This window comes from Eublepharis macularius, chromosome 1 (assembly GCF_028583425.1).
Source record: "Eublepharis macularius isolate TG4126 chromosome 1, MPM_Emac_v1.0, whole genome shotgun sequence".
NCBI classification, from domain to species: Eukaryota; Metazoa; Chordata; class Lepidosauria; order Squamata; family Eublepharidae; genus Eublepharis; species Eublepharis macularius.
Window position 1 is genome coordinate 41,644,886 of NC_072790.1, and position 144,179 is coordinate 41,789,064.

A 144,179-nucleotide genomic window follows, 5' to 3' on the forward strand; every position below is an offset into this window, starting at 1 on the left:
ACAAATCCAGATACACAGCAATGAAATAGGAAGTTCTATTCAAAATGCTTACTAGGAAGTGGTACTGGTCAACTGAAGCTTCTCTCCACTTGAAGCCTGTAGGGCAAAATAGGCTCAGCCTCCAAATGGGAAAAAGAGGACATTTTCATTAATTAAAAAAGGAGCCTAGATATAAAAAAAGAGGACATCTGGTCACCCTAAAAGAGGTTCTGTTCTGCCAGAGGTCACAGATAGCCAAGGAAACTGTGCCCTGGACTGACAGATTCGTAATGCGTACTCATGACAATGTAGACAAGTAATTCTCACCGTGGTGACTGGCAGCAAGGTGAACTACGTAGAAGCAATTTTTTAAAAGGAGGGGAGGGGGCAAGGCTGTAAGCCGTTTTGGGTCTCTCACCGGGGAGAAAAGCAAGATATAAACATCTAAGTAGTCACATAAATATTGCACATTCGCTCCGATGCTGGGCTAGGGCTCAGCTTAACAGCTGTCTGTGGGTTCAAGGCAGCTTTCCTTCATTCTCTGGACTTGCTCTCCATATGCCTTTCCCCCTTTTCCTGAGAATGCGCTCGTAACAGCTGCAGAATTTCAACCAGAAGAGCTCTTCCAGGAATTCCGCTTCAGACAGAAACAAAAGTGCAAGGCATTCCCAATCCCCAGGGACGGGCGGGCGGTCTTGCCGCCGCCTCCTAAACGGGGCGGGCTCCGTCTCCCAAGGCAGAGGCTGGCCTTCTATCGGGCCGCCCAGCACGCGACGACTTCCCATCCTGGCGGAAGTACCGCTGGTTCAGCTTCCATCTTTCCTCTCTCGTCTCGCCGGCCGCTGCTTCCGCCCGACCTGGGAGAGCTGCCATGCCCGCCGTGCCGGCTTCAGACATGCTGGGCGGCGAGCGAGTGACTGGGGCAGGTACGTGCTAGGAAGGGGCCCTTCGGGGCTGGGTTGCAGCCGCCTCTGGTTCGCCTTTGGGGCTTTTTAAGACATTCCCGCTTCCTCAGCCGTTGCTCTTTTTCATGCCGCCGGGGAGGAAAAGAGCATCCTAACTAGGCTTGCTAGGAAGACTCGAAAGGGAAACTTCTGGACTGTGTCGCAACAGGGCGAAGAACAGTCAGTAATCTGAACTGGACGGGTAGCTCAGCTGGGCGCTCCCTCCCTCCTCCTCTCTCTATGCCTTTAACGGATGCATCTCAGCCAGGGAAGCTTTCCCGTCTTCTGAGGAGAAGGGCTGAGAGGCTGTTTGTGGAATAAAATGGGAGAGGCGTGTAGGAAAAAAGGTGCCAACCTTTGGGTTGCTATGGAGCATCCCTCCCAAGACAGTACCTTGTATAACTCTTCCGAGAGCTCACCATTACCCAGTATTATGTAAAGCGTTTGCCACTTTAGAGTGCTAGGACAAGCTCTGTGGCAGACAAATATTACTTATAGGTATGAAATTACTGTATTTTTGTGACCCAACCCTGAGCCATTTTCTAAAAAAAATAAGAAGAAATGCACACTCACCTTCCAGGGGGCAAAGCAACCTTTGTTTGGGGCTGGAACATGGGGCAGGGGGTGGCTTCTCTTAGGAATGCTTGTTTATTTAAAACATATGATGATTCCATCACCAACCTTTGGGGAAAACATGATCTTGCTCTATTGAAACAAAACCAGAAATGTAGGTGGTTCTAAGGGTATTTGGGGAGGAGGCTGGAAATCAGTGCACACCTCCCTGAGCGTAAAGAACATAATGTTAAAAAAATACAAAAATCTCAGTGTGTAAAAATTAAAGTTTGTACTCTCAAAGTGGGCCGAACTTTAACAGTGCCATCTTAAGAAGAATAGCATCCTTCTAAGTCCATTTTTCCTAATCTTAGAAGAGTGTAGCTCTGCTTTAAAAATTAAAAGACATAAATAGCAACAATATGATTAAAACCCAAATTCTTCAGCCAGCAAGGTGGCCCTCAGCTTCTACTCTTTCCACCAACTCCTCATAAGAGTGCCAAGTATAGAGGAAATTAGTTTTGAATGTCCTAAAGGGAGATTTCTCCTGTCAGCCATGTGTATGTATTTATATACACATATCTGTCTGTCTGTCTGTCTCTGTGTGTATATATATATAAATCCAGTCACAAAATGGCAGCATGACTAGAAGAGGCTCCTGTATGAAGGGTGCATGGGAAGGAATTCCTAATCTGTGGCACTGCCACAGAGAAGGCCTTCTCTGCTACCCACCCACGGTATTTCAGGCCACTGAAAAACGATCTTGATTCCTGGGCAGGTCTGCCTTTCCAGACCTGAATTTTCAACACACGTTCTCTTTCTCTTTTTAGTCACAAGCCCTTTTATATTTGTGGGAGATGCAGTGGGAGTACACAGGCAGTTTTCTCCTCAACTGCTCAGTAGAAAGTAAAGCTACTTCTACTTCCTAGAGTTCTGGCCAATGACTGCAAAGGTCCTGAGACAACTGACTGGCTTTGGTTTAATTTATACACACTGAGATTTTTGTATTAAATGTTTAACATCATGTTCCCTGTTTTTAGACTCTAGCTGTTGTGCACTGATTTCTCCCCTTCCCTACGCATATTCTTAGAACCTCTCCATTTCTGGTTTTGTTTCAATAAGATACGCTTATGTTTCCTCATTTCACAAGCTGCTGTAGTACCCCACACTACTTACATTCTTACAAAGCGTATAGACTCCATTCTCCTTTCTTTCCACCAACTCCTCATAAGAGTGCCAAGTATGGAGGAAATTAGTTTTGAATGTCCTAAAGGGAGATTTCTTCTGTCAGCCGTGTCCCATATGTAGGTAAATCCCACCTCCCTTTTAACTTCAGTCAAAGGCTGACTACTTAGGATGCTTATTTATGCCAAAGGGACAGAGAACTCTTTTCATCCTGGCACTTTCTGTTGCCAGCTCTCCTTGCTGTCACGTTTATTGTGGATTAAATCAGTTGCATGATAGGCAGAAAGGTATCAAATGATGTCTTTACCGGTGTAGAGGAGAACAGCAGAAAGACTGCTAAATTGCCATGTCACAAGGAGCCATGTCACCAAAAAAAAAAGTTGGCAGTCCTCTGATGTGGCTGATAACAGAGTAAACTCAGCACAGCTTCTATAAAGCATAGAAATCTCCCGGACGTACTATAAATATTGCCACTGACCCCTCAAACAACTGCTGTGCCAGAAAGCAGGAACTGAGTGTGGGAATGCTGGTGACTGCATCATTAAATACCAGGTATCTAATGTGACCTGGGTATTCCTTCTGTGTGTAGGATTAGAGGTTCAGATTTAGTCATTTATTTAAAATATTTAATACCCGTCATTTCTCCCGATCAAGGCATGTTCTTTCAAGGCATATTCTTCCACCATCGATTTTAGATTAATCTCCCTGATATCCACCTGCAACTGATTCGATGGTAGGAAAACTGAAAAACTTCACGTGGAAATTTTGGTGGGACAAGTTCAATGATGAAGAGCTGCCTCTCCAGGCACCATTACGGGTATTAGGATGTATCTGACCTGAGTCTGCGTTGCAGCTTGGTTTTTATGGGATTTTTTTGGGTCTAAATGTCTTTTCATCTTTTCTTGTGTATTTGTAGAACACACACATAAAAGATTGAATCCCATCAAAATGATCTGGGGGAGTGAGGGAGGGCAGTTTTCACTAATTTCCACCTCCCACACTGCTCCTGGGGGTTGGGACAGAGTGGAAAGTCATTCTTTCGTTCGTGGAATTCCGAGATGGGATCCAACCCAATGAGAAGATAGAGAAACAAACATGCCATTTGTAATAGCAAGCTGACGTTCCCCAGCAGGTGCAACAATGTATTTTGTTCCTTAAAAAAAAATGTCTCAGCATCAGGAGAAACACCATAGGGAACATTTAAAACAAAAGCAATGTGTTGCCTTTTATTAGGACCAACCAAAATAATACAAAGTGTGCAACCTTTTGAACTCTCTGTAACTCTTTATTGAGCTTGATGTTTTGCTTTTTTGAAAGGGGGATGGGGTGAGAAAAAAATGTTTGAGACATGGATCCTAAGGCCTCTCTCTTGCATCCTGTGTAGAACGTCAGACAGATTTGAAAAGATAAAATAATAATAATAACAGCATTCGATTTATATACCACCCTTCAGGACAACTTAACGCCACTCAAAGTGGTTTACAAAGTATGTCATTATTATCCCCACAACAACAAAACACCCTGTGAGGTGGGTGGGGCTGAGAGAGCTCCGAGAAGCTGTGACTGACCCAAGGTCACCCAGCTGGCTTCAAGTGGAGGAGTGGGGAATCAAACCCGGCTCTCCAGATTAGAGTCCCGTGCTCTTAACCACTACACCAAACTGGTGCTGGGTAAATTGGATATTGGGTTGGATCTTTGGCCTTCTGGGATGAAGAAGGGAGAATGGCAGCCTTTGAGTGACAAAACATTTTAAAAGCCTGATCATTAATCAGATGATCTGACACCAAACAGAATATTAAACAATACATGAGAGTGTCCCCATGCCAGGTCCTCTCATGCTATTTGTAGCTTTGTTTATGCTTTTGTTACAATGTCACGTTTGAGTTTTCCTTTCACTATCTACTAATGTGGGAACTTTGTCACTACCTACATGCTCAGTTGGTACAATATAGTGATTGTCCATTTAGGTCTATTCATTTTCTTATTCTGGCATTGAAAGGGTATGGATTATATTAGAAAGTCAGTTTTCCTGATAAGGAAATTGGTTTCGTCTGTCTGTCTAGCTACATACCTACCTGTGTATATATGTGTATCTGTTTATTGTGTGCATGTGTGTGTGTGTATATATATAAATATATATATATATGTATATATAAATATATATGCATATATATTTATTTATATACATATATGTATATAAATAATGTATATTTATATTATGTATAATAAATATATGTATATTTATTTATATACATACACACACACACACACACACACATATATTGCAGTTTAAAAGTTCGTAGTTCAACTATTACATCTGAATATACATTTTTTTCTCTTGACAAGTGTAAAATTAAAATCTGTGTCTTATGACTGCTCTTACTCTGATCAGTATGCTTGGGCAGCACATTCAACAAGGTGGCACGTTTTGTAATGTGGGAGTGAAAGGTTTACAGTGGTGCCAGTTAGTGTGCAGAGAAAATGTGCACTGATTTCTCCCTTGGCACTGTAGAATGGGCAGTATGTGAAGCTATAAGCTTAGCACATTTCATTACACCCAATTTGGCAGTGTCAGTTCTCTAGTTTTCTTAGTGAACTTGTTGGCAAGTGTTGTTCTTGCCAAGTTATAGTTTTTAGGTAATTATTGCAGTGTTTGATAACCCAAGTGGCTTTTTGTTAGTGCTATCAGTAAGAACGTGATGAAACTGATCCCGCTGCATGAACTGGGAATATAAAATGCCGTAACACTGAAACTAAGCAAGTGTGGACTGATCCGTGCCTGCATTAGGCTCCAGGCAAGCCAGTTGCTTTCCAATAAAGTGTGGGATATTCAAGCGAAATAATCCATTGATAATTAAATTGTCTTCCTTAGTCAAACAAGAGAGATTTCAATGGTTACACAGAAGCATGTGTTGTAGAGGTTAATTATACATACCTAATTAGTTATGTTTATAAACTTTCTCACTTTCTTTAGATGCAGGTAATAAGCCCATATTGGAAGAGCAGATCCCAGTACATGAAGATTTCACCAGCATTTGCGGAGCAGCTACTCAGGTCTTAAAATGTGGCCCCTGGAAAAATCTCTGGGAGAAGGATCATGTTCCAAAACTATTACTTTTGGTCATCCCAGGTGAGTCCACTCCCTTCCATTAAAGAGTTATTCTCTCCCTCGGGCATATTCTAAGAAAAAGGGAACTATTCCAAGAAATACGTAACTGAAGAGGACAGGACGATAGAAGATCTAGAAGAAGACAGAGATTTATTTCATGCATTGTCACCTTTCTCACTGAGACTCAAAGCAGATTATGCAATTAGGAACAATACTGTCAGGACAATATAATTTATACAACGCAATAAAATGATTGCATTGTAATTTGTACAATGCAATAAAATGAGATTACAAAATTAGAGAGTTGCGCAATGAAAGCAGTATGCTCTGTACAATAAAAGTGTGTAATAATACAGCCGACAGTAGAACAAAACTGGATCACAAAGTTAGAGAACAGTGCAACAGTGTCATATATACAACAAACGAGGATGAGGACAAATGTGGATCTAAAATGGTTTGTACAAGAAAAAGAATGGAATTATCTTTAAAAACTGTGTGCTGTTTTGTTTCATGTTTGTTTTGGCTCCTGCTGGGGTCTGCAGCAAGACAGAGGGAATCAATGAAAATCAGTCCCCCATGTCTACCAGGATTTGATCACACCCTGCATTCATGATCTTGTTCCATCATTGTGCTGCAAGGCTTATTATCCTATTGGTATATTGCAACACTTGTGGTTAGCAGTTATTTACAATACCCTGTTTGTTTTTTACAACTGCAGCTGGTAAGTTCAGTGGACTGCCTGTGGGCTGGGTGCATATAGCCACTTGCAAAAGTGTATAACTGATTTATCTCATTTATTATTCCACGCAAGGAGCTGTAATTAAGATATGATGGCATAGCACTGAGCCATCTGGTTGTATTTATGTTGATAGGTATGGCAAGATTTAATCGCTGCTGGTAGAAAGTGCTTTAAGTGCAAAGCCTCAGGTGCCATAACTTTTTGAATATTTTCATCCCAACCCTCTTTTTTCTAAAAGAGTCTCAGTGAAATAAAGTAAAAAGATCATGTCCTCAAAACCCCAATGTGGCCAGCCCTTGGCTGGCAACCCCCAGGAGCATTTGTGGGGGAGGGACAGAGACTGCTCAGATGTGACTTCCAGTTTCAGAACAGGAGGTGACCTCATAGCTCTCTCCACATTTCCTATTCTCTATGTTTTTTACCATAGAGATTTGAAAATTCTGAGAGTGTGGTGACATTACTTCCTGTCCAGAAGCGGTAAGTGAGGTCCCAGCATCAATTGATGCCATTCCCCATGTCTGCCCCACTGCTGTATTGAATGAGGACAGCGAGATGTGGAGCGTTGGCAGGAGGTTGCCTGCCAGAACTGGATAAATGGCAGCTCTGTGCTCTTGGCCATACCTAAATCAGAGCATGGGTTTTCTTCAAGAACAAATTCTCCAGTTAGATTTCCATATTTTGAGGTGAGGATTCATAATTACTGGCAACGTGCTTGTTTTCTCATTTTAGATTTAGCTTATGTCATATAAAGGAAGGACATCAATATACTTTCCTAACATAAAATGAAAAAACATTTTAAACACTTGTGGGAGATGGTTATATACATTAATATATACAATTATATACATTAATGCATACAATTATTCTCAATTATTACTGTAAAGATGCAAATAAAATAAATACTGGAAAGGGGCCATGTTGCTTATGATGGACCTCATTGGTTTTTTCTTGAAGCTTGGTGGCGGGGGAGGATCTTAATGTGCAGTTCCACTAAAAACTTAATGTGAAGCCGATAAACATGCCACATCAAAATTTATAAACTGTGAGACTTAAAAGTCTATTAATTCATAACATGATCTGTATCGTGCAGACTGTGTTTCATTGTTCTTCATTTTATTTTTTCTGTAAAATATCAATGGACGTATTGCCAGCTCAGCAACCTCCAAACCTGTACAAATGTTAGTTAGAAAGTTCCACGACTATAATACTATTCTCTTTATAATGAATTTTCTCAGGCATTGTAGCAAAGACCCTCTTCCCCACAGGACAAATCCCAAAAATTACATAAAATGTTGATTAGTCAGCTTGGATCCAAAGTAATGCAAGCAGAATGCTGCTTGTGAAACAGAATTTCTGCCCTCTCCTCACTCTTGCTGCAACACTTTGAAATAATGCTCCCAGGGGTATTGGGAAGAGCACTGGACACAATGCAGTCGTCTGTAACAGGAGGGCGGAATTGGTGAAAGTCACTTCTCCCCTTCACTTTTGGGAGTGCATATCTGCTGGGGGAAAACCTTTGAATGCAATCCATAACTGATCGTCACAATATTCCTTAATGGGAACCACAACTTGGTGCCAGAAATGTGCCACAATACAGGCATTAAGTGATGGAGAGAGCAATCGTAGGTAGTCTATGCAGAATCCTCCTTAGGTCTAGGGCTTTTTTTCAGCTGGAACACGGTGGAACGGAGTTCCGGAACCTCTTGAAAATGGTCACATGGCTGGTGGCCCCGCCCCCTGATCTCCAGACAGAGGGGAGTTTAGTAAACTTCCCTCTGTCTGGAGATCAGGGGGCGGGGCCACCAGCCATGTGACCATTTTCTCCAAGGGCAACCCACTGAGTTCTACCACCTCTTTTCCCAGAAAAAAAGCCCTGCTCAGATCTATTCAGTGGAATTTACCACAGGAAAAGTCTTTTCTAAACAATACAAGGATATTCAATGGCCCCTATGAATAACATTGTGCTGGTTTGTTCCATTGGTTCTTGAAGTAGTTTTGAGGATTATTGTCCTGGTGTGATATCTATGTCAGCTTCAACATTCCATTCAATTTTTTATGTAATTAAATTTTGGAGCTTGTTTTTTTTTATCATAGGCAAGGATTTCTTAATTTAGAAGTTTTTCAAGGGAGCAAACAATAGTTAATTAATTATACAAAGAAATTATATCTGTTCTCCAAAATTTCCCATACATGTCCCAGTGACAGAATCCTGTAATTAGTCTGTAGTTCTTTAATGGATATGGAGCAGTTGTTTTTCAAAGTGTGGATTCTGCACCTGGTTGACAAATACTTAGCTTTTCCATTAAGCCTTTACAGTTTATTATTATTTATTTATAACTTTATATATTCTTTCCAGTAGATGAATAGTTTCCAAGGCATCTTACAAAAATAAAAGAATTAGCAGTAATACAATTAAAAAAACCTTAGCTAATTCATGAAAACCGTATAGTTTAAAATAGCAGCAGTATTAAATGTCAAATAAAACAATGCATCATTCAGGCAATTGAATTTTGGCATCGAAAGAGATTTCACTTTAAAATAAAAACTTTTCCAAATGTCTTTTGAAATAGAAACATCTTGTCCTGCTTCTCAGGTTTCTTCTTTCTGTGAATTGACACCATTAACTTCTGCTGAAAAGGCTACTTAGAGAATCTTACTTACATGGTCCAAAAATGCAGAGTTGGGTGCTAATTGGTCTAAATAGGCTTATCCCTAGAGTGGATGTTTCATTCTTTGATTTACGCAGGTGGGTGGTATTGTTGGAGCCTATACATTTGACAGTTATTTGTAAAGCAAATCCAGCAAAAACAGGGAAAATAACGTTTAACGGGTAAAGTTAAATCTGGGCCTAATTCATATTGGAAGAGCATGCCCTCAGTAGTTGATGCAGGTGTAGCTGAGCTTTTTGGATTAAGTGCAAGAAAAAATGCAACGTGTATCTGTGAATGTGCTGGTATTGGGACCAGCATACCTTAAGAACTGCCTTTTCCAATATAAACCCATCCGTCTGCTCTGGTCATCATTGGAGGCCTTGTTTTGGTTGCCCCCAACATCTGAGGCAAGCTAGGTGGCAACCCAAGAAGGGCTCTTTGGAACTCCTTCCCCAGGGAAATTCACCGGTCTCCCTCTATCATTGTCTTCCTACCTGCAGGAGAAGACTTTTTTGGTTCATTTGGCATACCCCCAGTAGACATTTATTGGGCCCCCTCCCTGGTTGTGTTTGCATGTCTATGCTTTTATTTTACTGTTATATATTTATATATAATGCTAGGAAAAGTGGGAGGCAGTAGGAAAAGAGGAAAATCTAAAATGTGATGGTGTGACTCAAAACAGGAAGCCACATCCTCCAGTTTGCAATATCTGTTAATAATAGAATGTTTTGGAAGTCATTAATTCATAGGGTCTCCAAAGTCACAGGCTACTTGGAGGCACAGAAAACATAAATATATATTTTTATATATATTTGAAATACTGTTTTAATATCTGTTGTTTGCTGCCTTTGGGAACCTATTTGGGTGGAAAGGAGGCATATATTTTAAATAATAAAAGTAATATCCTACTACATAAAAGGCTAAGCGTATTCAAGACAACTCACTTCCTACCCTGATGCGCCTCCAGAGGGCACTGTTGTGGAGGAAAGCCCAGATGAAGCAGCTAGACCTCCAGAGAGCATGCCACGGCAGGAAGCCCAGGCCAGGGTAAGGCATAGAGCAGGTGTCAATGCCTGCCCCCCGCCTTCACCCAGCAGGAATCAGGAATGGAGCAGGTGGCAGTGCCCACCCCGCACCTTCGCCCAGCTGAGATCAGGAGCAGAGAGAGGGCAATGCCCGCCCCACCTTCACTCAGCTGGGATCAGGAGTGGAGCAGGTGGCAATGTCTACCCCCTGCCTTCACTCAGCTGGAATGAGAAGCAAAGCAAATGGTAATGCCAGCCTGCTGTCTTCACCCAGCTAAGATCAGGTGCAAAACAAGTGGCAATGCCCACCCACCCTTTACACAACTAGGATCAGGCATGGAGCAGGGGGCAATACCCGCCCTCCGCCTTCCCCCAGCTGGGATAAGGAGTGGAGTAGGTGGCAATGCCCGCTCCCCCACCATCACCCAGCTGGGATCAGGAGCGGAGCAGGTGGCAATGCCTATCCACTATTCACCCAGCTCAGATCAGAAGCAAAGCAGGTGGAGTTGCCTGCTCCCCCCTTAACCCAGCCGTGATCAGCAGCAGAGGAGGTGGCCATGCCTGCCCCACCACCTTCATCTGGCCAGTATCAGAGACAGAGAAGGAGGGAATGCCTGCTTGCCTGCCCTCCCCTTTCTAGAGCCCATTGTATTTTTTCCCATAATGGGCTTTGTTGCTAGTAAATAAATAAGATGTTGCTGTGCCAACAACAAAAAATGTGGGGTGGAGGAACAAGGTTTGTACTTGGAGATACACTTGGACCAAGGAAGTTCTAGAAACACAGCCAGCATTTCAGGGATAGATTCAACTGGTGTCTGTGCAAGTTTGGGAGGTGATGATGGACATAAGTCATCTCTGTGGCCTTCTCCCACACCACTAGCCTCAGCACTGCAGCCACTACCTTGGTTCCATGGGCAGAGATCTGGCTCTGAGTTCCAAGCAAAATGGTCTGGTGTGCCAGTGTTGGCACCCATGCTAGTGGTTGTCTACCCCTACCCTAGATAATGTTCCACATTCCCTAATCTCACAAAAAAGAAAATTTTAATGTTTCTCTTATCGTGTGTTGTCTACTACATTTTTCTGTAGTAGTTCATGAAAAATGTGGAGAAATAAGAAGCAGGTGGCTTCTTAGGAAGGCTAGTAAAACTATTATTCCTTCCCTTCTCTAGTAAAACTCTTATTCCTTCCCTTCTCTCCATCAGATCTATTTTATTGTTGCCCCACGTTTTCTGTTTCACTGCCACCACTATGGGTTTAAACTTCAGTGTTGGACCGTGGAGTTGCACGATTTGGGAGAAGGGGGCGCAAAAAGCCACAGTTTCCTTTTGCTGGAAAAATTGCCGCAGAAGCTGTCTTAATGTTGGAGTCGGAAGTGTTTATTGTTCACAGTCCTTCCCATATGTGCTTTGTAGGCAGCATTTATTGCAAATGAAACAGAATGTAACACTGAAAAACGAGACGATTGGGCTTTCTGACTTTGGCTTGCAAACAGATGTGCCAGAAGATGGTGCTGTTTTGAAAGATAAAGCTCAAATATATATATATATATATATATATATATATATATATATATATATATATATATATATATATATATATATATATATTCATATTGTTTTGATGAGCTGCTGGTTACAATATTGTTTTCATTAATCCCCCTCCTCCATGATAGAGGTAGGCAAGCAAGCCATTTGCATTTGCGTGGACAAAAACAACACAAGCAAAGGCTGTTGTTGCTCGCATTGTAGAGCCTTTCTTAAATGAGTGTGCACTACTAAGGGACTAGCCTGGGGCAGAAATATTGGGTTTCATTTACTCTGTGTAGATAGGTGACCATTTAGGGAGGGTGGCAGTTGCAGTCCATCCTCCCATGTTTATATCTTAGGAACTGTAACCCAAAGAACCATTACACTCGAGAGCACCACAACCCAAACGTTCAACAAAAGCTCTCGTCTCAACACAGTTCAACACTTTTTCAATAGTTTACTACAATATAAAGTGCTCAGTGCTAGAAGTGCATTCCATAATACAAGAATTGCAAAGATTAATACATCATAATACAGAATTAGATGTATTAGAGGCTTATGAATGGAGTGTGACCGGACTGAACCAGTATCTTTAACAATAAGAGACGTCTATACCTCCGATTATTGAACAAACAACAGAATAATATTTGGAAACCTGTATGGACTGCATAGTTGCATGTATGGACTGACTTTGGTTATGAATTGACTATAGTTCATTGATTACAAATTCTGTACTGTGATGTATTAATCTTTGTAATTTTTGTATTATGGAATGCACTTTTAGCACTGAGCACTTTATATTGTAGTAAACTATTGAAATAGTGTTGAACTGTGTTGAGATGAGAGCTTTTGTTGAACATTTATATCTTAGGAACACCTTTGTCTCAGGTTATCGCGGACATATGAAAGCAATTTAAAACTCCTGAAGATGAGAGGTTTTTCTGCAGCTTAGTCTTGACTGTTTCTAAAAGCAGGTCTGTTCTGAATCTTGGGCCCCACCCCAAAATATTGTCTGTTTCCCTTTCAGAAATCTGGAACGGCTCTCCTGTGTGTAAATTGTTACATGGTCTATAACCAGAGTGTTCGAAATAGCGAAAGGCAGGGATTGGCTTTAGAAAGGTTGGAGATGTATGCCAGAATCATTGGGTGTTTCCTCAAACAGAGTTACTTGTGCTCAGTGGCTCACTATGTGAAACAGGCAAAGAATGACACATCCAAAACCTGTCTAGATGCCAACTTGTTGAAGGATTGTATTGAGTGATAAGTAGCATTCATTGGCAGCAAAGAATGACAAATGTAACCCTCTGGTTTAATATAACAGATCTTTCTTTTGGCAGGGCTTTGGTAGTACTACATGCTGTTTGGTAGTACTACAGCCCCTAAACCGGGTATTTCAGTTTGTTCTTATCATAAGAACCCAGTCAATTTGACACAAAAAGGCAGCCTTTAGCATACTAAGTCTTGGTGTATCTGAACGTGTGTGCAGCATCTGGATACAGAAGATTTCCGTGGGGATGGAAAGTGCCACTGAGTTGCAGGTAGCTTATGGAGACCCTGTCAGGTTTTCAAGAGACTTCAGAGGTGATTTGCCATTACCTGCCTCTGTGTAATGAACCTGGACTTCCTTGGTGGTCTTCAACCCTGCTTAGCTTCCAAGATCTAATAAGATCAGGCTAGCCTGGTCAATCCAGGTCAAGGCAAGGGTTTCCATAGGGTTTGAAAAGTCACATCTCTCCCATCCCTCCTGTTTGTTTGAGCGCCATAAGGATGCCCACAAGTGCACAAGAAACCCTGCATGCCTCCTGTATCTCTGTCCAAGCTTCCCTTTCTGTATACCAAGCTAGTTGTTTGAGCTGAGACTGTATTGAAAAGAGAATACACACGTGTTATGTGGAATATAGATCTAATTCAGTAAAGAATGGTAGAAGAGAACTAATGTTATGTTTTTAAAGTGGTTTGAATATGAGGACCCTGGAATTCAGTGAAACATAGTGCATGCATTTGTATAGAACCAAGCATGCTTGTAGGCATTAGAGATGAGCACAAAACGGGAAAAAACCGAATTCCGAGTTTCGTGGTTCATTGCGTTCCATGAAACACAAACATTCACTAAATTGTCCCGTTTCGCAAAATGATTCATTAGGTTCATGATTTGTCAGATCCTGGGGCTCTACAATGGCCCCCTTTATACCCAGAGATGCCAAACTCACAGGGAGACTTCAGCAGGCTCTCCTCCAGCCACCCTCCAAGTAGCTCTCTTCAAGCTCTCTTTGCTGACTTTTCTCTCCTGTCCTCCTGCTTTCTGCCGCTGCTGGAAGAAAATTCAAGTGGAACGGATCTACTTGGGTTTTCGAAGGAAAAGCCGAACAGAGCGGATCTGCTTAGGATCCGTTCTGGGGAGTTTGGGGGCAGGAATAAGTGGGAAGGCATGTCAGAGCAGCAGGAGGACCGGAGGTAGAGAGTCAGGGAAGGGTTCCTGAAGCTGGCAAGCAGCAAGCAGTGGCAGAAGGAGCTGCTGAGCCTGCTGCTGCCGCTGCTACTCCACCATCCCTTTCTTAAAAACTGAGAAACAGAGAGGGAAAGGTGTCTCCAACTACAGTTCCCAGGTAAACTTGCACAGACCCGCATTGCTCAGCTTTCAGGTTGGCAGGTTGCCTGTCAAGGTTATGTGGGCTAAGATTGGGGTTTTCACAGCAACAAAAGGTTTGCAGATGTTCTGGGCCTATGTTGCCTAGGGAATTAATGGATCGGCGCCAGCCTGTCTGGCATCACAGAGCATTCACAAATCAAATGGATTGGCCAAAAAAGCCATGGATTTTGTGAAAAATGCGGCCCCACGAAACTTATTTTCGCGATACACGAATCAGCCCGATTTGTCACAAAATTTGATTTGTATTTTCATTTGTGCCCATGTCTAGCAGGCATTCCACAAAACCAGGAATAATTGATTCAGGTTTCCCAGGGTAATTCTCACTCATAAACATGCACCCACCGGGGGGGAGGGGAAGTTGCTCCCCCTCACTTCAGTATGCTCCAAATATTTACGGACCATACTGAAGCGAGTAAAATACCATAATTCCAAAGCGGCTTGCCACTTCGGAATTATGGTATTTCCAAATTTTTCCCCCACTTCAGGTAAACCCGAAGCGAGAAACCCAAATCTTTTCAGGATGCACACCCCTACACACTGTGCATAAAACAGGGTAATTTCAATTGTGGCTACATTTGCAATCTGCTTCAGTTTGGAATTAATTCAGTGCACCCCTTGTGCTTATTTCAAACAGAAGGTGTTCCTATTGTCCTACAAAGCCCCAAACTGTCTGGGACCAGGGAAATTTGAGGATTTTCTTCCGCATTAGGAACTTGATGAGCATTACATTAATCATTTCAGATTTCAGCTCTTATCATCAGAGGTGAGGAAGATGACTCTGAAGGGCCGTCTCTCTTCTACTATGGCCCCCTGGACTACCCTCCCTTTTACCTAGTGCCAATTTTGGCTTATTGAGGCAAGCTTTTAATTTAGGCTTTTTAAAAAGTGTTAATATCTATTCTCATGATACTGTTTTCATACTGGAATTGCAAATTACTGCTTTTATGCTGGATTGTGTTAAATGTGTTATTTTTAATTGGTATTTTAGCTGGAATTTATTTATGATATACTACTGCCGCTGTTTTATCTTTGAAACTTATATATGGTGACATTTTATTGGGTTAGATCCAGACTAAACTGGCGGTTCTCTTCCCACTGTATTACCCCCCCCCCCCGCCCCTTGCTACCCACCCTGTAGTTTCTTCAGGGTTTTCTGTCTCCCAGGATTGGCATTTTGTGGAGATCTGTGGATTGCAGTGAGAGCGGGGAAGCAGGAAAGTTATGTTAACTTTTTAGGTTTGTTCTGTGTTGAAAACTGCCTCCGGTAGTGTACAAGAATTTAATTGAAAAGCAATTAACAGCTCTTTTATGCACATGCTTTTCCTACTTGAAGGGGACTGTAATTGAGCTTTTTGTTGTTGTTGTTGTTGTTCTTTTTAACATAGAGTTATTTCAGAAATGTGAAGGACAAGGAAGAATTTTAATTATTTACTAAACTTCCCCAGAGCTGTATGAGATCGGTGTTCAGTCCATGAAATTTTTAGCCTTCTGTTTTAGAGGTAGGATGTGTTTTATTCAGCTCTGAGCATGTCAACCAGCCATTTGAACAGTCCATTTCTTCAGCATCATGTTTCCCCAATGCTATCAGACTAGTGTTAGTAGATTGGAGTGTTTCATAGGTACCTTCTCCTGTGATAGATCTCCCCACCTTATTGAGGTGATGGCAGCACCATAGTTGACCAGCTTCTTTATTTTAGCTTGTCTTCTATTGTTTACAATAATTTTGGTTCAGTTGAATGTAGTGGTAAAATGCAATGAGCTTATGTGTGTCCCTTCTCCCCTTCCACTCCAGTTTTCTTTAATTCCATTTCCATAGTTTTGATGTGGCATCCAAATTGGACAAGCTGTGATTGGCACTGAGCAGGATTGCCTGTAAAGCATGGTCTGCAGTTCTACTTCCAACCATGGGTGCAGTTCATGGTTGGAATATGAGCCATAACCATGATTGGATGTCATAGCAAAGTATGGTGGGATGCAATCATGAAAGAGAAGGATGCCCACACACTAGAAGGTGTGTGGGGAAGGGGGCGATGGGTAAGCTTGTGGCATCTTATCAGTCCTTGGATGATAGAATGGGACAGCACACATAAAGGCCTGTTAAAAAAGGTAAAGGTAGTCCCCTGTGTAAGCACTGAGTCATTACTGACTCATGGGGGGGGGTGTCACATCACGACGTTTTCTTGGCAGACTTTTTATGGGGTGGTTTGCCATTGCCTTCCCCAGTCATCTACACTTTACCCCCAGGAACCTGGGTACTCATTTTACCAACCTTGGAAGGAGGGAAGGCTGAGTCAACCTTGAGCCAGCTACCTGAATCCAGCTTCCGCCAGGATCGAATTCAGATCGTGAGCAGAGCTTGGGCTGCAGTACTGCCGCTTACCACTCTGTGCGTATCTATATACTTGTTCTGAGGAGCCAGGGCTAGGTCTGAGGGCATGATTATCTTGTCTCCTTCTATTCCACCTCCTGCCTCTAACAAATTTCTAGAAACTTTAACATTTACATATAATAGCAACTCTACCACTTTTAAAGTTTATAATAAGGTTTCTTTTGAGAAACCGTTTGGCCTGATCTTGTACAGTTGCGTGACAGTGAAATGAAAGCCAAGCATCTTGCATTTTTTTTAAAACTTGTAGTAAACAAGAGGGGATGCCTCATTTCGTTTGTATTGCTTGACTTTTTTGGTGGGGGTGTGTTGATTTGAAACAGGGAAACTTACCCCTCTTTAAAATAGTATAATATTTAATGCACAATGTTTTGATTCAGATGATAGATCCAATGCACGTTGTATATTTTTCATCTGGGCATGTGCCCCAATAGTTGACAGTTCGAGCGAGGCTGTAATTTCTTCAGTGTTAATGAAGGAACGTGATGCCGTTTTATGTAACGACTCTAAAGAAAGATAGCTCTCAGAATGAATCAAACTGTGTATGTGCGTATCTTTTATATTTCATAGTTAAGTATGCTGCTCTAGGTAGTTCAGAGTCATAGAACGTTAGGCTGTCCTGTTTTTTTGTTTGCAAGAAGTGAGGTAATTTAGGCTGAGAATCCATGTTTGGGGAAGCCAGTGCAACAAAACAGACATGCTGTCTTTGCTTATAATATTCAGGGTTTTTTTTTTTCCACGTGTAAGAAAAATATCATGTGCAAGTGGCCCTCAAATTCCTCAGCTAGGCTTGTCATGGAAGCCACATGTTTTACCTTTCGCAAACGTCTCCATGTGGGAGAATGTTGCTGTGTTCTGTACATGCACCGTTTAAATTCTTCTGACATCTGTGTGGGCTGGCTTCCACATACGAACGCAGGGGAGCTGGATGTTGCTTCTCCTCCGGTGGTTGATTTGTAGCCAAATGCAGATTCGTTTTCCTCAAGCAAGGAAACTTCAATTTTTATTCAAATTGAAATCTTTAGCATCTTGAGAGGAGAAGGTGGTTGAAATCTTTGCCACTAAAGCAATTATTACAGCGGTTTTCTGAATGGTCTGCAGCTTTCCCCAAGATTTTAAACATCACTATTTTGAAACTGTTCTGCATTTTGATTTTGCGATGCTGTTGTAATAGTACTCCAAAGTTAACTTAAAAAAAAAACCCTACAAGGATTTCCATATATACTTTGTGGCTTGTGGGCATGTTTGTTTCTCTTAAATTTGCTCAACCTCTTGTGCCTTTGCAACTCCTTCAGATTTTCAGAGACCATGTGAATCGTCCAACAGGATTTAGGTTTCACTTTTGAGTTGTAAATTGGCTCCTATAATAGTATCGCTCAGTGTACCACCTGTCTCAGTAGTTGCCCTGTTTCTCATATGCCCACTTTTTATCACCTACATTTTATAAAAGCTGTTTTTCATCTCTTTCTTCTCTAACAAGTAATCTTTGGGCTGCTGCTTTGCCCTGCCATGATAGTGTCAAACAAGAAGGTGCCTCTGTCTTGAGGCCATGGAATGGAAATTGGATATCAAATATTTATTTATTTTAGACTTTTATTCTGGCCTTCCTGTGAGCAGGCCCCGCGAGAGTAGCCTTTTCTTTGTGGTGGCTTCATTAACCCTGGGAAAGCTCAAAAGAAATTGCTATAGAGAATCTCAGTGCAGCTGTAGAACTTGGAAAACCATGAACACTTTTTGAAAGGAAGGGCTAGTGGCTAAACAATTGAGATGTAAACCTGCAATGCCTGGGTTCAGACATTGCCTCTGCAGAAGAATGACCTTAAATGATCTCCTCTTCTCTTGGTTTTATTCTATTTATCTCCTGAAACTGACAGAACTTTCTTTATAGGTCTATTGCAAAGATGACTGGGATTGTGTGTGTGTGATGTGTTCCGAACTCTGAAAAGCTCTATGTAAATGTCAAGTGCTGGGTTACACATGTTCATTTCAAAAATCCCCATTATTTTAAATAAATATATGATTTATTTATTATAGACAGTGGGCAGGAGTAGGATTTAGTGACGGCACTGTTATTTTAGATTTATGGGTTTTAACGTTTGCATTCTGTTGCATTATTGGTTTCTGTTTGTATTTCTATTTGAATATTGTATTACCGATTTTAATGTTTGTATTTATTTTAGTAGTGTTTTTATGTGGATGCTGTAAACTGCCTTGGGCACCAGATATGGTGGAGAGATGGTATGTAAGTCGAATTGGGCATGTGTGTATGTTTTAGTTCTGGTTTTTAATGTGTTTTATGATGTGTTTTTATACTACTCTGTTTTTAATTGTTAGCCACCTTGGTAGCCCTAATTAGTCTGAAAGGTAGGATATAATAAGTCCTCCAAATAAATATACATAAATAATGTAATGTTCTTCATACTAAGAAGGTAAATTGACAGTACTGCAAGGCTAAGAAAGATGGTGAACATTTATGAAAATGTGTAGTCATTTTAAAAGTTTATGGAATAGTGTATGCTAGTATAACAAATTGCCTAGAAATGATTAACTGTTACATCGGAGGAAAGACTATTTCCCACCTATGTCTAGCAAAAACTCCATGGGTGAGCCGGATTCTACATTGTGGCCTGTGATTCTAGTCCTCCAGAATCAGGCATTTGAGTAATATTGTGTTGCTCTGATCACTGTCCAAAATAAACATCCCTGAGCGGGGTTGTTTGGCCCCTTGTATCCGCCTGCCAAGGGACAAGGATATTTTTTCTATCACACAACTGTTCAGTGGTACAGTTAAAAACCTTTAGACTTCTCTCTTAACAGTCTTATGTTCCACCGTTCATCACTATATTTGACTAATCTGAGAGATGCTGATTAAAGTTCCTTTGGCTCAGAGTACGTAGTGGCCTTCCCATCTGCCAAATTTGTCTCTTGCTCAGATGGCAATTCCGGGCCTAAGAATTCCCACCTACCCTTCCCAAATGCGCCTCACCTTAATTTGTCATTCCTGTTGATGGTGGGGAGAGGAATGCGTTGACAGCTGAGGGGAAGGAGGGATGCAGTGTCATCCATCTTTATTCTCTATTTCTGCTCCCAGTACATTCTGCATACGGCCGTTCCCAGAGTGTCTGACATTGTTGCTGTGAGGTGTTATATGAACTACACCTCCAAAAAGGACTGAGGGAAAGGGAGTGAAGAATGAAAGCAAAAACGGATAAACTGTGGGATACTTGCCCACCTGTAACTTCAGTCTGCATTGGGAGGCCTCTGCAGAGCCAGGGTGGAGACCCAGTTTGGTGTAGTGGTTAAGAGCACAGGACTCTAATCTGGAGAACCGGGTTTGATTCCTCACTCCTCCACTTGAAGTCAGCTGTGTGACCTTGGGTAAGTCAGAGCTCTCTCAGCCCCACCCACCTCACAGGGTGATTGTTGTGGAGATAATGATAACATGCTTTGTAAACGGCTCTGAGTGGGTGTTAAGTCATCCTGAAGGGCGGTATATAAATCAGTTGTTGTTGTTGTTATTATTATTATTCCAGAAGTCTGATTCTAGTAGTGCCCACTGCGTTTACTTCTTGTACGTGAATTTTCTTGTACATGAACTGAAACTAGAAATGTAGCAGGGAATACACTGAGAGCTCTGCTAATTTTCTAACTATTTTTTGAGGTGATGAATTCTCTCTCTGCCATTATTATCTCCTTCACTCAAATGTTTATTCATGTCAGTGGCTCTTATTTCTATCCCTTTAAGGCATTTTTTGACATTAGAAGCAGTTACAACTGACCTAAATATAAGATCTGTTTCTTGAACAGATGCTTAAGAGAAAGATACTCTCTCTGGTCCCCTGGGTCTTTCCTAGATCTGTTTTTGATGATCCTATCTCTGTTTTCCTGACTAAAGTAAATCTCAGATAGTGACTCCACTTATCAGGGATAAAATCTCCTTTTGTCTCTGAAAAGCATTAGTCACAGGTGCAATAAGCTATATACAGCATTGAACACAAAGCTTGAGAAGGTTATATAAACACTTCTTACTTTCACTGTTGAACTGATGATTGAAGTAAGGCGATACTTCATATGCTTTCCAGTGGAATTAATGCGGAGGTGTGAAAATGTATGAAATCTTCGGAGGTGTTCTGTGGTGCTTTCAAAGGAATCAAGAATGTAAAAAAAAAGACAAGCACATCTTTAAAATAATGTAAAATATTATTAGGAGAAAAATACATTTGTTTGAACTAAACCCTGTCTCTTGCCAATGAAACACCTTGATGCATTATATTTCAAAAAACTAAAATGCAAGCACATCTGTCAGCGGACAAGCTGTGTTATATCTTTGAATTGCTGCTTTGATCTTCCATGTTGCTGAAAGATCTTCTTCATTATTACATCAATTCCAGAGCTTTTGTCAGATGTTGTACAAGCATTTGCAGTATCTCTTTTTCGGCCTCTAAATACATTTTGGTGCTAGAGTGGTCTCTGTAGCTGGTATTCTAGCAGCACTTTTTTTTTTTTGCCTGGGGAAGGGAACCAACCACTACATCAGTATCAAAGTTATAGGCCGGAAGCAAATATTAATGGTATGCAATGTTAATTCTTATTTTATAGTTTCTCAACTGCAATAGTGCTGTTGTCAGCATCCTTAATACATTCCTTTTCTTTTTCAGGCAATCCGGGATTTGCTGGTTATTACCGAACATTCATTCAAGCTTTGTACTGTGGCCTAAATCGGCAGTATCCAGTTTGGATTGTAAGTCATGCAGGGCACTGCCGAGTGCCTCATGACATGGAAATCGTTGAAGGTACTATGAATTAATTTGTCAGAATGCTTCCGTTTTATATTTGTGCTTTCTCCCGCATAAAACGGTTTGAACGAATAAGTGTTTAGCAAAACCCAGACAGTTACAGGATTTAGAGTTAGAGATTTTCTAATCCACAAGATCTTCATTCTTGGTTACAAAGGAGGAGGGAAGAAGGCTTGAGGCCAAGGATTTCAGATTTGTGTACACTGTAAACAAATTGGGGTCTGTATATGACATCTGAGTGCAGTTAAAAATGGAATTGGTCTATCCTAGGGACCCTCTGTCTTCTAAAGTTAAAGTTTACTATGAAAAAAGTAGCATGCACCATAAGTTGGTCATTACAGTTGCTCCTGGCTGTTTGGTAACAAGTATTTTGTTTGTTTGTTTTTCCCCTTTGTGTTTGCATCATTGAGTGTTACTCACTCCCACCATATTGACACCAATATACTTAGAAGTAGGCATGAACAGGGCAGGCCATTTGGGGGAAATGATTACTTGAGGATGTGCATCACCTTTTATGTCTTGGACAACATACAGTAATGTATAAAGCATGAGAAGACACAAGGACATACACTTTACATCCGTGTTTTCTTGGGCTGACAGATGGTATTTGAAGCTTGATTGACCGGAGTCCCCAAAGTGACTCACAATATTCATAAAATGCAATGTTTAAAAGCAACCATTTTAAAAAGCCAGCCGGTGTTAAAACATTAAAGTCTCCCAAAAAATTTTCGAGCATGAGCTTTCATGAATCAGAGCTCGCTTCATCATGTGAGAAAGGGGAGTTGGAAAAGCCCCACTACATGTGCAGAGTTTGGAATCTGATCCTTGTAAATGAAAGCACACGTGTGTGTGTGTGTGTGTGTGTGTGTGTGTGTGTGTGTGTATTTGCATTGTAGCTTTGGTGTCTTCTTGCTTGTTCCCTAGCCCTGTGTCTGTGTGTAATTTTTATGCTGTAGCAAACACGCTTTAGCTCCTTCCGTTCAAACAAAGGGGGCTGTATTGGAACAATGAATTCAGTAATTCATGATTGAATTCAGAACCTCCCCAAAGCTGGTGCAGCTATATTGAGGAACTACTGTGGAAGCTGTTGTGACGTCTGTTGTTTATCTGGCATTTCCAGAGAATTGGAGAAATTCTTCAAGGCCTCCAGTCTTGAGCTGTCTATTAAAATTGGATTTTTTAGAATCTGAGCCCAACTGTTTGCTCTTAACCTATTTTATCACCAACTTTTGCATTTAAAATGTTCAGCCTTTTAAGCACCACCACTCTGGTGCAATCCCTACGCTGTCTTCTGGGGTTTCAAGGCTGAAAATGGAACAGGAGGCCCCTTGGTATTTTAGTCAAATTGCTGCTAATCATTGTGGTCAAATGTCAGACTCTAAGGCAAACATTAACACTTTGGCACTGGGAAAATCCCATAGGCTTCAAACTACTAGTAGAACTTAAGAATTTGTAAGCTCATGACCCCAAAAAAGCAGGATATGCTGTTAGAAGCTTGGGGGGGGGGAATTAAGATGACTTCAGGTAAAGTTTTTATGTAGTTTCTGTCTCAAAGTTTGGTGAATTTCTATCCTTTTATATTAAGTCATCTCTTCAAAAATTGCTGTGGTGGGAATAATTCTTCAAAGAATGTTTTGAACTCATGTGGATAGGATTGACAAATGGGAATAAACCGACATATAAAACGTATCTTATTCTATTTTAGAATAGTTATATACTGCCTTTCAGTAAGACTTATGTCGAAGGTGACGTGCATCAACAAAGTAGTACATTATTATGAGAGCCAGTTTGGTGTAGTGGTTAAGAGCGTGGGACTCTAATCTGGAGAGCTGGGTTTGATTCCCAACTCCTCCACTTGAAGCCAGCTGGGTGACCTTGGGCGAGTCACAGTTCTCTGGAGATCTCTCAGCCCCACCCACCTCACAGGGTGATTGTTGTGGGGTAATAATAACATACTTTGTAAACTGCTCTGAGTGGGCATTAAGTTGTCCTGAAGGGTGGTATATAAATTGAATGTTATTATATAAATCAAACGTTATTATTAAATACTTAAAATAAGAGCAGAATCTAAAACCAGGGGTGCGATTCTAATTTAAAATGTGTTTCAGAATAATATTTATTTATAGTCCACCTTTCTTGCTGAGACTTAAGATGGACTTCAAAATATAAAAACAATGCAGTCAGACAGAATAAGACATCCAGTGAACATTGCAGTAGGACTAGGATTATCAAAGTAGAAGACAAGGAAGCAAAACCAAGATAGTGCATATCATAAATGGTGCAATAGACTGAATACAGTTTTGGATATCCAGAAATACCAATAAGATATTTTTCAGGTATATATTTGGACCAAATGTATCCAAGCTGACATCCACTAACCATTCCAGTCATTTACGCAGGGAATTATACTTAAAAGGTTTTGATGGGATTAATATCAGATATCTCTCTGCCTTAACTACTCCGCCTCTATAATTTTTCCTATAAGAATTCCCAAAATGACCGTCTCTTCACATATCCGAAGAAGTGAGCTTTTACTTATAGAATTTCATATTACAATAAGTGTTAGTCTTTAAGTTGCCACTGGGCTTTTATTTTTCTACAACGGACTTAACGTGGCTACCCCTCTACAATTAAATGTGTCCTGTTAGTCTTGAGAGCAATCAGTTTCAGTACGACAGATAGTAACATCTCATTCATTTATCATTCATAATTGTACAGATGAATCTGATGATACAGATGCCCCCTGTTGACCATATTAATACAAAAGGGATGGTTGGAATTTGGATGGTAACTGGTTGGAGAGTTGCGGGCAACATTCGACAGTCATTATTCTCAGTTTTGGTATCCTTAAAGCTGTCTAGCATGCATTCCTTGACTGCCTCTGCCTTTCTCTTGCTTAAGTGTAGCACACATATATGACTTGTTACCTAGCCTAAGTAAACTTTAAAAACAGTTCCCTTGCCAGTTATCCAAATGGGTCTGCTGATTTTCCATGCTGTGTGGAAGTTATAGCACTCACAATGCTAGTTACAGTGCTATAGATTAGATTACAGCTGTATTTTTCTATCTGTGTATGCAGCTCTGTGAGCATACTCACGTGCTCATATGAAAGTGTTTAAGATGGCAAGGAAGAAAGAGGCTTAGCACTCTGTCATCTTGCTTAAAAACCAACAATCTATACATGCTGAGTAAACATTAGCAGAATCTTTAGATGTTGCTTTAAATGTTGCTTTTTCCTTTGCAGTGCCCCAATATTGACACGTTGACTCATAAGTTTTTCCTAATGGTTAGTTTTCTTGACTCAGTTGTGCAGATGCTACCTATGAACAGCTTCTTTTATAGTATCATAAACACTGACTTATTTATATTCTGCAATATTGCCTATTACTGCAAAAGTATTATGATTTTTGGGTCACGCCATCGTAAGATTAAAGTATGTGGAGTGGACTGTTGGCAGGCTTTCATTTAAAGAAAAATGCCAGTTTAAGGAAAAATAAAGGGTGGGCAAGATCTAATCCATCCCAAGAAATTCTAATCAAGGCATAGCAATCTCTATCACTAATTTCAAATAAGCCATCAAAGCTTGCCCACACTTCATTTATTTTTGCAAACTTTAAAGATTTCTTTTTGTATGTCACTGTTTGAAGGAGCTTCTTATATTATTTTTCTTTGAGAACCCAAGTCACATTTTTTCTGCGGTGGTGGTGGAACGTGAAGTAATCTACTCTCTTTCTGTTAGGCTTTGAAAAGCATATTAAATTTAGAGGAAGTTTATGTAAATTACAGATTAATACTTCCTAATAGAATCTTTTAAAAATTCATTGTAGCACAGTGCTCTGGATATCAAAACGGAAGCTGCTAGTTAGGAATAAATGTCCGTAAATTAGTATGTTCCAAAATATTAAATTGATGGCCATTTATATTACATTGTAAATGGAGAGAGAATGAAGGTGTTGGTTTAAAAGAGACATACGTAGACCCAGTCTCTGGTGGTTGTGTATGGAGGGGTGTGCATAGGTTTCTTTTTGTTGGTCCAGTAAACCAGACTGTATCTTCCTTCCACTGTTTTTTCTTAATGAACGAATTATCGCTCAACGAATTCATCGTAATCATCTCAGTGTTGTCCTTTCATTCCAGTTTTTGGTACATCACAAGACTGAAACACACAAATATTTGAATGCAAACAATCTAACATGATTGCACTGAAATTTTGTATGTTTTAAGGGAATGTTTTCTATTGTATCCCCTCCTTTTAATCCCTACCTTATTGTACATTGTAAACGATGGACTTAACGTACACGCTCTTTAAAAACTGTACTGTGTACGTTCATCCGGACCTTTACCGCAGAGTAGCTGGTCATAGCAGTTGGCCACAGGAGCTCCATGCCTCACCAGCACAATTGAAAGACTGCATGGTTATTCTAACCACAAAGTCATTGATCCTCCCCGTGGAGAATTCACTCTAAAACATCTGTAGTGGTACAGAGTAGCAAAGACTGGATATCGAAATTTAATATTGAAACTTCAAACAAAGTACAAGTTCATTCTGGAATGAAGTATTCATTCTAAAATGATACTCTGCAGTAACTTTTGGAATATACGGCTTGGTTTCTTTAAATGCCTCTTATCTACATTTCTTTGTATGTACAATCACATGAATTAAGCCCTTTTCAGACAATCAGTCTGTGATGACTGAAGTTCTTGGTTGGCATCCAAGGTGTCCTTCTGCTCACAGAAGGCCTACATTATATATTGCACTGAAGCCTTACGTGCAAAAAGTGAAACTAAATCCAAAGATTTTGCTTGTTTTTGTGAATAATCTTTTATACAACAAAAATATGAGAAATGCTATAGATGCTATTCTTTTATAGCCCTGAGCTAACCCCTGGCACAGCTGGCCCTGCTCTCAACCTACATGTGAGCTACAAACTAATACAAGGCTTTCTTTGCCTCAGGAAGGGGAGGTGAAATTGACAGAGCCTTCAGGGAGGCAAAGATGAAATTAACAAATCCTCTGAGGAGAGATCTTCATAGGCTCTATCTTTTAAAACTACCCTTGTGTAGAGAGGTGAAATTGACAGAGCCTTTGGCTCTGTCTTTTAAAACGATGCTTCCCGGCTAACATCAAGTCTCCCTACACTTAAGCATCCTTGTGTAAGATTTCTCATGTAGAGAGACTCTAGGACTGTCCCATTTTAAGCCCCCACCCCTTTTATAGTACCCCAAAGGTTTTTGCAAACTACATATTCTTCTCTGGCACAAGTTTTGACACATTAATCAACACTGTATTCGGGTTATGAAATGTCTAGTTTTTAGATATTGTGCCCCATCCATATAAAAAAAATGTTTTCATTACAAAATACAGAGGGTGAGCTTCCTGTTTATAGCAGTGATTCACTTTAAGCATTTTGCAAGGTATTCTTTGTCAACAGTGAGGTATCCCACATCAATGGGTGTGAAGAGGAACTGGTTATTTTCTCAGTGTGTGGCAGGAACTGTATCAGCAGAGTATTACCCATCTTGATGCTTCAGCTTCTAGCTTACCAACAGTTTGTCCCTTCCAAGGGTTCTTAAAAGGACACTTCAAAGCATGAATACTCATCATGAATCATTAGTACCACAGTTAAATAATAATTTTGAATTTTGCCGTCTCCTGGAATCATATTTCACTTTCTTGTTGAGTTTCATTACTAGAAGATAGCCAAACATCTTGTCCTCATCTTGTTTAAAATAGAATGCATGAAAGCAAAGAACCCAAGAGATGTTGCAAACCTTCATTTGCACATTTTCCTCCTTTGGATAAACATTTATTTGTTTGATTTTTTTAATCCCAAGCAACTTTGTAAGATTATTTCAAAACCAAGCATTCAGTAGAATGGAAGTTCTGTTGAAGATAGCAACAGTGCAATCCTATGCAAAGCTATTACAGTCTAAACCCATTGATTTCAGTGGGCTTAGGTTGGAGTAACTCTTCTTAGGATTGCACTTAGTCACAAATGTATAGAAATGTAACATTTCCAGAAGGTTTTTGGAGGAATGAGGAGGCAAGAATGGAAACTTTAGGGAAATTTGAAATATATGTTATACCTTTTGTCTTATCAAACCAAAACTTATTTTCCTGGTTTAGCAGCATGAGATGCATGTGTAATAGTACTATTAGCTTGTGTAATAGTACTATTTGGTATATTTATTAAATTTAAAAGTATAGCAATGCAATCCTGGGCTCCATTCTTCCAGTCTAAATCCATTGAAATCAATGGGCTTAGACTAGAGCAATTGTTTTGGCTCGGGGGCCACTTTGTGGGAGCGGAGGTTAGCAGAGGGCCGCACCTTTTAAAATGATTGCATTCATTAGTTAACTTTGCATTTCAGAAAAGGTATAAATTGTATCATAAAAATCAATAAATATAAATTAAATAAAATAGTGGTAGTTTTATTCAATTTATTTATTGTGCTAATTTCATATCATCTATAGCTGCAAGCACGGGAAGGAAATCTCGGTTCAAGGCGGATTTTTCTGACTGTCTTGGTGGGCCACAAAAAACTCTGTAGCGGGCCACATGTGGCCTGCGGGCCGCAATTTGCCCACCCCTGGACTAGAGTAATTGCATAGGAGTATACCATAAATGCCTGTTTTCTTCCAGCAAATTGGAAATATGTTTTGTGTATGTGCATGCGCACATGCACATGTGCATGCACACAAACACAAACTTCTGATGAGCAAAGCCATGTCTTTCATTCCAGAAGAGAGAGTTGGGAGGGTTTTTTTCCAGAGTGCCCCCAAATTTCCATTTTTTCCAATGGAAAATCAGAATGCAGTTCCCTCCATTGGCATCTCATCAGTTACCAGGTTCAATTCACTATCACATTGAAAGTCCTTCATGGCTTTGGCATATCTGTACAATCATCTCTCCCCCTATGTTCTTCCACAGCAGCTTTACTTATCTGACCAGGGCCTTCTGCAAATACCACCCTGAAGTTGGGCAAAATCAACAGCAGTTCACACGTGTGCTTTCTCTGTGGTGGCCCCCACCTTATGGAGTGGCGTGCCTGAGGAGGTCAGGAGAGCTCCCATTTTCCTGGCTATAGCCCCTTCTGCACTGGGGACATAACTCCTTACTTTCCCTGAGGTCAAGCCAAAAAGCATGGAATTGTCTTGTATGTGGCCGTTCGCACCTTTCGTTGGAGCAGTGATGAATCACTGGCAAAACTCCATTCCTGCCTTTTTCTCTGTTGTCCCCAAGCATCTGTTTCTCCACCATGGGATAAAAAGAGAATCTAAAACTCAATTATTTCTGACACCCAGATATACAATATTCCCACCAGTGCAAAAGCAAAAAGAATAAAAAGGGAATTTGCCATGCCTGCTTTCAAACCAGTGATTCATCGATCCTGCGCTGACCTTTAAGGGGAGGTAGGAAGAATGGAAAGGAGAGGAGAGGAGTGGCTGGCTAGATGAGAGTAGCCAATCACAATGCAGTAGGCTGGCAGGGGACAGGAGGTGGGGAAAGGGTGGAACACCAAAAATGGAATAAAGATTATACACGGGAAACAGCTTACCACAAAGTTGATTTTTTTAAAAGTTATGGTATAAGCGCTCCCAGGAAAGCGAGGGAAAAGTCGCATAGTGGCCATATTCAATACTCATGGCGGCAAATCTGGTGCAGACAGCCACAACAAAAACGTTGCAGTATGGGAACTGATCCAGCGAAATAGACACGTGCAGACGGATCCTGTAAAACTGAATTATTTCGGAGGGCTTTCTACCCAGATTATAGGGCTGTGTCAATAAGAAATAGGTCAGAGAATTGCTTTGGAAGGGACAGGGACTATATGCTCTACTGTCTGCTGATGAAGATACATGTCACTGGGTGAGTCAGGCAAGTCACATGGTAGCTAATTGCTCAGTGGTTGCTGCTGGCCTGGCCCCAATGAGTTCTCTGTCAAAGGCCAAATTAGCCCTGGAAAGGGACCTACCATCTCCTTGCTATCTTTTAGTGACTGAAACCAAGGCTTGGAGACTGGCAATACTGTTGCCTAGCAACGTCCACTGAGCACATTCCTTTCTTGAACATACGGGCTCTTTTTCTTTAATTTTGGACAGTTTTCACACACACACACTAATTTTTTAAACAAGATTTCAGATTTTTCTGCAAATTTTTTTTGTCTTGTCTGTTGAAGAATCCAGTCTCCAGTTTTAAGCATCCACAGATTTAGTCATTTATTTATTTATTATTTTAGATTTTTATTCCGCCCTCCCCGTAAGCGGGCTCAGGGCACATTACATCATTTAAAAGCCACAATAAATACCACATTTCTGTAAAAAAAAAATTTAAAGCATTTAAATTCAGTCAGCATTACAGACAATTAAAATAGATGGCAATATTAACCAATGTGGAAACAGGATGATGGACAACCTAATTGGGAGGATTTAGATCATTCTCTTCCCTCCCTACCAGGCCAGCAGAGGCCTGGCCGAGCCTCAACCATATGCCATGTTGATAATTAGGTATATTGTGATGATGTGAGCCTAATGCAGTTTAGAAAAGGGTAGAATTCAGAAAGCCAGGCTAGTAGTGAAAGGATTAAGCACCCCTTCTTCTCCATTAAGAAGCTGGTGTGCAGCCTAGTAATTGAGATGATGAGCTATGAACCCAAGTCCCAGTTTAAATCTCAGCTGAACCAATATGCTGGATAACCTTAGGTAACCCACTATTTGGTAGCCATTTTATTTTAGCTCATAAGGGAGTAAACACCAGCCTATTTTATTGTATTGGCACATGGGTTATTGAGATAATATCTGTGAGCACTTAGGAAAAGTACTGTATGTAAATACGAAGTAGCAGTATTAATCTCCAAGCATCCTGTGCAAACTAGCTATTGGTGCGAGATAATAGGGTTATCGATATTAGAATACAGATAGATTGCCAATAAAAAAAGCTGATGGTCAAATGAGAACGGCAGGAGCTGCATTTGTAGGCAATTAAGTCCCATGAGCATTATTTCTGAATCCCGAGCAAATGTCAATTTATTTGTGGAGGATACTTTTACAAAAAGCAATTGCTCCAACAAACGTTAATGAATTGAATGTTTATATTGAAAGTAACAGGAACGTTTCCCAAAGGTTGGAGGGCCCTTCTAAAGTCCAGGGGTTAATTTAAAACACAATATTTTTAGACTTTGTTCCCCGGGTTCTGTAGGGGTGTGAAACGTTTATTGAACATTTGTTCATGGTTGTTCCTCCACATCCCTGCATCCCTTTATGGCATTCTACTATTTGCAGATAGAAATTAATTGAAGTTTAGTAATTAAATTTAAAGGTTGGATAAAAACCCTGCCAGCTTTTAACATTAAAACTATGCAAGGGTTTGCCTCTTCTTCCTCCAAGTGTACCTGCATGCCAATTCAAAGAACGAACTGGGAATTCAAGAACCACATGTGGTTTAACTAGCTAATTTTTATGGAGTGACTACTGCTTCGTGGCCTTACTATGCCATAAACGGTATTAGAGCCCTTCTGATTTTACTGTAAGTCTTACAATACTTGCAGACCCGAACATTAAGACTGTCAAAATGAAAGCATTAAAAAAGAAGTAATGGGGGGGGAGGGACTTCAACTTTTTGTGAAAATTAAAATAGGGAGCATTTGGTTTTTGAACACTTGGAATTGTAAAAAGCAGAAGAAAGAGTAAGGTGACTGGGAAAATAAGCTTATTGGAACACAGGAGATGTTGGGTTAGAACTGCTCAATTAGGCTTGGATGGACTTGTTTTTCTAACTTTATGGTTCTTAATAATAATTTATAGTCCCTTCTTTAGACTAGATCAATGATCTCCAGCGTGGCAGCTGTGATTGCCAGTATAGTTCCTGGTGCCCTTCTATCCCCATAGCAAAGAGCCTGTCTTGGCTTTCCTCCACCCCATTGGAGCAGGAAGTACTGTTGGTGACTGCTACTGGAAGTAAACAGCCAAGCCCCCATCATAAGCGGATGCTTGGCTTGGAACAGCATTCCATAATTGCCCCTCCCATGGCACCACACTTACTCAAAATTCCAAAAGTGTCCACAGGTTAGGGACCCCTGGACCAAATAATGCCTTGTTATTCTGAGGGAATGAGGATACTTTGCAAGAATTCCATTGTCTTGTTTTCTTGCTTCTTTCCCAAAAGCAGTTAGATATAGTTTCATTAACACAGTTACCCTCTACTGGATTCTCTCTCACCTAAGGAGTTCCCATAAAGAGTGTTTAATGAGTGGTGAGTGACTGATACTCACAAGGGGACTGTATCTTCAACCTTTTCAAGTAGTTAAAGGAGAACCTTTCCCCCCCTTTTACCAACAGAAAAAGCTGGTTGTCCCACTGTGGACAAGCCCATACATACATGTCTGTTGTTTGTTTATTGTAGCATCAAACTGTGATGAATGTGCCACATCTGGAATTTTCACATTGCCCAGTGCAGGTCTAGAACCAGACTTTTCAGCTGAGTTGCTACACACAGCAGACTACTGTTCAGTAATCCAATGTCAAGAATTCTTGAGGTGTATATATACGGCAGGGGGAAACACAGCTTATCAAATGGGAGTTAGCAGTATACTTTGTTTATTTGGGAAATTGTACATGCTGTCCCTATGTAAAAATGCCCTCCTGAATAATTCAGTCTTCCATAGTGTGCGAAATTCTAGCAGAGTTGGGAGCCTTTGTTATCTCATCAGGCAGGCTACTCCATAAAGTGGAGGTACAACAGGGAAAGCTCATATGTACAGGCAGTTATTGATCTTTTCCATTTGCAGGGTGCCACTTACAGAAGACCCTGCTTAGACTTGCAAAGCTGTTGTGGTGGAGCATGGAGGGAGAGGTGACCCTGCAGATATGAGAGTCTAAGGCTATGAAGGGCTTTCTGTGGGATGGCCAATAATTTGAATGAAACTCAGTAACGGTCGGGCAATCAATGGAGTGACTGCAGAATGGGGCTAATATGCATAGTCTGATAATAACTGAGTTGTGTGGCATTCTTTATCAACTCTGAGTTGACTTTGAGAGGAGACCTATGGAAAGTGCATTGCCGTAGTCTAGTCTTGATGTTGCCATAGCACGGATCTACGTAGGTAGCCAGATCGGTGAAGTCAAAGTACGGGGCCATTTTCCAAGCTAAACTATGTTAGTAGAAACTCTTTTTTGCAGTTGCACTAACTTGCTTCTCCAGCAGTAATGTTGTTTATATCCAATATAACCCCTACACTCTTGACAGAGTCAGTGAAGGTCAGCTGAAACCCGTTGGAAAGCATAATATCGTTCAAGATCACTGCCTTCCCAACTAGTCTTACCACTTGTATGGATTTAGTTTCACTTTGTTCACTCCTGGCTATTTCATTTCAGTGGATAGGCAGTGATTCAGAGCATCGACTGTATCACCAGACAATTTGGATAAGGAGATAGAGCGTTGGGTAATGTCAGCACATTGACTTCAGTCCCCTAACTATGGTTGAGTTGTCCTAAGGGCTTTACATAGAAGTTGAATAGGATGGGGAATAGGACTGTGCCCAGTGGAACCCTACAGTACAGGTCCCACGCTGAGGACAACTGGTCTCCTATGGCAACCCTTTTAGTCCTGTTCATTAGGAATTATTTGAACTAGTCCAGAGCAGATAGATCAAGGTGGGTAGCCCTATTAGTCTGTCTGTAGCAGTAGAAAAGAGCAAGAGTCCAGTAGTACCTATAAGACTAACAAAATTTGTGGTAGGGTATGAGCTTTCGTGAGCCACAGCTCACTTCAGAATCTAAGAAGTGAGCTGTGGCTCACAAAAGCTCATACCCTACCACATATTTTGTTAGTCTTATAGATGCTACTGGACTCTTGCTGTTTTCTACTAGTCCAGAGCACGTTACCTGATACCTTTTTCTGTCTCCAGAAGCCTCAGCGTGGCATGGTCTGCAGATAAGTCCAGTAGGAGCAACAAAGGAGCATGATCTTTGTCTGTGTTCAGACAGAGATCATCTACCAAAGCCAACAGGGCTATCTCTGCCCCATAGCCCAGCCTGAAGCTAAACTGAAAAGGGTCCAGAGCAGATGAATTCTAATGCAAGAAGTTCTGAAGTTGGTGAGCTACTGCTGTCTTGATCACTTTGCCAAGAAAGGGTAAATTAGAGACTGGGCAATAGGAGAAATTTATTGTGTAAAAGGGCTGTGTGCTTATACTTTCTGAAAGTCCAACGTTTTCTTCTGGAAACCAGTTCTACAGCTGTGCAGGAAAGTCTTGTTCATTTAAGTTAATGGGATCTTTATTAATTTATTCTTGTTTTATTAAACTCAGGGCAGTATACATACTGCCCAGTTCAGGCAAATGTAAGTGCCCCCCTTTTTGTCCCAATAACTATGTGAGATTAGTTTGAAATATTGTCGTTGGCCCAGGATCTCCTAGTGAGCTTCATGGCTGGTTGAACAGGGACATTTTAACCTGGTTTCAAATTTTTTAAATGTGTTTTCAGCACACTTGTATTCCTAGTACTTGGAACCCATGTGGAATGAAGCCCACTTAATAATTTGGTCTTAAATCCATGCTAGTGGAGGATGCCCAAGTAAAGAAGAAAACCTTCCCACACACCCCGGCTCCTACAAGCTGCTGGCTTATGTTTTGTACCTAGCTTAGGGGAATGTAGTCAGTCCTGGTAATGCCCAACCTAAGTGGTAATCAAGGGATCAGCTGAGAAAGTGGTACAGTGCCTCCGCAAGGAATACTGGGAATCTGGATGGAGTGAAATTCAAATACAAGGGTTGGATCCAGACTAAATTAGCAATTTCCTGTGATTTTTCTTTCCTGCTATAGACCATCCCCCATGCTGCTTCTCAGGGACCCCTATGGCTCTGGAGCGGCATTTCATGGAGATCAGTGAGCTGCAGCAGGAGGGAGGAAAGCAGGGACGTTATGTTCTGCTGATGGAAAATGTAGTCTGGAGCCAACCCTAAGTTTATTGAAGGGAATGATTTTCAAAACTCAGACAGTCATGATAATATCGAGCATAGCACAACGGTATAAATCAACACGGTCATTCCCATGTTGATACAAATGTTCCTGACAGCCACACATCTCTGTGCTATGTGCATTACTCAAGGAAGGGAAGTAGAGCAGAAGGGATGTAGGGTATGAAGATCCTACATAGTCCTGTTTCCTAGACAAGAGTCCAAATATCCAGGCAGCAAAATAATCTTAAAATAAATCAAAAAAGGAAGTGAGGGTGGAGCCTTAATGTGATTCCAAAGCAGGCAGAGACATATGATAGTGTGTCTAGAACCACAATGAGGTGATCTCAGCAGGAACACAGAAGGACTTTAATTTGGTGAAAGATTCTGTCCCTCTTTATAAGACTAAAGGCATGAGATTTTTTTAAAAGTTTCTTTATCTCCAAGAATGTTCTTATCTCTAAGCTTGGGGGCTAGGTCAACGGCCTTCTACTTGTCCAGAGGCAGGAAGAAGTTTTCAGGTCCTGTGAAAACTTCCAAATAAGGACAGCAAGAAAAGTCTCTGGGCAGGCAGGTGTGCTACACGCAGTCTCTGTTATCTTGTAGCGTGAAAGTTCTTTTTGGGGGGGGGAGTTCCAGCACTCCAATAAGGCCTGAGAACCAGTGTGGGAAATGCTAATGTGAGGTATTTATTTTCTGTATAGATTCTAGGATAATAGTATTTTTTTTTAATGGACGCCTTGATTAATTGTTCAGAGGTCCTGATTAATACTCTTCCCAATTCCAGGAAGCATTATTCAGTTCAGCATGGTTCTGCTCCAACGAGCCCTTGGTCCTTTAAGATGCTAATGGCCAGAAACTCTCTTTCTGAGAGTCTCTCTACAGGAGACCTCTTACATGAGGACGCTGAAGTGTAAGGAGATGCAATGTTAGCCAAGAAGCGTAGTTTAAAAAGAGCCAAAGACTCTGTCAATTTCCCCACTCTACAAGAACGTACTTTTAAAAAAACAGAGCCTGCAGAAATGGCTCTTCAGAGGGTTGTGTCAATTTCACCTCCTGTGTCAATTTTCACCTTTGTGAAGATGAAATTAACAAACCCTCTAAGGAGTTCTCTCTGCCACTCTATTTTAAAACTACCCTCCTGTAGAGAGGTGAAATTGACAGAGCCTTTGGCTGTTTTTTTAAACTATGCTTCCCAGCTAACATTGCATCCCCCTATACTTGCACATCCTCATATAAGAGGTCGTGTAGAGACTCTCTTAGTCTTATATGACTAACAGACAGAGAAGTTGGGTCCAGACAGCTTTTCCATTCAGCCTTGCCTAAGTTTCCTCCTTACTATGGTCCCCATTCCAAATTATTTTTGTACATGAAGGTCCCATGTTCCTCATCATAGTTTTTTGGGATGTTCATAGGTCATCCTTTCTCCCATTTTCACTAGCAAAATCGCTGACTGGATCCAACCCATAAGCTGGTCCTGTATCCTCAAGGTGGAAGGGGAAAGAGAGAAGCCAGCAAAAATGAAATCTTGATGGTAACACCTAATTCTCTGTTAAATACACCACTCTGTCTAAAGAAAGTCCTATAGGAAGATGAGACTTATACAGTGCAATCTTAAGAAGAGTTACCCCAGTCTAAGCTCATTGATTTCAATTTCAGTTGATTTCCATTTCAATTTCAAGTTTCCTAACAAGGCGAATGTGTGAATCAGAATGACTTTGTCTTTGTATTGAATGTAATTCTGTAGAGAAGAAAGCACAGCACAGATGTGGCATAATTCTTAAGTTATGTTGTACGAAGTCCTTTTCATTAATATCCCATCCCATTAGCAATCATTGGTAGAAGCGTATATATCATTAAAGTCAGTTCACAGTATCTTTTGAAAAGATATTTGAGTCCAGTGGCACGTTAGAGACCAACAAGATTTTTCAAATCTGCAGCTCGAAAAAGCTTATACCCTTGAAAAATTCTGTTACAGTGCAATCCTAAGCCCATTGATTTCTGTGGGCGTAGACTGGAGTAACTTTGTTTAGGATTGCACTGTTAGTTTCTAAGGTGCAATTGGACTCAAATCCCGCTGCTCTACTGCAGATTCACACGGCAGCCTACCTGAAACTAAGGTACTAGAGTGAATGAAATGAAACTTGTTCAACGCAAAGGACAATAAAATAAGTTTTGGGGTTATTTTAGAGACAGATATTAAAGAACTGGATGATGTCTTTGGACTTCGTGGGCAAATTGAACACAAACTCAACTTCCTCAGAAAGAACGTCCCCCAAGACATAAAGCTTGTGCTCATAGGCCATTCGATTGGTTGTTATATTGCCCTTGAAATGGTGAAGCAAGAACCCAAACTGGAGGTATGTAAGAGACTAAAAAACTTATTGAATAATTATTTTTGTTCCTATTTTGGTAACAGTGATTTTAGTACTTTAGTTTGTTGGAGATGTTCGACTAACAGTTTCGTGATGCTTTTAACTACTGTTTATTGTGAGCCAGCTGAAATTGGATGAGTATATGAAGTATAAATGTAAAAATAAATGTCAGGACGGAGTAGGGAAAGAGGATCCTATGCTGAGCTGTGAGGTTGATAAGCATCCTTCAAAAGCAACAGGAGTCTTGTGCAACCTTGCTGATTTTATTCCAGATTTTGTTTTAATTAATTAATTTATTTGACTTACAGTCCACTCTCCCCGTAATGAGGCTGTGATCCACTCTCTCAGAGTGGATCACAGCCTGATTAAAACACAATACAATATGCAATAAATAACATATAGCTAAAAGCAATTTAAAACAGGCAGCAAAATTTAAACCGATAGCGGATTTCACAGTCCTACACAGTCACTGGGTCTGCGGAGACTAGTATACATTCGTGCGTGCATTCATGGCCTCCCATCCGCTTACATGTGCATGCTGCAAAGCAATTGGTAGCTGGGAAAGTCTCTCTCTCTCTCTCTCTCTCTCTCTCTCTCTCTCTCTCTCTCTCTCTCTCTCTCTCTCTCTCTCTCTCTCTGTGGGGGTGGGTGGGTGGGTGTGTCCTTAGAAGCAACGTCTAGGGGAACATGTTTCTCACTTTCCTCTCTACCTTGCAGATCTTGCCTTATTTGTTTTTTCTGAAGATTAACTCTTTTGTAATGACTGAGGTTCCAAGTTAGGGAAGGTTATAACACACACATACCCCATGTCTGTGTATGTTTTATAGCCATCTCCCACTATGAATGTAAAGCTGCCCCCCAAAAGTTATTCTTCAGCTGTAAAATAAACAAACAGAATGTTCTATGGAACATGCATGTTTCTTCATTCGTCTTCTTTTATTCAAGTTGTATAACCCGGCTTCAGATACATTGAGACATTGTCTTCCACCTGTGGATGCCGCTGGTGGAATAAGACTTTGCCAAAACCTTTGGTATGTTTAGGACACTTTGAGAAAGCACTGTATGTTTTAAGTTAATGTATGACATGCTGCATTTAAGATATGTTTAACAATAGAAAATATTTGTGTAAGCCAGATTGTTGTGCAACTTCTGTTGCCCTGCCAGAAATAAGTTAACTGTTATGTTTTATGACATATGAAGTGTGATAATAAGAAACTTGTGTTTCCATCTCTTTTCTTATTTTTACTGGAATATTTTATTCCCAGTAGAGTTCAAGTCCATATGTGTAGTTTAGTAGCTGAATCATTTGTGTGTGTGTGTGTGTGTGTTTGTACTTTCACTATATTATTTTATTACAGGATTCCTTTTTTTCTTTTTTCCTTTTTTTTGCATTAGTCTTAAATTCACTGTTTTCTTAAGAGGCTTTCATTGCTATGTTCCCTTGTTCAGAACTAAAATTTAATGTGCTGTATTTATTATTTTAGTGGCTCTCTGGGTTTTAATGTTCACTGTGCACCTATTAAAAAAAGTTATTTGGGGGAATTTTAAAATGTTGAAATCCAGATTGACCATTGGGTGGACTTTTTATATATATACAATCTGTTGCAGATAAAAATAATACCTTCTACCTTCTACATACATGGTATTTATGACTATCCCTTTCACATACACTTCCTAGCTCATTGCAGATGGTTTGATGGGTGTGGGTTAGATAATGTAGTGTGGTATGTTCATGATTTTTAAAAAATTAAATATTTATTTAGATGTTTATATACGACTTGTCGCCACAGTGGAGTCTCAAAGTGATATACATCCTTCTCATCTTCATAACAACCTTGTGAGCTGGGTTAGGCTGAGAGGGGGTGACTGGCCCAAGATCACATAATGAATTTCCAGTGGCAGAGTGGGGATTTAAGCCTGGGTATCCCGGGTGCTAATCTAACCACTATGCCACTCTGCACTCATAATCCCAGAGCTAAGCTACAAGAGATGTATTATACAAGGAGGAGCACATAAAGGGAGTTGCAATGTTAGCTGAGAAGCTGAGTTTTAAAAGAGATCGGAAGGCTTTGTTAGATAAGCAGTGGGGTTAAACTTACTAGCACAAGCAGAGCAGTACTCACAGAAGTGAAGACTCCTGCCTCTTCCCTCATTCCACAACCTGTTTTCTCCTCCTGAATCTGAGCGCTGGTAGTTGGTACAGGTTTGCTTTTAGAACGATGAGGAATCTGCAATATTTCCCCCTTCTGCTGGTGGAAATATCTCCTACCAGCAGATATCACAGTTAATATCCACCTCGCTATCTCTCAGCATAATCTCTTTGTAGTTGCTGTTGTGTGCTCTAATGCTTGTCCCGTCTCCTTGGAAGAAGGGCAGGTATAAATTGTTGGGATTTTACAAGTGTCACTCTCTTCAGTCATGAAAGAGTTAAGCTGTTTGTGTTTAGTTAGAGACAGCTAGTTAGCATAAGGCCAGTTAGATGTCGAGTTGTTCTTCCCGCCAGGGTAAAGGGGAGTTGCATGCTTAATGAACAGATCTAGGATTGATTATTGGCTGACCAGGTTTATTGAGGGGCAATTAACTTTCTTTCCTTTACTCAGGACGCCATTGCTCTCCAGTGAGTTAGACCGTTATCTCCAGGATGTAAGGATGTAGGAACTGAGTTAGCTCTTCTTTATTTTATCTCCAATGTAATCTTTATTATTTTTCCCTTTATGTAGTAAACATTTATTTTAGAAGCTGAACCCACATGTGTCTGTGATTATCTGCTGTGCAAATTCTCTACTCTGCAACTTAAATTCACCCAACACAAATGTAATAGATTAGTTATTGGGATCAGGGGGCTTGGAGGACTTTCAGCTCCACCTCACCATCACTGTCTGTCTGACTCGGGGGCTTGTAGCAGACATGCTTTTAGCCCGCTCCACCACTCTCATGCTTTCAGCCCACCCCACTATCCACCACTGCTGCTGGACAGTTGATGGAGAATGGCTTGTAGCAGAAAACACAGGCTGAGCTTTCAGTTTCAAGCCTTCCCTGATCCACTGGACTGGTAAAGGGGAGTAGGGGGTGGGCTTAGAGACAAAAGCACTTCCTGCATCTTTTCAGCTCCAAGCCCCCTCCATCATCTGGTTGGTGATGTTATATCAGGTTGCCTAGCCATCCTCAACCAATATCTCGCAGTATAATGTTACAAGACCTGTATCAGCATTTCTTTTGCATGTGATCTGCGCAGACATTACTTCTGCAGTTTGGGAGGTTTCCTCTCTCCCCTCCGTTTTTATTCTTAAAGGTTTTAGCTTTTTTGGCAAAAAAAACACATCTGCCCAATCAAAAAATGGCTCCACTGTGGAATTTTTTTTATGACGTCATCTGTTTGCACAGCAGTAGGTCACGTGTTGTCTGAAAGAAGACACTAGGCTAGAGAACCAATGTTTGGAGGCGTCCCATTTTTAAAAAAATAAGTGGTGCTCATTCTCTGTGTTATGATCGTTAAATATCTTTCCTGATTATAGGAAAGTCTGCAAGTGGCAAAAGCCTTTTAACAGAACATTACTAATACATTTCAATACTCTTCCTCATGAGAATTCATTCTATAAATAAAAGCTGAAGTGTTGATGTTTATTTTACATTACATGTTTACATTATTTTACATACATAATTGCACCTCCTGTTTGGTAAGATATGTAGGAGCTGCATGCCTCCAGATAGAGGACCTTCTGTCTTTTCTTTATACATCTGCCACTGTCCAAACCATAGATTCCATTCTTTAAAAATACAGTCCCTTTAAAAATTTATACCTTGCACCTGTGCTGAAATAAAATTTCAAGTCTATAGCTGTTCCTGTAATACTCACATACTTTTTACAAGAGAAACTGGTAATATTTAAGTGTGAATTTCACCTATTTGTTTCAGCAAAGTGCGAACAGATACGTAGCAATGTTAATTAACACTATTAATTAATTTAGCTGCAGAGCAAAATGGATTAAAATGTATTAAGAAAGAGAGGTTGGTCACAAGAGACCTGAATCCTAATCTGCTTTTTATTTTTTCAGTCTGCTTCTTCCCCATTTTTAAAGAAATGGCTTGGTATTTTGGTTTTGCAAGCTGCTGCATTGGAAATGAAATTTAGAACCAGAGTAGATAGGGACTGTAGACTTACTTCTATGCAGGGGTCATTTCGTAGAAAAAGAGCTGGAGGAACTCATTAGCATAACTCATCAGCACAACTCAGCATATGCCACGCCTGGTGCCATCACTGGAAGTGTGTCATTAGTATAACTGATTTGCATATGCCACACCCCCTGACATCACCTATTCTGGCTGTTTTGGACTCAATCCTAGCCATTCAGGGCTGAAATTAGGCCCAAAATGGCAAAAAGGGCCTGAAAATAGCCGAAAAGGGGCCCAAAATGGTCAGGATCAGGCAGCTGATGAGCAGGAGAGTGATCCATCATCCATCAGAGGCCCAATCCAGGCTGTTTCGGCTCCAATCCAGGCCGAAACGGGCCCGAAATGGCCGAGAGTCAGGTGGGTGGGGCCACCTGACATGTGACCTCTTTGGGGAACTGCTGGAACTGCGTTCCTGTGTGTTCCCCCTCGAAATGAGCTCTGCTTCTATGTACCATCTGTTGCTGTAAGTATGATCCTACTGGGTAGTTTTAATATGTCAGGCTTAGAATTTTGTCACAGCAAAACAGGAGTTTGTGTGTGTGAGTCTGTGTGTGTAGGGGCAGACTTCAGATCCACACAACATCACAAAATCCCTCCAAATCAACCCAAAATCTGGGTAAACAACAAATACGTGAATCTGGGCCTAGACACCAAACAAGCAGCTGTGAGGAAGCTGCCCCATAATAGGCTCTTCTGCATTGCAGAAAAGACCTTCTTCATGATATCCACTCGTACCACCTACACACAGAGTAGGCAGGGCCTCTGCAGAAGAACTTAATGATTACTCCCATGAATTTTAGCAAAGTTATAAAAGTACCTGTGTTGTACTTTACCGAAAAGAAAGGTTTCCCACACTACTGCTCAAAACCCGAACAGCGAACATAGGATGACTATATTTTTGAGGAGAGACTAGGGCTCTGAGGTATAACGCCTCCTTTGCATGCTCCTTGGCACCTCCATTTATAGAATCTCAAATAGCAGGTGTTGGGAAAGACCATGGAGAGTTGCTGCCAGGCAAAACTAGGCTAGATGGACTAATGATCTGACTTGATAGAAGTCACATTCATAATTTCAAGCATTCATTTTGGAAGGCAACCTTGTGTACAGCATAAATTCTGCCCCTTCCTCTCTGTTGTACACTAAATCTGTTCTCAGTTTATTTGCCATTTGTTAAGATTTAATCTAGGGTAGGAGGGACAGACTTCCCCCTATTGCATTGTCCCCTCACAACTAATATTATCAAAAAGCAAGTCATTTACAAGGCAATCCTAAACGGTTATATGCTGCTAAATTCACTGAAGTTAATGGGCTAAAAAAAGGCATAAGTCTGTGTAGGACTGCGACATAAATGCTATACTGGCAAGACTTCAGTCTGCATAGGCAACTGAGTCGTTTGAAGGAGATTTATTTTCTGATATCACCTAGACGAGGTCTGTAGGCATTTGCTTTGCTCTTTTTCACAAGTGTTTTAAAAATACAGACAGAAAGAAATAACTCTGGACTTGGATCCCTTTGTTTTTGGAACAGTATTGCTGGTTTTGCAAGACCCTGGTTTTGTTGTATACTTTAAGTCCACTGTTTTGTAGACTTTCAATTCTTCATCCTCCATCTTGATCAATAGGGGTTCCATTTAAATGTTTAATAACAGCACTCTGCTATTGATCTTTCATGACTTCACTTGTCAACGATTTTCCTAAGTTAAGTTGATTTTGTCTCCAGCTCTGTTGGCAAGTGTTCTTTGTTACTAGTTCTTATCCAATGACCAATCTGGACATTACATTATTATTTGGCAAGGAACCCTTCCTCCATCTGCATAGTCACTAATAAAAGTAATATCTGAATTGCTGACACACAGATCTCACACACCCTCATGTCCATATGCTGCAAAATTCATTTCAGGGGACTGACAAGTCAGCCATCCAAAGGTGACATCAGTGAATTCTCAAAAGTTTGTTAAAACATAATGGATAAATCTGCCCTAAATTAATATGCTAGCCCAGAAGAAGGTGCAGTTCAGTATCATTAACAACTTAAAACACCAGTCTGCTCTAATATTTTGCAATACTGAGAAGTTAAATGTACTTGTAATAATATGCAATAAAAATCAGCTAGGGCGGGGGGAGATATATCTATTACAGTAGAGGCAGGCAGTGACAAACCACCTCTTTTCGACGCTTGCCTTGAAAACACTATAAGTCAACTGCGACTTGAAGGCACTTTTCACATACATTATTACAATATTGATCGAACGTACAAAAATGGAAATAATGGAAGATGGTAACCAGGGCTTTTTTTCTGGGAAAAGAGGTGGTGGAACTCAGTGGGGTTGCCCTCAGAGAAAATGGTCACATGGCTGGTGGCCCCACCCCCTGATCTCCAGACAGAGGGGAGTTTAGATTGCCCTCGGTCAATCTAAACTCCCCTCTGTCTGGAGATCAGGGGGCGGGGCCACCAGCCATGTGACCATTTTCAAGAGGTTCCGGAACTCCTTTCCCCTGCGTTCCCCCTGCAAAAAAACCCTGATGATAACTATTCTGATGTTCACAGTAGTAGAAGGGAGAGCTGAAGATTAATTTTTTTGACACTCGTGTCATTGGGGCCAAACACAAGCGGTTGTTAAAAAATATTTCTTGGTACATCTGATTTACTGCTTCTTCCTCTACCAATCCCTGGGTTTTAATTCTTCATTTCCTCTTCAGTGTAATGTTGAACTTGGACTACTGCAATGGAATAACAGACTTTTATGTTCTATTTTTGCATGTTTTGCTATTTTAATGCCATGTAACTTCCTAGAAAAATGTTTCAAGTGTAGGGTGTTTTTTTTTTAATTTCTCACTCTGAACACAGTTGAAAAGAAAATGTTGCATCATGGAGGAAGGACACTCAAGATTTTATTGAAAAGAACTCGAGCGCTCTTCCTCTTCAGTAATAGAGGGCTCCAATGTGTCTGTGATCTTTGTAACATCACGCACACACCCCTTATTTTTGTCATTAATCTTTACTTTACAAAACATATTTATAAAATGTAGATCCATCCAAAGGTCTCTTTTTTAAAAATTATGTGGCCTCCCCCCACTTTATAATTATTTTGCTTTGGTTCAATAAACGGTCAACCCCATTTTTCTTCCCTCTTTCCCAGATGGATACAAGACTCAGCTATGTTGCCGTACGATATAGCGGACTCCAGCAATCAGGCTCACTAACTAGTCTTCCGGGGTACTAATCCTGTTCATTTATCTCTATTGGAGATTATACTTGGAAACAGTTCTCGAAGCATCTGCACTATCCCAAATGTGAGGCTCAACAACTGGTTGCCAACTCCAAGAGGCTTTAAAAAATCGAGTCCTGCCCACCTGCGCTTATTTCCACGTATTCTAACAGCATTTGTAATGCCTGAAGAACTGACAAAGGGGATTAACTAGATCCCAACGGAATCGACGAGACCTGGGCTCTCTTTTAACTAATTTGCTGAGTCATGATCTAATTGTTCCTGATTTATATTCTGTTAAGCCCGTTAGGCCTTGATAAGAAGCCTATTTTAAGGGGAGTGCTTGTTCAACCAAAGCCTCCTCTCTCATGCCAGCTATTTTAATTAGGCCCTTTAGAATATCAGGCCCAAAGTTGGCACTCTTTAAAGAGAAGGGAATAGAAGATATTAATCTGGAGTATCTTGGAGATTAATATAGTGAACCACAGCTGACCCAGCCTGTAACATCTGCCCCAGTTTTCTGAAAGTCATCTTCAGTCACCTACAAATAAAATGCTAGTTCATCAGCAGTCTGCAGCACAGGTTCAAGCCATTACCTTTAAGGTCTGACAATGCAATCCTGAGAAGATTTACGCCAGTTTTAGCTCACTGATCTTCAATGGGCTTAGAAGGGTGTAACTAAAGTTGCCAACTACTAGGTAGGGCCTGGAGATCTCCTGGGGAAAAGGTCAGTGTTGGAGGGTGGACTCTATGGCATTATATTTCACTGAACTCCCTCCCCCCTTCAAACTCCACCCTCTACCCCCAAATCTTCAGGAATTTCCCAACCCAGAGTTGGCAACCCTAGGCGTAATACTGTTTAGGGTTGTGCCATATGTTGCTTTAATTGTCCAGTCTGTTTTCTTATTGTTGTTATAATGATGTTTAGGCCTATGTGACAATCTTGTGATTGCTTTTATAAAATTCCCTAGCAGCTGGAAAGGTAGTCAAGAAAATCTTTAAAATGATGCCTAGTAATTGAATACTAGCAGACAAAGAGTTAAGCTTCCTGCTCGGAACTTATTATTATAATGGTGACCTCACTGATGCTATGGGACTGCACATCATCAGAAAAATAAAAACTTCATGCCACTGAGACCCTCTTCCCCTTATTTTTCCATGCTACTGATAATGTTATCTTGGAATCTCAGGGGTAGGATGCTCACATAAAGATAATGCAAGAATTCTTTCATTGTCTGGTCTTCTGGACTTCCAGCAATTCTGCACTGAAGAATTTTGTTTTCTTTTCAAATACTTGTATTTAACATTTAGTGACTTTTCTTTCCTGTCATTATTCTGAAATAATTCTTAATGTCATAATCAGATTTCCAATCCAAGTCAGATGTCCGAAGCGGTCACAGCCCTGTGCAAATATACTTGGAAGGAAGTTCCACGGAACAAAGTGGGGTTTACACTTGAATAAGACAGCAGTAAAACTGAGCTGATTAAGATTCGTTTCCTTGGCCTGAACGCTGAGAGGATCATACCTTTGCTGAAATAAAGGCCTTGCGACCATATATTTGCATAGCCTTGAGTTTCTGCAAGAAAAACAAACTATACATAAAATAAATACTAATAAAATAAGTAAGGCTTAAAGTATTCAGTAAAACATAACGGGTTCAGTTCTACAAACCATGAATGTGACAGAGCTTGCCGATTTCCCAACGTATCCAAAAAGGTTCCAGGTACCTCAAAAAGCTCCTGCTGCAGGGCACGAAGGGGATATGGAGCCTCCCTGAAGTTCCACTGGCAGCGACCGAAACTCATCGCCATTCTTCAGGTAGTTTCAGAAAGGCTAAATCATCCTGTACCTTTCAATCTTGGCAGTCTTTTCTTCTCCAGTTTTGGAGTCTGCTTCACCCGGCCTGCTTTCCTTTGCCACTACAGTTTCTGTAGCCAAGACTGGCTATAATAATTGCCGCACCCACGTGTGTACTTATTTATTTATTTTATTTATTTACATTATTTATAGTCCGCCTTTCTCATTGAGACTGAAGGCAGATTACACATAATAAGGTATAGATGCAAATATACAAAGATTTAAAACCAGCAGAAATCTAATAAGAGTTGAAGAAACGCAGAAACAGAGATTAAACAATTCTAAGCCTGTTTTCACTGAGGTCCATTTTCTTGAAAGTATTATCCGGAGGGCATTGGCTTGAGAGGCAGGATATAATAAATGAAAGAGAAGCAAGAATGGGGCACATTTCTCTGACATTCTGTTCTTGTTGTCCCAACAGGTCACTCCTAATGCTCCTTTCCTTTTCTGTTGGCAACCCTTCACAAAAACTGGATTATGTTTCACAACACTCCTCCCCATTCTTGTCATAATTTAACGCAAGTTCATCTCACCCTCCGCTTCTGAGCATGCAGAGATTGCCTTTCCCTAGTGACCGAGTCCACAGTTCTTCTGCTCCATAAACAATCCACTTCCTACTTCGTCTCTCTCGCCCTCTATTCCAACAGCTCTGTTCATGAAATATACATCTCTTTTGTCATTAAACTGTAGTGTGGAACAAGGCATTTTTAAATGCTCATCTTGGACTGATACGCTTTATCAACAAATTAAAGAAATTCTAAATATTTGAACAAGGAATTCAGAGATTCTCAACCAAACACCTTTTGTCCTTCATTCCCCAACTTTGCAAAATTTCTGTAGCAGCTCCTGTTTGTTCAGTTTCAGAGGACCAGAAGTAGCAATAGGAAGAATCATCTAATTCGCTAGTACTCCTGTGATTCTAGCCTTTGGTTATTACTGGGCTGTTGTGGAATCCAACTATGGAGAAATGTCATCCATGTATGAGTTACACTCAAGAGCATATTGGATTATATTAGATTAACTCCGGTATTACGTTCTCCAGTGACATATGAACTAAAGACCTCCAGTGATAGAAATTCAGTCATGCAACCTGTTCTGTCACTCTACTGTTCTTTCAGTTAAGAAGTTTTTCTGGCATAAACAGCAATTCAAAATAATAAATTCTTGGCTTTTCAGTGTGAATAAGAACAACAACTGATTCTGACTCTCCTTTAAAAAAATGTACTGCAGTCTCCTCTCGTTCTTCTCTTCTTCAGGCTAAACAAACTCCTCTTGTTTCCCCCCATGTCACATTTTGTAAACCTCTAATGTGCTTGTTGCTCTTCTAGTTGGGTGAGTGTAAGAAGCTGATCCTCCCTAAGCTATGCCAAGCACTTGAAGACCTTCTAGATCTTTTAGGAATCTCTTGTCACTACCTGCCCCAATGTGGAAGTATTTACTTTGCTTTGATTCGCGGATTAGAGAGGGCCACTTGAAGTTGCTTGTTGTAATAGTAAGGCACTCTTTGCACATTCAAAAGCACATTCTTCTTTATTATAACTTCATATGACTCTTTGCTGAATTCAGGCTTGGCTACCATTATCCAAATGTGTACCACTTCACTAACTGTGGGTAGTTAAGAGATGTCAAACCAGAACCAAACCAGGGCTTGTTTTATTAAGTCTTAAATATGATTTCATGTGAAGAACGCAATAAAAAATTCTGGCTTTCCCCCCTTGCGCCACGCTCACTGCAGTGCAGGCTAGAATATAAACTGGGTCTCTGCAGGAAGACAGAGGAAAGAGTCAAGGTGATGAAACCAGCATTTGACAAGGCAAGCCAGGCTACAATAGTTACAATAAACCATGGTTTTGTGTTTTATTTCTGAACTGAGCCAAGGTGGAAGGCTTGATCCCTGCTTGAAAGGAAACCTCAAGGGCAGCTTCCTTAACCAGTGGCCTGTGTCCTCAAGCATCTACAGGAAGTTACATTATTAATATTCTGTGCCTTACGTACTTGCTTGTGTATGAATGCATACAAAAAGTGCTGTAAGAGAACCGACCCATAAACATTTCTTCTTGCAGAGCTATATTGTGCATCCTTTTCCTTGGAAGCACCGGTGAGCCTGTGGGTCCAACAGAAAGAGTGGCCTTGCCAGAACAGTGCATGTGCGTTGTGTGGATTGCCAGCACATCCACTTTCTGGGTATCTTTAAACATTTAAGACAATGATCCTGAGGGAGTGCTACACGGAGGGGGGAAATAAAATCCCACCATGTATTTTCGAAATGGAAATGGAAAGAATGTCTCCTGGAAAGTGGTAGTTGATTTTCTTTCTTTTTTGGACATTCATAATGGGAGCGACTGAAAGCTTTATGGTGTGTAACTGTGACACCACATTCCAACATAAGCTTCTCTCTGCCCATCTTCCAGCCAATAAACTACCATTCCTCCCCTTTTTCGCTCTGACTCCTTCTAATCCTTTATTGTTTATACTTTTTAATCATAATAGCAACAAATCCTTCCTAGTTGACATTATCATACCATGGCAAATTTTGGCCCTTTCCCTACATTCCACAGAATGATATTGCCCACTTTTAGGGGACATTTTCTTTTGAGTCAAAGAGTTCTTTTCCCAATAAATTATTTTTCAGTCCAGGTTGGGATTTTTGAGAATAGAATTTTTTAAAAAAAATTCTCTGCTCCAGAAAGAATTTTATATGGTTACCAAAATGTTTGTTGTGCGGGGAAGTTTTATCCAGCTGTGTGAGTTTGTAAACACAATGTCCATTCTGGCCAGGTTCCGGCAGCTCTGGCCACATTCGCAATTGGAGAATTTCCATGGTTGACTATAGAAAAGAAAAACACATCATGCTTTTGAGTAGATTTCTGTTTACACAACCGGTGATGGGGACTCCCTGTGCTCATAGTGTATGGTTCATTATTTCCTTTCCTGATATACCAATCTTATTTGCACCCAGGAGTTGTCCTTACCTGATGAAGTGAATAGAGAAGCCTATTATGTACACTGGAATATGGGAAACTTTAAAAAATACTTCCTCCAAACCACCCATTTTCTCCAGGGGAATTGATCTTTGTTGTCTGGAGTAGGGGTGTGCACTTCAAGTATCCGATTCGGGTAAAGTACCCTAATCGGGCCCAGTTCAGAAAGCTTCGGTATTTCAAAATCGGGGCCAGCATGCGGCATGCCGCTTTGGATTTCAGGTTTTTCTGAAGCTTTTTCCCGCTTTAGGTAAACCCGAAGCAGGAAACCCGAATATTTTTCAGGTACACACCCCTAGTCTGGAAATCAGCTGTAATTCCAGACGATCCCCAGGCCCCACCTGGAGGTGGTAATCCTTCATCAGGAGAGAATGGTTGTTTCCCATCTTTTAAATCCAGTCCCTGTACTGTGTGAAACACATGAAATCTAACAAAGGGTATCAAACCCAGCCTTCCAAATAGGACCATTAAAAGTAGCTAGCCTGTAAAAAAAATTCACTAGCCTTTTCCACCTGCCAATATTAATCAAGTGTATTATGTCACAGAGAAATACACAAAAGAACTGTATGGAGGCAACTCTTACTTGCTCGAAGTAATTGACTGGCTTTTCTTTTTTAGGTATGATGATCAGCCATCGCCAAGTTGTTGCTGAGGGATGTTTCTGTGTTACTGACACTGTTTCTAACTCAGGGAATTAATACCAGTGTTGAAAAATTGGTTTTCCATATAATTTTTTTGTTCTGTTCACAATCTGTTTTGTGAAGAAGCTATTTGGGAGCTAGAATATATAGGACACAAAGCTTGCTTTTTGTATTTGTATCTTTTCTACAAAGGGGTTAATACCCATGGTTGGAAAAAGGTGACCCAGAGGACAGCAAAGCTCCTTTCTCACACTGGCCAATCAAGGCACAAGGGAGAAATTTCTCCCTTGAGCGAACAAAAAAGTAAGCCTTTTTTCATGAAGACCTTTGAAGACAATGCTTTACTATTTTATATTGTCAGGTAGATTCTTTCAAGCATTTACAAAATAAATGTCAAGTTTCCATAAGGGATGAATTAGTATGATTAATACACACATAAAACTTGATTTAGTTAGCCAGATTCTATAGCTATGGAGCAAGATTGTCAGATAAGACGAGCACATGGCATAAGGGACTGCAAAATAACTTTGCTTGACATATCACAAAGACTGAAAGAAGTTAAAAGCTAGAGAGATGGTGCCCCATTTGTGGTTCTTTCACATCTCTTTTAAAGTGTGCATGTTTAACTATATCTTTTCCTTTAGTATTTTCTCATGTGCTTAACCTTGATTCCAGCTACTGCTATAAAGTGTACGTTAGCTTTATACAAAGCATTTTGCCTCCTTATGTGTATGTTGCTTCCATGTGTTAAATCTTGTACACGACTAGACTTGTTCACATGAATGACGTGTTTTGGCACCCACTGCAAATCACAGCTTCCCTGCAGTAGAATTTCACTTTTAAATGTAGTTCTCAACTCATTTACTTTGGCTTTTTAGTTGAATAGCAGCTGATGAGCATCTGAACTGTGTGGTCTCTGTGTATTGTTTCTGTATCAAGCTGTGATCATCCATACATTTTATTTGATCTTGAAATCAGACAAATAAACAAAGCTGCAGGGTTTTTTTAACTAATAAACAAAGGGAGAGTATCACGGTAATGTACAAATAAACAAAAACAAACAAGCCGTGAAATCTAACTAATGAGTGTCTCTATTGTAAATCAATCAAATTAAAGCAACATTATAGTCAAATTAAGCAAGATAAACAGAGAATATATATACACACAGTGTAGGTGATTACAGAAGGCAAAGCATCATATATAAATCATTAAAATATAATTCAACAGGATTTCCTATACAGTATTAAAGTGCTATGTGCCTAGAATTGACCAGAGGTCTGAACAGTAATCACCAAAGTCCCAGTAAGTTTATGATGAAACAATGCCAGAAGGTCTTCAGTGCAGTAAGTTTCTATTGGAGAAACAGTGTATATGATCTCATATGAAGACAGTGATAGGCGGCAATGAAGAATGGATACACAACTGCGACGGGAAGCCAGCAATCTGCCCGTTCACTGTCCGTCTTCTGTGCAGCCCCACATGGGACTGCGCCTGCGCAGGCCTGCCAACCGGATTTTTCTTTACTAGCAAACGTCCACTAGGGGGCGCACGTCCGATCCAATGCGCATGCGCGGCCGTTTCCCGCCCGAGCGACATTGGGCGACGTCGCCCCCTTTCCCCTCAGTTTCTTCTTTGCCGCCGACCGGTGAAGATCTAGCTGTCCGCTTTGTGAGGAAACTTTTCCTGTGAGGATCCTGTGAAGATCGAGGATGTCTGAGAAGTCGCTGTTCAAGCGCTGCTCCAACTGCTCCACTAAGATGACGAGGACGGACGGTCACTCTGTTTGCCTCGAGTGTCTGGGCGAGGGACACATCGTCGGGAAGTGTGAGCACTGCCAACGGTTCACCCCGAAGGCCAGGGCTGAGAGGGCGAATAGGCTGAACGCCTTGCTGTGGAGACGGGCTATGCGGGTTTTGGGGGCTCCCGGTACCCCGGAGGGGCCACCACCGGCTGGTGGGACGGGTGACACCCCCTCTGAGATGGGATCTCAAAAGGCCACGTCCGCTTCGCGTTCCCGCTCCCCAGATCGCCACAAAGCCCGGCAGTTAACCCCGGATCCGAAGGGGGCTGCGAGTTCCGCGTTGGCTCGCAAGCCCTTGGCGCCAACGTCGGATCCGACTCGGAAACGTCACCGTTCCAGATCGCCATCGCGGTCAGAACCGACCTTCACACCGGCTCCGAAGGTGCCGAGAGCGTCATCGGAACCGAACATCCCGGCTGAGTCGGTTCCCAAGCCGTCGGATCCGCCATCGGCTTTGACTCCATCAGTTCCGAAGCCTGCTGAGTCGGCGCGCACCGGCCTCGCTCCGAAGACGGGCGCTCGGTCAGATCCGAAGACATCGGATCCGGTTGGCAGGGACCAAAGCTCGGATCCGGTCTCGGCCGACAAGGGCGGCAAGAAGTCCAAGAAGAAGTCGAAGCACAGTCAATCGGCTTCGGTCCAAACAGATGAGGTTCTCTGGGAGAGGCCTTTGACTCCGTCGCCGCACCTGTCGCCTCCGCTGCACCACTCATCAGATGATGACAGTGACCTGCCCGACGCGCCACCTCCTGCCCAGCAGTGGCATGCGGGTGATTATGCGGAACGTGAGGACCAGCGTTACCACCTCCCGCGAGGTGCAATTGAAAGAGATGGTTCCCTGTATGCCAGCTCTCCATCATTTGGCAGGGAGTATTGGGGTGACACTCGAAGTGAGTTCTCCCACTATGGTTCTCCCAGGCACGTTCCACCTTACCATCCTGCTGAACCCTACCAGGGCCCGAGTCCCAGTCCTCCATCTGATCCGTCTCCGGATGATATCATCATTGGGACCGGTCGTGTGTCACCTTCTGAGGACTACCGACTCTACTCTGAACAGATGGTCAGGATGGCTCGTTCTCTCGACATCGAGATATCGGCCGTAGATCCTAAGCCAAAGGACAAAATTCTTCAATATGTCCAGTCCGGGAACCCCCCAACTATTGCCTTCCCGTTCACTGAGGGCTTGGTGGAGATCATCCACGACATCTGTGAGAAGCCGGCCTCTGTGTACCCGACGTCCCGCAAGCTGGAGGCCCTGTACAAGACACGGGATGATGTTTGTTCATACCTCTTTGCACATCCGCCTCCCTCTTCCCTCATTACGGAGGAAATGCAGACCCGCCAACGCCAGGGATCCTATGCGGTGCCCATTGACAAGGAGAGCAGGAAGTTGGATTCTTTGGGCAAGAAGCTATACTCTTCGGCTGCCCTGACGCTGAAAATCTCCAACTATTCAGCCATCATGGGGGCGTATCAGATATTTCTTTGGAACCGCATAGTGGCCTTCCTGGAAAAACTCCCAGCAGACCAGAGAGTGTTGGCGAAGGTGATCCTCGATGAGGCCCTGCGGCTGTCTCGGCAACAAATAAACGCGGGCCGTGACTCGGTTGATACCTCTGCGAGGGCGCTAGCATCCTCCGTCGTCCTCCGCAGACACTCGTGGCTCCGCACAACTGCGTTGCCGGTGGAGACACGCAATAAGGTGGAGAACCTGCCGTTTGAGGGGAAATCCCTGTTTTCTACCAAAACAGATGACTACCTGTCGCAAAAGCGCAAAGATCGTATTACAGCCCGTTCCTACGGCATTCTTCCGACCAGGCCATCCACCGAAAATCGTGGCCAGTATCGCCCTTCCCAGGGTTATCGTGGACGACAGCACCGGTACCAGCCGTATCCACGCTATGGTTCCTACCGGCCATTCCAACCACCAAGCTCTTACCAGCGCCGGAGGCCTACCTACCGCCCTCGTCGCGGTCCGCAAGCCCACGATGCCAAAGAGTCAGCAACGCAGCCAAAGCAGTTCTGACTAGAGCTCGAACAGTCTGTCGTGTTTGGGAACAGATTGGTTCAGTTTGCCTCTGCACGGGCGGAAATTACGTCCGATAGTTGGGTTCTTAAAATCGTTACAGTTGGATATAAAATTCAGTTTGATGCTTACCCAGTGTTGTCTCTTCCTGACCACTCAATACAATCCTCTTCTCATAACTTACAGGCTGAGGTTGTAGCACTGCTAGAGAAAGGGGCTGTGCGGGAGGTGCTCCCTCAGGACCCCCCCTTAGGCTTTTACTCCAGGATGTTCTTGGTAGACAAGAAAGATGGAGGGGTACGACCCATCTTAGACCTACGGGAACTGAATAAATTCGTTCTCGTCAAGAGGTTCAGGATGCTTACCTTGAACACAGTCCTCCAGTTAATGCCCGAGGACATGTGGTTCGCTGTCCTGGACCTCAAGGATGCATATTTTCATATTGCCATCCATCCTGATCATTGGAAGTACCTTAGATTTCTATGTAACAATAAGGTCTACCATTTCCAAGTGCTTCCCTTTGGTCTCTCAACAGCCCCACGAGTTTTTTCTAAGTGTATGGCTGTGGTAGTGGCTTATTTGAGGGAACGGGGTTGTACCATCTATCCCTACCTTGACGATTGGCTTCTAGCAGCTCCCTCTGCTGATGCGCTCCTGGCCCAGATTCATACAGTGATGCTCACCTGCTCCCGGTTAGGGCTTTTGGTTAATTTGCAAAAGTCTAACCTTACCCCGTCCAAGAGAATACTATTTATCGGTATGGAATTGGATGGTAACGTAAATAGAGGTTTTCTCCCCAGGGAGCGTGCCTTAAGAATTGGCAGGATGGTGAACCTTTTTTCCAAGTGCAGGTTCCAATCCGTGACAGCGATCCAGAGGCTACTGGGCCTCATGGCCTCTTCTACAGCTGTCACCCCTATGGCCCGGTTGCACATGCGACCTCTCCAGCTGTGGTTCCTGTCGGTTCATGATTTTGAACACGAGTCCCAAAATAAACGTTATTCCATCCCCAGAGGGATTATCCGGGCCTTACGATGGTGGCTTGATGAGGCTAACCTCCTTGGGGGTCTTGCATTTGGGTCCATCCAAACCGAGATCACAATCTCGACTGATGCCTCCACGATAGGATGGGGAGCCCAGTGTGGAGCCCTTAGGGCACATGGGGTTTGGTCAGAGCAGGAACGGGAAGATCACATTAACCTGCTAGAATTGAGAGCAGTCCGTTATGCCCTTATCGCTTTCGCAGACACGCTGCAGCAGAAAGCAGTTCAGGTGCTCACAGACAATTGCACCACGATGTTCTACCTGAACAAGCAAGGGGGCACTACATCCAAGGCCCTCTGCGACGAGGCCGTTCGGATCTGGAACTGGGCCGTGGACAGAGGCGTGTTCATTCAGGCGGTCCATATTCCTGGCACCACCAATGTCATCGCGGACACGCTGAGTCGGATGCGATTCGACAGCTACGAATGGACCGTAGCAGACAGTTACCTGAACGCCATCTTTTTGGACTGGGGGTTCCCAGACATAGACCTCTTTGCGGTAGAGGCCAACAGGAAGGCCCTGCAATTCTGCTCCAGGGGAGGGCTGGGTCACCGCTCCCTGGGGGACGCGTTCCAGATACGCTGGACAGGGCACCTGTTTTATGCCTTCCCTCCGTTCCCACTGCTGTCTCGGGTCGTCAGAAAAATCCAGAGGGATGGGCCGCACTTAATTCTGGTGGCCCCCTTCTGGCCCAGACAAGCATGGTTCCAACATGTCATGCAGCTTTCGCAGGGGTCATATTATCAGTTCTCACTGAACCCGGACCTCCTGTCCGACAAAGGGGTTTGGTATCACGACCTACCCAAACTCAACCTCACTGCTTGGCACATTCGGGGACGGAGGGGATGTCTGACAGGGTAGCTGAAATTTTGCTGAATGCCCGTAGGGACACCACTCGCAGGTCATACGCAGCTAAATGGAAACGTTTTGAGGCCTGGGCTGCTGACAACGAAGTTAATGTTTGGGATTGCCAGTTGTCTTCTGTGTTTGAGTTCCTCCTGTCCCTAAAGGATGGGGGACTCTCTAATTCCTCTATTAAAGTTTATTTGGCTGCCATTTCAGCCTTCCACCCTAAAATAGATGGGAAGACGGTGTTCTCCCACAGTTTGTCGAAGTCTTTTTTGAAAGGGTTGTGTAATATGTTTCCACAGGTCAAGGAAATTGTTCCCCAATGGTCACTACAAGTAGTATTGGCGGGGCTTATGAACTCACCCTTCGAACCACTGGCCACCTGTGATTTAAAATGGTTATCCTGTAAAGTGGCCTTCCTAATTGCCATTACATCTGCCTGCAGGGTTAGCGAGCTTGCTGCCCTGAGGTGGGATCCTCCCTTTTTGAAGGTCCATCAAAATAAGGTGGTTCTCAGGCCGGACCTTCATTTTAGACCCAAGGTGTCCACTCAATTTCACACCTCGCAGGACATTGTCTTGCCTGTCTTTTTTCCTGACCCTTCCAGTAGCTCAGAAAGGGCCTTGCATTCCTTGGATGTGAGAAGGGCTATTTTATTTTACCTACATCGTACGTCACAGTTTAGGAGTGCCAAACAGCTGTTTGTGTGCTATTATGGGCCCAGAAAAGGAAAGGCTGCTACAGCCCAGTCGATTTCTCGCTGGGTTACTCAGACTGTTAGGGCCTGTTATTCGCATGCTCAGTTACCTTGCCCCTTGGAACTAAAAGCTCATTCTACCAGAGCACAGGCTGCTTCAGCGGCCTTCCTTAGCGGTGTGCCCTTGCAAGACATCTGCAGGGCTGCAACGTGGTCGTCTTCTGACACGTTCGCTAAACATTACGCACTAGATGTGTGGGAAAGGAAAGAGGCTGCTGTTGGTAATGCAGTGCTTCAGTCTCTTTTTTGGTGAGAACACATGCCCGCCTCCTGGGTAAGTGGCTTGTGAGTCTCCCATGTGGGGCTGCACAGAAGACGGACAGTGAAAACAGAGTTGCGCTTACCGTAACTACTGTTCATTGACGTCTTCTGTGCAGACACACAACCCTCCCTCCTACCCCGCTGTGTTCTTCCAGATAATGTGAAGGCATTCGGCGGCAAAAGGAGAAACTGAGGGGAAAGGGGGCGACGTCGCCCAATGTCGCTCGGGCGGGAAACGGCCGCGCATGCGCATTGGATCGGACGTGCGCCCCCTAGTGGACGTTTGCTAGTAAAGAAAAATCCGGTCGGCAGGCCTGCGCAGGCGCAGTCCCATGTGTGTCTGCACAGAAGACGTCAATGAACAGTAGTTACGGTAAGCGCAACTCTGTTTTTCACCTCTTCATCCTGGCAGTCGTTATATCACAGGCCACGCATATACACCTCCACTAGTCATTCGATATTCTTTTTCACACGTGCCAAAATGGAAGGCAGATGCTAAAAGCTAAAAGAATAATTCTAGGCACATAGCACTTTAATACTGTATAGGAAATCCTGTTGAATTATATTTTAATGATTTATATATGATGCTTTGCCTTCTGTAATCACCTACATTGTGTGTATATATATTCTCTGTTTATCTTGCTTAATTTGACTATAATGTTGCTTTAATTTGATTGATTTACAATAGAGACACTCATTAGTTAGATTTCACAGCTTGTTTGTTTTTGTTTATTTGGGTTTTTTTAACTGACAGTAATGGAAATTGCCAATGGCTATGAATAGGTCTTCAGCCACTGGATTAAACAAACAGGAGCCTTCTGGCACATTAAAGACTAACCATTTTATTTGAGGCAAAGCTTTTGTGGACTAGAGCCCACTTCTTCAGACGTAATGAATGGATCGCCACTATGCAGTCATGCGGTTTATCGTTTTCATACTACGGCCTAAAATGACTACATAGCCAGGATCGCTTGACACATCTGAAAACGTAGCCTCTAATCCACAGAAGTTTGTGCTGGAATAAAATTTTGTTAAGGTGCTACAAGCCCCCCCCCCCCCCGTTTATTTTTGCTGCAGCAGACTGTTTGGAACCACCAAGTCAAACTTTGAAGATGAGAAGCAAATGTAAAAAACAAAACAAAAATGAGTTGGATCCAGCCAGCTATTTTGCTCAGCCTTGCACAGTTCTCCTTACTACAGTCATTGTCTCATATGGCTTTGTACTTTGAGGTCCCATGAACCCTAGCATAATCTTTTTTGGCACTCAACCTCCTTTTTTTTTCACCAGCAAAAAAGCTGGTGAAATGGATCCAACCCATTTTGTTCCATTGACCTAGTACTGCAGTGGTTTTTGGACATTCTGCCTTCAATGGATTTTTCCCACAGAGACTTACCTGTCAGGGCAGCCTTGTATGCCTGCCTTGGAAACCTCTCTTTGCATTGGGTCATTTTCATGTCAGTTCAGATGGCACCCAGGCCAGGCCTTTATCATTGCTACAAGCAAACTGAAAATGTCCCACAGAAAGCATGCAACAATTCCCTGCTTTTCCTCCATTGGAGGGGGAAATCAGTAGTGGAGGGTACCTTGCTTGCCCGACACTTACTAATTTACTCATGGAGGAATCCCACTAAATTCCTGCCCGACACTTACTAATTTACTCATGGAGGAATCCCACTAAATTCCCAAGGAGGCTGAGATTTTTTTTTAAGTTATGAACAAATTACATTTATATGCATATGTCTGTGTTGCCAAGAAGCAGAGAAATCTTTGACACTAGATTAAAAAGATTAAAAGGTCAGTAGCCACAGATAAATAACCATTCTCGTCACATATCATGCTGAGAGCTTCGAAGATGTGTGCAGTACAAGAAAGCAGAGATACTCCTTTATTTGTCAAAAGTATGTTGCGCAATTCATGTTGCTCTGCTTTTGACATCTCTAGAGGAGCCATTGACCTGTATTTGGTGACCTCTTCTTTCCCTCCGCTCTACTTTAATTTGCTGTAGTTTGACCCATAAGTGATAGCCTTGCTGAAGAACAATGCAAAGTTTGTAAAGACAGTCATCATTTCAGTCTCGCGCTTGCAAGATACAGACCAGTCTATTGTTCCCTTATTGTAAGACACCAAATGCTGGTCATATTATTAAAAAAGAAGAAATCTGTAATAGTGATATGCGGTGTGTGAGAAATATGACATTTTGTTATTGCAAATTCAATATGTGCTCCCTGCTCAACACAATCGTAGCTAAAGAAAGGTGGAAAAATCCCCCTCAACTTTTGACTGTATGTCTGCATGCCAAGGCTTACGTTGTCTCGGGAATACTGAGCTCTGTACTGCAGCAGGGAAGCTTTTGCATGTGCCAGCCAAAGTGAAATCTGTGATCAGTACAACTTGGCAAAGAACTGTCTTGTTTCAGCGCTAGATAGGTCTGCCTTTCTGTGTTGCTGTTATCTTCCTCTCCAGGATCTCATATGTACAGAAGCATTTAGAGCAGTGCATTTTATTGCATTGTGAAAAGGGTATGTTCGCTTTTCCTTAAGGGAAAGGGCATTAAACATCTTGCCTAAGGTGCTCGAGTTGGAACCTTAAAGAGTCGCTTTGGTGTGTACTGAAGCACGATAATCACTGAAAGGTGAAATTTCACTGCAGGGGGGAAAGAGGAATGCAGTGAGTGCTGTTGGGGAATTCTTCAGAGAGTTGCCTATCTGTATGCTATCAACCCTGTCTGAATACGTTGACCAAATGCAAAATGTGTTGCTGGCCATTAAACAGACCAGTGACAAAGGCCTCTGAGATAGGAAAGCAAAATTTGTTTAATGGTCATTTAAAAATACATGCCCATACTTTCCCCCATAATGGGCAAAAAATCTCCCCATGACTTTTAAAATCTATTTTAAAAGGCATATTCTGAAATGTTAAAATTAATGGACGAAAGTTGATGAATGTGGATGTTCATGTGAATGTTGACAATCTCAAATGAATTTTGCAAAGGTCAGCAGCGTCCACTTGTGTATGTCCCCCGTTTGTCAGATATATACTTGGAGTCGTGAATGTTGGAAATCTCATTTAATTCAAGCAGCATTCACTGGTGTGTTGGATTGCACATGCCCGTGGCTTGGGGTCCTCAGGCTACCTTGCCCATAGCTCCAAGAGTTCCGTGCTTATGAAAGGACACACACACAGCCAAACATTCATTCCAGAACTTGGGGTGATTCAGCTAAAGCTTGGTCAGCTTCAATAAAAGTGATTAATTGCAGAGGAAAGCAAATGAATGATTTTCCATGTTGCTGGCAGCAGTTTATATCCTGGTTCGGAGTATATGAATCAACTTCAGTCGCATATTAAAATTACAGACATAAGCTTGCAAGAAACAATCAACAGAGAGACTAATGAATGATTAGCAAATTGTCTTAACTGAGTAAGAAACATATACATCCTATGATGTCCGGATCATCTTTAAATTTAAAGTCGAGAGAGAGATCTTTTCCCAGGGTCCTAATTAATCTTTTCAACACTCAGATTCTCAAGCAGTAATTTTAGCACCCCTCACCAGAAGAATAGGGGTTCCTGGAATCCATAGGATAATTTCATTTGGCAAATGGTGGGTTGGATTCGAACCAGTTCTTGTGAGAGGAGGAGGTATTTCCACTCATGCTAAGGAGAGACATGGAATTTCTGGTGATATCCCACATTCCATACCATTTCCAAAGTCCTCTGATGTTCAGAAGCAACTTTGGAGGAGTGCAAGGAGCTGCAGCAAAAAAAGAGAAGCAGGAAAGATTCGTTCAAGTAGTGCAACCCACTTGGCAATTCTCAGGATCTTAACATGCCTGCAGCTTAAGCAAATTTGTGTGGAACTTGAACACATTTAGGTTCCTTGGGGTTGAGGCTGTTTACCTTTAATTTGTGTATAGATTCATCCCCATCACAGATTTCTACTACCTGAGGAAAAACCAGGTAATAAAGAATGTGTAAATTTCAAAAATAAGCCCATCTTCTTCAGCTTTAGTTAGAAAAAGTACATTGGAACTTTGTATGAAGACCTTTCCAATAAAAGATTCATTTCTTCTGTGAAATAAATCATAGTCATTTAAAGTTAATATTGAAATTGGAATTGAAAGTTTTCAGGCTTTCTGTCAGGAGAGTTAGTTTGGTGCCAAATCTTTTTCTTTCAAGTTAACTACTACAGAGTAGCAAATGTAGTGTCAAAGGAACACTGAATCACAGGTGTGTATGTTCTAAGGCTATCCTGAGAGAATTAATCTTAAGTTTTACATGTTGTACAAAGACTGAGGATGAAAGGAAATAAAATGGCGTACCTTTTAGAATCATAAGGAGAACATTTGGATGATTGAGAATGACTAACAGCTGGACTTTTTGTTAACTGGCATGGATTGCCTTAACAGTAGTAAATATTTCTCATTTTATGGAAATCACTGATTGCTTTTGAAAAACAAATGATATTTCTTTAGTTGGATGAAAATGTCCAGAACATATTAATTTATAGATTGCCCCTTCGCAAAGTGGAGTTTGGCTGATTTGTTTATAAACATGCCTTGATAGCCTAGTGTATGAACTTAGATGCAAACTTGATTTTTTTGACTTAGGGAATGGTGTTTGATATTATTTATACGGAGACACCATTCTGCTGATTCCCCATACCGCAGACAACAATGAAGGTGCTCACTACAAGTAGTTTATAGTCTTAAGTAACAAAAGAGTCCTGTAATGAGAGAGAGTGAGTACTTTTTACCCGTTATCTCATTGTTTACTTGACTTCAGCAGTTGGTGAAAGATTAAAAAAACACAACGTTTGAAAAATCGTAGTAATATTTGCTACATATTCCACATATTAGAGGCCAACTCATACATAAGCCTGTACATATGTGGGTACGGTCAATGAGATGTGGGGGAGAGGCTGCACACATAGAAGGTTGAATCTTCCAGCGCATTTACACCAGAATTTCACCTGAAGACCTCAACTTACATGCTTCCCCCTTCCTATGTTCCTAAGGGATAGGGGCAGGGGTCATTCCATAGGAAAAGAGCTGGGGCACTCATTAGCATAACTCATTAATTTGGCCCAAAATGGCAAAAAGGGGCTGAAAATGGCCGGAAAGGGTCCCAAAATGGTCAGGATTGGGCTGCTGCTGAGCAGGAGAGTGATCCACCACCCGTCAGAGGCCCGATCTGGGCTGTTTCGGCCCCGATCCAGGGCAAAACGGGCCCAAAATGGCTGAGAGTCAGGTGGGCAGGACCACCTGTTATGTGACCTCTTTGGGGGACTGCTGGAACTGCATTCCTGTGCATTCCCCCTCAAAATGAGCCCTAGATAGGGGACCCCTAAGAACAGCATTTCAGGGGGCAGCCTGGGCTGCAGCAGGAAGGCAGAGGAACTAAAGACACATACTTCCATAGTTGAAAGGATGTAGTGGAGCCAAGTCATAGACTATAAAGTGTTGTTGATCCAGCGGAGTTAGCTGTGTTAGTCTCTGGACTCAAATCTTGCTATTCTATTGCAGTCCAACATGGCTACCCACCTGAAACTAACGGTACTACATATTGCATTTCCTATGTGTAGCAGAAGACATAAGCCAAAGACATGTTTCTGAATGCCACAGCTGGGCATGAACTGGCCCATACACCTGCACTGAGTTTTTTATAGTTATGCTAACATGATCGTTACACAATAAGTTTAATTAGCCCAGTTGTTGAACATTCAAATTTATTGTCTTTTCACCATTCAATGATTAGAAATTTCATCTTGAGGAGTTGTTTCAACTCATAATAATAAAAAAAGAACTTATAAAAGAAGTGGATGGAGTCATCAGCAGTGTAGGGCATCCTGGATAAACAGCAGAAAAGCTGGAAGTTGCCTCATTGTTGAAGAATGAGCGAGTATAAATTCAGCATTTACAGCCCTCCCATAGAGGCTGCCAAAGCACTGCTTCCTTGTGACATTGCTGCATGTGGGGAGCATAACTTTTTTTTTTTTTTTTAAATTTTTATTGGGTTAGAACATTAATATTTTTAATGTTTTACATTACATTACATTCAATTTTCCCCTAATTTTTCGTTTCTAACCCCCTCCCTTTCCCCCCCTTTTGTTGACTTCCAACAGCTTTCCCACCCTCTGTCCCTTTTCCCTTACTTCTATTAACTTCCTCTGTCTAAAACAAATATATATTCTCCATTATATTAAGCAGTACATCTTTAACTCTTTTACTTATTATACATCCAAACTATACTTCTTTAGATAAACAATTTGTCCCATTTTCCAGTTTTGAATATTTCTATATATCATAAACCATAAAAATTTCCCACATTTAAATCAAACAATTTGATTTGTTCTCTATATATTAATCATTTCTTCTTTTTATAGTATTTCTATATAACTCATCACATAGTCAGTCGTTTTAACTCTTCTATACCTTCAGTTTGGTGCATATAAGTCTTATCAAGTAAAAAAAATATTGTTAATTACTCAATCCTCATGTTTAAACCGTTAATTATTCTCTATCAATATTCTATCAATTAACCTTTACATATCTATATATATCTCAATCACTTAATTAATCTAACTGCTTATAAATTCACATTTCTCTTCCTCCCCCGGTAAAGTCACCCCTCTCTTTTATACTTTTATTATACTTCAGTAGTTCTCAAACTGCCACAGTTTTCCTCCCACCTCCCACTTCTTCTCCAGATATTGTTTCAGCTTCTCCCAGTCTGTGTTAAACTGCCCTGAGTCCAGATCTCTCAGTTTTCTTGTCATCTTATCCATTTCAGCCATATACAGCAATTTGTAGATCCAATCTTCAATAGTTGGCACTTCTTGTACTTTCCATTTCTGCGCATACAAAAGTCTAGCTGCTGCAGTCATATAAAATATCAACGTCCTATGATGGGCTGGAATTCCCTCCATTCCCAAGTTTAGCAGCAGGAGTTCTGGGTTCTTATTTATTTGAAACTGTAAAATTTCACTCATTTCTCTTATTATTTCCCCCCAGAACTGCCTAGCTACCTCACACGACCACCACATATGATAGAGGGAGCCCTCAGGGAGCATAACTTTTTAAAATCATTTTACCACCTGCTTCTTTCCTGTTACATGCATCCTCCACATACCAGGAGCACCACTTCCAGTGATCTGCCATGTTGCCATGCACCTGCAGGCAATTAAGAATGAAAGGCTTATAAACTGTATATTCATCATTGTGGTGTATCTCTCACGTTTTGCTGGGGAATCTCCAAATGGGTTGAACTGATCTATTAGGATCTAATTAGTGGAGCTATTTGTTTATACTTAGCTTTCTCACCATCCACCGTGCCTCAAGGTGACTTACAGAATGGTGCTAACCAGGCATGGTACAAAACAATTAAAATGTTGTCCTAAAAATTTAAATACAGGCAACCTGTTAAGGTACAACATGCAATTTCACAGCACACTGCCAGGTGCAAAGAAAAAAGACACCAACCTGCAAAACAAAAATTCTTTACCTTGCCTATGAAAGCAGGCCAGCAGGGAAGCGCTCCTAACCTTCAGGAAGCTATTCCAAAGAGTTGATGCTACTGCTGAAAAAGAAGATTGCATTCACGCTGTAGCAGATCAAAAGTTATGGACCTGTATGAAGGATGGGTCCATTTTTAATTTTGTTTTCATCTCACAGCGATCTTACCTGATAAGACAGCTGCCTTACAGAGTGCTTTAAGGTGTACAACACATTCATCTTGCCGCTGGGATGAAAAGGCAGAATTGTATTTCCATGATACTAGTGGTTCTGTCTTCCCAGAGCGAGCTTTAAACAGATGGTGATTAATGTGACACTCCGGAGTCAGAAGTGGATCATAAATTACCATTAAACGCATCATTATGTTATCTTTAAAAACTGCAGCAGGTTTCACCTGACAGATAAGAACTTTTCTTTTGCCAAGGCAGCAGACGAACAAGGAGGTAACATGGAAATATATAAAAATTAAGTGTTATCTTTGACAGAGAAACAACAATAAATTTCTTCAAAGAGTCAACCGTCTATTATGAGAGTTCCCCAGTGTGTTTCCTCTTAGGCTTCTTACTTTAAATCATGCTGTACATTTACATGATACAGATTTTTTAAAAATATACGGATCAGTGCCCCATTGCTTCATGAATTGTACTTGAATGCAGGGGTCGCCGCAATGGATCAGTTATAAAAATAATGGATTGCTTCCTGTTTTTGCCAGCTGATTTGATCAGAGGCTGAAGTTTATTGGGAAGTGCAAGTTACATACACGAGATGGAATCCCAAGTCATGCATTCTTTTCAGTAGATGGGTGATTACATTAACTATTTGTGTACCCCCCCGCCCCCCACGCCCCAATAATTCAAAGCAGGTTATTCACCAACAGCAAACAAGCTCTGAAGTAATTTCCTTCTTGGAAGTGGAAGTGAACCTCAACCATCACTGACAGTGTGTGAGCTAACAAGCAATTTCTGAGCTGGCTCCAGTTTCTGACGATGTAAGTTTTGTCAGTGAACTCAAATATCATCAGATCTAAATTTCAGCTCTGTTATCTCTAAATCAGCATGTGTGAGATAAAAGTTGGCAGATGGAAAATAAGATCCTGCCTGTTTTCCCAGCCAGTGAGAAGTAGCCAAGTTACAACAGAAGCGGGTGTTGTAAATTGGTAGAGTGATGCAAATAATTTGGGTGGCTGGACCTGCCTACATTAAAAATGAACATGGTTTACATAACCTTGACAAATTTTTGAAGGAAAATCGATCGCATTTCTTACCTGCCTTTGTTCCTGTCTCTTTCCGCCTCTCTGTATTTATTTCAAACATATGTCTGCCTTTTTGCTTAAAATACTCCAAAGATCCTGAAAATTATATCAAATCACATGAAACAATTTGTAAACTTTGTAAAGCTGTAACAATAAAAAACAGACACAGTAGCAGCAAGAGCTCCATGCCAGAAATGAATCCTCTTAGATTTGTATCAAATGCTGTAATAATAACGATAATAATAACGATGATAATAACGATGAAGATGATGATGATGATGATACATTCGGTTTATATACTGCCCTTCAGGACGACTTAATGCCCACTCAGAGCGGTTCACAAAGTATCCTCACAACAAAACACTCTGTGAGGTGGGTGGGGCTGAGAGAGCTCCAGAGAGCTGTGACTGTCCCAAGGTCACCCAGCTGGCTTCAAGTGGAGGAGTGGGGAATCAAACCCGGCTCTCCAGATTAGAGTCCCACACTCAACCACTACACTAAACTGGCTCTCTGAACACATGTAGCTGCCATATTCTGAATCTAACCATCTGTTCCATGGAGGGGGGGGGGGTAGGCAGGACAAGAGAATCGGTCACCCCGGGTGCATAATTTTTAGGGGGCACCATGCCGAGGTAACCCTGTGCTTTGTCTGTGGGAGGCCACCCACAGCACCCTGGCTGCCTGCCATGCCAACAGGGCAGTTGGCTTACTGGGTGCTGAGCTGGCTGTCCTGCAGCCAAGGAGGGCTGCCTGGTAAGGGGTGGGGAGGCAAGCAGTAAGGGGCGGCTGCACCCCATGCAATGATATCACTTCCTGGAAGTGATATCATCACGCAGTCCCGGGAGCTCATGCATGCGTGTGTGGTGCCAAGGGCGCCACCTCCTGCTGGGAGTTGCCTCAGGCGCTACCAAGCAACACTGATCATCTGTCTATTAAGATCAGTGTGGTCTACTTAGACTAGCAGTGGCTCTGTAGGGTCACAGGTAAGGTCTTTTCCGTCACCTACTTTCTGATACTTTTAACTGAAGATGCTGGGGATTAAACCTGGGACCATCTGCATGCAAAGTAGATACTCTACCAATGAGCCATGGCCTCTCCCCCAGTATAGGGGCCATGCACGTCTCTCTCACAAAGACTTCTCATAATGTCGGCTCTACAAACTGAGAAAACTCTTGCTACCCTTCAGATGACTTCTGACGTTGACCTCAATATTTGAATAGGTTCATATGGGAGAAGGTGATCTCTGTGATATCTTAAGTCTCCCAATGGTCTAAGTAGTAATTCAAAAATATGAGAAAAAAAGATTCTCAGTGCAAGGGCAAGAGCACAAGGGCTTTTGGCCCACAGCTCTTCGTTTGGGGCATGCAGCTGAGGTGCAGGCATCACCTGTACCAGGTGGAGGATGCTAGAGAGGAGGAAGAGCTCCACCAATTAATTACCTGGTTACCAGGAGCATCTGGAATGGAAACATTACCTGTTGGATAATGCTTACCTAAAAGCACCTTAGCCCCGGACTGTTGTTGGAGTTCTCTGCAGCCACATGCATGTTAAATATGTGAAAATGTGGTTTGAGGGGCGTGGATAGGGACTATAGAGTTTACTACTATGTACTTTCTGTTGCTGTAAGTATGATCCTGCTGGATAGTTCCTATGTCGTTTAATGTCAGTCTTCGAATTGCTTATACTCTTTTTTTTTCTTTTTTTATTAAAACCAAATACAACAAAATCAACAGCTATAAATTTTGTACAAGGTAGACCACCTACAAGCCAAGCCAATTACAAATAGACAATCTAAATACAATCAAAGTAATCAACAGTCTCCAGGGGGAAAAACCTTTAAAAAAGATCATATCTTTGTAAATTGGATTATCCTGAATAAAATCCTGTTCAGCCAAAAATTGCACCAATAGGCCCCACATTGCCACAAAATTACTGTGGGCCTTCTCAGAGTATGGTTGTGTAGTACCTACAGTAATCTTTGCCATAACAAAGTAAGACCATATGTGACCCATCCAAGCATCAATATGGGGTGGAATTGCTTACAGTCCTTTTAAGCATTTCTTCAACTCTGTATTGGATTCTTGTTCGTTTTAAATCTTTGCACGTTTGCATTCATGTACCCTATTACACTGTTAATTGAAATGTCTTTCAAATTGACTGTATTTATTCACACTGTACAATCCGCCTGGAGTCTCAGTGAGACAGGCGGGCTATAACAAACAAATAAATAAATAAATGTGAGAGGGCTGAGGCTTGGCAGGCAAAGAGGCCGAGCTAGAGAGAGAGTGGTTGCTGTAGTCGAGACAGATGACCTCTAAATAGTGCTTTAATAGGCTTAGAATCTAAATTATCATCTTGTTTCTTGTGGATGACAACATTTACCAAGAACCTGCCTCACCTAAGTGCGTACAAAAGCGTACACGCATGTATACGAAGGTATTCTCAGTTGTTATTGATAATGGATTCCCTCTGCTTTGAAGAATAGCCAGAGCGCCGGTGTGAACGTCTTCTGAAAACGTTCCTTAATTTTTATCATTTGACTGGCCTTTGGCAAGGAGCAGGGCTAAAAAGGGGCTGAACATTTCTTGCCTCAGTTGTATCACAGGGAGCTGATTTCATATTGATTTTGCTGTGAGCTGTGCAAACGTTCTGGAAGAGATGAGGTAGAATTCCAGACATTTGAAAAAAAATTGCACTAAAGCACAGCATTGGAATTGCTTTCTGGAATTTTATTTCCTTCACTTCCTTGAGTCACTCTGGTAGTTTCTTTCAGGGCAGGCATAGCATGCCAGTCCTGCATCTGTAGGTTGTGATGTGCCCGAGAATGGGACAGAATTGGCCTCCATCAGAAGCTGATCCGCTTCTAACTGAAATGGCACAGAAGTACCATGTAATCTAATATCAGTATTGCATTCCTCTGCTTCAGCTGTTGGATGTCTTGAAGGGGAAAAAAGAGGCCCGGGATAGATTTTTCATCCAGAATGCATTTTACTTCATCCAGAACCAACACAGTGTGCGCTGGATGTTGTACAGAGTTCTTACTAATATAATTGTGTTCCTACTTTGCACTAACTGAACAAAACCTTGGTAAATATTCCTGTCCTAAAGCATGATATGGTATAGGCTCAGAAAGTTTTCAAGTTTGTTTTTCATTATAAGGCCGTATCCATGAAAAATAAGCCACCAAGCAAGCTGCCTACCAAAATTTGCAGGAATTTGAATTAATCTGAAGGACTCCCTGCTCACTTTGGATACGAAACTTTAAAATAATGTATAAACAATATATAAATCTGTCAAACTTGTTGTTTATTAAGCTAAATGGTGGTTATAAGTAAGAGATTGAACTACATATCAGGAAGTTGGTAGTTCAAAACTTGTTAATGACTAAGACTGAGCTTCTAATCGGGAAGTCTTTGTGTTAAATCTTGGCTACCTCACAGGGTGTTTGTTGAGGGGATAATAATAGCATACTTTGTAAACCACTCTGAGTGGGCATTAAGTTGTCCTGAAGGGTGGTATATAAATTGAATATTACTACTACTACTACTACTACTACTACTACTACTACTACTACTACTACTACTACTACTACTAATGATTAGGAGTCTAAGAAAGTCTTTGGACTGAATTTTACCTCTCCCAAGAATTCACTAGTCTAAAGCAAGCCATTCTCTTTCATACACACACAACCCGAAATAAGGGGATAACACCTTACAACAAGATTCTCTATTTATTTATTTAGATTATTTTCACTCCACTTTACAACATTGTAGCTTACAGCATTGTTCTCCCACCGATTCCATTTTATCCTCAAATCGACAACTTGATGACCATAGGAAGATACTCACCAATGCTTGTTAGGATTTTGTTAAGAAGGAACGTGCAGTGAATAATTTGGTCTCTTAGAACTAGTTAGGTTCTTCTGGTTGTTTTGCTCTAGCAGGGGACTCTCTCCTTTTTGTTTGCCTCTCTAAGAACTTAGTCTGGCACACTAACTTCTCTCCATGTTGGCACTGTGTAACCACTTCATTTGAAAGTATTTATGTATCATTCACTGTAACAGGATAGTGGCCAACCCTACGCTGATCACCAAAGGAGCACAAAGACAGCCGCAAAAAGCAGCGAAGTTTCTGCATGCCTTGTGGAACCCTCAGATATATCGAAAGATAAGAGCTTCACCTTAGCAGCCTGTTCCCCGCACTCCGACCCCAACATCTTTAGATAATTTCACTATTACTATTCACCTGCTTGTAATGGGAGTTCTCCTGCCGATGCTCCCATTTTCCCTACACTCGATAAAACAGTGGAGCAGAATTTGGAGGAGGGAGCAATGTCGCAATGCTTTAGGATGTCCCAGAAATGCTTTGAGTTTGCCATAGAGTTTTGGGGGGGGGGGGATTCGTAGTATTGTGACATCACTTCTGGGTAAAACTCAAAACTATTTTAACATTTTTCAATGCTTCCCCTCCCTTGACCTGCCCCGCAAAAGTTCTAGGAAGTTGGGGGTAGAGGCCTGGTGGTCCTCTTCATGAGGGAGCTGGATTTTAGGATGTTGGGCTTTAAAGAGCAACCTCACTGCTTTCCTTCTTCAAAATCAGCAGCATGGCTGAAAATCCCAGAGCTCTGAAATTTTTGCAGGAGGGAGCCCACAGTACATATCCGTGGATTCTTTTAATCTTGTTCTCGTCTACTTTGTAATAACGCAGTTTCCCTTTGGGGTACATGATGAGCAAACGAAAAACGGCACACAATTTTCTGCTGCAATCCCCCCACTCATTAATATCATAATTAAATAAGACAAGGAGTGCTACTTTCAAGAATGTGCCACTGAACATTAGAAGAATGGGCAAGAGAACAAATACAGGAGAAGGGCTGGATTAAATCATCTATTCTAAAGCTGCGTCTGCAGCTCTGGAGGCCCCCAAAAGTGAGAGCTCAATCCAAAGTATCAGGGAAACTGGAAAATGTGTAAACTTGCAGAATTTGAAATTACTTTTTGAAATTTTTGTCAGGAAGCAAATGTGCGTGTATTTTAAAAATATATGTTAATGCTTGTGGTTAACTTTTAAGGCAGTTATGCTTAAGAACTTATTTGTCAATTTGATGGTTTTGCCTCTTTGTTTTTTTAAACTGTGATGTTGCATGAAGATGTTTTAAATGTCGTTACATGAAGACGTTTTAAATGTTCCATTGTTGTTTATGTTGAACAGAACCTGAATTAGGAAAGAGAAATAATAAAATGCATGGGTTTTTTTTGTAGAAATAGGAGCTAGGAAAATTTGCTTGAGATTTCCCTTTATCCCTCAGCCAAAATGTATTTCAGCTCTGTGACAAGCAGGGCTTTCCGTTCCCTTGTAAGAAAGCGAAATGTTGTGCCCATCCATTTCACTTTCCTTGGCTGTTTGTTCTTCTACAGAAAGTAGGACACATACATACATGTTACATGTACATCGCAACATGAATGATTTCTGATTAGGTCTCCAACAGCTCCAATCTGTTCTGGGAGCTGGAGCTCCCTTTCTGGACTTTGCTCTTATTCATTCCAAAAAAGATACCCAACTAGGCCCATTCCCTCAACTGCAACTAATGTGCAAGAGGTGGGTGCACATGTGCGGGCCTGGATTTCTGAAGGGAGGATATGACCAAGATTACAGCAGGGTCAAGCAGAAGGAACTTCAGAGCAGGTAAGCTTTTCTAGGGAAAATGTTAATAAAATTTAAGAAAGGCTTGATCCTAAGAAGATGTGCTATGGCCAATTGGATCTGAATATGGGAACAGTCTGCAGAATCTTGAGTTGTTCGGGAGTGGAGAAAACCTTTCATCTTAAAGTGGTTTAATAAACTTTAATGCGTTTCCCAGAAACTTACAACTGGGGTAAAAAAAACTTGACTTGTTAAATAATAAGTGATTCATGGGATAAAACTTTTCCTCTGTATCATGCACTTACAGCTTACCCGTCCATGTGTTTTCAGGTTCTCCGCTGCGTGATGCTCTTCCCTACAATAGAGCGCATGGCGCTGTCCCCTCAAGGAAAGTTCTTGTCACCCCTGCTGTGCCAGCTTCGTTATATTCTTTACATGCCGATATTCTTGATGACTCTTCTCCCGGAAAGAGTTAAAAGTTCCCTCGTGCGCTTTTTGCTACGGGGACTAAAATACCAAGATGAATCTTCAATAATGGCTTCTCTAGATCTGGCTAATATGGACTGTATGGGTGAGTAGAAGATGCAGTTTTTAACTAAACATTCTTACACTACTTTGGCAGGTAGGTGGGCATAAGGAAAATTGACTGTTTACAGACTTCACTGGCTGTGGCCAATGTTATTTTATGGTTTTGAAGATTTCAAAAGCCTTTTGGGTGTTTAGCTGTACTTATGTACTTTTTAAGTTAAGCAACATAGAATGAAAACATTACAAGGAAATGAAAATATCTCATTTCCAAACACTGAATGCTATGTAATTGGTGAAGGGAAAATAGATGTTTTTTCATACATAATAAGATCTCAGAAGTTAAGCAGGGTTGGCCTTGGTTAGTAATTGGATGGAAGACCTCCAACAAAGACCAGGGTCGCTAAGCAGAGGAAGGCAATGGCAAACTGTCTCAGTCTCTTGCCTTGAAAACCCCAGCAGGAGTTGCCATAAGTCTGCTTATGAGCCAGTTTGGTGTAGCGGTTAAGAGCGTAGGACTCTAATCTGGAGGACCGGTTTTGATTCCCCACTCTTCCACTTGAAGCCAGCTGGGTGACCTTAGGTCAGTCTCAGCTTCTAGGAGCTCTCTCAGCCCCACCCACCTCACAGGGTGTTTTGTTGTGGGAATAATAATGACATAGTTTGTAAACCACTCTGAGTGGGCATTAAGTTGTCTGGAAGGGAGGTATATAAATCGAATGTTGTTGTTATGCTATGACTCGATGGCACTTTCCACCACCAATAACAGTAGTATTGGTATAGGAAAACTATTTTTAATCCCATAAGTGTACAAGATGTAGTTTACTTTCATTAACTCTGAAATTATGGATTCAAATCCTTCATAGTGCAAAATAAGTATGGCCAGTAGAAGTAGGATGCCTGATCAGGGCAGCATTGGAGTAGCCATGGCTCAGTAGTAGAGCATCTGCTTTGCATGTAGAAGGTCCCAGGTTCAATCCCTGACATCTCTAGTTAAAGGGAGCTAGTAGGAGGTGATGCAAAAGATCCCCTACCTGAGACCCTGGACAGCCATTGTCAGTCTGAGTATTTATTTATCTGCATTAGGCAATACTTGGCCATGATGGACTAGTGGTCTGATTCACTCTAAGGCATCTCCATGCGGTCCTGTCATGTTCATGAGGAGGTCAATCATAGGTGGCATAATCTCTGATGCACTTCCATTTTAGAGCTTCTTTTGCCCCACCCAGTTTCTGTAACCCTCGTTGGGTTGCCCTGTCTCCCCCCCACCCCCCGCCGCCATGCCTGTGGTCAATTGTAGAGCAAGCAGGGCTTGTATTATCAATTATCAGTACTCTGCTGAAAAGACAGATACTTCCTAAGACGCAGCATGACTGCCTGTCAAAATTAGTCTGTGAAAGGATGGCCTTATTTTTAAGCTGCCTTTCTGCTCAACGTCGGGTTCTCAGCAAACAATAAAAACATTAAAACAGGATTAAAAACACATAAAATATATATTAAAACAATTAAAACAAAACACATAAACAGGAAAAACCGTGAATGGGAGGAAGGGTCAGTGAGAAATCAGTGAGGGAACGCCAGATGAAAAGGCAAAAGTCTTCACCTTCTGGCAGTGATAGAAGGGAATAGATAAAGCTCTTCAGGAAGGGAGTTCCATAATTTTGTTGTTCCCTGTTCTGACAGCCTCCATTTCTGGCTAACTATAAATTTTGTCCATATTGGATCAGGCCAGACTGCCCGTATCCTTTGCTTTTGTAGCTAAATATATTAATATTTGTAGCTGGAAATCTCAGCTACAGCTATGGATTTTGTCTAGCTAGAGGATTTAAGGGATTAGCAATAAAAAGAGAAGGGTGATGCTTAAATAGCAGAGATCTGGAATCATGTTTTATGAGGTGTTTCTCTCTCTTTTGACCAGTATGCAGACCAAAGTATTCCTGTATATTATTCATCATCTCTTTAACTTTTTTCTTCATCTCCCTTCCGTTTTCCTGGTCGTCTTCTCTAGCTGACTTTTGGTTGCTGTTTAAATTTGGTGTTGAGTGTGTTATCAAAATTACTTATGATATCAGTTCACTAAGATAATCTTTATAGTTCTGTATAAACTGTGGGTGGAAAAGGAATTAGGGTCTATCTTGTTATTTCTTTTTTTCATATTATGAAATGTTCATAAAGATGTTCATAAAAATCAACAATATTCTTTATTTAAAAAATAAGCAATTGAAATTTGCTGTGAGCATGCATAGCAATCTTCTGTGTACTTGGGGCCCTCTGCAGTCCCCATACTGGGACAAGCCAACCCAGCAGGCTGTATAACAAAGTTACATCAAAGTAAGAATCTAACCAGTGTCCATTACATGTGCTAAGATGCTATGATGACATAGACTGGTACATCAGAGAAACAAACATGCTTCTGATAAGATCCCCTCATATGGCAGCTGAGCCGTCAAATCCACAAAGATGAATATTACTTCTTTTCCTTACAAGTGAAACCGGTTTTGTTTTACCTCCCCTTGATTAAAATCTGGTAAAGCTACTCAAGGCCAGATAAAGTTTCTTTTGGAAGTGTATGCAGCTCACTGCATGTCAACTGGGCAGTCTCTGTATAGTGATTCATTCCCTAGAGATCACCAACAGGCCCTTGGAAATGGACAAACCCAATTTCAGCACAGTTTAAATAGAAGCAAGGGCAGGCATAGCTTTAGTCTCTGTATTAGGCTCTGTTGTATGTAATGGGAGGGTTGCCACTGGCTTCAGTAGAAGCAAGCTATTCCTCCTAGGTCTGACAAAACTAATTTCGGCCCCAAGGGGGGAAATGTAATTGTATTAGGGTTAAGCTCTGGTCATACAACTCCGCACTGGGAGCTCATTTGATTCTGGTACTTACACCATTTCAAGATTCTGTCCTCTCTCCTTGACGGATTTTGAAACCTCTTTACGTAATGAGCCCATGTTGAGAATGACTAGTTTTATTTGGCTGTACTTTGCTCGGCTGCCTTTAAATAAAATTAAGGACTCGTTGATTTCAATGAATGGCCTTGCTTGGAAATGAATCACTGCGGTTGACTGAGTTCAAAGGAAATGCCCACAAACATTAAGACTCTGAGAAAGAGAGAGAGAGAGAGAGAGAGAGAGAGAGAGAGAGTTTTATATAGCAACAAGCTCTTAGACTTTCCTGTATAGGTCTAAGTAATCTAGGAAGTGGCATGGCCCATAGCATATGCTTCAGATTAGCAATAACTGACAGTATCTTGGTCAGCAATCTTGCCTATTTTAACTCAGCTTTCCCACTCTACAAGTTTGTATAGCAAAAGAAAATGGGGGGGGGGGGACGTTGCTACGAGCATATCCTCCTGCCCTTTAATAACCTGTTAGGTATGGTTCAAGAATATTCGGCAAATGAATTTATTCCTCTTCTCAGGAAGTTTGTGTCAACTCATTAAAATATATGCGTGTTACCCTTGGCATAAGCAACTGCCTCGTTGCTGTAATTGTAATAAAAGCCAGGATTAAGGGGGGGGTGGGGATGGTAAAAGTTTCCTTAAAAGTAACGTGTCTGCTAGAACAAAGTAACCTGCCAGGGACTTGTTACCGCGTCCAGAGCTTACTCACAACAATATGTTTTCTCTCCTCTGAAAAGGAAATGAGATTTAGAAAACTTAATTATAACAAGGCCTAAGGTTCCAGGCCCCATCTCCACCAAGGCCAAGAAGCAAAGCGCCATTTAGAGGGAGCAGGGCCTGTAGCAAGATCTTGGCTCTTGCCATTGGCTTTGGTAGAATCGAGACTTTGCTGCTAGCCATGCAGGAAGACTCTGGAAGGACCAGATAAAATACTTCCCTGCTTTAGAAAACGGCCATAGATCCACAGGAGGTAGCTGTGTTAGTCTGTAGTTGCAAAATAGTAAAGAGTCCAGTAGCACCTTTAAGACTGACCAATTTATTTGTAGCATAAGCTTTCAAGAACCACAGCTCTCTTCGTCAGATGCATGCATGCATCTGACGAAGAGAGCTGTGGTTCTCGAAAGCTTATGCTACAATAAAGTTGGTCAGTCTTAAAGGTGCTACTGGACTCTTTACTATTTTGCTTTAGAAAACAATTGCCATGTTTTGTGCTACCTACCTCGATGCTTATGCAAAAGACTTTTGCCTTAAAATTATACTTTATTTAAACAGTAGGAAAACTGCACATGTTGTTACTAACTGGCCATGTCACTTCCAGTTGTAGATGGCATTAGGAAATTATTGATGTAGAAAGATCATTTAGCAATGTTAGAAGCAAGAGCAGCTTGGGAGATTAGTGTATGCCCAGCCTCTTGCTCCCATACTTACTTAGCATGCATTATTCATTGTGTTCTGATTAAAAGCCAAGAAGGCTTTATATATCTTATAGACTTGTTTGGGAAATTACTGAGAGCTGAATGTTTTTAGGGCATTCAGAGTGCCCTGTAAATGTATCTTATTCTTGTTAAAAGTGCCAGTCCAGTATTTGGGGAGACTATCTGGGAAAAAAATCCCCCAAATACTAGATACCTGTGCCAAGCCAGGAACGTGGACTACCAGCCTGGGTGCCAGGCTGGCCTCCTGGACCTCCATAGTGCTGCCCAGGAGTGGCTGCCAGCCAGCCCAGGCATCCAGCCAGTCTCCTGCGGCACACAGCACTGTCACCAGGCTGCAGAAGTGGTCTGACACCCCAACCACTTGCACAGCACAGTAACACCCAGAGGCAGCCAGCCAGCCCAAGAGGCCTCCTGCAGCGGCGCAGTGCCACCCAAGAGTGGCGCCCAGAAGTGTGGAGGGTTGACGTGATGACATCACTTCCTACAATGACATCATCACACCTCCCCGAGAGTGCATGCACACAGTCCCCACCCCCCTTCTCCCCAGGGTCTGGTATTAGGCAAATCCTCTTCTCCCTAGAAGAGGTGATGCCATTTGGAATCTCAGTGATGCTAAAATAATCTGGAGCCACTCCTGGTACATAGGGGGCTGAATATAACATTTTTTTAAATTAAATTAAAAATTAAATAATTTTTTAATTAAAGTTTTGAGATAAGCCTTACAATGCAATATTAACTGTATACAAAAACTTTGAATATAAGTTTACAATATTCTCCTTCAACTTTAACTTTTCACTGTTGTTTGATTATTAGTAGTAGGTTAATATAACATTATAAAGACATTAACATGTTAACCGGTATCTCCAGAACAGTAAAAACATACTTCAGTTTTTTGCAGTTTCCACAGCAAATAAAGCAAACCTTTTTCATAATCATAATCAATATGTTTAATTCTCCACCCAGCCAAATCTGAGGATACTTAAATCCAGAGATTAGAGCTGTGAACAATCTTTCTAGAAAGCTAAAAATCACAAAAATTTGCTGAAAAATCTGAAATCTAATGCAAACACACACACACACACACACACACACACATATATATACAGAGAGAGAGAGAGAGAGAGAGAGAGAGAGAGATTGGTGGGCTAAAAGTAGATAAAAAGCACCTGTAGTATAAGAAAAGAAGCCTGGGGCTTGTGGGTTCCCACTTGTCAATCTGTCTAATAGTCAACATGGTCTCATCCACAGATTCTTAGATCTGTGGATTGGAGCCACATTGAGAGAAAGGAGACTTCCCCCCCCCCCCAAACTTGGGGAACTCTCCGAGTTTGCAGAAAAATCCCAAACCATGAAAAGGGAAGGGGGACAAAAAACCCAAAACAGAGAGCAGTTTTCTGTGCATGAGCTCCTGACAAGTGCTGTGAGCAGGCAAGGGAACCGGAGCTGTAGGCGGATGGAGTGCAAACCACAACTTCTCCCTCTATGGCTGAGGTGGATTCTCTGGAGATGGGTAAAGAGGAGTGGGAGCCTCTGCTACCCCACCCCCCCAGGACCCCCCTCCTCCTCCAACCCATTTTCAACCTACCACTGCAGCAGCTGCCGCCGCCACTGCAGTGTGAGCTAGACAGCTGCACAGGAGGGTAGAGTGGCAGGGTAGCATGTGGCTGGCTATATAGAGTTGGGAGGATAGTTGCCAAGAAGTTCCTGTCAGGAGTGGGCAAATACAACCCTTAGCAGCAGGGAGGAGACAGGCAAGTGAAACACACACACACCCAAAAAGATTCACAGGTCCCCTCTTGTGGCTCTCTATTTACCTACAGATAACTAATTGGCTGGGGCGGGGGAGACACTGTGAAGTTAACTAATAAGGGTATGCCAGATACTTCATTTCATTAGCCTTCAAAGATCATTATAACCATTGCCTGATACCGGAATCTTCTCTAAAAATGAATTCTTGGATATCTTCTGCAGCAATAGCACAGTTTTCACTTCCACTTTTAAGTACCACCATTTTTCTGTCTCCATCACCTAAAAATCTGATCTTACCCATATGCAAGATTCCCTGCAGCCTACCTTCTAGTGATGGGGGGAAACTCTTCAAAATCAGCATTTTGTGGTAACTAAGGCTCTTTCTTGTCCAAAAGAAACATATGAACTTACACAGCTGCCTTATACCTTATAAGTCTAACTCCCTGTGGCCTTCCTCCTCTGAATATTAGTAGCTTTCCATGGTCACAATTTGATGGGCCTTTCCAAACAATGGCAATTTGAATTTTTTAAACTGAGAATTCGAGGGACTGAAGCTGTGACATTCTGCATGGGCTGTACCACAGAGCCTCAACTCCTAAACAGTTGGTGTCAGCACAGTAATTAGAGTAGCAAAATAAGGACCGAGTGAACAAAATAACAAAAATACATGCAATTTCTATAAGTTTGCAGTATTCATAAAGTGCTATGATACAAATCCTGGAATTGATGATATGGATAGGCGGCTGAATAGAGAAAAGCTTTAGACCCAACAACAATAATATACACTGTAAACTATTCTTAGCATTTAGAACAAAATATTTGCCAAGCTGTCATGGGAGAAGAAATCAGAAAAAGGATATACAGCACTAAGGTGTACTTTACTTGTAAGAATTTTAGGCAGTCTAATACATCTTTAAAGTTCCACTGAGAAATCCAGCTCCTAGGCTGATCCTGGATCCACTGCTCTGGCTCACTCAGGGTCACAGGATACACACCTGGGAGTAAGAGCCAAGGACCAAGAGCCCATGGATTCTTGCCCTTCTGCGCATGCCAAAGGCACTTCAGTATCCAGATTGGGAAGCCAGCTATTTACAGCAGGCACCTTCCTGATTCTGTCGTGACCTGTCTAGTATCTACAGGAATAGGGTATTCCGAGATAACGCGTTTAGATCGGAGGAGATGCCTTCTGAGAATCCAGCGATTCATTTCTACTCATCTTAATACAGTAGTGTGATCATCTCTTCAAAAAATATCAGTTTTGTTAGAGTAGAAGATAGTGAACCCATCAGACGCTGCTTTATGGTGGATCAAACCATTGCTCTATCAAGGTCAGTATTATCTCCTCAAACCGGGAGCGGTTTTCCAGGGTCTCAGGGAGAGGTCTTTCACATCACCTGCTCGTAATCCTTTTTAACTGGAGATGTCGGGAATTGAACCTGGGAATTTCTGCATGCTGAGCAGATACTCTACCACTGAGTCACAGTGCCTTCCCAGTGGGTAGGATCCCACAAATTTGTTGGTATAGTCTTCTGCTGGAGGAATGTTCCTACGCTAGCGCAAGAATTAGTAGACTTATTAATTAGATTTTTCTCATTTTATATAAACTGTAGAAATTATGTGCAGGTTCTTATATTTAACAAAGAGGGTGCATTTTATGTCATTCATCTGCAGCATGTTTTAATAAAGCAGTAACCCCTCTTTCTTCCTGGACAATTTTAAGAATTTATAGTCTGAAAAATAGTTTCCAATGAGCACATAAGTAGCAGTTTTAAGATGAGGGCAGACGGGTTTGTATCTATATAGCACAGGATTTATTGTCCACTAGCTTGACTGGCAAACTTCCTCCATTTGTTTCTGTAAAATTTCCACAAAAGCACAGACATTACATAATGGGTAAACACTGCAAGTCTTTTTTAGAGAGGCAGGCTTGTAGGGCAGAGGTTAACGTCTGGATGACAGCGAAGATATAGATAAGCACAGTAAGCAAAAAAAAAACACCCCTTCCCTCTGAATAGCCTATATGCAGTCGTTCTTTGCAATCTAAAATCTGTGGCTTCTCTTGAGGAATTTCCTTGTTTGTTTAACCTGTTTATTGACCAGGGGAGTAATGGAGACAGTTCATTTAACGATACTTGGAAATCGTGGAAGGGGCTGAAAAAAAAAATCTTATCTCGGGAAACAGCATTTGAAATTGTTATAAAGAATGTAGTCGAAACAACAATCTTCATCTCCTACTTCATATGGAGAAGAGCACAATGATGGTTGCCAGCTCCAGGATGGGAAATTCCTGGAGATTTGGGAGGCGGAGCCTGGAAAGGGTGGGGTTTGGGGAGGGAAAGGGCTTCGGTAGGGTATAATGCCATAAAATCCACCTTCCAAAGCAGGGGATTCAGTTCTCCAGGGGAACTGATCTAGAGATCAATTGTAATTCCAGGAGATCTCCAGCCACCACTTGGAGGCTGGCAACCCTAAACACAACGGTGAGTATAAAACAGATCTGACAACAAGATGAGCAGAGAATAAGGTGAGGGGCCTTTCTTCTCTCATGCTTCACCATCACAGTTAGATGCGGCTGAAAGCCAGTGCACAGTTTCTCTTGGAGAAAGAGTGGAGAATTCAGAACGGTTGTTGTGTGTGCTTCTGGTTGTCTTTCTTCCTCTTGAAACCCTGAGCTTAAGAAGATGGCTGAGACTCGAAGTCTCCTTATGATTTGCAACACAAAGTAGGGGTGAGTGGTGAGGAAGGACCCTTGCCGTTTGTTCCACAATTTGGGGCATGATTTGTTTTTCAAATAGAAAGAAGAGAAGCCTCTGAGGCTCCCCAAAAGCCTGCTTTGTGTGGGTTGAATTGGGAAAAAAAACACTCAAATATTAATGATGTGTGGCATTGACATTGGAAGGATTAACAGGCAGACCTTATTGTCCCTTTTCCAGAAGCTTTGTAATATGAATTGAGCACATGTTTATTATATGTCAGACTGTAAGCATATAATTGTGTACCATATGAATTGAGCACATGTGTATTATATGTCAGACTGTAAGCATATAATTGTGTATTAAAAAAGAGTAAAAGATGGGTTATTTGTTGGAATATGTGATTGAAGGCTGTGTTTAAAGAAAAAGCAAGAAAAAGATTTGGGGGGGGTCTTCTGGATGGGGGGGAAGAAAAGGGAAAGGCCTGTGCAAGTATGCTTTGCATAGGCACAGATTGTGTTGATGCATACTGTGAAGTATATTTTCTTTCCTCCCTCGCCACATAGGAACACCAGCCTGGAGCAATGCCATAAGCCGGGTATGTACCAAACTCACAAATCAATTCACATTCAGTGTGGCAGTAGCGTTAATGTGAGTTGAACTGTGAGCTGAACACACAAGGCAATTATGTGATTCCTTCATCACGTAGCTAGTCCTGCACTTAACTTTTCAGCCCTCTCTTTCAACATACTGATTCAGTGACATGAAGTGGTACTTGCATATTTCAAGTACGGATCGCTCTGGGTAGAGTAAACCAGTGCTATCATTTCTGGATGTTCTCATTTCTCGATTTTACGTGCACAAGTGAGGCTGCCTGCATCTTTGCTCCTTCTGTTAAATGGCCAGCCAGATAGAAAACTTAAATCCACATCCCGGATAGCGTCACCTGTCATTCCACAGCTCCTGAGCTTTCTGCTTGCTGCAGAGGTGTCATTTGCCATTTGACGCAAGAAATGATATTCTGTAATATACATTTTCCTTCCTTTCTGAAACACATTATATTTTATCACCTGCCTTCCAGGAAAAGAGGCCGCAGAATAATGACCTTTACTATGTTCACACTTCCTCAGCTACTGTTTATTTTCCTGCACGATGCTTAACTAAAATGTTTACTTAACGTTGTCGGACAACTTTCCTTCCCCTAGACAGCACTTAAGCATGGTTTGAAAGGACTCCAAATCTGCTTTGTTTCCCATATTTGTAAATGAGCTGAAGTTTTCCCCAGTTCAGGAGTGGGATGCTCATATTAACTGGCTGAAGAGGAGCAAATAGCTTTTAAATGATTTTATTATGTTGACAGGCCTATTCCTTTGTCAAAGTGACCCTGCTTTGTAATTTACCCTGTTTCCAAATGAAAGAGAAAGAAAGAGGGATAAAAGTTTAACAAGGTCACTTTATTGCTTATAAGAGTTTTGATTTCCCTGCGGATGCTGTGTGTGAAAGAAAGAAAAATCCTGTTTTGGTTTGGTTTCCATAATTATGTGTTGTTGTTTTTTACAAAAAAAAAAATATGAAAAGCTCTCAGTTTTATTTCCATCATAAATATTACTCACAAAACTTGAATGCTTTGATAATGAAACTGTTCATAACTTCCAAGAAACACGAAGTACAGTTTGGGGGCTTCTAACATCCTTCCTGAGGTTGTCGTTTGGAGGAGAACTCGCTTGCAATGACTCATGCTGTGCGGTGTTAAGAGACTGGAAGAGGAGAGAGGGAGAGGGAGAGGTGAGCTGGAGGAAATATTGAGAAATATCCATTTACGATAATACTTCTGTGAGTTCTGTCAAATAGGGTCAGTTATGCCAAGCTGGTTCAACTTCACCAAACCCCCTAATCAGGTGGTTTGGCATTAATATTAGGGGCACACTGAGGCAGCATCCAGTCTGAAAGATGTGCGCTACTTGAAAGGGTTTTGAGGCCCTGTGCTTGTGCACAGCCAAAACAACCTGGGCTCACCCTGGATTTGTGGGCTTCAGTTTTTCGAATCTTTGAGCAGAACCACAAGTGACAAAAGGCACAGATTGGACACTTGTCAGCTTCCCTCAAGTTTTGATGGGAAATGTAGGCAGCTTGGCGGAATGTTGGACAAGTGACAGTTGAAAAGTCCACTGGACAGCAGTCAGAGAGCAAAGCTGCGAGACCAGGATGCCTACATTTCCCATCAAAACTTGAGGGAAGCTGACAAGTGTCCAATCTTTGCCTTTTGTCACTTGTGGTTCTGCTCAATTTGTCTGCAGAACTCCTCAGATGACTACTCAGAAGAAAGCAAATCCTGAAGTAAGCATGTGCTAAAATAATGTAGTTTTTCATCTTGCATACCAATTGTGATAGTGTAACTAACCTTCTTGCCGTGCCACTAGCTATTATCTCTAAATAATGTTTGCTATTTTGGAGATTTGTATGTGCCTGAATTATATTTAGGGGCGGAACTAAGTGTTAGTGTCTAAGGAAGGCAGGCGGCTGCTCAGATGGCTGAGTTTGAAGGGAAGACGGGTCCCATCACTTCCTAATTCTCCATTTCTGGAGAAACTGATTCAGTTAAGAATTCCTTCCAAGCTTCTTCTCTGTCGCCTTAATATTCTGTCAGTTTAAATTTCTGCTCGTTTTTCTGTCTACGTTCTGTAGTAAAAATGTCTGGTACTTTTCCTCCCCACCCCATTCCTAAAAGTTGATCGCTCCTTCACAAAGGAGTTACAACCAGTAGGCCACTGCTCATAGTCTGGGAAACGGCAAACCTCCAGTTACACAACAAGGACTGGGGTTCTGTGAAATCTTAAGTGGATCGTGAAGGTTAAAGTTCCTATAAGCAGCAATGAAGGGGGTATGCATGGCTGTATCTCTTAGAGCTTTCTAAATTCTGGTGCAAAGCTTAAGATCAAGAGAATTATTCAACTCCCAAATAATACACACAACATTTGTGCCTTTGGGAAAAGCATGTTATATGTGTCTTGATATTAACCAGATCCTCGTGACTTTAAAAGGCTACTTGCCTAAGAATGAACTTCTCCATTCATAAGCATGTATCCCGAGACAGTCTTAGCTATGGGGCACCAGGGCAGTTGTCTTGGGCCCCACACTTGTGCGGGGGAGACAAGCTGAAAGCCCTCACTCCTCTAAAACCAGGTGCCCCAGCCAATGCCCTACAACTAATCTTCGACGCTGCTTGAGACTCAGGCAGTATGGGGGTTGGGGAAGAGCTTAGGGCAGTTGGGGAGCTCTGACTTCCATTTAATAATCCTTCTGCCCACCTGAGTGATTCTGCAACCCCATCTTCTAGTTTTTCCTGGGGCACCAGATCCACTGAGATCACCCATGGTAATGCTGGATTGGAACTGTGGAGACAAATAAATGGTCCATGTTTCAGCTGAATGACAAGTGTTTTTAATATAGCACACTCTGTCATACAGGTTGACTTTTTTCTGCCAGTGATATTCGGTCTTCAGAACACATGTCCGTATCGTGATGATGCATGCCGTCTTCTGAAATATCTTCAAAATACATGCTAAACCAGAGTAAAATAGAAAATGGAAGTTGTGAGTTGTCACAACACTAGTTCAATACACCAATAGCCATAAATAATGCCAACTTGTGCTGACTTCAGCTATGTAAAAAATAGTGGTGGGAATTAGTTCTTATCCTGGCAAGTTATTAAGAAGCCTGCAATATTCCATTCCCATGAGAATACTAAAGACAAAATGTTGGTTGAAACAAAAAAAAATCAAATTAATACTTCTGATAAATATTTCATTCTTCCCATTGATTTAGTGCAGTGGGGCATGGATTTTAGCCCAGTGTACATGTTCAGAATAAAAATATATTGGTCTCTACTGAGTCTATGTAACCAAAGAGATTGAAAGAAAAAGAAAAACCTTGGGTGTGAGAATATCCAGGTTAATATTAAAAAAGCTAAAAATATATTAAATTACAAAATCTTTGATCGGATTTCAAATATTAAAAACTGTGCATTAAAAATCTATTAATTTTGGTTACATATATGAGTACCTTCCCCTAGAGTAAAAAAACAAACAGCAATTACACTTATACACATGAGGATGTCAGACATTTACAGGCATCTTTCAAATGACCAGGTATTGTAATTTATATCATAAAATACATGAAAACCAAATGCGTTTCAGCACTCATGTCAGGAATGGCAATAAAATCATATTCAACTTGCCCTCTGTGCAAGTTCTTGGTGTGATCTAAGACAATGACAGGCAGAAGGTCACTTGGGAGTGACCATCACTCTCCAAGCAATTACTAAGCACTCTCCCCCCCCTCCTCCAGTGCTGCAATCATCACTTCTTTATCATTCCCCTTTAAAGCTACCATAGCAACTTCTCTTTCTCCTTCATACGAAAGAGAAAGGCACATGCACTCACCTTTGCTTTGCATAGGAAAAGAATAGCACCAGCATCCTTTCTCTTTTGCCACTCCTCTTCCACACGTGCACACATGTACCCACCCTTGTTCTGAACAGGAAAGATGTGTAATGTTGACTCTCTCCCTCTGCATCAAAGCTTCTATTTGCTTCTTCTAGAGAAAATATAGACGTGATTGTATATTTTTTTCCTTGGCAAGGCAAGTTACAGTGGTGGTGTTATGTATTTGGACTGTTGGAACCATTGTAGTTTTGGGGGCGGAGCCACTAGTTCTCAGAACTGAGAGCGGAACTACAAGTGACAAAAGGCACAGGTTGGATACTTGTCAGCTTCCCTCAAGTTTTGATGGGAAATGTAGGCAGCTTGGCGGAATGTTGGACAAGTGACAGTTGAAAAGTCCATTGGACAGCAGTCAGAGAGTCAAGCTGCAAGACTAGGATGCCTACATTTCCCATCAAAACTTGAGGGAAGCTGACAAGTGTACAACCTGTGCCTTTTGTCACTTGTAGTTCTGCTCTTAGAGAGCATTTGATGAGTTAGTTACAGCCAGTTAGAGATGGGTGCAGCCGTCGTTCCCTGTTACTGGTTATTGTTCAATAAATGTTGATTGTTTGAAGCTCTGCAGTTGCCTTCCAGACTCAATACATATTAGGCGGTGGTGATAGTTTGCTTTGGGACAAAAGCAGAGAAAAGGTTTGCCCACCTGAGCACTACAGACATGATCTGAACCACTGTTATTTTTGTGCAAGCCACCATTTTGTGACCCACTCTCCAAGCTGCCATTTTGGTCTGGCTCCAGCCATTGAGCTGCAATTTTGTGACTGGAAGATCTCAATGTTCATGAAAATAACTAATGAGTTCTCTTCCCCAATCCAAAACATGGCCCCTCATGTTAATTTATATAGATGAAAGCTTCAAATCCCTCTGCTGGATTAAGTCAACTATCTTTGCTATGGAACGATCACACCTCATCCTTATATGTACTGCAACTCACAAAACAATCATTTTTCTAAGTACCTGACTTGGTTTCTGCTCCTATTTAAAGTTGTTTCTGATTGATGTCTTCAGACCCTTTTTTTAGCTTTGAACTATAAAATGGTCCAAAGGTTATGAAAAGAGAAAGAGAAGACAACAAAGAACCTTCATAGTCTGTCCTGTGTCTCCAATATTTTCCTTCCAGAGCTGGTCATTTTTTTATTCACCACAATGATGCCACCTCCTCCCTTATTACCTGGCTGAATCCTCACATTGGCTTCCTCTTGTTGACTGACACGCTTACATCTATGGTTGTCAGCACAGCATATGATAATATTTGCAACAAGAACAAGATGGGGAAGGAGAGAGGATTCCCTCTGCTGCTTTTGGCCTGGGTGTACATTAAGGTCAGTTTAGCAATCCCTTTTGACTACCTTATCATCTGGTATAGGCCAGAAATCAGACATTTTATGGGACAACCCCATTGCACGGAAACAACCTCCCTCAAGGCTATATATCTGCATTACAGTAATTTCAGATGGTAGAAAAGGCTGTAAATTTTAACTTTTTCAGAGGGCTTTTTTGTTAATTAGAGTCAGAACCTTTGTGGTTGAGTGGAAGTTGGAGGAAGTGACTGTTCTTGACTTTTTCATTTCATGATTATGCAATGAATTTTTGTATTTAAAAAACCAATTCTTAGGATTGTACATATTGTCTGTTTTAATTTCTGTTGTCAGCCACCCTGAACTGGTTGGAAGGGCAGGAATAGAAATGTTTTTTAATAAATAAATACACAAGACTCAACTGATTCCAAACATCCAAATCTAATCAAAGAACAACCTCCCAAATGTATATCTATGACTGCCAGACAGTGCCATTTGTACTGGATTGGAAAGCACTGTCTCATAAACTCAAAACGACCACACTTGTACAACGGGAACTCTGCATCCGGTTGATTTTGGGTAACCCATTGAGTTTCTTGTATGTCCTTAGTCTAGAAAGCAGGCTGTCAAATGTGTGTAACATACTATCTGCAAGAGCGTGTTTTAAAAGGCAGAGGGCTGGAGTAATCATCGTGATCATTTTTGTTAGAAAAGAAATGTTTTTGAGTTTTCTTTCTTTTTTTAATTTCCTCAAATGCTTGGCTAACTAAGTGGAAAACAATTTTACTTGGAACTTCTGTATTGTTCCAGTGCTGTGACATCACTTTCTATTTATGCTTTATGTCACAGAGGACCCCAGATGCTTGGCTTAGCCATTAGATATGATATTGTTTGTTTGTTTCTTTACAGTGCTGCTTCCTACATAGCAGTGAAGTATGTGGAACAAGAGCTAAAGTTGTGGCATCGCGCATTTTTTAGTTTTGCCTAACTCAGTGTTCCTGTCCATTTCTAAATTTAACTGAGTTAAGTCTGTCATGCTGAACTCTGCTGTATTCCTAAATTGGTTTGACGTGTAGACCACATTGGTTTGGATTTTTGTTGTTGTTTGTTAACTGACACATATCTAAGTTACAGTGTACATAGCCACAAGCAACGCATTATGATGGTTCAGTTTCCATTGAGAGTTTTTAGTTAGTTTCAATACTAATGCAATTTTCTCTACTGCAAGCCAGGCAGCATTTGGTCATAATCAGACAACAACCTGATGGCTTCCAGGGAACATGAGCTACGGCTGGTATATCCAGCTACAGCAGATTCAGATCATAGATTAAATTGCCTGAAGAATCCCCTGAAAGATAGTGTGACAGACTCAGCTTCAGAGGCTGAGATTTCCAGTCAGTGAGCTATGATTGACATGTTTCCTTCCCCCTCCCCATGTAGCTAGCCTGAAATGGCAGATGGGGATGGAATATTGGGGAAGCTGTCAGTTGGAGTTGGAGAGTAAACAAGAGAGTGAAAGGGAGTTGGAGCCTGGCTTTTGACCAGAGAGGGTCAGCCAGAGAATCCTCGGTGAGAGGAAATAAGGTTTGTGGAACACTTTTAGTCCTAGGACTAACGTGGGAAAAACCAGCACCTGCGTAGACTTGAGAGATCTGGGAATTATAGTGGGCCAAGGAAGTGGGTAGAAAGGAGTCTCCCCTTCAGTGCCAGGAACAGGGTTATAGCTCATCACTATAATGCCTGCCCGGCATCTAGGAAGGGTTTGTCTCAACGGAACACCCTTAAGTCTGGAGAGGAGGGAAAGTTGTGCTGTGTCAGTGCTTTAAAAGGGAAACATTTGTGAAGCAGTGTCAACCTCTGAAAGAAGCCAGCAACCTAGTGTTATACCAAGTGTTTTGTGCCTCACACCAGTGAAGTTCCTGTACAAAAACCTTTGTTCATCTTCGTTCTTCTGTGCCTCCACACATGGGACTGCGCAGGCACAGGCCAGCCGCCGGAGAATTTTCTAGAGCTTCTATGGCTCCGAAGGGGCCGTTTGTCGCGCGCCTCAGCAACCGTTTTCCCGCCCAAACGGTCACGTGATCCTCCAGCGACCAACGGCCCCTTCCCTCAGTTCTCTTCTTGCCGCCGCTTGGAGAGAACGTTTGAGCTTCGCGCTCTGTGCTTGTGCTTCGTGCTTTTCTGACTGATTGATCTTGGCTTCTTGACTTCGGACTTCGGACCTCGACTATTCTTCGGATCTCCCTCTGGACTTTGACGTGAACTCGGTAATACGACTCGGACTGTTTTGACCCTTCTCTCGCATGCCCCTGAAGATGGCCTCAACGGCTCTCTTCAAGCATTGTCTTCAATGCCACACTAAGATGGCCAAAACCGATGGCCATGAGCTGTGCCTCTTTTGTTTGGGGGAGACCCACAACGTGTCGGCCTGCAAGATCTGCCAGGGCTTCACCAACAAGGCCCGGCAGGATCGCAGGGCCCGACTGAACTCCTCGTTGTGGCAGTCGGTTATGTCGGAGGGCACTCCGTTACCTCCACCCAAGGCCGGCCCTAGCCCCTCTGCCGAAAGGCAATCCAGAGCTGGCTCAGTGGCCTCCGCGAGGTCGGGGTCGAAACCGCGTCCCCCGAGTGCCTCGGCGTCGAGAGCGGCCTCTCCAGCGCAGGGTCCGGCGCGGCCGCCCCGGAGCGCATCATCCACCAGGTCGGATCCGAGACCGGCTTCGGAACCGAGGATCCTGGTGCCGAGTCCCCGGTCGGAACCGACGACCGGTTCGATCCCGATTAAGGCGAAGAGGTCGAAGCAGAGGTCCCCTTCGAAGGCGAGGAGCGCGTCGGTTCCGGGGTCTTCTTCGGAGCCGGCAAGGAAGAAGAAAAAGACCAAACATCATCGGTCGCCGCATCCCGCTCCTCAGGAGGAAGTCATCGTGCTTCCTCACACGCCTTCCCCTCATTTGGGTTCCCCCAAACCAGAGGAACTCTCCGTGCCGGTGCCGGATCCGATGGCCTTCGAGACGGTGCAGGCAGAGTTTTCTTCGGGGCCGGAGCCGAGCCCGCGCCGTCGGAGTCGACCATCTCCTGCCCATCGGTCGCCGAGGTCGGAACCGAGCCCGTCTCCTCATCGAGGCCGTCCATCTCCTGCCCGTCCATCTCCGCCTGCTGTCAGTCGTGAGCGACGTCGGTCCGGGGACAGCATTCGATCCGCCCGATCCACTGCGTCCCGGTATCGTCAAGCCTCCTACCTTCCCTCGCCATACCATTGCCAGTGGGAAGGGGCACCTGCTGGTTTCTCCGAGTCGGAACCGGGGCCGTCGACGTCGAGGCGAACGTGGTTTCCCCCTCCAGTCCAGGGTGAGGACTCCCAGCTCGGGTCCGAGGAAGGAGAAGTGGAGAGCCTGGCCGATTATCAGTCGGAGTCCTGGTCCGAACCATCGCCGGCTGATGATCTGGTGCCATCTACGGGCTCGCCGTACGAGGACCTCCGCATCTACGCCGACCAGATGGCAAGGATGGCCCAGGCCCTCGAGATGGACATCTCCTCGGCAACCCCACAGACCAAAGACAAGCTCCTCAAACGGATATACGGTGACAACCCGGCGTCCATTGGCTTCCCCATGCTCGAGGGTATTGAGGAGATCGTGGAGAGGGTGTGGAAGGTGCCCTGTGACCAGCCTCCAACATCTAAGAGAATCGAGCAGCTTTATAAAATCAAACAGGGCACCTGGCCGGCGTTGGTGAAGCACCCTCCACCTTCCTCTTTGGTCACGGAGGAATTCAACCCCCGACGGTCGGGTCACTCCTCGGTGCCTGCCGATAAGGAAGGCAGAAAGCTTGATGCCATGGGCAGGCGCCAGTACATTGTCGCTTCGCTAGGTCTGAGGATTGCCAACTATCAGACCATTATGGCAGGGTACCAGCTGTACCTCTGGGAGAAGTTGGCATCCTATACCCGGGACCTCCCACCTGAGCAGAAGGCTGTGGTGTCCCTGCTGCAAACGGAGGCTGTCAGGTTGTCTAAACAGCAAATGAATGCTGGGAGCCATGCTGCCGACACGGCTGCTCGGGGGATGGCTTCGGCGGTGGTCCTCAGACGTCATTCCTGGCTGCGGTCTACTGCCCTGTCCCAGGAGGTGCGTTCCAGGGTGGAGAGCATGCCCTTTGAAGGGGACTCGCTGTTCTCCAAGTCCACCGACGAGACCCTGAAAAAGAAAAAGGAGGACAGACAGACGGCACGGTCCTTGGGTCTGGCTCCTTCGGACAAACCCGTCTCCAGGCCACGGTACGCCCCCTGGTCCGGCCCTTACCACTTCCAGGGCAGGTACCAGCAACAGCGGCCGGGTTTCCACCAGTATCCTGCCTACCAGCAACGGTCCTACCCTCCCGCACAGCAGCAGAGGAGGCGTAGGCCCTTCAAGCCTCGCCCGTCACAGCAACCGGCCCAGCAGAGAGATCAGCCGGGCGCCGGGAGGCAGTACTGACGGGTCGCGCCAGCCGTATCCCTGAACTTCTCGGACAGACTGAGTCCACTCCTCGCTGAGTGGGAGTCAATAACATCTGACTCATGGGTCTTAACGATTGTTGATAAGGGATACGGGCTGGAATTCATTGAGCTGCCTAGGTGCAGTTCACCCCTGACAGCTGTCAATAACACTATGGCCGAGCTGGATGCGGAGATCGTGTCGCTCTTGGCCAAGGGTGCTGTGGAAGAGTTGCCCTATGAGGACTCTGTAAGGGGGTTCTTCTCTAGGTTCTTCCTGGTCCCCAAGAAGGACGGGGGCTTACGTCCCATTTTAGATCTGAGGGGCCTTAACGCCTTCCTCAAGGTGACCAAGTTCAAGATGGTTACGTTGGCGACTGTCATCGCCTTGCTAAAGCAAGGGGATTGGTTTGCGGTCCTGGACTTGAAGGACGCATATTTTCATGTGGCAATACGGGAGGAGCACAGGAAATACCTGAGCTTCGTTTACCGGCAAAGGGTTTTCCGGTATAGGGTGCTCCCCTTTGGCCTGTCCACTGCCCCACGAGTGTTCACGAAATGTGTGGCCCCTGTGGTTTCCTTCCTGCGGGAAGAAGGCTGTACCATCTTTCCGTACCTCGATGACTGGCTCATCGTGGCTGAATCGGAGTCTAGGCTGGTGCAGGACATTGGCTTGGTACTGAACACTTGCCATCGTCTGGGGCTCCTGGTGAACTTTGAGAAATCCAAACTGGTGCCCAACTGCAAAGTGTCCTACATTGGTGCACTATTAGACTCTGTGGAGGGTAAGGCTCTGCTCCCCTTGGAGAGGGCTCGGTCCCTAAGGGGTCTGGTGTCCATGTTTAAAAGGAACCGCTTCCAGTCCGTGCGCACTATCCAGTGCTTACTAGGGCATATGGCAGCGGCCACCTCTGTGGTGCCCTTTGCTAGGCTGCGTATGCGCCCTCTCCAGAACTGGTTTGTGCGGAGGTACGATGCTCTGCTGCACCCTCCGTCCCTCAAATTCTCTATCCCGAGGGTCATCCTCTCCTCCTTGGACTGGTGGCTGTCTGATGACAACTTGTTTAAAGGGACCCCCTTTGGGTATCAGCACCATGACGTCACGGTTACCACTGATGCCTCTCTGTTGGGATGGGGGGCTTACTGTGGTGATGTATCTGTGCAAGATGTCTGGTCTGAGAGGGAAAAGACCCTCCATATCAATGTGCTTGAACTAAGAGCCATTCGTTTCGCACTTGTGTCCCTTACAGCACTGCTGAGAAATCGTCAGGTGTTGGTGCAGACGGACAACACGACTGCCATGTACTACGTGAATCAGCAGGGGGGCACAGTGTCCATGGCCCTGTGCCGGGAAGCCACGCTCACTTGGCAGTGGGCTATCAGGAACGGCGTGTCGCTCCGTGCTATACACGTGGCTGGGTCAGACAATGCCCGAGCAGATGCCCTCAGCAGGGTCCCTTTGCTGGACCACGAGTGGGAACTGAACGTAGAGTGCGTTGGGCCGATCTTTCGGATGTGGGGACATCCGGTGATAGACGTGTTCGCCACTGCAGCAACCACCAAGGCCCACGCGTTCTGTTCCAGGGCGGGAAGCGACCCCCTCTCTATTGGGGATGCCTTCCAGTTTACGTGGACGCAGGGCTTGCACTACATGTTTCCTCCATTCCCCTTGATTCCCAGGGTCCTGTGCAAGATAGAGGACGACGGGACGGACTGCATCCTGGTGGCCCCCTTTTGGCCACGGCAGGTTTGGTTCCCGAAGCTCCTGCGGATGTCCCAACGGACATATGTCAGTCTGCCCCCTCGGCAAGACCTTCTCCTGAATGGGAGCCTAGTCCACCACGATCCCAGGAAGCTGCACCTGACGGCTTGGCGGATCGTTCCTCCCCTGTAGGCTTTACTGACGAGGTACAGAGAGTCCTCCTGAATGCTCGTCGGCCATCCACTAGGCGCGCTTATGCGGCCAAGTGGCGCAGGTTTGAACTTTGGGCACATGCTAAAGGAGTGGTGCCTGACAACAGTCCCTTAGGGGTTGTATTCGAGTATTTGTGCCACTTGCGTGGCCTGGGCTTGAAGGTTTCCTCCCTCAAGGTCCACCTGGCAGCGATATCAGCTGCTCACACCCGAGTTGAGGGTGCTACACTGTTTTCTCACCCACAATCCCGCCAGTTCCTTAAGGGCATGTACAATCTTTACCCACCTGTGTCGGCGCCAGTGCCTCAGTGGTCGCTGTCCCTGGTGCTCTCACGTCTCATGTTGCCTCCATTTGAACCTATGGCTACCTGCCCCTTGGATATGCTATCTTACAAGGTGGCATTCTTGGTGGCTGTGACATCGGCCAGAAGGGTCAGTGAGCTGTCTGCGCTACGGTCTGACCCTCCTTTCCTTGTGTTTCATCCCAACAAGGTGGTCCTGCGTCCCTGCCTCGGTTTTCTGCCCAAGGTGGTGTCCGCTTTCCACCTCTCACAGGATATTTCATTGCCTGCATTTTTTCCTCATCCTTCCTCTAAAGGGGAGAAGGCCCTCCATTCCTTAGACTTGAAGAGGGCCATAGCCTATTACCTGGATAGGACGAAGGGATTCCGCTCCAGTCCTCACCTGTTTGTATGTTTTGGGGCCAAGGACAAGGGTAACAGGGCTTCCTCACAGACCCTGTCTAGGTGGATTGTGACGGCCATTAGCAGGGCCTATTCCCTGGCAGGGGTAGCTTGCCCGCTTCATGTTAAAGCCCACTCCACGCGGTCCCAGGCATCCTCTTCGGCACTCCTCAGGGGGTGCCCCTGGTTAACATTTGTAAAGCAGCCACATGGTCCTCTGCAGACACCTTTGTCAGGCATTACGCCATTCATGTCAATGCGGAGCAGGATGTATCTGTGGCCAAGGCTGTCCTACACTCCCTTTTTTCCTGAGGGAGTCTTGGAAAGACTTTCTTGGCGTACCTGCTAGGTACCCTTGAGTGAAAGAGTGTATATATGTATATTTGGGTGTATATATGTGTAAATATTGAGTACTGATGTATCACTACACAGTTTACATAGATGTATATATGCATATCTATTTGTTGTTGTTCTTGTTTGTTCAATAAAATTGTGTTGGACTTCACCCCACCTTCCTTATTGTGTGAAGCTTGGTACACTCCCATGTGTGGAGGCACAGAAGAACGAAGATGAAAACAGGGTTAACATACCTGTAACTTATGTTCATCGAGTTCTTCTGTGCTGACACACAACCCTCCCTCCTACCCCGCTGTGAATCCAATGCACAATGATGTGGTGGCTGTAACGGAATTTGATGTACTTTAAGGTGTTACGGCTAAGTGTGTTGGTCAAGCGGCGGCAAAGGAGAACTGAGGGAAGGGGCCGTTGGTCGCTGGAGGATCACATGACCGTTTGGGCGGGAAAACGGTTGCTGAGGCGCGCGACAAACGGCCCCTTCGGAGCCATAGAAGCTCTAGAAAATTCTCCGGCGGCTGGCCTGCGCCTGCGCAGTCCCATGTGTGTCAGCACAGAAGAACTCGATGAACATAAGTTACAGGTATGTTAACCCTGTTTTTCTTCAGTTCAAACACCTGCCTACCTGCCTTTTGACTTTAACCTTCTGTAAATAAACCTTCTGTTACCTTTTGAACCTCCCCAAGACTTGTGTGCCAATTTCTGCTAAAGGGAAGCGCAAACCCCTCATCTGTCCCCTGCTAAGACTTGGCTGGGTAACCATTTTTAATATTTCTTAAGGGTGAGATAAGAAGGAAAGTTGAAGCTTAACATCATCCACACTACCAGAGGCTTCCCAGCCCAGTATACAGCTTCATAGGCTTAAAGAGGAGAAGTTTTACCTCAGGATAGGGGAAGGTCAACCTAAGCCTGAGTTGGACGTGGGTTTGTGGCAGATGGAATGAAGTAAACAGTTCTCCCAGTGGAAGAAAAATGGTAATTCTTCACTTGCACAATTTTAATTTTTTTTTAAGTTGAGAATTCAGAGAATCTACTACACCTATATCTACAACAGTATATCGATAAAACGATATTCTAGGAGTTTTTTAAAAAACTGCAAAAGCCCTGGAGACCAAATGGACGGGGGACGCTATAGCTTCAAGGACTGAGGAGAGGAAGCTGCAGGGAAACATGCCATGTGGAAGTGTCATATATGCCTCCTGCATATCTGCCATGAATGTATGTTGGCTCTGCCTCTGGTCTCTGAAAGTATGGGAAGTTCTTTATTGCTGCAATGCCAATAGGTTATCTCGCAAATGTTTACTTTCTCTTTTTCACTCCGCTGAACCAGTGTCCTTGACTGCCAGCTGAAACTGGCTTGAAATGTATCCTTGAGAACCAAAGATAAGTTCATCTTTCTCACTGTCTACTCTAAAACAATGTCTCACCCCCCCTCCCGTTAACGGTCCTCTTTCCCAAAGGTGGGAATATTCCCTATAACTAACATTACCAGCCCCACATATGTCACTTCTGCCAATTCCACTGTCTGAGCACCTTGTACTGAATGGATCTCTCATAAAGTTACACCTGGAACACCTGTGTGTTAACTGTGGAGAGCTTGGGGATCTAACTGCCAGGGACTGACAGGAAGCTTTGTTTCTGCTGTGCTTTATTTGCAGCCACACCACCAGTAGGGAAACCACAAACTCCCGTCCCTGTGTGGCAGAAATTCATAAGGGACAAGGGAATAGATCCTGAGTAGCAGCAGTGGAGACACACTACATAAAGGCAAACATCCTGCATCTGTGCATCTCTCGCGGTTTCCCCAGCTTCTCTTTATTCTTTCTCAAACCTGCAATGCTCTAAAGTTGGGGGGGGGGGCGATTGCAGTAATGCCTGGAGGACTGCAGTGTGAGTGTGAAAATTTGGATTTTCCAGACCATATGGCAGCCATTTCCCCTGACCCCGTCCCCACAGCAGCTGTTTACCGGCAACAGGGGGCGGGACTTTTTATTTTAAAAAAAATCTCACCAACACAAGAGCCAGTCAGGTTTTACTGCAATCTTTCCCAAAACTTCAGAGCAAAGCAAGTTTGTGAAACATAGGAGAAAACGGGAAACTACAGGGATGCACCATGCACTATAATGCTGTGGGGAAGCAGGGAAAAAACCACTTCCCAAAAAGCAGTGAACTTGGGACAGATAATCCATGTGGAAGCCATCACGGCCTTTCCCTTTGTTCCTATAAAGCCCTCTTAAAGATATACCAGATGAGGATTTGATTGCTGAATGCTTCTATACACTAGACTGTTGTTGCTTCAAAGCACAGGTTATTTTTTGTTTACATGTTTTTGTCTGTTTGTTTTCCTTATTGTGAAGACTGTAGGGATGTGTGATTCAGATTCAGGATCCGAGTTTTAATACTGAATTTTTTCCCACAATAGAAACTGAGAGTGGCTGGTCAGCCTGCTCAGGGGGTACTGATTTGTGGGGGGGGGGTCACATTTTGCAAAAAAAAATCTACAAAATTTTCAGTGGACATACCCCAAGTTTCAAGGACATTGAACACCAGGGAGCCATTTTATGGTCCCCCAAAGAAGGTGCCCCTGGCCATCCCATTTTTCTTCTGTGGGAAAAACTGACTCCGACCACAAAAACACATAGATCGTGGCTACCATGGCTGCAAGCACACTACCAATTACAATCTCCACACGAGACAGCCCAACAGAACCAAAATGAAGCCCCCCCTCCAACCCACACCCCCTGAGCAGGCTGACCAGCCACTCTCCATTCGTTTCTATTGAGGGGGTATGTTCCCTGAGAATTTTGTCGATTTATTTTGTAAAATGCCACCCCCATCCCCCTGGATATAGCCCCGTTTCCAGGGGAACTGATCTCTATGGCCTGGAAATTGGCCTGCAGGCTGGCAGCCTTAAGGACACAGGGCTTGCTCTCCACCAGCACCCTAGTTTAGATAGAATATAATCTAATCCCTCTTTCCTATCCTGATTCCTGAGTGGAGTTCCTAAATAAACGGACTCTTTATTTTCTTTACTGCAGCAAGTGAGCTCTGTGAGTTTATTGCCTCATCAGCACACACACACAAATGCATAGCTGTGTTCTCTGAATTGCTATGCTTTACTTATTTACTAATTTGTCCTACCTTGCCAACAGGCTGCATAAATGCTTTTGAACTTCAGTGTTGTAAGAGCAGGTATTTTTGTGTGACAATTGGTGGTTAATTGAATCGGTGTCAAATGGCTGTAAAGCCTGAAAAAGTTTGATTGATTTCAGTCATTACACTTTGTAGGGGGGGGGGGAACTATTCATTTAGCTGATGTGGATATTAAGCTTCGGCTGTGACAGTTTAGGTTAAAGAGCTACCAGTGATATAAAGCTCTCTTTTCTTCTCATGGTCCTTGATTCTGAGCTTTATCCACATTGCAAGATCATGAATAACTCAAGCCCATTTTGGCACAGTTAGCCATCTCTGTTTAGCAAAGGCATGTGACTAAACTGACACCAATGCTTAATCACCTCAATTTGAGGGAAAAGGGGGGGTGGAGGGGGGAGAAAGAGAGAGAGAGAGAGAGAGAGAGAATGAGATGGTGATCCCTTCTTCCAGGTCAGAAGAGAGGTCATTGGTAGGATCGTAGGGGTGACATTTTCTCTGCAACCAAGTGCTCCGGGCCTGATCTGGTTGCAAATGAAAAAGCCTTCCACTTACTATTTCACTGCTTCATCGTATATGGTGTATATAATGACTGGGAATCTGTGGTCTTCAGAGGTCTTATCAATTTAAAGTAGCCTTGTCAAGTTGTTGGATTCCCTAGGCAGCAGACTGATAAATTGTTATGTGAACAATCGTTGTTAGAAATCCCAGTTACTTTACATCACATTGCAAGGTATTCTGAAAATCATTAGTTTGTAATCCTCACAACATTTCTCTGGGGCCAAGACCTTATTTTTGCCATCACCCCTTTTTGTGAATTAAGAAGTCTGAAGTTCAAATTCTAGTACAGAATCAAGGCTGATTTCTGTGGAAGAGAACACAGGAAGCCTCCATTTTGTGTTTCATCTCCAACTCTGAATTATTCATTAAAGTCCCCTACAACTTTGTGGGTGCAGTAGGAAATGCCCAACAGGTATGTTGTCCTCTTTATTTACTTTAAAATATCCGCAACAAGTAAACATGCAATGGCATTCCAACGCTTAAAAAAAAAAACACAGACTCTTCAAGACTTGAAACAGCACAAGGGGAGTTATTTGCCCTGCTGGAGGGCTGCGCATGCAAGCATTCAGAGCACATGCCCCCCAAATGCCCCCAGGTTGTTTCAGCTCTGGAAAATGTCATAGGGGTGTAGGAGCCTCCCACTACCACAGACTTGATCTGAATCAGACCCCTCAGTATTTTTTTGTGGAATTTCCAATGGGAACTCACTGCAGTAATATGGCTGCCAGTTCATATTGGGAAAGTGAAAAACATCACATCTACTTTGACCTTAAAGCAGAGAATTCGAGATGGATAGCTGAGTGTGTCTGTAGCAAGAGGGATCCAGCAGCACCTTAAAAACTAACTAAACTTATTTCAGCATAAGCTTTCATGAATCAGAGTTCACTTCATTTAAAAAAGATAGTGAGAAGATAGGAATGCCATTGAATTCCCCTCCCCATGAAACAATAAACTCATAGCCCCATGGATTTTTTGGTTCATGCCTTGTTAAGCTTGGTCAGGCTCCACACTAGTTCCAAGCAACCTGTTCGTTCGGGTTTTGATTGGGCCTCTGCTAATTCTGCATCTACATGGAAAGTTAACCTTCTGGCCTCCAGAGCTTCCTCCCGTTATTGCCCTCTCTCTCTCCTCTGAGTCCTTTGCTTCCATTTCCACAGAACATTGCAAGAATTTGTCCAATATAATGCGCAGGGTCACTGCTCAGGATCTGTTTGATTGCCCTTTCCTTTGTCTGTGCCTGTTGGGGAAATGTATTGCTTTTAATCGTGACAGTAGCCCTAATACTATCATTATGCCACTAACTATTACTAGCAAACATTAAGCATAAGATGCAGGAGTCCGCTTGGGTTATCATTGGAGAAATCCAACAGAAGTCTTAAATGTCTTGAGTCTGGGATGACCTCTTAGCTCTCATGCTTACACTGAAGGCCTTGAGAAAATCTAGATGCATTTAATGCCGAACGGTTTCACTTCTGGTTGTTGTGGATTTTCCGGGCTGTATAGCCATGGTCTTGGCATTGTGGTTCCTGACGTTTCGCCAGCAGCTGTGACTGGCATCTTCAGAGGTGTAGCACCAAAAGACAGAGATCTCTCAGTGTCACAGTGTGGAGAAGATGTTGGCAGGTAATTTATATGCCAACATCTTCTCCACATTGTGACACTGAGAGATCTCTGTCTTTTGGTGCTACACCTCTGAAGATGCCAGTCACAGCTGCTGGTGAAACGTCAGGAACTACAATGCCAAGACCACGGCTATACAGCCCAGAAAATCCACAACAACCATCGTTCTCCGGCCATGAAAGCCTTCGACAATATATCGGTTTCACTTCTGTTAGAAAGGAGAATGTGTTACTTAAGGAAATAATTCATTTTCAATGCAATCTTTTGCATATTTACTCAGACGGAAGTCCCATTTTATTCATTTTATTTATTTATACTCCCAGATTACTGTTAAGAATATTATTATATTGTGGAATTTCCTTGCTGAAACTCAAGGCAAATTACAGTTATAAAAATGATGCAGTAAGGACTGGCATAATATATACAAAGAACAATGCAATAAAACCAGATTGCACAATTAAAGAACAATAAAATCAAAACATTATAATATATTCCATAAACTGTATTACATAATTAGGAAACAATAAAATAAAAGACAGTATAATGTTTCCAGTAAAGACGATAGTATCCTTTACGAATAAGGTCTGCAAAGGCTTATTTCTTGGATTTAATACAATTTATTTTCTATCCCCCCCACACATACACATCTGGAACTCAAAGCTGATATTGAAAGCTTTTAAAACATGCACATACCAACAACAACAACAAAGCCCTACACAATAAATTATATAGCCTCTTACTTCTTCATCCTGATTGTTCAATGTAAGGTTAAACAGAAGGTCTAGCAACACTTGCAAAGAGTATTCATGTTCATGAATTAGGGCTGCCAACTCCAAGATGGAAATTCCTGGCCCCCAAGGAGTTTCATCTTCCCTCAACCAGGGCCCGGGCTTTTTCGGTCTGGTGGAACTCTCTGTCTGTGGAGGCCCGGTCTCAACAAGATCTGCTATCATTTCACCAGGGCTGTAAGATGGAGATGTTCCACCAGGCTTATGGGGGTTGAGGCAAATGATTCATCCAACTGTCCCATCCCAGTGGTGGGGGGGGGGGGGAATATGTGCTCAACCCTACACTGACTGAATCTTAGCCGCCCTGCCCTATGGACTTGAGGTGCTGAGATGTAGGGTGCAATATAAGCTGCCTTTTATGTTCAATGCTGTCTTTACATAATTGCTATCAATGTTTTTAATTGTTTTTATGTATTTATGCTGTTAATCCACTCTGAGCCTGCTTGCGAGCAGAATGGACTATAAATAAAATAAAATAAATAAATGTAGTTGGGGGATCAATTGTAAATCTGGGAGATCTCCAGGCCCAACCTGGAGGCTGGCAACCCAATCCTTCTCAGACAGGAGGAGGAATATTTAAAATTGTCATATCATACTTAGTAGGTGTAGTGGCCGCACATGCTTCTCCACAATATGGGTGAGTGTAGAAACTAGGCCCCTGTTGGGCTCCCAGTGGGGCACATGCTGTTATTGCACATATTATTTTCAGTCTGTTATTTGAGAATGGTCAGCCTCAGTGGTTTTCTCTCAACTTAATCTGAAAAATGCACCCTGCGTCTATAGAAACTGTGCTTTGTAATTGCATGACTGAACTTGTGTTTGTCTCTTTCACAGCAAATGTCATGTATATGGCAAGTCAAGAGCTGAGGAAGGTTGTGGAGAGAGATAGCGCTACCATAAGACAGCATTTAAAGAAGGTAATCCTTTATTCTTCACACAGTTTTCATCAGCTAGACGGTTGCAGGCATTTATTCTTCACACTTTTCAAAAAATTTTGCTTTTCCAAAGCCTTAAACATTTCTGTGTTGATCTCACTCCCAATGTGTGGAATTGTTTTTTTTATTATTCTATTTTCGGGCTAAACTAGACAATACAACATCTCCAGGGATAACAATGCCATTTTACTACTGAAATTCCCTCACTTTACAAACACTGCAGGTGCCGAATCCTGCTCAGGATCACAGTGTGGGGAGGAGGGGTTTCTGGCCCCCCCTGTAATGTTGGGTGTTTGGAAACATCTGAGGAGGGCAGGAACCCCTACTCCCATACCATGGCATGCAGGATCAGGCCACTGCAGCATTTCTACAGCCAGGTATTCCAGTGGTAAAATAGTGGTAGCATCTCTGCTGCATCCTGGAGAAGACTGTATCCTCTAGATTGGCCCTTAGCCTGCACTTACAACAAGATTAACAGCTGTGTTGGTCTGTAGTAGAAGAGCAAGAATCAGGCCCAGTAGCACCTTAATAATAATAATAACAACATTTGATTTATATACCGCCCTTCAGGACAAATTAATGCCCACTCAGAGTGGTTTACAATGTATGTTATTATTATCCCCACAACAAACACCCTGTGAGGTGGGTGGGGCTGATAGAGCTCTGAGAAGCTGTGACTGACCCAAGGTCACCCAGCTGGCTTCAAGTGGAGGAGTGGGGAATCAAACCCGGTTCTCCAGATTAGAGTCCCGCACTCTTAACCACTACACCAAACTGTCTTAAAGACCAACTAGATTTCCAGGGTATGAGCTTTCAAGAGTCAGAGCTCCGTTTGTCAGATAGGGAGTCAGAGCTTTTTCCACTCCTCCTCTGAGGAAAGGAGCTCTGCTTCTTGAAAGCTCTTACCCTAGAAATCTAGTTGGTCTTTAAGGTGCTACTGGACCCAAAACTTGCTCAGCATTATTAATGGAATCAAAACAACCCCCCCCCCCAAAAAAAAAGCCAGCCACTAGTCCATTAAATATTAAAAGTTTCTTGGAGAACCAGTGTAAGCAGCAGGACTTCACACAGCTTTCTTTAGTGTAAGCAGAAATGAGCATTGACTGACCTCAGCAGTAGGGTTGAGTTTTTTAAGATTCTGCCTGTGCAGTTTTAAGAAGAGTTACACCCTTCTAAGCCCGCTGACCCCAATGGGCTTAACTCGGTTTAGGATTGTGCTATAATTCACTGTGCTGTTAGTTGATGTGGTGCCTTCATGTATGAGGTACATAAGACTAAGAGTGTGTAACTAGCTTAAGTTCCACCAGCAAGTTTCATGGCAAAGTGGAAATTTTAACCTGGGCTTCCCAGATCTCACTTAGATATTCCAACTGCACTGCTCTGTCGTGGCACCATTCAACTTCTTTTTGACATATTCTGTAGATTTAAACTGCTGATTCAAAATGTGGCAGACAGTGAAATGTTGCTCTTGTTAATATATTGATCCTTTCTGCTGTTCACAGGTAAGAACATTGGATGTTAGCTTGAAATATTTATATTAACAATCGCTCGAACAACTGCCTTGTGGACCTACTGTTTTTTCAGAATATCACTGTGGTCGACGTGTACATCCGTTGACTTCACTGTGCTTAGGATAGCTGTAAAACCCACTTACTTCCCTTGCTAAATTAAGGGCTATGGCAAGCAGCAAGTGTCTTGCAGGTGCTTTCGGCTATTTCCATCTGTTTTTCTTCACGACGTCAATCTGAGTAGTGCTTTGGCACCTGGGAACCTTCTTTGAAAACTTGTGTTTTATTGGTTCCTCTGTGTCATTGCAATTTTAAAGGGGCAAGCTGTACCCAGGAAAACAAAAAGTGGAGACAAAGTTAGCGAAAAGCTGGCAAATTCATGGTAAAGCAAAGGGTAAGGGTGAAATTAAATGCCTTCTGTGTCTCCCACCACTGCCCACCACCGATTCTTCCTTCTAATAACTTCTGTGAATGTGAAAATTAGGGGAGAAATGTGAGTTGGCATGAGAAGTTATACCTGAAGTGTCCTGACAGTAAAAGAAGGTTTGACTAATAAAGGGCTGGAAGTTTACGAGAACAGGAACTGTAGTCCTGGTTGCTCCAGAGTTGGCAGGTTGTCGCTTTGAAAAATGTGTGCTGCTTAGTAGTCAGCGTGATCGTAAGTGTAAAGCCAATCTTAACACCTGACAGTGCCAGCTGCTGTGGAAGAGAAAAAGTTATTTCTGGACTCCATTTACATGTGGTGTGCTGAAGGAGGTGAGAGAAGAGACACTAAATTATTCCTGTCTTTCCAAGCCCGGTCAGAGAGCAAGAGGCAATGTGGTTCTTTTCAAAGTTGGGGCAGAGGTCCCATTTACAGCAATGCTAACAGGTAAGGGGACTAACACCATGGGTAGACATTTCTCTGAGTTTAAAGTCAGTTGTCGTTCAGTGGGAGTGGAATGCTGTGTAACAATGAAGATTAGCTTCCCTGTGTGTCGCATGAAGCATTGATTTCTCTAAGGGTCAGTCGGTCATTGTCAGCCCTAAGGCATCTTGCCGTGCGACTGAAGATGGTTTCATACATGCATTGACTCTGTCCAGAGATAAGGATAGCCATGGTTTATTTTAACCATGGTTTATTTTGACCATGGCTAGGTTGCTAATTCAGGTCACAGATTCAAATCCTGGGTTGCCCCAACAAATATTGCTTTCATTGCTTTGGCTTTAGCCAGCTGCCTCAGAAGCGGAGGAGTGAGTAAGGGCATTGCTGAGGATTAATACAGCTATTCCACTATTGTACATCATGCAACACCTTGGGGTAAGATTTCAGCTGAAGTTAATAAACTAACTTCCAATCATGTTTTTGGATCCTGGTTTGACAGACCCTAAGTAACTATAGTGGAGTGATCCATGTTTTTGATGATCCGTCAAACCATAGTTAGTGTAATTGAAATTCTTGTTTTGCATTATGTATGAAATCACCTATTGAGTGAAGCACCTGTAGGCTCAGTGGAGTGTCCTGCACATGTGGAGTCATGCTTGACGTTAGGAATATACACATGCATCCAGTTTGCCTTCAATTTGTGTTTGCCTTCAAAAATGTGAGAATGATAATGCTAACGGAAGGAAATCCCCTTGAAGGAATAGATCCGTAACTGGGGGTGCTCTTGGACCAAGGCTTAGTGCTGGATAAGTGGGTGGCAGCTGAGGCTATGAGTGCCTTTACCAGCTTTAACTGATTAGCCAGCTACGGCCACCATAGGAAAGGAAGATCTTGCCACTGAGGTACATGCCCTGGTTACATCTAGATTAGATTACTGCAATGCACTCTGTGTTGGGCTGCCTTTGAAAAGTATTTGGAGACTTCAGTTGGTGCAGAATGCTGCAGCCAGGGTGCTGACTAGAGTGAGTCAAAGGGAGCATATCACTCCAGCCCTAGCTCATCTACTACTGGCTCGCAGTTTGGCTTCCAATAAAGTCTATAGATGTCTATGTGTACCAGTCACATCCAACAGAATTATGTGTGCATGGTTCAAGGATCGTATGTCTGTTCCCTTCACTGTAGGGTTATCGTTGGACTGGTATACATAATGGCTAAGGAAATGTAATCTGGGAGCTTCCCTGTTAGAATCTGTCCTATGTCACAAACTCAGTAGAGGGTCTTCAGCAAACCACTTTCTCAGAGCTAAAACACATGAGAGGAATTACACGAGGATGCTCAAGTGAAAGGAGACACAATGTTAGCCGGGAAACTGAGTTCTAAAAGACAGATTGAAAGGCTTTGTCAATTTCCCCTCTCTACAGAGCCACCAAGATGGCTCCTCAGAGGGTTCCTTTATTTCATCTTTGCCTCCAGGAAGGTTCTGTCAGTTTCACTTCTCCTTTGGAAGGAAAAGATGAAATAAACAGACCCTCTGAGGAGGGATCTCCCTGGGTCTGTAGAGAGGGGAAACTGACAAAGCCTTCCCATCTGTCTTTTTAAACTCAGCTTCCCAGCGAACATTGTGTCTCCCTTCACTTGAGCGTCCTCATGTAATTCATCTCATGTGTTTTAGCTTTCAGCCCTATCCCTCGGCTACTACTCAAAGTGTTTGGGATAGGGGGAGATATGGCAGTGAGAGAAAATCTGGCTAGCTAAGGGGAAGGGATAGCAGACATCTGTGAGCTGTTGTTGCTCTTTCTGCCTCTTCTTCCAGCCAGGGTGACATTGGTAACCATAGCAACAACTTGCCAGTATATAAAAAGCCAGGTCAGTCACAGGAAAAACAGCAGCCGTCCACGATTTATTCCTGGTTGAGAGGGTTAATCTGGCATGTACCACTGAGACTTGGCGGGTGGGAGGAGGTTAATTTTCCCAACTGTGAGCTCAGAGGTACTTGATGATACATCAGCATAAGTCTAATAGGAGGTCGTATTGGTGTAGTCTGTAAGGTCCCTCTATCCCCGTAGCACTGTGCCCCATCCAGATGCTTCTGGTTTTCAGGCTGTGTATCTAATGTTGGGACTGAGAGACAGAACTGGGATTCAGCTGCGTAAGAGTCTCCTGGTCTAAGCTGATGGAGTCGTGGGGTGGGCATGTTGAAGACCCCTAGGCTGGTTGTCCTGGGGGATTTCAACATTTATGCTGAGGTCAACTTGTCAGGAGCAGCTCACGGTTTCATGGTCTCTCTGATAACCCTGAACTTGTCTCAGATAATAGCAGGCTGTACACATTTTATGCAAGTTGCACTTGATTTCGTATTTTGTTCTGGGCAGGATGGATGTGATTTGAAGGTGGAGGAACTGGTGATGGTTCTTTTGTCATGGACAAATCACTATTTGCTTTCGTTTAAACTTAGAGGGATACCAAGACTCCGCAGTGGTGGGGATCTATTAAAATGATCTGCCCATGGAGCCACGTGGATCCAAATCACAGCTCTGGAGGACTTACCTGTTGATATGGTTGGTGCACCTGTTGATGCCCTGGTTGATCTGTGAAAGGAATTAATGACTCTGACCAGGGCTTTTTTTCTGGGAAAAGAGGTGGTGGAACCCAGTGGTGGAACTCAAGACTGCACAATGACATCACTTTGGGTCAGCTGGAACAAAGGGGGAGTTTTTTAAAGTTTAAATTGCCCTCAGCGAAAATGGTCGCATGGCCGGTGGCCCCGCCCCCTGATCTCCAGACTTCCACTGATGTAGAATGCTGCAGCGAAGATGTTGGCTGAAACATAGAGACCATATCACTCCAGTCTTGGCCCATCTATACTAGCTCCCAATTTGTTTCTGGGTACAATCCAAAATGCTGGTGTTGACCTTTAAAGCCATATATGACTTGGGACAAGAATACCTGAAGGACAACCTTGCAAACTTACCTGACTACTACAGTCATCTTGTGGTGGCTGGACAATGTCAAGCTTTCCTGGGTGAAGCAAATTGTTTAAATCCTTTCCAGTCTGGATTTAGGCTTGGATATGGGACTGAAACAGAATTGGTTGCCCTGGTGGATGACTTGCTCTGGGAGATGGACAGAGGGAGAGTGACTCTCTTGATTCTCCTGGACTTCTCAGCTGCTTTTGATACCACCAATCATGGTATCCTTCTGAACCAAAACTTCCAGGGTGGGATTGAGAGGCACTGTTCAGCATTTGTTCTCATCCTACCTGGAGGTCTCAGAAAGTGGTGCTGGGGGACCGCTCCTCAGCCTTTTGGTCTTAGGCTTGTGACATCCCACAAGGTTCTGTCTTATCCCCTATGCTCTTTAATATCTGCATAAAATTGCTGGATGTGATCATCTGGAGATTTGGGCTGGGTTTCAACTAATATGCGGATGACATTCAGCTCTATCTCACGCTCCTAGCTTATGCCACGAAGGCTGAGGAAACCCCGAACTGGTACCTGGAGGCGGTATTGGTACTGAATTGGTACTGGTGAATGGAAAGTCTAACCCAGGATTTAAGGTGTCACCCATTCTAGATTGGGTTGGACTCCCCTTGAAAGAACAGATCCATAATTGGGGTGCTCTTGGATGCAGGCCTACTGCTGGATAAACAGGTGGCAGCTGAGGCTAGAGATGTTTTTATCAGCTTCAGCTGGTTATCCAGCTGTGGCAGAAAAGATTTGGCCACTGTCGTTTATGCCATGGTTACATCTAAATTAGATTACTGCAATGTGTTCTATGTGGGGCTGCCTTTGAGAACTGTTTGAAAACTTCCGTTTGTGCAGAATGCTTGTCACCAGGATGTTGACTGGAATGAGTCATAAAGATCATATCACTCCAGTGTTACCTCATCTACATTGAGTCCCAATTTGTTTCCGGGCACCATTCAAGGTTGACCTTTAAAGCCCTATATGGTTTGTGACCAACATACCAGAAGGACCACCTGCTCCCTTATGAACCTACCTAACCACTACAGTCATCTTTGGAGGCTCTGCTTCAGGTGCTTCTGCCTTCTGATATTAGGCAGGTGGCAACCCAGGAGAGGGCCTTCTCGATCGTGGCACCAACACTCTGGAATTCTTTCTCCAGAGAGACTTGCCTGTCCCCTTCTGTTGCTGTTTTCTGCCAATGTTTCATCTGGCATTCCCTCAGTGATATTTCTTTCCTGTCCTATTTTTTGTCATTTTTATATTTTTGTGTATATATTTAACTTGGCTTTAATTATTTTAATTAATTTTGTTTGGTTTTAATGGTTTTAAAGATATGTTTATTATATATGTTTTTAATCTGTTGTGGTGGTGGTGGTGGTTGTTATTTATTGGGCTTCTATCCCACCCTCCCTGCAAGTGGGCTTAGGGCGGATTACAGCAATAAAACATAATTTACATTAAAATGCACAATAAAACCACACAGTTTCCATAAAGCACCAACCCCAGACAGCAATCTTACAACCCATCTCTGCCAATAATACACAGGGGGTGGGCAAAAGGAGGGGGAACAGGCTATTCAGTTCAAGCTGTAACTCATATGGGGGGCAGATGGTCAGGTAGCCCTCCCTGACAAGAGGCCAGTTGGGAGGCTCTCCGGGTGACTGTTAACTCCCCTGACTGGCTGTGTTGAGGGCAGAAAATCATGGTATAAATTAGTAAATAAAATGAATAAATATAAATAATAATAAAACGAATAATAATCAGAAGAATTGTTGAGATGGCTATATATGAACCACTTTGAATGAGGAAAGTGCTATTTAAGTGCTAAATATTATTTTTAGTCTCAATTTCAAAGCATGAGTTTAGCGAATTTAACAATTATTCATTTAAAATATTTATTTAAAATAAGCACACTTTGCATGTTCCAAAAGTAGCTATGCTGAATCAGACCAATGACCCATCTAGTATGTATTTATTTAGAATATTTCTTTGCCACCTTCTGGGAGTCCTGCTCAAAGTGGCTTACAATTAAAATCAAGCCATTAAAAAGCAAGCCATTGGACATGAACAGCATAAAAGCTGTCCATAAAACAAAAGCAAACCATTTAAAAACCTGATAAAAGAAAACTCCTAAATAAATGCCTGGGTCAGAAGATGTGTTGTAGCCTGATGCCTAAAAAAAAATAATAAAGTAGGTGCCAAACCAGCCTCAAGAGGGAGGGTGTTCCAAAGGCAAAGTGCCACCACAGAAAATGCCTTGCCTCTGATGGCCACTCAGCTCCGAAAACGGGGCCACGAGAGCAGGACTTGAGAGGCAGATCTGGTGGGCTGGATTGTATGGGAGGAGATAGTCCTGCAGGTACATTGTACCCAAGCCATTTAGGGCCTTAAAGGTAAGAACCATCACTTTGAATTGTGCCTGGAAACAAAAAGGTAGCCAGTGCAGCACAAGGGCGGTATAATCCCTGTAACTGATCCCTGACAGGAGCCCGACCTCCACATTTTGGATTCACTGACGTTTCCAAACCAGTTTCAAAGGCAGCCCCACATGGAGCACATTGCAGTAATCTAACTTGGATGTGATCACTGCGTCCAGTTCACATTTTTTGAGAAACGGTCATGGCTGGCAAACCAGCTGAAGCTGATAAAAAGTACTGTGAGTCACAGAGGTAACCTGAACCTCCAACAGAAGGTCAAGATCCAGTAGCACCCCCAGCATTATATTTCACACAGATGCTCTTGGAAGGCCTAAAAGCATGGCTCAGAGGCTAAAGCCTTTCCCCAGTGTTGGTACTTAGAGGGTCTGAACATGGATTCTCCCTTTAGTTAACCTGGCTAATATCCATTGATGAACCTGTCCTTCATGAACTTGCCAGATTCCTTTCCAAGCCGACTACTTCCCGTGGCAGTGAATTCCATAGGTGAATTACTCTTTGAGTGGAGAAGTACTTCATAAAACTTAAACAAGATGGTTTACAGCCTAGTTTTAGACAAAACAAAAAGTTTTAACAAAGCAGTTTAAAACCAATAAAAATAAGAACCAGCAGGAGACAGCATAAGAATGGGAAAAAAGAAGCAAAGATCATAAAAACAGCAGATCCTAAAAACAGTACAGACTGAAAACAGTCCAGACACATAAACAAACATTAAAAAAAAAGTAGACCCCTACACAGCCACCGTCATGAAGATTAAATAAAATAATAGAAAATAAAATAACTCAAGTGAAAATCTCCATGGTGAGGGGAAATTGGAAAATAGTAGCAGGGTATTTTTCCCCCTGGTCTTTAAAAGCTTGCAGATTTGGCAGCAGAAGAACATTTATGGGAAGAGAGTTCTAAAGTCTTGGCACCACTACAAAAACCATTCCCATCTTTGGTGCTACCACACCTTACTTCTTCTAGTTGGACTCACACAGCAGAGCTGCTAGTGAAGACAATCTTAACTGGTAAAAAGGTTCTCCATTCAATTTTTTTGTGTGAGAGAGAGTGCGTGCATGCGTGCACGCATGTGTGCTGTCAAGTTTCAGCCCCCTTATGGCAGCCCCATAGGGTTTTCAAGGCAAGATACATTCCGAGGTGGTTTGCTATTACCTACCTCTGCTTGGCCTTCCTTGGTGGTCTTCCATCTGAATACAACTGCTTAGCTTCCAAAATCTGACAAGATCAGTCTACCTGGACCATCAGGTTCAATATATTATCTCAATTATGTCATGATGGACAGAGAAAGCAAGCATTCTGTGCTGATAGAGAATGAGATGCAGTGGGGCTGGAAACACTCAGCTTGGTTCATTTTCTGGAGAGCAATATACAACCACCTCCCTGTAAAGGATCTGAAGAATCTTTAGAAGTAATCTCAGATGAAACACGATGAGCTGCTGCTGGGAGAAAAATGATGAAATCCTGGTGCATGTGCTGAAGCTCCTAAGGTATCTGTGGATCGTGGCCCAAAGACTTTTATAAAGACAAGCCTGTTTTGTAAAGCAAGATGTAAGTCAAAGTGGCTTTGAAGAGGGGTTTTTTTTTTCTTCACTGACAAATTAACGGTTCTGTGTTCTTTTAAGGCATGGACTCATTTTGTTAAAATGTCTTGAAGAAAATTGCAAACTGAAGCAGCCAAAACCAATTTTGAACTGGTTTTATTGAAACAGCTGGTCTGGTGTTGCCTAGTTTTCGTGACCCAGTGTCCAAAGCTGTCCATAGCAGTTTAATAGTTATTACCCTTGAAAGGATCATAATCTGGAAGGCAGGAGTACGGAAGACACCACAGATGCGGACTCTCTGCCCATAGCCAGAGTAAATTATTTACCTCCAGTTGTGGAAAATCTTCCAAATACTCCATATGAATAGGTCTAAAATCCTCTCTACAGCCAGGAACACCTCTTATTTTGGCAGGTCCCATGTACTTTTTGGACTGCATGCTGCTCAAGTTCAGAGTGGAAGTTAGGAAAGTTGCACATGAGGATTTTGCGACACGTAGCATTGAAGCATGCTCATTGGCACATCTAGCGGGACCCCAAATTATTATATCTCCAAAATTGGACTTTCTGTGATATACATAAGATTTGAAAAGTATAGTAGGCAGAAAATGATTTCACAGAAACGGTGTTCACGGAAAATGAAAGGCAAAGGAAGAAAAGTCACGTTACCCTAGGTCACTAAGATATCCATTTACCCACATGAGGAGAAAATATACAATACTGTAGATCAGCTTCATAAGCAAGAAAATATCTCAGTCCCTCTTAATGAATGGAGAATTCCACAAACTTTAACATGCATACAACTTCCCAAATCAGCAGGTAATCTAAAAAAAAAAGATACCGTAAGAATGAGTATAGTATCAAACATAAAAGTAAACAGCCACTCTGAAAGAGATACACATATTTCAGATGAGATGGTGCTACTCTAATTATCACAAATAAATAGCACTCCTCGTTTTTAAAAAAAAAACCTGTGCTATCTTAATTCACTCTCATGTGATCCTCATACTATATCACTGTTATTTCCATCTTCTTGGGCCATGATAGATTAAGACATTTTGCCGCCTGATGTAGCAAATCCATTTATACCTTCAAGATGGCAAAACTATAATAATAAAGTTTCCCTTAAAGGTATCCTAAAATTTGTACTTAGGGGCAGCTTTTTCACCCTCCCTGATGGTAGGTTATTTGGTGGTCAGCTGACATTAAGGTATGGTGACTTGCTTTAAGACATTTAAGGATATTTAGTCATTTGGTGTTATGTCCATCACACATATAGCATAGAGAAACGTCCTTTATTTTTTTGGATCCAGCTGAACAACAATAATCTATGCCAGTCTGATTGAGTTGGAACCCCATGTCCTGTGAGCAATCCCAAAGATTACCCAAGGCTGCTGATGTCTCATTATATATGCTACTAGTCTGCAGCCCCAAATGCCCTTTAGAATGTGGCTGCTGTGGGCGGAGGAGGGGAGAACTCCTCCAGAAACATCATGGGAAATGGAAGTATGCAGTGGGAGGGAGAAGTCGGTGAAAATCACTTCCCCCTTCCATTCTCAGAAAGCCCGCTGCTGGAACCAAGTCTTAATATTCTCATGGTCAGGATGGTTAATTTTATCTTTACTGTATTCAGTAACATGACCATGAAGACCACAGCATTTTCCAAAACTAATTGCAGTGTCTTGGCTGATGTGCCCACTGAAGAACTACTGCTTCCAAGTTCCTATACTGTGAGTTACCAGCTTTTATGAAAAGTACAGCACTGTATTGCACCTAGAAAATAGTACTTGAGTGACATTTACAACCATTGAATTTAATTGCATTCGTCAATTTTTCAGTCCAATTTTTTCCTTAAAAATGGACAAATTCTCTCAGAAGATTAAGACGAACACAAATGTAGCACCAGCTGATCTCCATATGGCAGAGGTATTTTATGAAAGAATTCCTATATATCAAGTGTTTTCAGGTCGATACTTGTACTTCCACTCACATCCAGCTGGTAATGCCAAAGTACAGCATATGTGTGAAGTCCAAAATTCAAAGCAGAATTTCCAAAAACAGCAGATTGTTTCAATTTTTTTCTATTTTATTGGGAGGAAGAAGATATGCTACAATTAAAGAACATCTGGGGCAACTTTTTATGTAACTTTATTGAAAAAGGGAAGGCTCCTCCTTGGTTGAATCTTTGCAAACCAGATTACATCCATTGTTTGATAGGATCAATTTTCCTCAGGAATTCTTCATAGAGTGCAGTCTATTAGCATATTTAAATAAAGCATGGCGGCTCTTTCTGTCTAATGTTACATAAGGTGCCTGCCTTCAGTTGGTGAGTCATGAAGCACGACTGGGTCATTCCCCAATTTAAGATGGATCACACCTGCCTCAGTGCCACCATTTAGTGTTGTTATTGTGTTTTTTTAAATAAAATGAATACAGAAAGGGGATTCTAAGTGACTCTTACGTTGTTAGCAGGAGTTTTAAAAAAGGGTCCATGGTTTAAAGTGAAGTCTGAGATTCTTAACCTATCTGAATGGAGGGCACCAATAGTTGGATGCTTGTTGTACATTTAAACTGTCATCTACTGTGTCCTCCAAGAGTTTGCAGAAGCAATACAACCAGGAGAAGGAAATGTTTTTGTCAGGACTTTACACTTTCTTGAGCTGCCTTAGCTGTCAAGCCAGTAGAGTAAACTGCAGGAAATCTTCATTACTTTCTTAGAAACTCTTTAAATGTAAACATCCTGTTGATAGCAATCTCAGATTCTTCTAGTGTTTTTGCAGCAGCTGCCATAGTTGTGTGGTATTTGAATTCTCAACTCATATTTTATTGGACATTTCATTTGATAATGTGTTCAAGATTTTTTTAATGCAGAAAGTACATGGAAATAACGGGGGGAAACAAGGACTGCGATTAAATCATTTTTTTCTGTTGGATTATTTGTATTGGGAATATTGAATCATGAACTGTCATGCAGATCAAAAATATGTATACTTATGAATCGTTCAGCATGATTGAAATATATATCCACATGAGTGGGTTTGAGGATGGAGTATTTTAACAATTTCGCTTGGACTATCTGTAGCTTTGATTCTGTCAATAGTTTTAGCAGTGGTTGTTGTGGGTTTTCCGGGCTGTATTGCCATGGTCTTGGCACTGTAGTTCCTGATGTTTCGCCAGCAGCTGTGGCTGGCATCTTCAGAGGTGTAGCACCAAAAGACTCTTGGTCTTTTGGTGCTACACCTCTGAAGATGCCAGCCACAGCTGCTGGCGAAACGTCAGGAACTACAATGCCAAGACCACGGCAATACAGCCCGGAAAACCCACAACAACCATCGTTCTCCGGCCGTGAAAGCCCTCGACAGTTTTAGCAGTGATTGAGTTGAACAAAGAATCTGTCAGTGACGCCTGAACTGCCAAGTCGGTCTTCTTTTCTAGTTTGCTTCTAATATAATTTCTCTGTTTTGATTTTAGCTAACTTTTTACTATGGAGTTGAAGACCAGTGGTGCCCTGTGCAATACTACGAAGAGATGAAGATGGAGTTTCCAGATGGAGACATCCGACTGTGCGAGAAAGGGATCCACCATGCCTTTGTCCTGGAAAACAGCAAGGAAATGGCTGATATGATCCCAGACTGGCTACAGGATGATCTAGCCAGATTGTAAATGGGTAAAATCAACGGTGGGGAGATGTTACTTGTTTTTTGAATGTGTTCTTGTCCCTAGAAGGTTTGCACCCTAATTCTGTCTGTGCATTGTGGCTTCTTTCCTGTTAAGGGTGTAGTGTGGCATTAGTGCTGTGCTGCTGACAGAGTCCTGTTGAGCGCCTTTGGTGTGGATGTAAGTGCCTGTCATGGATTTTGTCAAATGCAAAACCAGATTTTAAAAAGTGTATAGTAGTAGCCCAATGTCAATGGCTGCCGTATTTAAAAACTAAAGGCAGATTTCCCCTGCCCATGCTGTTAGTGGTGGGGAAAGTGTTGTTTCCCATTGGTGGATGGTTTTATTGAAAACGAGTTCACACATGCATATGGTTGAAACATCAAGGAATTAGTTGTGTGAAACAGTCGCAACTAATCAAGTTCTATAGATGGGGCTTTCAGGTCCTCTCAAATGCAGTACTTGCAAGGGAAGTAATTTTTGCATTTACTTGCAGGTCATTGAGTGCAAGGCGCTTTTTGAGTGACTTGCAGGTATAAGTGCGAACCAACCACTAAAATCAAAATGTTAAAAGTACCACAGTGTGATGCAGGAAGGTTCTAGCACATAAAGTAGATCGCCTGTTGAAATATTTTGCTGGGTGGTAGCACTCAGCCCCAAGCCCTAAATTCCTTTATTTCTTTAATTTTTTGTTAAAAAGCCTATTCTCGGAGAATATTGTAAGATTACTTTTTTTACAATTACTTAATTGAAATGGTTTTTATATAAAATGAGAGATATGAAAAAAAAACTTCCTTTAATACCATTCCAAATAATATTTCAAACAGTTCAAAGGTAATATAATCCATAAATTAAAAAAGATATTTTCCCCATCTCTTTTGTATCTAAGAGCAGCCTTTAAAAAGATTCTTTTTATTTTTAATCTCTTTTTAAAATGATTTTTAATAGGGTAGAAAATAATAGGAATTGCGGGTATTCAACCAGCTGTGGACTTTGCAGAACAGAACTCCTCTGTCTTGCTGCAGCCTGCTGAGACCCCCAAATTTTGTTCATAGGTCAGGTACAGCATATAAGGCTCAAGGCGGATCTGCAATGGGAAGGGGCAGTTGACACAAATCAGTGCCCCCTCTTCTGCAAATGGAAATGCCTTTCCATCAAAGGAGTCACAGGGCTGGAGATAGTTTCAGTTGGGTAGCTGTATTGGTCTGTAGTGAAACAGCAAGATTTGAGTCCAGTAGGAAGACCACAAGACTTTCAGAGTATACGCTTTGGAGATAAAGGGACCTTTGAATCTAGAAAGCGTATACCCTGAAAATTTGGTTGGTCTTTAAAGGGCTACTGGACTCAAATCTGTGATTGAAGACAGAACTTTCCTGGATGCTGCTAAGGTCCAGTTCTCACATGGTGCAGATGTGGAGGTAAATCTGTTTTTGAGCCGTGTTCTTTCAGACGGCAGATGAAGGGTTGCATTATCAAATTATCCATACAAAAACACTCCAGAGAAAGGCAGGTATATACACATTATTGTATCTCAATGCTTTAAACTTTTGTTTTGATGTGGAAAGGCAGCATAGAAATGTTTTAAATCAACAACATAAATAAAATTTAAATGAATACGGTAGAATTGGGTGGAAAGGCAGCATATAAATGTTTTAAATCAACAACATAAATAAAATGTAAATGAATAAGATCCTTGGACATAGAAAACTAACAGTTAATATTGTTTGTGCAGGCCACCTTTTTGTATGCAATTATGTTCAGACATGGGTGCCCTCCCCTTCACTTTGAAACAGTTGTTAACCAGGAATAGGTTTACTTCCTTATCTGTTTCTGATAACATCTGGGCCTGCTGTTAACAAGTATTCCTTAGCTAACCTCTTCTGAAACAGTTCTTGGTGCTAACAGGGGCTTAAAAACCATGAATGCCTAAGAGTTATTGTATAATTCCAGAACATTTGTAATGCAGAAAAGCTACCTCCCTGAGCCAATTGGTGGCTCATCTCCACCTTCCAAAGTTGTCCTCACGTTCAAACTGCTGATTTTAACCAGCTGACCTTCCATAGGTCAAATTAACCAACGATTGATAGGTATATTTGGAACTCTTGATGTTTGTGATTTTGTTGCATAGATTCAGACACTAAAATGTAACTGTTTTTTACATTAAGTGCCCAAGCCACATAAATGTTCAACAATCTTTTAGTATTTCCATGTACTATTAATATAATAGATATTTATGTAATAATGCTGTGTAGCACTTTCACTGCATGTGGTGTTTTCAGTCTTTGTTCTCAGCCTTATGTGAGATGTGTTCATATCTCAAATTCGGACACGTGTTCACATCTTTGGCTAGCATGGATAGCAAAATCCAGCTGTCTGTCATGATAATCATTCAATCACAGGCCCTTCTTTTTAATTTAGTCTTTAGTAGTCATATAGCCCTTTAGAGTTAGAGCTCAAAGTGTTTACATGTTCATGCTCAACAATTATTTAAAAAAACCCTACAAGACAGGTATTACTTTCCATATATTACTGTTAAGTACTTTGTCTAAAGACCCTTAGCAAGGTCACGGCAGACGCAAGATTATTTGAACCTGGGTCTTCCAGGTTCACAGCTGCAGTAGTTCTCTAAATAGCTGTTGTAAACTAAAAATCTTGCAGGATTCTTTGTGCTAAACCAATAAGCTGTTGTCTAAAGTTGAGGCTGAAAATAATCCAGGTGCTTGGGACAGGGATTCAAAGAAGGATCATTATAGTTAAGATGAGAAATAAAGATCGATTGTTGTTGTGAAACAGCAGTGTTGGGTGGTTAGTGAAAAGATCTGAAAGGTATCTTCTGCAGTCACAGCACCCAAACTGGTAGGTTCTGGTATTGCAAGCGCAGCACCCTGTGAAAAAAATGAAGGAGGCCTATGCTTCATCAGTAGTAATACATGAAGCTTCATAGCAGCCAAATATGTTTGCACTAAAATATGGCAGCATTTGGTATGTTATTGTCATTTTTTAATTCTACTCCTAAAAATATAAAAGTGTGGTTGTGTACCAACCTGTTTTCAATGTGCTTTATGCTGGGCCACTCACCAGGGAGCAATTGCTTATTTGGAAGCAAAACTCAAGTTGGTTGCATGTAAGTGTAGAGTGTCCATTAAATGCCTTTAATCTGGTGCATAAATGATTTCACCCATGTCCTATCCACTCCAGTTCTCATCCCTGCCTGTTTTGTGTCACTTTGCAGTGGTACACCAGGTGCTGGCAGCTCTTCTGATGTCATGGCCACTGGCCACTAACCTACCCACTAGCCCAATTTTATTAGAATGTCATGTTGCAGTAATTGTGTCCCCATGCTATATGCTCATCTGTTGCCAAGCCATGAATACTTGTGTGCATGTGTTATGTGCTGTCAAGTCGCTTTTGACTTACGGGTTCCCTGTGAATTAATGACCACCAGCACGTCCTATCCTTGACAGGTATTGCAAACTGAAGGCTATGGTAAAACAATGACAACAGTATCTAAGACAGTTTCTTTAGATCTTTCGGAACTGGCATTATTCAGAACTGTAATTGCATGTTGCTTCAGTTAATGGTTCCATTCATATCAGAAGAGGTCCACCTGCCAGGCAAAGATTCCAAAAAGAGTGCCCTCAGTCTCATCTGGTGTTGCTGTAGAATTGTATGTTCCAATCTAGTGCCTCCCATTGACAAGGTTGGTGGACATAAGTTAGTTCCGTGAGATCAGGCGGGGAAATATGTGAACTACGTTTGCTTTTTTCAAAAATCAGCAGTGCAGCTTTAACTCAATAACTGTAACAGCCAAAATAAGGAGATCAGCAACCTTTAAAATACTGAATGTGTAATAACGCACTAGCATTACAAATACTTTGTTTATACATCACATATGTTTAATCTAATCTAGTTCCTTGCCCTTCGTATCTAAAGAGCCAGCATGTGTAGTGGTTAAAGTGTCAGACTTAGAACTGACAATTCCCCATTCAGCCACGGAAACTCACTGGGTGACCTTGGGCCAGTCACTCTCTGTCAACTGAACCTGCCTCACAGGCTTGTTGGGAAGATGCAATGGAGAAAGGAGCACCGAGTACACTAATCTGAGCACTTTGGAGGAAGGGTGGGGTAAAAATGCTTTCATTAAATAAATATTCCCGATTGCTTCTACTGTGCAAAATACCATTTCCACAAGTTGGCTGGAGAACAGCAAGAAGGATTCACCTGGAAAATAGAAAGCAAATCCCTAAAATTCATTCAACTGGAAGTTGGTCTGGTAAGTTTCTATGTGAGTACACTTTGAATGACAGCAGGGCCCCCGATTCTATGAAGTCACTTAATGATGGGCAAAAGCAGAGCTCTGCAACACAATCTCCTGATGTTCGGTGATATTTTATGTTGCTGACCACACCAGTAATCCTACTTGTACCATTACTGTGAAGGTGAGCAGGGGGTCTTTAGAGTGGGGCACTTGAGGGCATCCCCCTCTCTGCTACACCTCACAGGGGCTTAAAGTGCTGATGAAGCAGTATCTGTGACTTTCACTAAACTGGGTCAGGGAGGGCAGTGTCAGCCATTGTCATGGAGGAAATAAGGTGGCTTGTCCCTTTGAACCAGCGCTTCAAGACAGCATAATATGGAGACTTTTATAAACTTCAGCCAGGTGGCCCTTTACTGTCGTTAAGTTTTCTGATCCACGTACAAAATAGTTTATGCAACTAAGAATGTTATTGATCAGTAAAATCTTGAGACTAATAAAATCCACTGACTGATGAATTAGATTAATGTACGATGGAAGGTTTTATAATTAAAATTATTTTCTTTCATAAGGAAATATTACTTAGCTGATTTTTTAAATGTACTAGTATGATCTCATTGGAACCTATTGTTACTCAGCTCCTTTTTTAAAAAAATGCAATTTTTAATATATTTCTGTGTGTCAGATGGGATCAGCTGACAAATGTGTCTCAGTTCACGACAGCAGACTGGCCGACAGGGCCAGGCCAGGGAACTCCCAACCCTTGGTTGAAAGCATCCTGCCTATAGAGAGAAATCCATGCGCTCTGACCATTTTAATAGTGTGAAATTTTATGCACTTGTAGTCATGAGCGAGAAGTGTCTTTTAAGTGTATGAGCAGACAGGCCCTTTAACATAACAGGAAAGTTCCATTGGACCGCCGCCCTGGAGGTCCCCTGGTGACCATGAGCAAGTTGAGCTAAGTGGTTCCTACACCCGTCACTGTTGTTGGTTGGGATCTGAGCTGAAGGGGCTAATTTGTTTAGCTTGCTCCAAGACTTGCACCAACATCCCTGTCTACTCCTGCGAATGATTTCAGCTGTTTGATTTGTAAATTTTGCTGCAGCCCTTGTCCTCACATCTAAGTGCAATTAACTTGGTATAACTGCGGGATTTTAGCAATGCTTTCTAAGTTTTCAAATCATTTTGTTCATAGAAGTGCTTATGTTGTCTTCTGAAACATTTTACGCCCTGCAAATGAATGTCTTCAGCTACTTAAAGGAACACATAAGGTACACAGGATGGTTCATAGAGATTTATACAATGTTGAAAAACATACAAATTCTAAACATCAAAAATACTTCAGGATTCTCATAGCTGTGATTCATCCGTCAGCCAGCCAGTATTCTGTTTATCTTAAATTAATATTCATTCATATTGAAAGAATTTGGAGGGATTGGGTAATGGTTAAAAAGGAAAGCTGGATTCTGATCAGTGTTAGATCAAGGAAGTGTAGGCCTTGGTTCCATAAAGACTGTGAAAGAAAATAGAAGAATGCAAAAGACTATTCGACTGTTAGCCTATTCTCCCCGCTTCCCACACCCCAGGATAATCTGAATCATCTCAGAAGGTAATTAACACCATATCTAGTTTTCGTTGTAAACCCGGGAAATAGATAAGAAAAAATATTCCCATAATCTTGGGGAAACTACTAGATTCTGCACTCAGTGAATGAGATTCCATTGCAATGCAGATTTCTAAGCACCTGGTTACAGAGCATATTGTTAAGGAATAATATATATGTCCAGATGATACGACTAAAATATTGTACTTAACTAAACCAGCAAGAGGCATCCTCAACAGATAATTTATCATTTTGCAATTGTTCCCATTTATCGCTTTCCTTTTACACGCAACTCACGCTTCAGATTTGGATTCTTCTCCCCTTCCTTACCTCCCCAAGGACTGCTTGTCCACCAACAAATACTTTGGTTTGAGCAAGAGACGTGGAACAGTTTTATTGTTGCTAGAGTTCCTTAAAACTTTGTTGGAATGGTAGAGACCTTCCGTGCCCAGGAGACTGTCTTCTTACTCTTAATGTCGTAGGGTCAAGTTAAGACTCCGCAATTACCGTGAGTCCCTGAGCCTCTTTCTTGGAGCCTAGACAAAATAAGAATCCATGGAGAGTTTCCTAGTGACCAAGAATGATTAAGCCAGTACATAATGCTGAGAAAAGAAAGCCGTAGTGGTAAGAATACAGCGCAGTTGCCAGAAGTGGCTGTTGCTGTAAGCAGCACTAATGCAGAATTTATGAAGCAAGGCAGCCCATGTGTAGAAAAAGAACAGAGAAGGGAACATGCCATTATCCATGCCGTAAGGAAGACATAATGAAAAACACTGACGAGATTCAGGACTGACCATTCTATGAATCATCAGAAGGGAGGTGGATTCTTGTGGTCCCATTAAATTCCAGATAACTTATTGATGAATCAGTTTACTATATTTCTACCACATGCCATTTCTTCCTTAGGCACAGAAATATTTTGGTCCGTATATTACTGCTTCTGATACAGAGGCTACGTATTGTACCAAAGTGTTCTCAAGAGACTGATTTTTTTCCCAGTGTGAAGATTTAGTAACTATTAAAATGATGCTTATGGAATTCAGAGGGGGGGGAATCCTTGGCTTTTTTATTTGTCCTGAAACATCTTCACCAAAGCCATCCAGAACTGAAGTGAACATAGTCAACAGCTGTGCTATCCAAAACAAGCCTAAAATAGTGCGAGTCAGTGTAGTAAGAGCGTTTAGACTAGCACCGGGAGATCTGGGTTCAAATCACCGCACAATCATGATCTTCACCGGGGTGCCCTTGGGCCAGCCGTACACACTCAGCTCAACTTACCTCACATATAACCCTGAGGTCTTGGAGGAAGGGAGGGATTAAAATATACTGGAGAAGTCATCTCAGATGCTAAGTTCAAGGTACTTCATCAGTACTTGGATGGGAGACTGGAAAATCAGTCCATACGCTTCAGAAAAAGTAATTCCATTTTCAGAAAGCTGGAGCAGGAAAAAGACCTGCTACTCCTACTGTGTCCAACTACTCTTCTTTGGCAAGTAAATTGGTAAATAAGTTTTAAGGGTTTTGTATTGTTGCAAAAACTTGTTTGGCCACAGGGAACAGTGAGAGTGGGAGAAATCGGCAGGAATCCCCTCTCAAACGACATTCTACTTCCTTGAAAACAAGTATCTGACATTACTCATGATTTATGAATCACCAGCCAACTTTCTCGCGATCAGAAGTTCGCATCCTGTGACTTGGGGCTAGACCAGACAAGACGATTTTTCACAGGCTGGGTCTGCTTTCCTCAACATGACTGTCAGACCATCAATCACACGTCATACTGCTGGGAATTTATTTCATCAGTGTATAAGGCCCCAGTTCACACTGGAACCCAGCACAGGAGCCTCCCCCTCCCACACCATTTTCCTGTCCTGAAATAGTTTTGAGGCTTCTGTTTGTTCCGATGTGGGGTCCATCATGATTAGGAAATGCATTTCCAGTAGCATGGTGTCTGACTGAAGATCTGAAAGTTGGGTTGTGAAAACTAAAGCCAACCTGTGAAAAATAATCTAGCTTGGCCTTTAGGATCACTGCAACAACTATTCTTGACTGAACCCTGCATGCACAAACTGGTCTAGAATGCTTCGCCCAGAGATCTAGTTTTCTATGTGTTAAGAGTTTTTGCATCTAGGGGAGCATCAAATTATGTGATTCCTCCACCCACGGTCTGAAGTGGTACAATCTAGTTTTACCATAGTTCTATTTTATTATTTCAGTGTTTCTGCCTGGTGTGCCCCTATGAATACACTTTTACTTGCGCTGAGCAGCAAGTATGCAGTTTAGCTGCATTTACTGACCACACAACTGCAACGTTCTCTTTTAAAATCCAAATTCGTACACAGTAGACTTGTGTGTTCCTTTCATTATTAATTACAATAATAACAAAAATGGGGCATTTTGTAAGTATTGCAAAGAATATGAAACCAAAGCAAAGTCCCTATCTAAAACAGCCTATAATGAGAAAAACCTGTGATTATTTTGTTCTAGTTCCTTTTGTTATTGCAATCTCTGCCTCCATTGTTTCCACTTTCTCTAGTGGTCTGAGTGGGGCAGTCAGGACTTATGGGTAGCTCCTCCTCCGTCTCTTGAGCAGGGTCGAACGAAACACGCGATCCTGAGGGGGAGGGGCTCCCAGGCTGCTCCAGTTTTTTCGGCCCTGCTCTGCAGGAACGCACGAAATTCTTTGCTCCGAGGGAGCAGCGATCCAAAAAAAAAAAAAAGAAAGAAAGAAAAAGAAAAGAAAAACGGCAAGACTCCTTATCGAGGCGCGCGCTCACGGGGGAAAGGAAGGTTTTTTCCTCCACCCCCCCCCGTCCTCCCTCCTTCCACCCGAGCAAGATCTGGGGCGGCCAGGAAGCCGCGGAGGCGAGCAGCAGCGCCGACGATCCTAGTTAGCTAGGACCCGGCGTCTGCAGAGGCAAGGCAGCAAGGAACGGTCGGCAAGAAGCCGCGGGAGCGCGAGGCATCCCGGCGCGGTTTTTTTCCTTGCGGAGGCCTCTTAATCGCGCCAAAATCGTGAGTAGCTGCTCGGACCCCGCGGAGAGGCTTGGGAACCTTGAGGACGCGGGGGGGGAGGGGGGAAGTCTTCCCTTAGGCCCCAGCTGGGCTAGGAAGCAAGCAGCCTTAAGTCCCAATAAGGGCGGGAAACGACCAAGACGGATCCCTTTTGTGCAAGGGAGATTTCAAACCCTTTTCCCCAGGGGCAAATGGGGAGGGCGGGGGTGCCCTGAAGACCATGGCACAATAGCCCTTGCAACTGGCATTAGAAGAGGAATTTTTCTCTCCTGTTTGAGTCTCATGACCCTTACTGTTTCTTTGGAGGGAAAATTGAGTTTGCTTAATTCAGACTGTATAAGTAATCCCCGCCCACGCCTTTCTCAACCCTAGGCGGGAAGATTTTGGCGGGAATGACGTCACAGGCCAGGGCAGCAGAACAGAAAGTGGCTGAGCCTGCCCTCACTAGCATGGAGTTCCCAAAGTTAACAAGACAAAATCATCCATCCCAAGGGGAAGGTCTAGGAAGCGGGGACCCTGACCTGACAGGCCCAGAAGCAAAGGCAAACATCTTAGCCTGGCTACAAGCAGAAATAAAAAAAGGGATTGACAATGCCGTTAAAGAACTCAAAGGGCAGCCTGCTTCCCAAAAGAAGGATAAGCGGCCAGCCACCTCCAAAGGGAAAAGGCCTGCAGAACCTACTGTCCACTCTAAAGCAAAAAAGAGTAAAGCAAGGGAATGGCAGGATGAGGACTCTAGTGAATCAGACATTTCCCAAGAAGACTCAGCAACATCCCTTAGATCCTCAGGGAGTGAAGAAGGGGAACTGTCTGAGGAGGAAGAGGTGGACACTAACCAGTCTCAATATAGGCTGTTCCCCCCTGAAATGTTTTCTAAATTGCTCACCAAGGTATTAAGGACCTTGGAGATTTCACCCTCTGCTGCAGGAAAAGGGGAGACGGAATCCTCTTACCCTCAGGGGTTGGAAAGAGCGCTGCCAAAGATGGGACCAAAGCACTCGGGAGTGTCCCTGCCGGCTATCTTCCACGATGTCTTGAAAACAGAATGGGACAATCCAGCAAAACCAAAGCTATACCAATCCATCTTCCACAAGTTTTATGCCTTGAGCCCAGAGGATGCTAAAAAGCTCAAACTACCAATCGTGGATGATCCGGTCACCAGCCTGGCCACGACTTCGGTGTTACCCATGGACGCAGAGGGCATGCCTAAGGACCCGTCAGACAAAAAGATTGAACAGGCATTGCGCAGAGACTTCGAGGCTTCGGCTGCGTCCCTGAGATCATCGGCAACTGGATCCTTGTTCGCCAGGGCAGCTTTCACCTGGGCCTCAGATTTGGCATCAGCAGGTAGAGAGGTACCCAAGGAGGTCAAAAACGAGGTAAAGAAAATTGCCTTAGCTGCAGCCTTCGCAGCAGACGCCACTCTGGATTCATTCCAAATGTCATCCAGAGCCATGGGCTTTAACGTAGCAGCACGCAGAAATACGTGGTTAAGAAATTGGGACGTGGACCAACAAGCCCGCAGCAGGGTTGCAGCGATTCCATACTCGGGATCTAAGCTCTTCGGAGAGGCTCTGGACAAATATCTAGTCGAAAATGCTGAAAAGAAAAAGGTGCTCCCATCTAAGAAGAGAGACCTCCGGTACAAAGGAAAACATTCCTTTCGTGATTTCAGGAGACCAGTCAGACACAACACCGACAGACCATTCAAGAACAGATGGCAAACCAAGTCAAGATCCGACTCCAGGCCCTTTGGCTTCAGGAAGGCTGCCACCCAGTCCAAGGGACATAAGAAGAACACCTCCGCATGACTATCCGGGCAGAGGGGAGACCGAGCTCATCGGGGGTCGCCTACAGTTATTTGCACCCAGGTGGAGGCAGACGATTACAGACCAATGGGTATTGGAAACGGTATCCAAGGGCTACTCCTTGGAATTCGAGAAAACGCCACCCAAGAGGTTCATCCAAGTGTCAAGGAACCAATCTCAGCAAAAACACCGGAAAATAAAAGAAGCCATTCATCACCTCTTACAGATCGAGGCCATAGAGCCAGTGCCTTCTCAGTTCAGGAGACAAGGGGTTTACTCAGTGTTTTTCATCGTCCCGAAGAAGAACGGAGAGATCAGAGCCATCTTGGACCTGAAGTGGCTGAACCTTCACGTAAGGTCCAGACGGTTCAAAATGGAGACGATGAGATCCACTACTGGAGCCATACAACAGGGGGATTATCTGGCATCCATAGATCTGTCAGAGGCCTACTTGCACATACCTATACGTCCCTCTCACAGAAGGTACCTGCGCTTCGCCTACGACGGGGAGCACTATCAATACACGGCTCTCCCCTTCGGCCTGAAATCTGCACCGAGGGTATTTACCAAAGTCCTGGTGACCTTGGTGGCCTACCTCAGACTGCAAGGAGTAGCCCTGTCACCCTACCTGGACGACATTCTAATAAAGGCGCCGTCCCTGCAGGAGGGACAGGCGGCAGTAGCACGGACCATAGCCTGCTTGGAGGACCACGGTTTCATTGTGAACCGACGAAAGAGCATACTATCTCCATCGCAGAGGATTGTTCACCTGGGGGTGATTGTGGACACTGTGCTGGACAAGGTTTTCGTTTCTCAGGAACGACAGCAGAAGATCTTCTCACTGATCAAGTCCATTCAGTTGGGCAGGCAGGTGGAGATAATGCAACTGGCCAAGCTGCAGGGCATGCTGGTATCCTGTCAGGATACGCTCCAGTGGGCCAGATTTCACACCAGATCCCTTCAAAGGTTCTTACGCCCTTATCAAAGTGTCATATGTCACAAATGGCACAAACTAGTGGAGGTTCCCCTATCTCTGTCCAGGGAGTTGAACTGGTGGCTGGAACCGAGCAGATTCACAGTAGGTACCCCCCTCAGGGAACCGAACAGGAGACAGATGACAACAGATGCCAGCCTGACAGGTTGGGGAGCCCACACGAAGGACAGGATGACACAAGGGGAATGGCTTCCCGAAGAAAGAGAAGCAAGCATAAATCTCCTGGAACTCAAAGCCATAAGGAATGGCCTATTAGAATTCGAAAGCGACCTCATGGACAGTCATGTGATGATTCTAACAGACAACATGACAGCGAAGGCCTACATAAACAGGCAAGGGGGCACCAGGTCCGAGCTCTTGACAAGGGTGGCGGAGCAGATCTTTCTATGGGCAGAAAAGAACGTGAAATCACTGAAGGCAGCCCACATTGCTGGACAACAGAACACGCTGGCGGACTGGCTGAGTCGGAACAGGGTGGATCAGTCCGAATGGGCTCTGAACAGACAGGTGTTTGTGCAAATATGCCAAAGGTTTGGCACTCCAGAGGTGGACCTCTTCGCCTCCTTAGAAAACAAGCAAGTACCACTATTCTACTCAAGGTACAGCGAACCAGAGGCGATGGGAGTAGATGCACTGACTCAGGAGTGGCCACGATGTCTTCTTTATGCCTTCCCTCCACCGAAGATCATCCACAGGGTGCTTCAGAGGATCCTCGACCAAAGGGCGAACGTCATACTGATAGCGCCGTTCTGGCCTCGGAGGCCCTGGTTCCAGGATCTCATGAGGATGTCCGGCGGGAACCCATGGACTCTGCCGTACAGGGAGGACCTTCTAACACAGGGGAACATTCGGCATCCAGACCTGGCGTCCCTAAGGCTGACAGCTTGGGCGTTGAACATGTCCAGCTCCAGGACCTAGGATACTCGGAGAAGGTCATTTCCACGATGTTGGCTTCAAGAAAAGGTTCTACCAACAAAAGCTACAATAAAACGTGGAAAGTTTTCAACGACTGGTGCATCAAGACTCGCCACGATCCGATTTCGGCGCCCGTGGATCAGATTCTTCTATTCTTACAAGATGGTTTGGACAAGGGGCTTAGTACCAGCACGTTGAAGCGGCAGGTGGCAGCAATTTCTGCCATCAGAGGCACCAAGACTGGTTCATCTCTCACATCGCACCCCCACATCAAGAGGTTCTTGAGAGGGACCACCTTGCTGAATCCGCCCCAAGTACATCGTTTCCCGACTTGGAATTTGAATCTGGTGCTGAAGGCACTCACGAGGGAGCCATTTGAACCTATGGCAACCTGTTCTTTAAAAAACTTGTCTCTCAAGACAGTCTTTCTAGTGGGTTTGACATCTGCCAGGAGAGTGTCGGAGATAGGGGCACTCTCGGTGAATAGGGACTTGTGCATTTTTCACCAAGATAGAGTAGTGCTAAGGACAGATCCTGCCTTTATCCCTAAGGTCAACTCGTCCTTTCATAGGGGGGAAGACATTGTCCTACCCTCCTTCTGCACTAACCCTAAACATGACAGGGAAAGGGAGTGGCACAGGCTAGACGTTAGGAGGGCCCTAAGCTTCTATATAGATAGAACTAGTCAGATTCGCAAGGGAGAGTTTTTGTTCGTTTCGTTTAAGCAGAACGCCATGGGTGAAAAAGTTTCCCCATCCACACTAAGTAGATGGATCAGGGAATGCATTGGTTTAGCCTACAAGGCTAGGAATTTATCGCCCCCAGAAGGCATCACTGCCCATTCCCTCAGGGGAACAGCCACCTCAGCAGCTTACAGGTCCTTCCCATCCCTGGAAAAGATATGTAAGGCCGCAACGTGGAAATCTGTCCACACCTTCACCAGGCATTACAGGATAGACCAGATGGCCTCGGCCGACGCGGCCTTCGGCCGTAGGGTTCTTCAGCACGTCCTAGATCCATAGAGAGCCCGCCCCTGGGTTAACTGCTATGCTTATGTCCCATAAGTCCTGACTGCCCCACTCAGACCACTAGAGAATGGAAGATTTTTCACTCACCGTGAAGCTTCCTTTCTTGGTGGTCTAGGAGTGGGGCAGTCACAATCCCACCCAATACAGACATGGTTACAAACGACAGGGACATAGCCGGCAAGGACGTGAGGAAGGGATATTTAGCCTTCTTTAGTTCGTTAGACTGAGATCTAGTTATAATGTTATGTTTTTTTCAATAAAGTTATCAAGTTGCCGTTGTAGTTATCTGAAACAGGACGGTTGCAGTCTTGACCAGAACTCCGGGGGAAATCGTTGAGGGCTTGAAAAGGAACTGGAGCAGCCTGGGAGCCCCTCCCCCTCAGGATCGCGTGTTTCGTTCGACCCTGCTCAAGAGACGGAGGAGGAGCTACCCATAAGTCCTGACTGCCCCACTCCTAGACCACCAAGAAAGGAAGCTTCACGGTGAGTGAAAAATCTTCCATTTACAAGGCAGGCAACGTTTTCTAGTAAGGGCACAGAAAGAGCACAGCGTTCCTTAGGGGGAGAGAGATTGTGGGCTTTCTTGAGTGACCAGAAGCTGTAGCCACTAGGAATACATGCGTGTGTGAGGTATTCCACTCTTGAAGGATATGGAGGGGGACTTCACCCTCCTCTCTGCTCTTAATGTGCCTTATGTGGCAAATTTCCCCTTGCCATCTGCACAGCCCTGGTTGTCTGCTTCCCTTCAAACCTTATTCCCCTTCCAAGCAAATCTTCCTCAAGGTCCTCCTGCTGCCGCCTGCCGACAAGCCTTGCCCTCCTTGCGCCACTAAACGATCTTGCCTTGTCAGTCGGCCTTTCCCGCATGTTGCTTTTCTTCAAGCTCAGTAGCTGCAGTGCTCTCTGTCACTGTTGGGAGTCTTTTTTTAAAAAATCAGTTTCCACATAGACTTTAATGTAAAACGTGGGTGCCTTTCATTGCCTCAAAAGGCGTGTGGGGGGGGGGGAAGGCTTTATCCTATCTGAAATTTGGCAGAGCGGGGTGTCCTTGGGAAATACTACAACCCCCCTGAGTTTTGTTCAGTTTGGTTGGAAACCCATGAAGGTACAGACCTGAAGAAAAGGAGGGGGGTTGCCTTCCATTGGAACTGACAGGAAATAATAAAAAAATAGAATTATGAAAACAAAGCAACAGTAACAAAAAAAGCAATAACTAAACAAAGCCATATGAAACAACAAAAAAGTCTGTTTGGGAATTAATAACAGTTAAAGACAACTCCCATACACAAGACTACTACACAGTCACTTGAAGACATATCTATGATGAATCTAAAAAGGAAGAGAAATGGCTGTGACGTCTCGAACTCACCATTTTAAGATGTCTAAACTGTAGGCTGAGACTTTCTTTTTATCATGGCCTAAAGTTCTCTTTCTCTACTTTGTGACATTTGATAGATCCTAATAAAAGGCATTACACACCTGCTGTTTGGGGATTATTTTTTTCTAATAGATCAGTCTTGCAATCTTTGTCTCTTTGCTTTTGATAATGTTATCTAGCAATTCAATAAAATCTTTTTAATACGTATTTTTCCTCTCATTGAGGTTGCTTCCACAGACCGATATTGTGGGGCTCTCATTTCTGGGGTGAATACAGAGCCATATGGAGCACCCACATGGCAGTTTTCTTTGCACTTTGCTCAACTCAGCCCGTAGCCACCATTACCACTTCCCTCACCATGCCATGAGAGAGAAAAATATGCAATTGTTATATCACTATAATGAGGGCATGGGGCAAATGGTGGTCATGAGAGGGCTGAATATGGTGCTGGTGTGTGTGGGACCTGAAAAAATGCACACCTTCCCGTCTACCTATTCTCATTTCGATGCCAGGTTGGAACAAAATCTCTACGTGGAATCAACCAAATATCTGGATTCACAGCATAAGTGGGACATGACATAGGAGCTGAGAGGGACTGGGATAAAGATAACCCCATAGAATCCGATTCCTTGCTGAAGAGGATAGCCTTGCATATGGAACTGCGACTTCTAGACAGCACTGCAGGACAAACAAGTGGTTGCAAAAGCTCCATGAGATGTCGCTATAACTGTTTCCAAGCCCAAGGACGGGTCTGGAGTGGGGACAAAATTCAAGGGCTGAGGGTTTAAAAAGTATTGAACTATAGTGAAGTACAAACAGGCTGTAATACTGAACTATGCTTATGTTGAAGTAAATGCCATTGAAACCAATAACACTGTCATATGAGTAAGCGTGGTTAGGACCAGGGTGTCAGCAATAGAGTCTGAAAGCTTGTGTGAGTGGAAAACAGAGAGACTCCCAGAAAGATCCATTCTGCTTTCACATTTCCTGATACCACCAGGCCTTTATCCATTGAAGGTTTTCTTACATTCATGGAGGAATTGCCAGCAGCCAGTTTCTTTCTCAGACTCCCACACTGACATTGACTATGGCTTCTTCTAAGAGTGGCTTGTGTGCAAGGGGCTCAGGGAAGAACATCTTGCCAGATTCTTCTGACATGAATTCCTGGTGGTGTTGGCACTGCCTTGAGCTTGACAAGATATGGGGCTAAAATGGATCTCTGTGGCAGCTATGACACAGGCATGGTTTATGCTGCTGGCCTGGTTTAATAAGCTAGGCTCTTGGACATGGACCTCTGAGGCAGGCAAAGGTTAGATAACTCTTTCATCAGTTTGTAATTCCAAAGAGGTGGCCGTGTTAGAATGTTGCAACAAAAATAAAAGTCCAGAGGCATTTCTTTAAGGTGCCACTGGGTCTTCTGTGGCAGGGATTATTGTCATGGAAGGCACTGCTTTTCATAGAATCATAAAGCCAGAAGGGAGCCAAGTGTCATCTAGTCCACACACACACCCTGCACAATGCAGGAAATTCACAGCTCCCTTCCACTTACCCAGTCAGTGTTTTAGCCATATGGAATGGAAATCCATCGGCCTTCTGTGGATGTACCTTTTGTTCATCTGTTAAACTGAGTGTTGACAAATGAAAGCTTATTTCAGAATAAACGTCGTTAGTTTAGAAAGTGCCACTGGACATCTATTTAATTTCATCATTTTATATTTCCCTTCTGTAAAATGAGAAAAGTAAAGTGCTATTACATCTCATTGGGGGGCTGGGAAGACCAACCCCACTGCAAACCAATAAGCATGTTGTAAAGTGCTAGGTAAATTGATAGTAGACAGCCCTGTTGGGGGATAATAACCCTACTGCTAAAAGAGAAATTTCATTTTGAGTTCAAAGAATGCAGCTGTACTGTACTCCCCCCACCCCCGCCCCCCAAAAAATCTCCAAAGAGTATCGTTGCAGCGCGTATCAATAAAATATTTAATAAACTTATCTGTACAAAATATTTAAAAGGTTAATTAAGAGTATACAAGATTGCTTATTTAACAAATATATACCACTATATAATATGTTCAAGAAAATATATATTGTTTGTTTACAGTTAATTTACAATCGAATATGTACAATCTATTTAAATTTTTAGAATACATACACAATGCATTTACACCATCACTTACAGACCTGTCTTCCATAGAACATTTCATACACTCAGACCCAAATAATACTTTTTTAAAAAAATAACCAGAAAAATAGCAATTTTTTATGTACAGACTCACACAGAAATACAGTAAACAATAGTTTCTCAGGACTGAGAAGCAGGAGAAATGGAGGAAAAGGACAGGATTTGTTTGTTTTCTATAAATGAGAAAAGGAAATGTATAAATTAAAATGTGGATAGTTGCGGATGGCATTTTGTTTTTGTGGTTAAACTGCAAATAGCTTTTGTTCTTATGATGATAGTAAACTCCTTCACTTAGCCAGTTGGATAAATATGTTCCGACAACATTTCTCTAGGGGTCATTAAAAATATGGAGTAGCGAGAATGTAGCCCGTTTCCTGCAAAAAAGGAATCTAGTTTCTTGATAAGAGGGAAAGAAAAACACACGTTGGAAGAAGGAGCCATCTAAACTTTGGCCGCATTGCTAAGCTTTGGATGCTAACAGCTTGGTTCCGAAGATCATATTTTAGCACCTAATTGCCAACGTCTTGATTTTCAAATATGCTTTTAGCCTGTGGAGCAGTTTATCTAAGTGGACAGTAGCTCCACTCGTTGCGGACAAGATCTGCTAACATATAAAAGGACACCGGAGAAAACACTGATGAGAACAGAAGGGAGCAGTGCCAAGACACTGAAACAGAAGTGCTGAACTTTGGGGGCATTCCTGAGGTCTGACCAAGGTTACAGCTAAACTATTTGGAACCCAACTATGTAAAAAATGTCAAAATGTGCAACACTATTTTTAATTCTAGATATTTTCACCCTCTTCCCTCTGGTCATATTTTGAGATAAATTACATTCACGGGACCTGATTCCAATCTCACAGCAAATCAGGCGTATCTCCACCAAAGTCAATAAAATTATGATGGATTCCAACCACTGTGTGGGGGGGGCGGGGGGGGGGAATCAAATACTGACATCTATGCATGTATTTTAACTTAGGCTGCAAACCCAGCTTTTGATGCAACTGTTGAACAGGCACTTTTTGGACCTTTCAAAATGTCCTTAACGCTTGCAGAGGAAACTATTACATACATGGCAGGTGTCTTTGCACAACTTACAGACTACAGTCCTATAGATGCTTTTGCTTCAGAATGTTTTGCAGTTATATCCAAAGGCTTCCCACATGGCAAGGAAAATCTTTGGCTTGACCACTGCGCATAAATGTCTCCCCAAATCTACCATGTTTCACACATGACGTGCCATGGGAGAATTCCCGCTTTAAATCAAATGATTCTCTTGTTCAGGGCCAGAGGACATGGTCCAAGCACCTTCCTTCCCATTCATTGCAATAGGAATGAATGAGAAAACATTAGGTACCATGAAGTTTCATTGATTTCAGGCTGTTAAATACAGTTAAATGCAGACAAATGGATGACTGGCAGGTGGTGCATCATGTTGAGTCCTAAATGCAATGATCACGCATAGCAGACATTCATCTGCTGTAAAACTGACTTCAGGCATACCTAAAGAAAACTGATGTGAGAACAGGTTATATTTTGATTGCTATACCCCTGGATGGATGGCCGTAGCCTATTCAGAATTCTGCTGCCCACCCTTAAAAGCAGTTCAATGCAGCTTTATATTGGGGGGGGGGATGCAACATTAACCACAGTCCATTGCTGCCTCTCCCACCCCCACCCCAAAATAGGGTATTATTCTAGTATTTTCCCCATCAACAATGTGTTTTTTAGAAGTTACCCCTTCCTCCTCACCCTTTGCATATTGCAAGCATTAGTTTGACAGTAACTTTCTGATGACACCAGAGTTGTGACAAACATACAAAACTCACTCTAGCTCAAGATTTACAGCAGGGGTCTCAAATCTTTCTAAAGCTGTGACCCACTTTTAACCACAAGCAGTTACAGGATGCAACCATCATGGTTACAGAAAGAGGAGGAGCAGAGGTATGTGCCTGTACGCTTTTCCTAGTGGATGCTGATTGTAGAGCTGCTGTTTGTAGTCCCTTTACTTGATTTTTGGCGGGTCCAAATGAACACCAAACCAAGTGACTAGATGCTAATTTCAGTGCAGACTTCAAGAGCTCGTGGGAGGACACTGTTTTCCCAAATAGGATCTATAAGTTAGTTCCCACCCCCCACCCCCGCCTCCTCTGCCCCAGTGCAGGAAGCATTTTTGGTAGGGGAAAGTAGCATGCTGTGTATGAATATTTGCTAACTAGTAATGCCCCCCCACACACCCCATTTGTAGTTTGCATTGCCTGGGGTATCCTGTATCTTGTTTGACCCAAAGATATGCTCAGGCTATATCCCACTGATGTGTTCTCAATGAACATGCCACCCACACACACAACCACCAGACTCACAGCAAGAAAAAAGACTGATTCAGCTAGCACTTACATTCTGTGAGGTGCATTGAAATTAATGGGAGTTTCTACTTTGCCTGTAAGGGAGGTCAATTGCACCCACTGTCTCTTTCAGCATTAGCACAAAGCAGATTTTCACTTGCTGTTGAGGAGAGAATGATGCTTAAGGCTGCCAGCTGGCCAGAGGAAAATAATGTCATTTACCTTTAATAGGTGCATAAGTAAAGATGGGCAGTAGCAGTTTTCCTTGGCTTGGAGCTAAATAACATCACCTGAAATTCTCTGCAGATCAAGAGGCTATTAAAAGGACAAGTTGAGGGGCCAGTTTAAAAGATGGTAAGATTGGTGGTTTTGTGTATTTCTGGATCTTTACAGAAAGCCAAATGGAAGGCATCACTTTGAAAATTCTTTATAGCCTGACTGATCTCTCATGAACAAGAACACCCCTATAAAATCAGTGCAGTCTGATCAGACAAAGATAAGTTTTTGGAACATAATTAGACTCTTCTGGAGGGTGTAAATATCACTGCTGTAATTAGATACTGACCTTTTAACACTCTCCAAATATACAGATACTGGGGAAAACGATGTATGATATTAACCTAACTCTATATATGAATGTTCATTCAAAAAAAAATCTGAAATGCCTGACATTCCTACCTCTGAGTCAATAAGGGCGGGTGATTATTATTTTCATTTATAATTTGCCTTTCTCACTGGGATTCAAGAAAAATTACAAGTATGATAAAAACTTTGTTAATCAGTAAGCAGATTTCAAAATATGATAACATCAGTCAACCACTGCCCTCCCCAGCAGGACTTCTGTGTCTTTAAAAGCTATAAAACAGGTAGAAGCTCAACAGGAGCTGCTACAATGGGGAAAGGTTCGTCCACTGAATGTATGCCTGTCATGGAGCTCTTAAAGGCATGCCCTGCAGTTGGGGGGGAAGAGCTAGCAGCTTTGGATATGGCTGTTAGACAAGGTTATTAACAGCCATCAGAGTAAGTCAGAGTCCCTCCAGTGGAATGGGGTCTTACCAGGGGTTATTTCCTAGAAAAAGAGCTGGAGGAACTCATTAGCATAACTTATTAGAATAACTCATTAGCATATGCCATTCCCTTTGACATCACTGGAAGTGTGTCATTGGCATGACTGATTTGTATATGGCACACCCCCTGACATCACCTATCCTGGCTGTTTTGGACCCAATTCTGGCCATTCAGGGCCAAAATTGGGCCCAAAATGGCAAAAAGGGGCTGAAAATGGCTGAAAAGGGGCTCAAAATGGTCAGGATTGGGCCGCTGCTGAGTGAGAGAGTGATCCACCACCCATCAGAGGCCCGATCTGGGCCATTTCAGCCCCAAATCTTTAGTAATTTTACTACCTGTGATAATATGATAATCATAAAAGAAATAAAAAAAGATCCACTTCATTTTTTTTTACACTCCTCACTGCTGCTGCTGCAAAAAAGGAGGGGGGTCCAAAAACTAGACCCATAACTGGCTGGATGCAGAGTTCTAAGCAGCAAAGGGGGAGGGGAGAATCAAATGACCGCTAGTAATTTGAAATTTGCCAAAAAATATGAAACATCTCCAAATGCTTCCCCTTTTCACTTGATAACAGCAGTAGAGAGCATCCGACTAAAATGACATGTGCCAACGAACTTGTGCTGGCTTCCAAACAAACAAAAGATGAGAGTTTCACAGTGCATGGCACCGAACAGTGCAACTCACTGCCAGTAGAAATAGTAATGACCCACGTTTGAAAATTAATTACAGAAAAAATGGGAAGAAGTAAATGGAATTCGCAGAAAATGAGATTATCAACAGCTGTTATGTGAAACGCTGATTCTAAAAAGTCCTAAAGACCAGCTAAATTTCTGGACAGTTTGGCTGCAATCCTATGCATGCTTATCTTGGATAGATTCCCATTCATTTCAATAGAACTTGCTTCCCAGTAAGAATGTGCAGGATTGCAACCTCTCAACCCATCAAAACAAGCTACATCAAATCAGGCACACGGAGACTATTCTTATATTCTATAAATCCGATTCTGATCGACGACAGTATAACTGAAGGAAGTTTTGCCCGAAGGAAGAACTGGTCCTACTGAAGTCATCTCTCAGAACAAATGGCTTTAGAAAGCTCAGAGTGAGTGCTGCAGGCAGAACGCCTGTTGGCTGTCTCAGCGGGTAATTCCTAAAACGGCCAGTTGGTACAAGTGGTTCCAAAAGAGGAACAGAAAACCCCTCTGAGGGTTGGGCAGGCCGGGAGAGTGGCATGCAGTGCCTGTGGGTCAGTGGGGCTGTTCTGTCTGCATACACCTCCTTAGATTCAATATTGCCCCAGGATAAGGTCCTCACTGACTCATTGCAGAGATGAAAGCTAACTCGAGGGAAAGGATCCGTTTGTGAGAACGTTGTTTGTCAAAAGCCACGTTATCACAGGAAATGTTCCCCCTTTCAATAGTTCTGGATTATTGAGCTCTTTCACAGCGAGAGAACCACAGTAGGCCCAGCTGAGCAACAGTCCACAACCAATCTGTCCCAGAGCAATCCCACTGAAGTTAGTACTTGAGTTGTGGACTGTTTAGAAAGCAATCTGCTTCAGAAGAGGCAGATTTCCCTTGGGGAGAAGGCATATCAGGGCAGCACTCATACGTATGGCCTCATTCCACAAAGGTGGAAAGGCCAGTATCTGGCCTGTACCATTTCAGACTGCAGGTGGAGCTTCTCATGACGGAACGTTTTCTCTGAACAACAAAGATCGTTCCACATTGAATACTAGTATGCCAAGAGAAGGCTAGGCTAGAAACAAGTGTCTATATGGAACAAGTTCTTTCTCTTTCTTTCTGCATGAAGGCGCATTTAATCACATGATGCTCACTTGCAATCTGATGTGGTACAGATCAGACATTATTTGCCACCTCAGGGAGATGGAGGCTTTGGGAGAAAATTCACTTAAGAAAGCTACAAGAGTGCTGTGGAGTTCTACAGAAAACAGAGTAAAGAAAACTAAATTACGCAAGTACTCAGGCATACTGGAGTAGCAATACTTGGGGGAAGTTCTCATGGGCAGATTCCTCACACATAACAGCACAGGAAGCTGCCCTCTACTGAGGCAGACCGTTGGTCCATCTTAGTCATATATTCAAATGGGCAGCAGCTCTCCAGGGCCTCAGGTTTGAGATATTTCATATCACCTCCTACATGGTCCTTTCAGCTGGAGATGATGGGGATTGAACCTGGGATTTTCCGTATGGAAAACAAATGTTCTACCACGGAGAACCACCATCAACACCCAATACACGCTGGAATCTGGCAGTCATTTTAGTTATCAGAGCCCCACATTTTCCAGCAGCTTTGATCCCGGAGGAGGCTGCCAGCTGCCTACTCAGCCAGTCTGGTTCCAACTAGCCTTTCTGTGGTCACAACCGCACGGCCAAATCTGATACATGCCGAATCAGTGAATAATTCCCTTAGGATTTGGGCTATGTCCACTTTGGAAAGTGGGAGGGAGGAAAAGAAGAGAATTGCCTCACGGTACACAAATCACATGCCATCTCAGAAGTCTGAACCGGTGTTTTCCTTCCAACAGTAAGAGGGCCAACTTCAGTCATACTTCCAAAAGGACATCACCATGCCCGTTTTGATGTAGATGCCACCACTGAACAAACATGACTGCCTCCTGTGGCAATAGGGCAGACCCAGGCCATGTGAGAAGGGTGCACAACTACCATTTTTTGAGCACCACCACATTTCAAAACTAATGCCCCTGTGGTAGAGGTGGGGAGAGACCTTTCATCTTACCAGAGTGGCAAGAGAAAGAAGCTGCACAGCAATGGCTGTTATACCACCAACTGAACCTAGGATCCATATATAGCTTACAACTCAGATCTTAACCCCTTGGGGATGGGCTGTGGCTCAGTGAAAGAACATCTGTTTGGCATGTGGAAGGTCCCAGGTTCAATCCCCGGCATCTCCTGCTGAAAGGATCAGGTAGTAGGTAATGTGAAAGTAGGTAATGTGCCTGAGGCCCTGGAGAGCCACTACAAATCTGAGTAGACTAACCTTGATGGACCTGATTCAGCTTAGCTCATCTGAAGTCAGTCCCTTTGTCTTCAGTGGAGTGTACACCCCCCCCCATCTACATTCTTAATCACACAAACAGGAAATCCTCCACAAGAAAACAGCAGCTCCCACCATACCCCCAATGCAGTTCTGCAAGCTGCACAGTCTGTTTTAGTCTTGCTGTTCTCCCACCAGCCAGATGAACAAGCGAGGGACTGGCATTGGCTGAAATTCTCTGGGGAGCATGGGGGAATCGAGTCACCATGTAGGTGTGTCCAGTCTCTTACAACAAACTTCACTCAAACATGAACCTTACTGGCCCCTCCTTCTATGGAATACATGAGACCACCTCCTCCCGTCAGACCACTGGCCCACCTAGTTTGCTACATGCTTGGGGAGAGAAACATCTTTTCCCCAAACGTGCCAAACTAGACAATCCAAGAACTCCAGTTCAGCTTGTTTGTAGATCCAAATATAAAGTTTGCATGCCACAAACCGACTTTCACCAAACACTAGGATTTAAACCCTTTTATACCCTAATTTCAAACACATTTAAGTGGAAGAAAGTTGGTCAGTTTTCATAAATCTGTCTAAATAAGCATACTTTGATTGTAGCCTCACTGCAGAAACCTAAACATGTTTGCTCTAAAGCAGCCATAGCGCAATCCCATGCAAAACTACACCGTTCCAAGCCTGTTGATTTCAGTCGGCTTGCAAGGCTGTAACTCTGCTTAGGATGGTGCTGTAAATTCCTAACAAGTATGGTTAGGTTTGCCGTCTGAGAACCAGTCCACATAAACAAAGGACGTGGTAAACCTGACACTCACATGTGCTGCTACAAAGTATGAGGAGGGAGAAGAGATACGGCATATTTGAATGCTATCCCTTTCCCAAAACACTTCTGCACAGAAAACTAGTACACATCACACAGGCCACTACTAGAACTGAGTCCTTCTGCCTTACAGCTAGCCTCCTACACCCCGCTACACACTGGTCTTTGGATCTATTTCCTCATTCTTCTTATTTTATTCCTAACAGCACATCCAGGCAAACTATTTCACAGCTTTCCCAAAGTTGCTTTAGTATCTGCATGAAGCCGTGCCCATGACGTGGTGAAGAGTGCCCTCAAGTCAGAGTTGACTTATGGCAACCCCTGGAGGGATTTTCATGGCAAGTGACTAACAGAGGTGGTTTGCCATTGCCTGCCTCTGCAACCCTGGTCTTTGTTGGAGTTCTCCCATTCAATTACTAACCAAGGCCGACCCTGCTTAGCTTCTGAGATCTGATGAGATCAGTCTCACCTGGGCTATCCAGGTCAGAGTGCCTGCTGACATAAGCAGGTGATATATAGATGGGATCTGCCTCTGGCTATGCAGGAAATAACATCTCTAGGACAGTCGACGTGGTCAACAGTCCTATCCCAATGCAATCCATTTCTGGCCAAGCTATGTGATAAGCCCTCCACTGACTTCTAGGGGGAAGGTTCCAACAGCAGTCTTGCATGAATAATGAAAGCAGCAAATCAAGACGACCGCCCATAGACAAGACAGCAGCCTCTGTGGGGCAGATTGGTGGCATGAAGGCCACCGGGGAAAAATCAGAGCCGGAGCAACGCAGGCAGGAGCTGCTGCCTCTGCAAGTGGGTGGCCTGTTTGTCTTCCCTCCCTCAGGGGAAGGGGGAATATGGCCCTTTTCCAGGCTCATTTTTGCATCCCAACCAACCCTGTAGTGTCTGTGTTTCCAGGGCTCTGATGTATGTAGAAAAACATCATTCTGTAAATGAACGAATAGAGATTATTTTAAAAGTGATGAGAACTGAGCATGCTCCAAGAGGGATGGAATGCTGAGAGCAGCGGAGATTCAATGAAAGGGAATAAGGGCTGGGGGAGAGAAGAAATCAGCTTGCTCAAGCTCCCGAGAGCGCTGACAAATCTGAAAGGGGGTGATGGGGGGATTTCCATAAATTGTCTCTCCTCCACCCCATCTCTGTAAATTCTCACCCCCCTCCCCAGCTTGATCTTCCAAGTAACAATGGTAAAACGTTAGCAGCAATGTGAATTATTTCATTTCCCCAACATTCCATCAGACTCCAGCATGACCAATAAACAGGATCCAGGATCTATGCAGATGAAGGGGGTGGAGCTATGCAAATAAGATCAGGCTTGATTCGCAATAGCTGGGTTTACCAAGATATGGTAAGGTCAAGACCTGCTCTCCAGTCTAAATGCTGGACAGCCCAACCCTCAATGTGAAGGATCCCTTGGGAGAGAGGCAACACGTCCATAGAGTTGTGCCACATTCCCGGGGGGTCTTCACAGCACACAAATCCTCCCCTCGGTCTTCACAAGAAGCAAATTGCTAGTTCACCCACACCTGTCTGTGAAGTGGGAGTCCTTTGCGACCACCACCCTCAAAGCTGTGGATCCCGGACTGAGAACGATCAAATTAAAACTTCTGACAATGGCAAAATAATGCCAGGCCTTGGGGCAAGGCTGGTTGACAGACAGCCCACGTGAAGCACATCTGGCCCTCTGCCCCCAGCTGCCCTGCCAGATTTTAATCCGTGTGGGTCACTATTTCACTCACAAGGAGCAGGGGGGGGGGAAACTTCTAAAATCTGAGAGGGAGCACGGAGCCCTCCTTGCTGACATCTTTATTCAAGGGGCTACCTAAAAAGGGGTATTCTGGGCAGCAGAGGAGGCTTCCACCTCAGATCATCATTTGAAAAAGAAAGTGGCCGCAGGTAATACCGAAGTCACCTGTCCCCTGTTTAAAGTCAAGGCTGATGGATTTTCACCCCTGACTCTTCATGAAAATGCAAAGGGGAGCCCTCAGACCCATTCTCGTTGCCCCTCCTAATGCATCCCATAGAGATTTCTGCATGTGAGAATGATGAAGGACGTCCTGTTGGCTCCAAAGTCCCACACCACTCAGTAGGGGGACATGATGCACACAACAGGCAGCCGGTATTTCTTGGATCAGGCACAGATGAACCCAAGCGAGGCTGGAATCAGCAAATAAAAGCACTGGGGAGCAGTGGGTTTCAAACTGTTCAGCGGAACCCTTGGGCTTCCGCTGAAGTTTATCAGGGACCAGTAATAGCTAGGGTTGCCAACTCTGGGTTTGGAACTTCCTGGAGATTGGTGGGTGCAGCTTCGGGAGAGACATCAGTGGGGTCTAATGCCCTACAACCCACCTTCCAAAGCAGCCATTTCCTCCAGGGGAACTGATCTCTGTAGTGTGGCGATCAGCTGTAATTTTGGGAGGTCTCCAGGCCCCACCTGGAGGTTGGCAACCCTAGGAGTTGCTTCCCTAAATACCCGCTCGGCCATCATCTTCTCCTGCAACAGGAAAATGGGTGTGTTCCACGTGGCAATGAGGCCCAGCTAGAGAACCACCCTGCGCACTCTGGAATACACCCAGCATCATGCACGGTGTGCAGGTGTCCAAGGGCTGGAACAAACAGCATGAAAAGAAATGCAGTGGTGCTGCAACCAATTGTTGATTATGTGATGCACTTTGGCTAGCCTCAGACACAAGAGAGACAGGGCACATCTTTGTGCAAAGACTATGGAGGCGGGTCCTTCCAAGACATCCAGGTTTCTTTTTTCTTAAAGTGCCCATTGGGAGGGATCTTTTTCCCCCCCAGGATTGGGAAGCAGAGAGCCACTGAAGGATGCAGCCATGTCCCGATCAGCAGACCCTGGGAGAAAGTTAGGAGAGGGCTGCTCATTCCACCTCCACCCCTTTCCCCACACGCAATGCGCTAGGCGAGAGTACACCTTGCATGAGGACAGAAACACATCCTCTCCAAATTAAGGTTGCCAAGTCCAAGTTGGGAAATTCCTGGAGTTTTTGGAGGTGGAACAAGGAGAGGGTTTGGGGAGCTCAGTGGGATACAATGCCATAGAGTCCCCCCTCCAAAGCAGCCATTTCCTCCAGGGGAACTGATCTTTGTGGCCTGGATATCCGTTGTAATTCCGGGAAAGATCCAGCCAAGGCCCGGAGGTTGGCAACCTGACTCCAACCTCCCCCCCCACACACAGACACCGAGGCAACTAGTCACGGGCCCAGAAGGCGCCCCAGGGCAGTCTTTGCAGGGAGCAGCGGGGGGCCCGCAGGGTGGGCTGCTGCTACCTGCAGCCGCAGGCCTCGACCACCATGTCCTCGTACTGCTTGTAGACCACGTTGTTGCCGGCGTCGATGTAGAGGATGCTGATGGGGCTGAGCTTGGAGGGGACGCAGCAGCTGGGCGGGGTGGCCTCGGGGTCCATGGAGTTCATGAGCGTCTGGATGATGGCGTGGTTGGTGGGCTCGAGGTGCGAGCGCAGCGGGAAGTCGCACACGCCCTCGCAGTGGTAGGCCTCGTAGTCCAGGGGCGCGATGATCCAGTCGTCCCAGCCCAGCTCCTTGAAGTTGACGTGCAGGGCCTTGCGGCTGCAGCGGCTGCGGCCCTTCTTGCCCTGCCCGCGGCCCCCGGGCCCCGCCCCGGCCCCGGCCCCGGCCCGGCCGGCCAGCGCCGTCCTGCGCCGCCGGCGCCTCTGCCCGGGGAGGGCCTCCGGGAGGGCGCCCAGCGCCTTGGCCTTCTCGCGGATCTCCTTGAAGAGGCTCTCCTTGCGGCCGGCCCGCGAGAAGACCACCAGCAGGGCCCTCTCGGCGGGCGGCGGCGGCTCCCGGCGGCCGAAGCCCAGCTGCGCGGGGGCCAAGAGGCGGCCTGAGCGCTCGGAGACGACCCGCAGCAGGAAGCAGAGCGCCCGCGGACGCTCGGCCCCGGCCCCGGCCCTCAAGGCAGCCCGCACGTCGAAGACCTCCCACTGCGGCTCCGCCGCGCCGCCCGAGTCCAGCAGGTCGCCGGCCCGCGAGTCCCAGAGCGGGGGCTCGGGGCCGCCGGCGCCGGGGCAGGCCGAGAGCAGCAGGCGGTGGAGGAGGCCGTCGGTGGACAGCGCCAGGCTCCGGTTCTCGGGCGGCTTGCGCAGGATCCGCAGCTCGGCGCCCACCACCTCGTCCGGCTCCTGCAGGCGGGAGACGTCGAAGAGGTAGCGCTGCTCCTCGGCCTCCCAGGGAGCGTCGTCTGCAAGAGAGGCACAAAGACACGCCGTGACTGGCCTGGCCTGCCCGGTGAGGCGCTGTCCGTGCGCCCCGTCGGGGAAGCCTGAGCGCGCCAGATCCCGAGAGGCTCCCGAACTTCCTCCCGCGCTCTCGGCTAGGCCTAAAATGCACTGGGGCCCTACCTCCCCCCTCTCCTCTCCGCTGAGAGCCTCCTCCTCCAGCTCTTCAAGGGAAAGGCGCTCTGAGCATGTCTAGAGGCTGCCCCCCGCCCCCGTGGCTGAGCCTGTCCTGGCTTTCCAAAGGGCCTTTCTCGCCCCAGCTAGGATTGCCAACCTCCAGGTGGCGGCTGGAGATCTCCCAGGCAACAGAGATCAGGTCCCCTGGAGGAAATGGCAGTTTAGCATTAGCCTCTGCAGACGTCCCTCCCCCAACGCTACCCTCCCCAAGTTCCACCCCCCCCCCTCAAATCTCCAAGAATTTCCCTCCCCGAACCTGGATGTGAGTCCAAGGGCACCTTAGAGACCAACAAGATTTTTCAGAGGGTAAGCTTTCGAGAGTCGGAGCTCCCTTCTTAAGACACCCAACTCAAAGCTGGCAAGCCTGCACCAGCTGATGGACCTGCCAGGTGATTCTGGAACAGGCCAGCCGGAGAGCCCTGTTTCCAAAACCCCTTCTTGACTGTTCAGACTGGGAAGAGGGTTTTTTTGTAAGAAAGAGCCTCCGTGAGCATGTGCAGAGTGCCTTTCCTCCACTACCGAGGGGCTGCAACCATCCCCCGCTGGGATGCCGGGGCTTTGAGGTTTAGGCGCCCTGAGGTGTGTTTAAATGAAAACCTGCGGGGGCTGCCTGGCAAGATTCGTTTGGATGCCTGCGGAACTCCAAAGGAGTTCCCTTTCCCTGCCTGTGAAAGCAGCAGCTTTCGGAGGCTCGTTCCTCGCCCTCCGACCCACTTTGGGGCTTCAGGTTCCGGGCCAAGCGAAACACGTTTTTCCAGCCCGTCAAAGCCCGTTGTGTTCCCGGCGCGCTCATCTGAACCGACGGAGAGAAAAAGAAGGAACCGGGTTCGTGGGGCTGCCCGGGGATTCTTGCATCGAGTCCCATCCTGAGTCTACAGTCGAACCTGCGCGGTTCAAGACAGACGTCACCTTTCCCTGGGATTCATCACACCCGCGAGATGCGGCAAGGACTAAACTAAATAAATGAATGGGGTGGAGAGCTGGCTTCCTAGACTGAGTTACACAACGCGTTGCGGTCGCGGGTGCGGGTGCGCACTGCGCACTGCGCACTGGCCCAGAGGCAAGGCTCAGCGGGCCCGATCCATCGCTCGGAAGTCCCGTTGCTTTCAACAGGGGAGAGCGAAGCGCTCTCTGAAACCAGCAGACCTTCCAAGACGTGGCGTCCGAGTGGATCGTGCAGTGGCACTGCGAACGTGAGTGTGGGAGCCAACTGGCTTCCCGGCGCTTGTGCTACTAAGCGGAGCCTCCCAGGTGGACTGAGCCTGCGATCCTGAATACGCTTCCCTGGGAGTAAATCCCCTAAAATAAAATGGAGCTTATTTCCAAGTAGCCGGCCCCTTCCTTCTCGAGCCTCCTTCCATTTCCAAAACGAGTTTGGCTGAGTTTTGATATGGGGTGGAGGGGGTGCGCCAGAGTGGATCTCCCTGGGCTTAGAAGAGCGCGATTCTCTTTAAACTCTGGGTAATTCGGCCTCGGATTGCAGAGATACATTCTGTCCATGCTTTTTGGGTAACAGAACGGAGAGGGACAGTTTCTAGGGAATGAGCTGGACACAATACCTTGGAATTGGGGAGGGGGATCCTGAAACCACAAGTGGGGGGGGAATCCTACATCCGAGGCGAAGAAATCCAGAAAACCGACCCTGGTTGTTTTGATTACAACCCCCCTCCTCCCCAAAAAAGAGAGACGGGCGTGCAAATCAAACGCCTCCTCCCCCCAGATCCGGATTCACTCCGCCAATCCGAGCTGCTCAACTCCCCCAAACTACCAGACACAGATGAGCAGCGGGAGGTGGGCTCGCCCTGGTTTCGTTTTGCTCCGGGCGTCTGCCCTCCGGGCCTCCGCGCTG

General features: G+C 43.4%; 2 protein-coding genes across 2 annotated transcripts; one reads left to right on the forward strand and one right to left on the reverse strand.

Annotated features, from left to right (window-relative positions):
• The first annotated feature begins 826 nt into the window (after positions 1-826).
• LDAH (lipid droplet associated hydrolase) lies at positions 827-115,695 on the forward strand. The gene is made up of 7 exons (XM_054992747.1): positions 827-905; positions 5,635-5,790; positions 21,405-21,539; positions 36,689-36,858; positions 71,209-71,449; positions 100,363-100,445; positions 113,250-115,695. The coding sequence occupies exons 1-7, from the start codon at positions 851-853 to the stop codon at positions 113,439-113,441; spliced, it is 1,032 nt and encodes a 343-aa protein (XP_054848722.1). The 5' UTR covers positions 827-850; the 3' UTR covers positions 113,442-115,695.
• A 25,483-nt stretch (positions 115,696-141,178) lies between these two features.
• GDF7 (growth differentiation factor 7) lies at positions 141,179-143,195 on the reverse strand. Its single transcript, XM_054971066.1, has 2 exons — positions 143,045-143,195; positions 141,179-142,317 (listed from the first exon to the last, which is right to left on the reverse strand). The coding sequence occupies exons 1-2, from the start codon at positions 143,193-143,195 to the stop codon at positions 141,179-141,181; spliced, it is 1,290 nt and encodes a 429-aa protein (XP_054827041.1).
• Between the last annotated feature and the right edge of the window lie 984 nt (positions 143,196-144,179).

Bases quoted from the DNA above. Each gene is read 5' to 3' on its own strand.
- LDAH (XM_054992747.1), top strand. From the start codon at position 851: ATGCCCGCCGTGCCGGCTTCAGACATGCTGGGCGGCGAGCGAGTGACT. The intron at 906-5,634 runs GTACGTGCTAGG...CACTTTCTTTAG, and splicing joins CGAGCGAGTGACTGGGGCAG to ATGCAGGTAATAAGCCCATA. The intron at 21,540-36,688 runs GTACTATGAATT...GGGTTATTTTAG, and splicing joins TGACATGGAAATCGTTGAAG to AGACAGATATTAAAGAACTG.
- GDF7 (XM_054971066.1), bottom strand. From the start codon at position 143,195: ATGGGACTCGATGCAAGAATCCCCGGGCAGCCCCACGAACCCGGTTCC. The intron at 142,318-143,044 runs GTGGGTCGGAGG...TTTCCCTTGAAG, and splicing joins CCGGAACCTGAAGCCCCAAA to AGCTGGAGGAGGAGGCTCTC.